This window comes from Polyodon spathula, chromosome 13, assembly GCF_017654505.1.
Source record: "Polyodon spathula isolate WHYD16114869_AA chromosome 13, ASM1765450v1, whole genome shotgun sequence".
Classification (NCBI taxonomy): domain Eukaryota; kingdom Metazoa; phylum Chordata; class Actinopteri; order Acipenseriformes; family Polyodontidae; genus Polyodon; species Polyodon spathula.
This window is the reverse complement of record NC_054546.1, coordinates 39,849,471-39,993,649: the sequence shown is the minus strand read 5'-3', so window position 1 is coordinate 39,993,649 and position 144,179 is coordinate 39,849,471. Positions and strand designations below refer to the sequence as shown.

General features: G+C 37.0%; 8 protein-coding genes and 1 pseudogene across 9 annotated transcripts; 2 read left to right on the top strand and 7 right to left on the bottom strand.

Annotated features, from left to right (window-relative positions):
- Positions 1 to 5,028: 5,028 nt before the first annotated feature.
- LOC121325731 (unconventional prefoldin RPB5 interactor 1-like) lies at positions 5,029 to 29,262 on the bottom strand. Its single transcript, XM_041268640.1, has 11 exons — positions 28,863 to 29,262; positions 22,308 to 22,342; positions 20,375 to 20,453; positions 19,499 to 19,634; positions 11,728 to 11,819; positions 10,075 to 10,135; positions 8,808 to 8,985; positions 8,111 to 8,360; positions 7,775 to 7,917; positions 6,155 to 6,386; positions 5,029 to 5,969 (listed from the first exon to the last, which is right to left on the bottom strand). Exons 1-11 carry the CDS (start codon positions 28,932 to 28,934, stop codon positions 5,781 to 5,783), a joined length of 1,467 nt encoding a protein of 488 aa, XP_041124574.1. The 5' UTR covers positions 28,935 to 29,262; the 3' UTR covers positions 5,029 to 5,780.
- A 9,014-nt stretch (positions 29,263 to 38,276) lies between these two features.
- ccne1 (cyclin E1) lies at positions 38,277 to 45,136 on the bottom strand. Its single transcript, XM_041267578.1, has 12 exons — positions 44,749 to 45,136; positions 44,182 to 44,234; positions 43,942 to 44,029; positions 43,772 to 43,834; positions 43,206 to 43,372; positions 42,896 to 43,031; positions 42,445 to 42,591; positions 41,843 to 41,938; positions 41,603 to 41,746; positions 41,198 to 41,309; positions 40,883 to 41,040; positions 38,277 to 40,441 (listed from the first exon to the last, which is right to left on the bottom strand). Exons 2-12 carry the CDS (start codon positions 44,193 to 44,195, stop codon positions 40,325 to 40,327), a joined length of 1,242 nt encoding a protein of 413 aa, XP_041123512.1. The 5' UTR covers positions 44,196 to 44,234; positions 44,749 to 45,136; the 3' UTR covers positions 38,277 to 40,324.
- A 523-nt stretch (positions 45,137 to 45,659) lies between these two features.
- On the top strand, positions 45,660 to 48,259 carry zgc:162297 (uncharacterized protein LOC555865 homolog). The gene is made up of 3 exons (XM_041267755.1): positions 45,660 to 45,918; positions 46,225 to 46,352; positions 47,898 to 48,259. Exons 1-3 carry the CDS (start codon positions 45,836 to 45,838, stop codon positions 48,059 to 48,061), a joined length of 375 nt encoding a protein of 124 aa, XP_041123689.1. The 5' UTR covers positions 45,660 to 45,835; the 3' UTR covers positions 48,062 to 48,259.
- Positions 48,260 to 49,157: 898 nt separating this feature from the next.
- Positions 49,158 to 53,980, bottom strand: LOC121325242 (tumor protein p53-inducible nuclear protein 2-like). The gene is made up of 4 exons (XM_041267637.1): positions 53,898 to 53,980; positions 52,173 to 52,338; positions 50,956 to 51,088; positions 49,158 to 50,226 (listed from the first exon to the last, which is right to left on the bottom strand). The coding sequence occupies exons 2-4, from the start codon at positions 52,291 to 52,293 to the stop codon at positions 50,010 to 50,012; spliced, it is 471 nt and encodes a 156-aa protein (XP_041123571.1). The 5' UTR covers positions 52,294 to 52,338; positions 53,898 to 53,980; the 3' UTR covers positions 49,158 to 50,009.
- A 105-nt stretch (positions 53,981 to 54,085) lies between these two features.
- Positions 54,086 to 59,014, top strand: LOC121325243 (protein C19orf12 homolog). Of its 2 annotated transcripts, none has more exons than XM_041267638.1 (3): positions 54,086 to 54,319; positions 56,687 to 56,865; positions 56,958 to 59,014. In XM_041267638.1, the coding sequence occupies exons 2-3, from the start codon at positions 56,706 to 56,708 to the stop codon at positions 57,221 to 57,223; spliced, it is 426 nt and encodes a 141-aa protein (XP_041123572.1). In that variant the 5' UTR covers positions 54,086 to 54,319; positions 56,687 to 56,705; the 3' UTR covers positions 57,224 to 59,014. The 2 variants fall into 2 exon arrangements, with proteins under 2 accessions (XP_041123572.1, XP_041123573.1); XM_041267639.1 differs by lacking the exon at positions 54,086 to 54,319 and adding an exon at positions 55,779 to 56,254.
- Positions 59,015 to 63,784: 4,770 nt separating this feature from the next.
- On the bottom strand, positions 63,785 to 65,599 carry LOC121325241 (pleckstrin homology domain-containing family F member 1-like). The gene is made up of 2 exons (XM_041267636.1): positions 65,486 to 65,599; positions 63,785 to 65,210 (listed from the first exon to the last, which is right to left on the bottom strand). Exon 2 carries the CDS (start codon positions 65,188 to 65,190, stop codon positions 64,423 to 64,425), a length of 768 nt encoding a protein of 255 aa, XP_041123570.1. The 5' UTR covers positions 65,191 to 65,210; positions 65,486 to 65,599; the 3' UTR covers positions 63,785 to 64,422.
- A 4,234-nt stretch (positions 65,600 to 69,833) lies between these two features.
- On the bottom strand, positions 69,834 to 71,629 carry LOC121325240 (pleckstrin homology domain-containing family F member 1-like). Its single transcript, XM_041267634.1, has 2 exons — positions 71,506 to 71,629; positions 69,834 to 71,231 (listed from the first exon to the last, which is right to left on the bottom strand). Exon 2 carries the CDS (start codon positions 71,209 to 71,211, stop codon positions 70,444 to 70,446), a length of 768 nt encoding a protein of 255 aa, XP_041123568.1. The 5' UTR covers positions 71,212 to 71,231; positions 71,506 to 71,629; the 3' UTR covers positions 69,834 to 70,443.
- A 5,461-nt stretch (positions 71,630 to 77,090) lies between these two features.
- LOC121325325 lies at positions 77,091 to 87,187 on the bottom strand (annotated as a pseudogene).
- A 12,492-nt stretch (positions 87,188 to 99,679) lies between these two features.
- vstm2b (V-set and transmembrane domain containing 2B) lies at positions 99,680 to 117,308 on the bottom strand. Its single transcript, XM_041267633.1, has 5 exons — positions 116,438 to 117,308; positions 115,299 to 115,486; positions 114,412 to 114,441; positions 113,458 to 113,851; positions 99,680 to 100,275 (listed from the first exon to the last, which is right to left on the bottom strand). The coding sequence occupies exons 1-5, from the start codon at positions 116,508 to 116,510 to the stop codon at positions 100,184 to 100,186; spliced, it is 777 nt and encodes a 258-aa protein (XP_041123567.1). The 5' UTR covers positions 116,511 to 117,308; the 3' UTR covers positions 99,680 to 100,183.
- Positions 117,309 to 144,179: the final 26,871 nt, after the last annotated feature.

Below are 144,179 nucleotides of genomic sequence, written 5' to 3'. Positions count from 1 at the left end.
TTACTTCCCATGGAACAAAACCATGATCATTCAATTGAATAAATCTCAGCCAAATGAAATAGGATAATTACCAAAACATGTATGATCTTCATTACATTAGAAATGCATACAATAAACATCCACATTTGCCCCATTTATGACAGACAAAGTACTTTTGAGTAACCAAAAGATATTTATACCTCTCAACTTTAGAAACGATTTACTGGATTGAATTTGGAAGGCACAGTGGGAATTGGCAGAGTAAACATCGTGAGGTTACTGCGGGTTTAAATGTGGCTCATTGTAACACAAAATTGCCTTAAATCAACTAAATACAGCTGATTTTAATTCTGCTTTTTTTCTAAAGTGGAAATCATTTTTGATGCGAAGCGAGTCTATAACAGGGGTCTTAACCACTGTGCCAGCTTTCCCAATTACTGGCAAACTACTGAGCCTTAAACCAGTTATCACATGTAAACACTTCCTTTTTTAATTTTTTTTTTTACAAGAGCCACAAGTTTCATCTTAACGACATTCTCCCACAATTACCATTGCTGTCCTGAGCTTTCCCACCAGTAAAACCAGTACTTTAAATCATGGAACCATGCTTGAGTTCAGATCTAAGATGAAAAACTGGGGTGCGATTTTCAATCCAGGGTTAACTTTTGAATCGCATGTGCTGAGTACTGTCAAGGTTTCTTTTTTTCACCTTAGAAATATTGCCAGACTGCGTCTCATGCTTTCTCTACCTGCAGCTGAAAAATTGGTTCATGCTTTTGTTTTCTCCAGGATCGATTACTGTAACGCCCTGCTCTTTGGGGTGTCTAATAGCATCCTCACTAAAATTCAATTCGTTCAAAATTCAACAGTCAGAATTATGTCTCGGTCCCGCTCAAGAGATTACATCACTCCTGTCTTAAGGTCTGACATAAGGCTCTTCATGGGCTAAAACTGACTTCTGTCAGATTTTTTATCTTTTTACACTCCCACTCGCAACCTCCGTTCTGCTGATCTCAGACTGCTGTGTGTCCCGCCTGCTGGCCTGCGCTCTATGGGCGACAGGGCCTTCTGTTGCTATGCCCCCAAATTATGGAACTCTATTCCACTAGAGATCAGGGCCTCAGCTTCTTTGAGTGTTTCTAAAGTTAATTTAAAGACTTACTTTTTTAGAAAGATGTTTTTATGATTTTTATGATTGTTTTATCTCCTTGTGTTTCTTTTATGCATAATCTGTTTATTTATTGCAGTACTATTAATTGTGAAGCGCTCTGAGATGATGCTTTTAAGGGCGCTATACAAAATAAAGTTTATTATTATTATTATCTCGGACCGAGGGCCGAGCAGGTGTCCACATGTACTTCTGGTTAAGACCAATTATTGTAACTATTATTATTATTATATTATTATTATTATTATATTATGATAATAAAATGGCCAGGATTACTGTTTAGATCAAATGTGCAATGGCATTGTTGGACCGGCAAATCACCGATTAAGAGTAGCACGATTTCAATGAGCTGCTAATCCCTGCAAAGTCAATGGCGCAGTTGTGAATGATTCAACGATAATTGCTTAATGGGACTATCTATTTGCTGATTTTTTTTCCTTCTAAAAAGCGATTGATAAATAATTATTTTTGTATTAAACCTAAAAATAACATCATAATCTCACATTAAATCTCACAATGTCTGACTTTTAAAACCTCAAAAAGTGTACTTCAAAAACATACAGATCTTATTAAATGTTGACAGTAAGATTCACTCTCAATTTATAATTTTTTAAACCTAAAGCTAAATTTTGCAGCACAAACATTTAAAATGGTCATTTTCATCTTATTGCTGTCAACTGACATTTACAATTTTTTTTAATTTTTTTTGTTTTATATAAGCTACAGTATATCAATCAATCAATATTTTTTTACATAGCACCTTCCACAGTGGACCACCATCACAAAGCTTTTTACAAGATAGTAAGGATCAATGTATAATATTAAATACAGTGAAATACTGGGCATAGTGCATTAAATACAAACAGTAGGAAAAAATGCAAATACATTAAATACAAGGCTAGGATGTGAATTCTAAACATTGTGGATGCGTGTGTCATACAGAATCATATGGAGTGAAAAACCTGAAATAGCAATTTAGACAGACAACAGCTAATAACAGATATCAGGCTTAAAGAGCATTGAAAACAAGAGAACAAGTGGGTCTTGAGAGTTGATTTGAAGCGAGTGACTTCATGTGCTAAAGCTGGAAGTGTTCCAGAAAGTCAGGGCCATGAAGCTAAAAGAGCGCTCTCCAGGTTGCGTGCAGGACATAGTGGGTCAGCAGGTTGGAGAGATACTCTGAACCTGTGTGATGAAGGGCCTTGTAGGCAAGAAAGAATTTTGAAAGTAATCCTAAACTTTTCAGTTAACCAGTGCAGCTGGACAAGACGGGTAATGTGATCATGTTTTTTACATCTGGTAAGGATCCTAGCAATGGCATTTTGAACCAGCTGCAATCTATTTATGGCGCATGACGGAAGACCACCATAGAGAGAGTTCCAGTAGTCGAGATTTGATAGCAAGATGCTCAAACTAAGGAAAGGTTGGCAAAGAGAAATTTGTGGCAGCAAGCAGAGTTAGCGATAACAGCAGAGCCCCCACCTCTGCAAGTGAGGCGTGGCTTGTCAAACAGCAAGTAGCCATTTGTAGCGAGTACTTGTCATTTACAGAGTGCCAGGTTTCTGCTAGGCTGAGATCATCTAGATTAGCATTAGTTATAATTTCGCTGAGAAGCAGAGATTTGTTAATCAGAGTACGGCAGCTGAGAAAGGAGAATTCACAATTTGTAGCAGGCAGTACAGGGGTAGATGGAGTTATTAGTGGTATCTGAAGCAGGTACTTATCAGTGTTCATTTTAGGTGGGGGGGAAAGAGTGAGCATGCTTTGTCCAGGGGATCCAGACGTTTGGTGTCTGGGTTGGAATGAGGCCTCTAGCAGCCACCTGGACAGGTTTGGGAAAGGTTAGAACGGCTGGCATTCTAAAGACAGTTAGCCAATTTATATTATCCTCTAGGCCTACAGCTGTTTACTTAACACAATATTTTTTATCAACCTCACAACTCAACACAGCTCAGCAGTTAACAAAACTTAATTACAATTATTAAATGCAGAGACAGTTATCCCAACAACAACGCCTAACTATCAAATGAACTACAATCCACTTACCTGGTAATAAGTGGATTCGCCCAGCAGTGCTAAGTTCAGACGATGAGCATAGACACAGCACGTGTGTCCTCAGTTAGAAAGTCAAACTAAATATTTGCAGTTAAGATGCCAATTTAAGTGCAGCAGGCTCAAAACTCAAACACACGCCCACTAGTTAGAAAACAAAGGCACGCTAATCGCTGTTCAGTTTACACAATATTCTAATCAACCTCACAATTCAACACAGCCCAGCGGTTAACACAACTTAATTATAATTATTAAATGCAGAGATAGTTACCCCAGCAACAACCATTTGAACTATCAAATTAACTACAATCCACTTACCTGGTAATATGTTGATTCGCCCAGCAGCGTGGAATTCAGACAATGAGCAGACACAGCAAGTGTGGCCTCAGTTAGAAAGTCAAACTATTAAATGCAACCTTTCATCTAGTGTACATCTCTTCATACACAACATGAACACAGATTAGTAAACAAGTTACACTTTATATAGAAAAGCTGCTTCAAGGAGTGCAAGCAGCATATAACATCACCATGGAGATCATGTTTGGTGCCTGTCAAGCCCGACAACCCTATCACATATTCACTTTACATCAGCAGTTGTGCTCTCTCTGTTTTGTTGTTGTTTTTGTTTTAACTGACCTTTATGGAGGCTTAGGTTTACCAGAATGCTTCCAAACTTTGTTCTCTCTAATGGCCCCTGCTCAAACCTGCTACTGTACTGAAGAGATGATTGATCTCTGGGAAAATGCTAAATCTTCAAGACACATGGTCAGGTGCATACGATGAACCATAACATTAGTTCCAAAAACATGACAAGTCAAGCCAGTATTATAATAATAATAATAATAATAATAATATAATAATAATAATAATAAAATAACTCGTCAAAAAAAAAACTTTGGCAGGCTTGGTGTTTTTCACCTGACCAGGTGTTTGGTTTCAGACTGCTCTGCAGATAAACAAAGTTAAGAATCACAGCATCTCTAAGTACTTCTTACATTTCCATCCTAACGCTACCAAGCAACCAGGTGTGTTTGTTAAAGGTATTATAGATATTCAAAAGTATACTGTGCCATGTAATAACAGTTTTGAAAAAAAAGAGAGAGAGCAATGAATCTTGGCAGGAAGAGGTACCGAATAATAATGGATAACAAGATTTTAGGAATACTTCAATGATGCCAGTAAAACTGCTTTAAGGAGTAAGCAGCTTCTACTTCCTGTTTTTAGTCAGTTCTTACTGCAATTACCAAAATCCTGTTTTTTTCTGTGTTAAGGTGCTTTCAGCAGAGTACTATACCTGCTCTTCAGTACTAGTGGCCTGCATTAGATGGCATTGTTGCTTACTAATATAAAGACGCTTTGGACAATCTTGCCTACATTTAATTGTACAATAATAATAATAATAATTATATTTATATATATCTGAAGTGAGACGCTCCCAAGATTATTTCAAAAGCATCTTAAAACACAATTACTTATTAAAAAAATTAAATCAGAAAATTTAAATAATTTGATCAATTGCAATAAGAACTCAATGAAATGCTATGGGGTTGTAAAATGATTAAAAAAAAAAAAAAAAAAAACATAATTTGATTTTTACTCTAACACGGACACAGTCTCGAAGGAGGACTCTTAAAGACAACAGCAGAATGCAATTCTTATTTTCACAGGATACACACTATTAATGGTTAGCATCTTGAAATTAGATTTCTCCAACATAAGTTCAAAATGCCTTCCCTTAAACCAACTATTTCAATAAAAAAAAAAACAATTGACAATTTAAAAAAAAAAGGGGGGGGGGGGGGGGGGGACCACAAAACCTAGCAAAAAGCTTTCAGTAACTAGTTTTATTTGACAATTAAATTGAACAGTATTTTTGACAATTTCCATACAGTTAACTCAAATCAACCAACGTGGGTGTAGCAGTTACACAGCAGAGAAAATTGAAGTACAAAGCCATGCTAGATAAATGCAGAAATTCTGAAAATGTATCCAGAGTCAAGTTAAGATTTTCTCAAGTCTATGTGAAACAGAACAATTGATTACTTCAGGATAACAATAATAATATACTGGTAATGAGATTCGACTGTCCACACTAGATGTGATACATTGAGAAAGTGAACTATGCAGACAGAAAAATGACACACCAGCAACATGTAGCTCCTAAAAAAGTGCTGATATTATAGCCGGCACTGTCACCAACAAAATAATTTCCTTAGTACACAAAATGACAGTACAGAGTATTGGACTAATTCACAGATCATAAAACTAGAGATGAATGGCCATTCAAAAGTTTAAAAAAAAGCTCTAAGCTACTTTTTTTTTCTTTTCCCTGTCTTTTTAAAGCCTGAATTTAAGGTGCTGCCTCACTAGAACCAAAACGCTAGAGTATAAACCCAGTATTCAAAAGTATAATGCAGCCTACTGGAAAAAAAATGGAAAAAATGTACTTTTACAGGTTAAAGACAACTTGCTAAAAAATGAGAAATTGAGACCAGATCAATGCAGACTGAAGTCAGCAGTCCAGCTTCTGATGTTCCAGTGAAAAAAAAAAAAACCCTAAAAAAGGGCTTGAGCCCAGGAGTTAAATCTGCTGCTGCATCCTGGCAGCTTTGAATTTGGACATCCTCTTAGAGGGTTCCTTCTGCACCTGGAGAACAACTTCCTCTGCCTTCCTCTCAGGAATTGTGGGAAGGGCTGGAGAAACTATGGTCAGGTGTGGAATCAATGATGGCAGGGTAGGGTCCTTTTCCACCACTGTGCCCGAAAATGCCTGCAGGGAAACAGCATAAAAAGACATCTTTAGACTAATAACGTGTGTGAAGAAATATGGACTTGCACAGTACATGTGCACTTTTCATTTGTTTATTTATTACATTTGGATAAAATCCAAATTGGAAAAAAAAATTTAAGGAGACAAGGACTGGCAATATTAGAACCAAGTTGTGTATGTCTTACTTCAAAGAGCCCTGGGAGTGGCAGGGGTTTACTGGGGGAGTTCTCCTCCTCTTGCAGGACCCCTTCACTGGTGTCGCTGTGAGTGGACTCATCATGGCTCAGGTTGCGACAGAAACCCCGTCGGTCATCGCTGCTCTCGCTGGTGTCACTGCACATACTGTCCTCCCGGCTACGAGACTTCAGGATGGATTTGCGAGGAACTAACTCGCCGTTCACAACATCGACAAACAGCCTGAAACAAAAACAATAATTTAAAGCAACTTCATAGAGGAGTCTCACTAGCCCATCAGACAGAAGATATATTTATATAAATTGTTAATATATTTTCAGAAAGTGTGCTCTAAAAAAAAAATACAACCACTCACACTGAACAGCAGTTTGAACCATTCCATGTTTTACTATAGACTTGACTGAACCAAGCTTGTTTGTAACCTTCATGGTTTGTCTAATTAAATCCAGGTGTGACAAATTAAGCTTACTGTAAAACCTGCTCAACTACTCAGTGGGAGTCTGTTTTTCCACTCTGCACTAGAATAGAATCACAGTGCATGCGAGAGATTTTAAAAGTGTCTTGGGGAAAAACAGGAGCAATGATAGCGTAAGGTGGGCTTCTCCCCAGAAAACCCTGTTATTAAGGAAGAGCCTTGCTTTGCTCCAGTGAACTCCTTTGAGAGGTAGGGATGCACAGCTGCAAGGTCCCCTATGACCGACGCCTGCCAATACCAGATCTGCAGCCAGCTGGGAAGCTGGTGATGAGGCAAACACATTGATTTCCCTTTCCCTTTTTGCAAAGGCAGTCGGCTCTATTATCTAGTCACAAAACAGATCTCAAGGCTGAGCCCTACACCTGTTCAGAGTATTACTCTAATGTAACGAAATACGACTAACATTTTCAAATCTCAGATCTATAACCCTGTATTTGTATTGAGTAAAAATGATCTATTATAAAAGAAGAATCAAGCTTTCTAATCAAACTTTTAAAAGGTTTCTAATGTAACATCAGCTTAATTTCTGTTTTGTGACTTAAGCATGCTAAAGAAAACAAGAATTCAGGCAAAAACAGCTGCAACTTGGAAGGCAGAGAGCTGGTAAATCAAAGATGGCAGTGAGGAGGTTATCAGATTATGGAAGAAAGAAGATATGCTTTCAGCAATGCACTGTTCTGTTTAATGTACAGTTATGACTTAATTGGCAATAAAATTAACATTAAAATGGTGATTTCTGTTTAAAGTGTCAGACATGCTCTTTGCTGCTTGTTGTTGGAGAGTTAATTGCATTCTTTATGACAGACTTTGCAGATTCAGGGCACTTGTAGTTCATTAGGTTTTTTTTTTTTTTTTTTTTTTTTTTTACATGTTGCTGTTGGAGAGATCTGTATGTTTTCACTGTTTACTCCTAAGGTGTTCCACAAGGATTGAAGACAACAGTACACATTTTCTTCAACTAGCTCTGGTAAGAAATTTCTCAAAATGTCTATCCTACCTATCAAAGAGATTACATTGATCTCTTTCTGTCCCAGACTGTGACCCTGTAAGTGAATCGGGATTGTGAAACCAGACATGGATCTCGAGTTAGACTATACTAACTTCATGACCACTTGGTTGGTAATATTACTGTTACCTGTAAAGGTCTGCAGGCATTTTAATTTTTGTGAGTCCTGGAACCGAGTGTCCGTTCCCATTGCTATTTTTTCTCTTTCGCTTGGCTTCCTCCTTCCTTTCGCTGAATTTCAGAGTGGTGTTCCGTCCTGTGTTTATCCTAACCTGGGATTGACAAAAAACCACAGTTGTGATGGGTTTTGCAGGTTAGGTTATTGGTACTACCTAAAAGCAGTATCAATAACCTGGATAAACTAAGCCAGCATGCAGTCCATGCACATCTAGCTTTGTTTCTTTTAATTAAGTTTTGCTTCTAAATACCTACAGTAAATTTGCAAACCACACTGTCAAAACCCACCCTTTTTGGCTCCACTGTGTGGGTGAAGTAAATTGTTGGTACACAGCTCCTCTCATCATCTTCATCGTCACTGTGATGTCGGCTGTTGCCGTTCACCTGGCATGTGATCAGTCTGGAGTCTTCCTGAGTGACTGGAGGCCAGCCCTCCTCTCCAAGCAAGCAAGGCAAGTTCCCGCTCGGATGCTCGTTCTCTTCCTCAGATGAAGAGGAGGTTGTGTCGTCCCCATTTGTATCTGCATTGTAAGACATTCTGACAGGGGGATTAAGATAATGTCACTTACTGACAATTGCAAATTAAAATAAACAAATGCATAAACAAATAATTACACAAAAAAATAGATTAGAAGGAACATCCACTAGCATGCTGTATGAAATGTACTGTGGACTCACATGCTGGTTTCAGGTCTGTGCTGCGCACAGCAAGTAAAATGCCACAGTCCAGCATATAGACAAATGACAGATTCCAGTAAATTTGTCAGCTAAGTTAGAATCTTTTAGATATTTTGAAACATATTAAACTAGAAGGCTGAAAGATATCACTAATAAGTAGGGAAATTGATTTTGAAATATTATTATAGAATGAACACAAGTAGAACAACTGTGTGTGTATGCAAATTATTCAATACACGTATAGGTCCTTTAGCTCACCACATGGCCATAGTGATTTCATCAGTAAAAACAGATATTTTTGCATTACCGATCTTTCTGATCCAGCAGCTCTTCTTGCGTCTCCAACTCGTCCAATCTGGCCCACAGCTCTTCTTCAGTCAGAATACCGCTTGTGGCTTTGGGATCACCTTCTCCACCCTCAAAGTTTGTATCGAAAACATCTTGGTTTTTCGGTCTGGAACATGGCTTGTGGGCAGTTCTTTTTCCTGAAGAGCATGCAGAGACGAGTCTTAGTGTACTGGTTATGCTGATTAAGTCACAACTGCTCCCACATATATTAACTGCTGATTGATTACTTCAACTAAGCATATCTCTGGTCAAAATATACATTTTACTTGTTCAGATTCCATATCTGCAGTTCATTGGCCCCATATTCTTATTGACCAATTTTCAATAAGTGAGAAGCCTTGTAGCTCACAAGAGACACTTACCCACTGAGAATTATACATTCAATTTACCCACAAGTAACAATTACCTGTTTTTAAAATTATGCTTTTCTGCGAATAAGACAGCTTACGTTGCAGAATGTGTCAATATGACCTAAAGATGGAAACATACACACAATATTATACTAGATACAAAACTAAATATCCGTGTCCAACTCATAGTAAACTGTCATTATTGGGACTAAAAAATGCCATTTTATGAGTTTTGTACAATTACAACTAAGAGACTAGAAAGCTGCAGGGAAAGATGGCTCCACACGGCTTTGGGTCACTAAGCAAATCTGAACTGTTTAGATTTCTGACAGTAGACTCTTTTTGCCTTCTCGGTTACTGAGTTGGAAAGGGTTAAAACGAAAGCCAGATGGGAGAGAGCAGGACGAAGATGAGCCTGGCCTCCTGGGAGCAAATCTCCATACTGTTCTACACTGGGCAGCTACTGGAAAAGGTCAGCTCAAAGTTTGGATAATCTGTTTGGTTTAAGACATTCACCGCCCGCTTCATTACAGGCAGGCTTTCAAAACTAATGAGAGAATCAAGAAATATTTGCTGGTGCTCTGAAAATTCCCAAGTTACTGAACATATTCCAAATACAACGTGTGAAATACTTTAAAAATTACTTAATAACTTATTAGCACATGTGTGATGATTTTTAAAATTGACACACACAATTGAAATTACACAGGGCACAAGGTAATAAATTCTAGTCAGAGTACTTTGCTTTATTTTGTTATACACTTGTGAATAAAAACAACGGTAGCCACAAATTGAAAATGTTACTGTTAATTGCATTCCTAGCTACTTAGCAATATGAAAAGTAATGAAGAGATGCTAGCAAGCATGTAACAATACCTTTGGTAAGGATTTCTTCATTCTCAACCTCTTCTATAATGTCCACAAAGTCTCCCTTTTCCTGATTAAGAAGAATAGGTTTTAGAAACCACTGGGAGAAATGTACATGCACTGCAGAAAGTGTGTTTGTTCAAACCTCCTGTGTCAAAAATAAGCAGCAAATTGTGCCTGCTCCATAAATAAAAGGAAAAACACTCAAACTGCATAATTGTGTAATACAAATGCTATTATTTCTTGCAATCAAAAATAAATCTTAATGAAGTAAAATGGCCATTAGAAGCATATCACTCTTAACAGTCTCTTGGCACATACATTTTATACTGTGCAAATTAGAGGTGCACTGATAAATCAGTAGCCTATCGGCATGGCACCAACATAAGGGAATAAAAATACAATCGGCTATTGGCAGCTATCGTTATTTTAGCCAATAATGTACACCGGTAGGTAGGTATTCATGCATGAATCCTCCAGCACAGAATTTAATGTTTGGTCAGGCGCGCTTACATTTGGCACAAGAACACAGAGACACTCATTTTCCCAGTCCTGTGTAACGTGCGACCAAAATGCAGTAAATAAGTCTCAAAATAGCGGATTTATTTATTTATTTAAATATCTTAAAACAAGAGGATAGCGAGTTGTGTGCAGAAACGACTTGATGCTACATTAATTCCAATGATGAACTGCAAGTAGAATATTATTCTGATGCTTAAAAAAACAATTCATAGTTTAGAGTACATGTAACCTATACAGTTACCAGACTAACATTCACCCAAAGTAATGCTTTGTAGTTGGTTTCAGGCTGACAAAACTTTAATAAATACAGGGTGTTTATTATTCAAAGATAGTATTAACCATGCAAATTATTGTTCAAATGCAGCAGCGATGCGCGGTTAGTAACAACAGTGCCTCTGTGATGTCTCTGCTCCGACCTCTCTCTCTCGCTCTCTCTCTCTTTGGCAGCTTGGCATCACCTCAGCTCCTCCTCTGTAGCTCATTTCATCAAATAATCCAACGTAAACAGTTTAGCTGAAAAGCACTTTTTTAAAACCAAGACTACAGCATAAACGACAACAATCTTGCTGTGTTTGTTTATCTTAATCTGCATTGGTTGCGGGTGCATTAGGCGGCATTTCAAAGCTGGAATTGATTTCTGTGCCATCTTGTTTAGTAACAAATTCAAATTTCACTGAATTTTGTAACTGAATATTTTCATGGCATGACTTTTTGTTTTTGATTAAGTGAAGAATTTACGTTGGGCTGCATTTTTACTTACGTTACTCTTTGTATTCATTTTCTGAAGTAAATGCAATAAGTAAACAACACATGTTTGTTTGTCATAAATACAACAAGTTAATTGTGTAACATTTGCAATTATAAAACGGTTTAAATATAGACCCTTGTCTTGTTCTAGTAGTTTACTTGCACTGTCTACTTATTATTGTTATCGGCCAATATGTGTAAATAACCATTGGCTAAGAAAATCTTATTGTCGCCCCCCTACTGCAAATACATTCATACTAATATCCTGTCTTTTAAAACAGGAAAAGCAGAGAGTTTAGGTAATTTAAGTGTCGTTTTCCAAGAGTTATTCAAATATAACAAGTCAGAGAAAGAAAAAAGTTGATTGCTCTATTGGAGCCACTGTAAACTTACAGAAGATCGTTTTTCGAGGTCTTCTGTGAATCCGACTCTGGCTTCAAAATTCTTCACTACTTTGTGCAAGTCATCCAGCGCATTTTTTACATCTGAAACGGACAAGGCAAGAAAAAGATGAATTGTACATTACTGAGCAGAAAAAAAAAAAGTAGGAACTAGAGAAATTATCAACATGTAATCCTTATGCCAGGAACAGGCTGAAAAAAAAAATGATTAGTGGATATCTAGTCTTTACAATTAGTTTTAGCATATTTCACTCGCATACAATGACTTCTAATGGGGTCAAGGAAAAGATGATTAAAATGCCTATATTTATGTGCTACCTAAAACTGTATCAAGTGATTTGTCTATGTCTTACATTATTTTAGCAACATCTGGCGCAGGGAGATTTAGGTTAGACAAGTAATTACTGTCATGTATTTGTCCCAGAGACAGGTGTACTTACATTTAAAAAAATCTACTTCCTGGCTTCTGCTGCTTTTGAAGAGAAGATTTCATTTGAACTACTGCATCACCCTTTAAACTGAAGGAATATAGATGTATGTACGTACAGTATGTAAATATATCAGAGGTCGGCACGGGTATATGTTGGGTTTTAAATTACTCAACCCGGGTCTCTTTTTACTACTCGGGGATCGATTATTAAATGCGAGAATTTAAAGAATGTAGAAAATATGATAACGCAGTTGTTAAAACACGCTATGCATTAAGCCTTTTCTTAACTGACTGAGTATCAAGGTTTCACAGAAAACATTAACACACAGCAGCAAGTACACCTCAATAATAACTGCACCGACTATTCTTCTCAAGAACTAAATAAGAAAGAAAACATTGTGTTGGATTTATGTCAGTGATAACTGAACTGTTAATAATAACCATGTGGCTTCCAATGTGGAAGGCTTTATCTACAATTATTGCACAGATACGTGAAACTGATGTGAAAGACAAATAATTTACTAACATCTATAATTACCCATACTTTAAATTAAACTTATAAAGCAATGAATAAATAAATTACAAACATACCAACTTTAATGTAGCCTAAAGTACAAAAACAAACTACCTTGCCATGTTTTTAAACAGCGGAATATGGCCACTAGATGTCACCAAGCATCCCGCAGCATGAAGCGCAATTATTAACATTAAGAACTGCATTCAAAAACAGATGTGTTTTTAATATTGTTTCAATCTTTCCGGTACTTAAAAAGGCTACATAAGTTTACACGTGTGCGTACTACATAGTACTTAAATATGCACTAAAAAAAAGTTAATATTTGTTATTTACTTATTTAATTGTTACCCAAAAGAACCCCAGATATTTCACAATAGGTACCCGGTTCTGGATTTTCTACCGATCTTTAAAATAAATAAATAAAATAAACTACACACACACACATATATATTTATTACACATACATACACACACACTGCATATAAAACTGACCAGATTTACTGTAAACACAACACCAATCTTATTCCTATCTCAAGCTTGAAGAAAAATAAATGGATTAAAGATTCAAGAGCTCTTAAGAACCACGTATTGGGTTTGCTATTAAAAAATGAAATGTCTTTCTGTAATTAAAAGTCCTCTGGATATTGACAATGATGCAGTAACACTCACTGAATCATCTTTGACCACGAAATCTGATATTAATGACCCAGGTCTAATTTGCCAATGCAAATTACAGTAGGTCATAATCCCTAGTAGCCTGCTGCTTCCAATACATGTGCCATTGTGTGCTTGTGTTTTCTGTAGAATAAGAGGCTTTTCAACACTTGAAGCACCTGGTATATTTTAATCCAGAAGACAGACTTGAATAGAAGCACGATGAGTGCATTTAAATTAATCTTTAACTTGCCTTTAAACACCCGCTTAGCATTCATCTTGAAACACTATAATTTACAGCTCAGGTAAGGAAGTCCAACGTTGGTGCTAATCAATGTTTGTAAAACCACTGGTCGTGTTACATTGTGACATGTTTGTGTTTCAGCCTGTGACAAGACAGCATTGCGGGCGCAGATGGTATCAGTAGGGACAGAGAGAGACTCAGGAGGCAAGAAAACTGCAGTTTAAGTGCTGCTGCACATTTTTAATAAACACAAAATAAAAAGGTTGTACAAACAAACACACTTATCACTGAGATAAATAACAAGGTTGAATAAAACAAGTCACGAACAAGGTCCAAAACAAAAGGTTTGAACAAAATACAAAAACAAACAAACAAAAAAAAAAAACTCAGACTGGGCATTTGCCTTCACTACTAACAAAATATGACTACAACGTTTCCAAAATAATAACAGCAAAACAGCACAAACACTCACTAAAAACTCCTGCTCCAAACAAAGGATTTTTCTCTCCTTAAATACCATGTGCCTGCAGCCTAATTATCATCAATTATTCAATTTATCTCCAGCCTCACATGTATTTTGGCCACCACCAAAACAATATTATTTACAGGCAGGGCCCTGCCCTGTCACATATCACCCCCTTATGCGCATCCTCGGGTGGCGATGGTGAGCAGGCGACCCCAGGCAAAGCAGGACAGGCGGCAACCCCCGGGCGACGGTTAACTGGCATCCCCAGGCAACTGCAATAGCGGACACTCGGGAGGCAATAGCAACAGTGGACCTTCATGAGGCGACGGCGGGAGGGGAGACCCCGGCCAAGCAGGCTGCAGAAGGAGCTCCACTTCTCCCCCTGGTCAGTAATCCTCCTCTAGTGGTGGAGGCGAGAGCGGCAAGCAGTCTCCCCCTGGCGGTGGAGGCGAGAGCGGCAGGCAGTCTCCCCCTGGCGGTGGAGGCGAGAGCGGCAGGCAGTCTCCCCCTGGCGGTGGAGGCGAGAGCGGCAGGCAGTCTCCCCCTGGCGGTGGAGGCGAGAGCGGCAGGCAGTCTCCCCCTGGCGGTGGAGGCGAGAGCAGCTAGTCTCCAATCCCTGGGGACTGGTGCAGCTCCCCCTCAGTTGCTGGGGACTGATGCAGCTCACCACCTTTCGCTGGAGACAGAGTGGCTTCTCCCTCTTGCGCTGGACGCTCAGCCTCCTCCCTACTGGGCACTAGAGACGGCCGGGTCCGGTCCCCAACCAGGGCCTGGTTCCACGCCTCCACATAAGGGGTTTCCATAGGGACAGTCCTCCCAGTCATGCCCAAACTCTCCACCGGCACCGCACAGGGGGGCCCCTTCAGCCCTTCAACGTTCCTGCTCCGCTGCCAAGTCCGGGGGTCCCAGAAGGGTCTGAACCATTCAGAATCTCTTGCGCTGCTGCTGCTGTTGTACTGCTGTTTCCTGCAGCTTTTCTTTCTCTTTTTTTTTTTCAATCTACAGTCCCGCTCCAAGTCTCTAGGGGGGTGCTATCCCACAGGTAACACCATAGTGACAGCATAGCATTGTGGGCCCAGATGGTATCGGCAGGGACAGAGACTCAAAGGCAAGAAAACTGCAGTTTAAGTGCCGCTGCACGTTTTTAATTAACACAAAATAAAATGGTTGTACAAACAAACACACTGCTCACTAAGCTAAATAAAAAGTCACAAACACAGTAAACAGGATCAAGACAACTGGTTCAAAGGCTAAAACAAAAGGTTTAAACAAAAAACAAAAAACGCAGGCTGGGCATTTGCCTTCACTACTAACAAAATATGACGACAAACTTTCCAAAATAATAACAGCAACACAGCACACTCACCAAAAACTCCTTTTCCAAACAAAGGATTTTTTTCTCCTTGACCTTCTGCAGTCCTATGTCAGACCATGTACGATATTACAATTTTCCCTTTGCAGTCCGATATCAGAAAGGCGTAAAGCACAGGTCTCTAGTCGTTTTTTCTCCGGAAAAAGCAGAGAAAACCTTTCAATGGCCGAATGAAGCCAAAAAAGAAAGGGGCATATCTGACAGACCCATGCACCATAGAGATGGCTGCTTCTGCATCCAGCACTCAAAGAATATCATACACATTTGCAGAGCTTTCTGAGATGTTATAGTAATAAAACAATGACTTGGATTGCATTATTGAGGAGTTAGGTGATAAAACGAGTGATCAGGAGAGGATCTATCAGTATGCACGTCTATAAAGAGGTATGTGAAATACAGCAAACAAGGTGTCGGGCCTGGTTGGAGATACAGTACGGACTGTCCTTTTGCTATTCAATGCCTTTTAAACCTGTTTTACTCTGAAAAAGAATGTTTTAAACAGCATGTGTAAAATAAATAGCGCGTGTGAAAATAAATTGGACGTGATGCGCCTGACAAGCGCTGAATAAATGGACTGCAAAGGGTTAAATACCAGGAGCCTGGAGCCTAATTATCATCAGTTATTCAATTTAGCTCCAGCTACATACATGTATTTTGGTAGGGATAGGAAATTAACCCCATCCCTGTCAACCACTTCCAAAATACCACAAAACAATGTTATTTACAGGCAGGCCATATAAAGATGTTTATAATTTAAAAACTAAGGAAATAAACAAGAACCTGCATTTATAGCGCCTTGGCACATTCAAAAGCTAAGCAAGATTGTTCCTGTAGGCAATAGTCTATTCAAAGATCCTCAAGTACTTAAAACATACGCAAGACTATTTAAAGTCACAAGAGTCCACGATCTCTACTGACCCCTAGTGACTAAAGCAATTAGAGCAGTACTTTTGGACATTTTCAATCTTCAAAAACTGCTGGCTGCATACAGGCAACACTTGTATTTAGACCCCTTAACCCATAACTGCTTTTTTCAGGTGCAACATGGCCAGAGCCCTATTTTTATATGCGTCTCATCAACAACGTGCATTAGAATGCCAGAATAGAAGAAGTGTTGTTGCATCCTCTATGTTCTTGTTTTTTAAGATTTTAGCCAAAGGTGTTTTGAGTATATATAATTCACAGATGTTATTTAAGATTGGTATGGTGTACGATATACAGCATTCATTTAATGCAATAAGCCAGCCATAAATAAAAGTGGAAGAATTAGAAAAAAATTAATTTATGACGCCTTTCTACATGCAGTACACGCCTTGTCCCTGATGTTTGCTTTATTACTGATATTACATGATACTTATGTTTTAGGTGGTTAATAATCGCTGCTGCCGTCACTCTTATAGACAGGCTGTGGGGATGTCAGTTAATCTCTTATTCCACATGGCTGGGGAAGATCTTCAAAAACAAATCAGACCATGGGGGGAAAAAAGAAAAAAAAAACGACAATGCTAGAAGTCTAATATGATTTATTGTAGGTACATATCATGGCAAGTGTAGCAACTGTTTCTGCTTCTTGTGGTTCCCTTCACTAAATGAGAGGTACATCCTTTAAAATGGAAATGTACTTCATGTTAATTTGGTACTGTGTCCTAACAGACCATCTCCAAGAGCTATTCTTACAAATACAGTAAAAGGAAAAACAGAAACAAGGTTATACATTTTTTAACCTGTTTCAAATAGGGGTCACATCTAGCTTGATCTGTGAATTTAGTGCTATTGAAAGTTACTAGATGGATTCCTCCATTTAGTCACACCAAATGTTTTCAGTTGTGATCAGCTACCTTGTATCATAGTAAACAACTCACTGTTGTAAATTATGTACACCAACACAAAATACTGACATCAGCCTACAAACCTCAATACACAAGGATGCTAGATCAGTGGGTTCCAAACATCCGAAAGTGACATTACTATTACAGTACTTGCCTAAAATTTAACATACACGATTAATTATTTTTAATATGTTTTTGCATATAGGCTCAAATTGGTATATACTGATGCCCTTTCTATATATAGACTGCGTATGCATGAAATAAATAAGCCAAGCTATTTAAAAATTAAAGACTTATCTATTTACTGTCAAGATCTGTACTCTGAGACTGTCGCAGATTAAAGCTGAAACAAAAGCAACACAACAGGAGCACTGGCTTTTATTAACATTTTGTGACACAGCACATCACCACTTTGAGCTGTAGTAAATAGAGCTATAGGGAAAATCACTGTTGACAAAGTACATTCACGCTTAGTTTCAATGCAATTTTGCTCAAGCTCAACAATCTATTATTTTACTTTACACCCTTCAGTGAAAACGGACACAGCTATATCAAAAGATACCGTCAGTCACAATACATGGTTTAGCTTTTTAACTAGTTCATCTTCAGATAAATATTAAAAAAAAAAACTACACATACATGGATTGTTAATTAAAACCTCCCTCAATGGAATGCAGAGATGCTGCACAGTGAAGAGGGAGCCTAACTGGCAAGACAAAAGCAACCAGCATCTAAGAGGTTAAGCCTGAATGCATTAACAAAAGAAAATTATAGCGTAAACAGTTCATAAAATCTCACAGCCCTGATGTCGCTCTAGATCATTAAATTTCTGCAACAATTAGACCCTTTCTCACGGCAGCAAATTGGACCCGTTGCCATGGCAAATCTGAGCCCTTAAGTCATACATCTTTGATTGTGGAAAGGTCAGACGCAGACAGCCTAATAACTCAAGGAGCTGTTTGACAGATTTCATCCAAGCATGATCACATAACAGCAGAAAACTATGTTTGCAGTTGTTAAAAAGCAAGAGGGTCAGGGAAAAGGTTAAGGTTATGGAATGTTTTTGCTTCAGTAAACTGAGTCAGATAATGTGTCTAACCAAGTTTACATTTGAAAAGAATAATATTTTAGGTACAAGGTCAGATCAATAGCATTATTTTCTGAAGCAGGCAAAGCAGTAGTAAGCAGTAAATTTCTTAAAACAGAATCTATATACCTTTGACAATGTAAATGAAAGATGATACATTCCTTGACTTAGCAGGTGAAAAATGTAAGCTCTTGAGCACTAAAAATAATTGAATGCTGTGAAACAATATACCATACCAATATCTCATATTTAATTAACAATCATATAATATATACATCAGAACGAAAGTCAAGTAAAATAAGTTGGAATTTACAGTTTAAAAAACGGTAAACCATTTACTGTTTTAAAAGAATCTGGACCTCACCACACAGCCATCTGTTGGCTTTGCTTTGTTTAAATGGTTTAATTGTTTTTTTAACTCTACTCTCATATCTGTAATATAAAAAGCATTGCATAATTTAAACAATTTCAAGTTTGCCTTAAAGCAAACTTTCCTAACAATAACAGGATGAAGTGCCTCTGATCTTTTTGGTGTTTTCAATTTGCCTGGTTGATGATATCACTGGCAGTCTGCTAAATGTCCCACAGGTACTTCACACACCGCTGGGAGAGGGGGCATCGAGGGTTGCTGCTGACAGCTTCACAGGCACTTCCTCCTTCTTTACTGTGTTTGGAAGACACTTGCAAACCACACCAACCCCAGGGTGCGTCACTGCATCTGTGAACGGCTGAGATCTGGCAAGCAGCTGAGTCGCTAGCCTTCGTTTCATCGATTTCATACACATCTACAGTCCCATCAATTTTTTAAAATTGAAAACAGAGTATGAGTAATAAAAATAATGTATTGCCCTCCTAATGCACTTCAGCAAAAACTTCCAGAGTACCCTCTGGTGTGCCAGTTTTACTTTCTCCATCCCATTCAGGCTGGCCTTTCTATGCGAATGAATACCAACTGATATTTATTTTTATATATATATATATATAATATATATATATATGTACTATATATATTATATATATATATATAGGAGACAAGACTGATTCGATTCCTTAATTTCACACCAGGTACCCAGACATCAGGTGATCCCTAAAGCTTAGAAGTACAGAAGCACAGAAGTGCGGACAAGCTTAATTGGAGGTTTATAAAGAGTAAACAGGACTTACGTTTCTTCCTGTGCTCCACCAGGTTACTGGCCTGCTTTGCTGAACATTTTGCAAACCAGTTGTCACCCAACAAAACCGTGACCTCATTTGTATGGACAAGCTTTCCTGGCATGAAGGCAAGAGGGCCAAATGGTACCTGTCACAAAAAATTAGATGTCACAAAACCCCTGATTAATATTAAATACAGATACAAAAAGCCTTGCGATCTCCTTCAAATAGAACTGTTAGGACTATAACAAACATCGCTGGAAGCCATTATGCCCAACAATCCTTACTGTGATCTTGAAATAGCCAGAAAAGGGGGTAATTCATCCACAATAAAATGTGGATTTGACCAACAAATATTGCATGTTTAAACCAGTACGTTGACACATCTACACTTGTATGTCCACCATAAAAATACACACCCAAGTACTTTCCACACTAGGAGGGAGGTGTAGGACTGTGATCACAAGATTCTGCCATCAGGTAGTCTCCTTAACAACCTCAAAAGAAGCTACATGCTCAGAATGGCGACATCTTTAGGCCCCATGGATGAATTTAATTAAGGAATGGACTTTAATTCCATAGAAGCACATTTTAATGTAAAACCAAGTCACCTGAGCGTAACTGACACTGGTGAAAGTTACAATATTTTAAGAACAGAATTAAAAGTCACTGCCAGTAGCATTGAGAGTCTGAAGCGATACATTACAACTTGAAATGAGTGTGCACTAGGTATTCAACCCATAAACCACCAAGGCTTAAGATGTAATTATTCATTTATTTGGGTTTACTGATAATACTAAAAATAACAGGAACGCGTTTCTCACCAGCTGGACTAGACTTGATATTTCTATACCACACAAAAAAACGATGCTTGAAGTTGGCACTTACCATAATATCATACAATAGTTTGTCCGGCAATGTACTGAGCCGTTGTTGAAGAGCTTCATAGTCGCTTTGGACTTTCTTCCTGTTAAAATATTCAGCATTGACAATTTATAACTGCACAACATAACAAAATAAATACAAATTATATTAATACAAATACAAAATATTAATAAAAGGTTTCTGCATATTTTAAGATCCAAGAATTTTAACTCATTCAGCAGCTTTGGATGTACAACTCAACGTGTAATCAACACATCTTGATTGCGCATTATTTAAGTAGTGTGGATGGGTACATTTGTTAGGCTCTTGTTTTGTAAAATTAAAGACTGGAGTAACACCTCGAAAATCTGGCCCAGCTTTACCCAATGTTGTTTCAATAATAAACCTTCAAATGATATTATAAAACATAGCATATACTGTATTGCCAAATGTAATGTGTCTTTCTATTTAGAATCCACTGAACAAGTTCCCTATTAGTTCCAATCATAAAAAGATACCACTAAAAGGAATTTTCACTACGGCCAGGGTAATTCAACTGCCAATGAATGAACATGCTGTTAAAATACTTATTTTAAATTTTAAATCAAAACTATTTTATGCATCAAGACTGCAGAAATCCATGGCAAGTCATGTCCAACTTAGAATACAGGGAAGGTAGATTTAGATTAGTGGCAGAACTAGGCTTTGGCATTGTGGCTGCAAATCTTACAGATTGCGCGTTACATAAGGCTTAGGCTCAAAAATTGCCTGTCTACTGTATTTAATGCCTATTTAAATTAATCTGAACAAAAAAGTTTTCAGAAATGGTCATGAAACAAGAAAGAAAAAACACAACACTTCTGTTCAAACCTGTCATTGTCTGTTTGTGTGAAACTGTTGATCTGCTTAGAAATTATGGAGCACAATGCAGTAATATATTGCAGCTCTACAGAGTATAAAAAGCAATTAACTGGAAAAGAATGTGTTCAAAACAGACTTAATTATTTAATGGCAATGCATTGATAAAATATTTTGAATTGTGTAGATTGAATAATTGCTTAATAAAGAGGGCAAACTGTTTTATTTTGTACTGGGAAGATGAAATGTTAGCACAGACGCTGGGAATATGTATGCAGACTCATGCACAATAGCAATTATTTATCCTCTGAAAATCAGAAACATTAACTATTCAGGCATTACTTCACTGCAATGACCATATAGTGTATTTTATGTTGATATTATGATTGAGTTTGTAAAATTATAGGCCATTCCTGCTATCATATATGTATTTTATTTAGAATAGCGAGTAAAAAAAACTGGACATTCTTGCAAATATGATATTTGAAATAAAGTTAATGGTTGTGCCAGGCAACATGATGTGTAGTTTCATATCATTTAAGAGAATGACTGTGGGTCCTACTAGATTATCGATACAACTTACTGCATGTATGCTTCTCTGCTTTTTTTATAAAATATATATTTGGTATAAAGTGAGGTCTGCCTCAGTAATTCTTACACAAAAAAAACATGTTAAATGCCCAACTAGAATTTTTGGTCATTAACCAGGTACTGATGTCAGTAATAAAAACAGTATTCCCAGTACAGTATAAGAATTGTACATGCTGTAATTATACAAGTTGCTATTGCAGTAGGTGAAAACAAACACATTCAAGTTAAATCTAAACAGATAAAGTTAGTATATTTTCATTTCCCTTTGTTTTATTCCAGTTTAAAAGCCGTTTAGAGGTTTATAATGTAAAATCATTCCTTTTAGAGAAATGTGAGCAAACTTTGCATTTTCTTTAAACAAGTAGCTCTGTGAACTTTGCATATACTGTACAGGCACTCTAACTGCAATGCTCTTATTTAATAATTCAACCCCCTTTGTTTGTTGTTTAAATAAACTACTTTATTGTACATCATTACAGTTATTCAGTGGAGACAAGCTGGGACTTACCAGTGCTGGATTTGGTCTTGGCAGCCAGTGACTACCTGTCATTAAAAAAGACAACTGCTTGTGAAATATACAGAAAAGCACATTACAGATTTTTTATTTTATTTTTTATGTTAACACAGATTCCGCATTCATCATCCTTTGAAATTATGTATAATCATGACAGATGCTATTCTTTATCATACAGTCTTCAAATATAAAAAACAGAAAGTGGAATTGATATTGGAATATGTATTGCATTTCTATCCAATAAACGTAGCTTGATTCCACAGGAACCAATCATATCACTGGCTTTAATCCAGTGCAACCTTATTATAACAAACACTGCAGTATGGGGTCCTCATCAATAAACTCAATACTGTAGATACCTTCACAGTGCAATGTGCCAATGGGGCCCGGCTTTTATCCACATGACTTAGTTCACTTTTAAATGGCAGTACAAATAGGAATTTTAAAAGCAGATATTTCACTTTAACTAATAGCACACTGGCCACTAGGTAAGAGAATACTAGTTACACCATTTTACATCTGTAGCATGTCACCATCTATTAAATGAATCTTTATTTAGTGCACCTGTCACTTGCAGTACAACAGCACCATCTACAGTTTGTCAGTGTCACATATAAAGCATCAGTTAATTCCAGGCATGCTGCAAACGCTATTAAAATGTGTGACTTCGGTATATTACCATTCAACCCATCGCTCCTTTAAGTTTGTTTGTGATAAAAGGAACATTGTAACAACAATGTTACAATGTTCCTTTTATCACACTTATTGGAGACACACTTATTGGAAATTAAACTAGCAAAGAGGGAAATAGGGATATTTTTTATTCGAGAAACAACTGGAGCTGTGAGTAGTTTTAGGGAAGATTACCTGAAAAGAGTTCCTCGTCTGCAAAAAAGTTATACAACCGCCACTTCACAATTAGCATTAAACATTTTACAGAACAAAAGAGTAAATTGGGGGGGCAAAGCAGTAATTTGAAATGAAAAAGCATTGCTTCAGCCCATTTTTAACAAATTGCATTTTTTCCTATACATTTTGTCTGATTAACAGCTCAGCGTTGAATTTATCTTTAAAAACATAGCGCAGCACCTGAGTTAAGCCACTAGGTTTCGCCATGTACTGTACAATAAAAAAATAAAACACCACCTTAGAGCAGGGGGGTCTCCAACCCTGGTCCTGGAGAGCCCCAATCCTGCATGTTTTATGGGTGTCTGTCATCAATGGCTAAAGATCTGGAACACATGTTTCTTGAATAACTAAGCCAATAACTAACTGGTTCAATTAATTAACTGAGAGCTCAGTTGAAATGAAAACCAGAAGACCTTGTAGCTCTCCAGGACCAGAGTTGGAGATGCCCTGCCTTCGAGGAACTGAAGAAACACAGTCACATTTATTTTCACGAGGGGGTGAAGGTCTTGTTTTTATAACCGTTTTGGTCCAATGTTTTTCTTAAATAAATACACCTCTATGAAGTGTGTACCTGTGTGCAGCCTGGTTCAGAATCACGTTCTGGCTTAACCCTTGCATGACCTTCCTATAAAGCCGAGGTCAAAATCATTATAAATGTTGATTTTATGATATGCAACACCATACAAAGGGAAATATCAGTTTCAGTTATCCACTCTCAACACTGAGAAGTATACCAAACCAGAAAAAACAAGACCTGGGAGGGAAGTCTCCTCACGACCCATGCTCTCTGCCAGCAGCTTGTCCAATACAGTTCTAGTACAGTACAGAAGTTTTCATCTTTGAATTGCAATCCTTCTCCTGCATACATAGAAAGTTGTTTTTCTTCTTTGCGACAAAAATAATGTGCAGAATCATGACATCCCTTGTTCTATGTAAATTAGCCTTTTGAAGATAATGTAACAGTGTCAAACTGTTAATATATGTAACAGCATACATTATTTTACAAGAACAAAAAGTTGCAGTGTATGCAAGGCATCTCTACAAAGCTGAAGGAATGTAATGAAATTTTTCCAGCTTAAATGGTAAAAAACAAAGAACAAGATGCAAATTCCTTGACTGGAATGCAGCGTTACATTAACACACTCCCTTTTAAGGGAGCTGCCACGTTTTATTTTAAATCTGGTATCGGGTACAGTATAGTCGTACCCAGTTTTACAATGGGATATACAGTAGAGCGGTATAGGGGATGGCAACATGTCATTCCACATTAATCTCTGCAATACCACTTTTTTTTTTTTTTTAAGCACATTTCCAACCAACAAAGTGACCAGTCAAGCCATTTGCATTATACAGACAGTGTGCCAGAAACACTTGCTAATCAATCCCAGAACTGCAATCTATTTAGAAATCTTTAGGCTTCAGAAACGTGGTCAGAATAAGGATGAGGTGCATTCATAGGGCAAGGGAGACGAGAGTATTGGCAATAGCGGTCTTTATGCATCTCATATGTCAATAAAGGTTATGTGCAAGCTCTTATCTAATGGACCACACTATTCATTTTAAAAGGACAGAATTGATTTTTTTTTTATTTATTTTTTTAGCTGTGGGAAGAAAGAAACAAGTTATGTTCTATAAGTAAGTCTTAAATTGTGAGCCATACTGATTTAGCAATTCATTTTTTCATAACTGTAGGTTTAAGGTAAAATAAAATTTTATCCAGTTAAACTTCAGGAAAAGATGTTAGCAGAACCATCAGGCCATGTGACCATGGCAATGGCTTTTAACCATTTTGGCAGAATGGGAGAGTCAAAGCTCATGTCTCGGTTCTATTTTAAGATCATGAAGGTGACACGATATACTTCCTCTTTTTAAAAAAATAATTTTCAACTAACTGACTGAAATAAAAGAATCTAGGCCTAACTCCCAATTGCTATATGTCCTACAGCCAGAGAATGTAAATTATATTTCAGTCTTTCTAATAATACTCTAAAACAGGGCTGGATGATTACTTAACACACTGATAGTTGTCATTGTTGTTAAGCATACATTAAATCAGGGATTCATAAATTCAGAAACACACAGCAGACTCAGAGGGGATATGAAATTAGTATTGCGCTCCCTTGGATGCAGCTCCAGATCGGGTTCTTCTACCAATGATGAGGCAGCTTTGATTCCAAATAGAAAGTTCCCTGTGCTAGCTGTGTGCCTGTGAATAAATCACTTTAATTAAATGAAATAAAGTAGAAAGGAAGGGGTTATGTGAAAAACAAGATGAAAATGGCATTTGCATAAAGTTAGCCCTTAGAAAACAAGCCTAAAGCAGGATTTTCCTGTTAAATCAATGGAGTATTTGCATACTATACACCACAGTCAAATAAGAGACCCCATGAGTTAATTTGCATATTGCTTGCAAGTTATTTTAAAATGGGAGAGGGGGTTCAATAAACTCTCCAACAAGAACTTTTAAATTCTAATTATGTGTTGTTAGAGCTAAACAGAACTAATGCAATGATATTCTTTTGAAAAACAATTTCTACTATAAAGTTTAGGATTGGGTTAAAAAGGGTGTGTAGGCTGGTTTTAATACCAACTTTGCTAAAACGATAAGTATAGTATGTACAGAAGCGCCGAGTCATAATACCCTATGGATTACAATTTTTTATGTTGATAACCCCTGGTTTTCTCAAATTTGGTTTATAGAGGCTAGGTAATGCAAAACTATATTTTACTAGATAAAACAATAGCAAAACTGAAATGGGGTATTGTACATTCATTCTCCAGAACATGCCGGTTTTACATTGTATATACAGGGGTGCTCTCATAGCTCTTAGAACACTTAATTAGAAACCAACTCTTCTGTTGCAGGATTGTACTTTCAAATGATTAAATATTTGAACCTTACAACCACAAAACTAGACAGACACATCCAAAGTTGGCACATTGTTGTTTAATTTTCAAATTCACCATGTTACCACAAGAGGGCAGCATAGACCAAAGCTTGGCTTGGATGGAAAAAAAAGATTTGAGAGGGAGTCAATAAAAATACTGAAGGTAATTAATAGACTGACAACTCACTACTTTAATAGCTACTGTGCAACTTTTCGGTTATCGCCTTCTTCACATAGCATGGTAGAAACAACTAGGTAGACTGATTCGTCCGAAATTTTGTATGTAATTATTAAAAAGTATTAAAAAGTAGCGAGTCCTTTCGTCAAGTATTTTTAGTTATCAGTTTATCAATTATTTGTGTGTGTATCTAAATATCTATACACACACAGAGTAAGTATGCACATACATAACTTGAGCTACTGAATGCTTTAATCCACAGTTGCAAACTGTTAATTCAGTCTGAATCTGTAATATTTTTGCTATTATACAGAATACTTTTTTTTTTTTTTTTAAAGTCAATGTACAATTCAATTCCTAATAAAATCTCATACAACCCTTTTTCCAGCATTGATTGCATTATATGCATAAAAGTATTATGAACAGAATACATTTGAATAACAGTTGATACAATGTTTACAAAAGCTAACAACTATTACCAATATCACAGTCGTAGCCCTTGCCATGGATAACATACTAAACCAGGTCATAAAATTATTTTTCCGTAATGAGACGATCATTTGTCTTACATTTTCTTACCCCTTTACAAATTAAACACCTGCCCTGCTTACAGTACACACAATTAATAAATAAAAACCTTTTTTTGTTTGTTTTGTTTGAAAAACACAAAGTTAGGAGGAGTTGGTCACCAGTCCTGTATATTGATGATCACACAGCTGTTTTAATAGGATACAACAGAACACTCAAAAAGTGCCTCTTCCTTTAAGGGTTCATCCTGTTGCACAGGAAAAAAATTAATTAGCCATAGATCCTTTTGGACTGCTGCCCCCTTCTGGTAAAACTGCTTCAGTCAGTCACTAGTTTTTAAATAATGAGGTTAAAAAAAATAATCAGTGAAACAAACATGAATATATTGGACTTCATTAATTTTACAAGGAATATGTACTTTAATTAAAGATATATATCAGCTTTATTGCAGAATTTAAATTCTAAGGTCAACTTTGATATGATGCCACATGACTACAGGCAGAAATAGTTCTGCTTACTAAACCCACTTCAACATGTGCCCATTTGTCAGGTTTTTCTTTTTACTGATATGATTTACTCAAGAGTTAACAATCATTAAGCTGGGGGCTGACAGGGAGAGCACTCATTCAAGGGAATGTTGTGTTGTGGTAATTCCCATGTGTCGGTGGGTTTGGAAGCATTTGACAGGGGCAGACATCTATTTACCCCCCACAAGAATGACTGTCCACTCCAAGATGACCACATCAGCGTAAAGTAGATTCACTTTGTCAGTAGGGATTAGGTGCCCAGTTTGTCTCAAACAAACTGGGCACACAGAGGTCCTTTTCTCTTACGGGAACTTGCTGTACAATATGACCCAATTGCTGCAGTCTTAAAATAAGGTGTCAAAATACTACAACTAAAAGAATGGTTTTGTATGATTTTGTTAGAAAATCTACCACTGTTTAGTGTTTAAGACCTCTTTTTATATATTTAACTATTAACGTGCACATCCCTTGTAAAAGTAAGGAAGACCAGTATACCCATGTTTGTTTCACAGAAAAGTATATTTAACCTCTCATTATTTAATAACTGGTCGATGAACCAGAAGGGGGCAGCAGTCAAAAAATGGGCATTTATAGGCTTCTTTATAATTGCTCCTGTGCAAGAGGTTGAACATTAATTTAGGAAAAGGTCCCTTGTGAGTGTGTTTATGTTCTATACTATTAAATCCACTATTTTATTAATATGTTGGACTTTAAAACACATGACTGGTGACCAACTGCTGCTAATTTATTCTCTGTTTCCCTTTCAACTGGCAGTCACGACTATTTTATCAATGCATACAACTATCAAAAGCCTTGTTAAATGACACTTCTATTGCTGATGCCAGAATATATTCTAATTTCTAAGAAAGTAAATGCAGCGTACTTCTTCAGAACGGTAATGTTCTGTCTAAATACACCTTTAACCCCAATCATTGTACCGAGTTACATATCGCTGGCGTAGTGTGTGTGTATGTGTGTATATATATATATATATATATATGGCTATGTTTGGTTGTCGCTGAAACTGGACACTCACCACTGCTCTCAACACTGTCTTGGATTTAGACTAGTTGTACAAACACCTCATGTGCAGCAACCACACGGGCGCTGCTTTTGCTCTTGTGCAACATTTTTGATTAGTTCACCACTACGACTACCTTATTGATTTTTGATAAAACTGTAAACTGACTGGTGCTTATTTATACATGTTTGAAAAAGTGACGTTAGGGGGCATAAGTAAAGGGTTATCTAACGTAAACATGATGCAACATGTGATTGACAACGAATTTTCTAGAAAAACACATTACCAACTTTCACTTGCAATTATCTTCCAAAACCCACAACTGTACTGAACAACGTTATGTCATTATTATTATTTTGCACGAAAAAAAAAACCAAACAAACAAACCACAACCAAACTTAAACGCCACACTGCGAACCCTAACCTAACGACCGCGTGGAAACGCAGATCAGTTATTTGCCCATAGGGATTTCCGTTTGTTTTGTTTTGTTATTTTACCTTAACTTGTTCTTCCCGGAATCTAGAAACTTCTTGCGGGTGGAGTTTTTTACTTTCGTTTCTTTCTGCCATCTTCCGATGGGATTATACACGAATGCGCGTTAGTTATCTGTTGTTTGTTTTTCAAAAAAGGGTATCTCAAGGGTTGTGAGTCCTAAAGAAATGTTTATGAATGCAATTGCAGGATTTTTTTATCCCCTCTGATCTCCTTGTATTCATCAATGGAGCAGCGGTTGTTATCCAGAACTTCGGGAGTGAAACCATTTCACACTCGCATTATTGTATTTCGCTGTTTCCTTAAAAAGACCCACTGATGTGTCGTTTCCCGGAGTCTCAGCACCTTCTCTCAACCTGCGCCATGTTCCTCTCACACAGTAGCTGCTACGCCTCCTACTGAACTCTGGGTAAAACAAGACTCCCGATCAAAACAAAGCGACTACAGCTTGTGAGGGTAGGGTTAATAATGAAGTGGTATTAACATCTGTCGCTGTTCAGATTAAAAAATAAACACATAAAATGACATATTATAGACATCATGCTTCCATAATTTTACGCTGTATAAGGATCCATTCATAGCATCTTGGGCTGTCATTAGTGGTACACCATGCGACAGGCATGACATCTTTCAAAACATTTCGAATTTGTCACTTTAAAGACCAGTACTAATCATCATAAGCGATTTCTCTGCAGATAGAAAGTATGTAATTTGACAGATAGTAACAACGGTGATAGTGAATTATGCTACATATGATTGCTTATCTGCATGCCTAAAAGGGAAATTGGGTATGTTAAAGTCTAAACTTAAAACACATTTTTATATTGTAGTGGTTTATTGTAGTGGTTTTAATGCAACATAATTGCTATCTTTTTAATTATTATTATTATTATTATTATTATATTATTATTATTATTATTATTATTATTATATTTTGTATTTTAAATAAATAATAAATAAATAAATAAATATGTCAATCAGCTCAGGGTGTACTATGACAATGTGAAGGCCGAATACGGACCATATGACACGAGTAATTATTGGATATGCTATTAAAAAGGGTAAAGCTCATAAAAAGCCATTAAAGTCACACACAGGCACACAAACTAAGGAAGGAACAAACCAACAATGTAGCAAAGCAAAGACATTATAGGCAAAGCAATTCTTTCTTATCATACTACACTGGTTCCAAAAGCCTGGGAAAGTGTATTGTTCTAAAAGGCTTTTGCTTTACCATAATTAACCATGGTTTTACAGTACACATAACTGTTTCTATTCAATGTCAGTCAGTTTCATAACACTGGGTACAGTAGCTCATATCTAATGCTCCTATTAGCAATGAAGTGGTGTCAGTTCTCTGGGCAACTTTAGCTAACAAGTCACCTTTTCTTTAATAATCTGAATGCTGCTTTTGTTTTAAACTTGATTTCTCCATTGCCCAATTATCATTCTTTTTTTGCTTAGAGATCCGGTATTTTTGGCCTTGTTATTTTTTTTTCATACAGTGGTCCAAACATGTCGCCCACTAAATCAAGGCAAGCCCCCCTTACACAACCCTCCAATCCCTAACAAACACACACACACAAACCAGATTGGACAGTAAGAGAGGATGGCTGTCCTTTTAATGGACTATATAAGGGACAGCTCAGAGGAAAGGGGAGGTGTCAGGTTTTACCACTGGAGTCAACTTTCACAGCTGCATTCACACCCCTTCCCCCTGGTTCAACATCGCAGAAGCCAAACAGTAATATTCTGCTAGTTAGGGCCAGTGAAAGAGCGCAGTTCCTTTCAATGTATCTTCATATATAGACTGCTGGAATACAAGTTGCTGCTTCTGTTATTAACAATTCCTGTTAAACAAAGACTAGTGTAAAAAAGAAGGACGAACATTGCAGTGATTGTAAAGCTGTACTGTGCACATTTACATTTGACAGTATCTGATTTTAAATGGTCAGTTTGTGCTAAATGATGTGCTTTTTGTGTGTCTACTGTTCAGTGAAGACTAAAATCATTGCACTTGTCCCCTCCAATGGATCTGAACCCAGGCATTTTGAGCTAATAGGGTAGTACATTAACAGTGCGACCAGTCTTTGTTCATCCATTTTTAATAGGAATTCCTGCTGTAACAGATATCAGTGGGAACCTGTGGCAGAGCAAAGCTCTGCCGTTTAGAAATTGGCAGGGATGGGGTTAATTTCCCCTACCTGCCTGGGTTTATTATGTTCAGGTGGCTGGGGTTGATTAGTTGATTAAATGATTAACTTAATTAACAATGGCCTCTACTTCTCATTTTGGAGGAGGGAGCTGAGGAAGCAGGTTGGTGGTTTTTGGTTTGTTTGTACTTTTGAAATTTTGAATCCAGCGAAGGCATCGCCCAGCCTGGAAACCTTATTTTTGTAAGTTTGCTTTTTCTATTGCTTTATTTGTGTTTGAATCCTTTTATTTTGTGTTAATTTATAATAAGAGTTATTTTTTTGAACTGCAGTCTGTATCTGGGCCTCTATCCACTCACCAGCCTGCTTCCTCCACTCCCTCCTCCCAAATGAGAAGTAGAGGCCTCCTTTTATGTCAGGTGGCTGGGTGCTGATTGATTATTAATCATTTAATCAACTAATCAACCCCAGCCACCTGAACATAATAAACCCAGGTAGGTAGGGGAAATTAACCCCATCCCTGCCAATTTCTAAATGGCAGAGCTTTGCTCTGCCACAGGACCCGATATGCCTAAACTTGAACAAGCAAATCCCCCAGAAACTGAAAACAACATATCAGATTATCCACCCAGCTGTCGTCTATGAATCTACATACAGCATAACTGATACTTCAACTAAAGTCTTTATTTGAATACTTGTGATTACCTTAATAAATTATCTGTAAAGCTGCTCCAACGGTGCCCCCCTCCCTCATGCTTTTTAATGTGTAGTTCGACAAACATAGTTTTACACCTGAAAGGAAAACCATGCAAATGAAATCAGGCCGTTGATTAAATTAGCAAACTCTCTGTGTTGTGTTGTAGTTCAAATTCTATCACCCACTCACTTGGACAAGCCAACGAGGCAATGATGTGTAAGAACTTCAGATAATGTGAGGACTTGCAATGTAATGTGAGGACTTGCAAAGTCGATAGTTTGCTCTTCTCCTGCTAATCTGCTTTCCTTCTCAAATTAAATTAGTCAATGTGTTATATGAGGGGAGAGCATTACAAGGTTGCACAAATCAACACAATGCATTGAAACCAACCAATTGGTTATTGTTAGAAAGATCATAGGTCTAGTCAACTGAGCTGAACAGTGGAGGATCAAAATAATGGCATTGTTTAGTTATTTAACTGAGCTTTTAGCCTTGTTTTAACTAGAGTGGAGATCAGAAACTAAGATATTCAGTCCTGGGGCTCTCACGAGCTGTTGAAAATTGTACTAATTTGAGTAGGGATTTAGTGGGGACAGATTGGAAACCATCCTCTTCTCAGTTTCATTATGTGAACTAAGAGGTTGATTTGATTAGCCTATACTCCACTGGGGTAAGGCACAGCTTGATTTTATTAGAGCATTTTACAGCGTTGGGGAATTGCCCTGGATTGCATAAACCCCATGCCAATGGGATTACCTCTAAAAATAGATGCTTGATGCAATCCAGAGGGATTCACCAGTGCTGAGAAAAGACTCTTCTAAGATCTAGAAAATCTTATCCTGGTGGGGGTGCATTGATCAAATCAACCCCTAAAATGCAGGTTTAAACCCAGACTGGTTTGGTCAAAGAAAGTGACACCTTCAATTTCAAGACAAACCAGGAGAGACATGATTTTTTGTTTGAGACCCTGACAGAAAATATTTTGTAACTACTGTATCTGTGCTCTATCCTAAAAGCGCTTTGATCAATAATGTTTTATATGATTCAAATTTTATAATCTTATACCTGTTTTAGATTGTTGATGGTTTCTTTAACTACTGTCTGGTAATGCAGCATACATTCAAAATTTGGGGTAATGCATGAAGACTTAATTTTTTTTTTTTTTTTTTTTTTAAATAAGTCTTTTCATCACAAGGTATGTAAATAAACTACTGTGCCCCAGTACTACCATTAATTAAATGCAAACAGCTGTAATAGTTTTTGTTGTTATGTACATTTTAAAAGCTGCTATAAGAACAGCTGTGCCATAATTAAAATGTAATGCTATAGGGTAATATAAATAATCACAATACAGATTGCCTGTTGTATTAAGAAGCACATATTACTTTAAAGTGCTTTTGACCTTAAACTACAGGACCACAGTAATGCAAACCAGTCGCACCTTTAAACTATAAGGGTTTTAAAATATTTACTTTAACTTTAAAATGTTAACCATTGCGGTAATTAATGCAAGGTGCAACTGAATAAGGGTCTTGAGCAGATTTTATAACCAGAAAATTTCCACAACTGAGCACCTGCGGGAATCACTTGCAAAAGAGCTAGCTAGTGTCAATTTAAACACACAAACTGTGGCCCAGACCGGCTAGTACATGCTGTGGGATTGCCCTTAGCCTACATTTTCTGTTATTGTTGAAATAGAGGTAGACAAAGAAAATGGGTCTTTTGAGTTATTGTATGTATTAAAACATATTAAGAATTGACTTCTGTTACAACCAACTGGGTTACAGACCTAGCAATTATATACTGTTTATTTTTTTTAATTTTTTTTTTTTAATACAGATCCTAAAACAAAAATTGTAAAATACATGCTATATCTGAAGCATGATGCAGTGACTGTGCAATCAGCCATTTATGATTCGTGCAGCAACATCCTTTGATGTTTCTGACAGACTACCATTTTAATACCAATCGGGTTGTAGTGTTTGCTTCTTTTTTTTTTGTCCACAGCCTGGATTTTATTTCATATAAATGTCTATAACTTAAACACAAATGGAGATAACCTGATGTATCCGAAGAACAAACAACTGAACATTTAATTTGGAACAAATCCCTAGTCTGTAAAAAGTTGTTTATTTATTCATTTTAATTTATGAGTGCTATATATAAATATGTATCTTGTTAAACTCGAATTACTGTGTATTGTGAAAGAACGTTCTGGATGCTGTGTTTACCAAAGACTCTGATTTCAGACCACCCGAAATATATACTACCGCCCAAGTGTAGGTTTGTTTTGTTTCTTTCCAGAACAGCAGAAACAAAGCTGCGCACTGATCCGGAGACCGTGACGTTTACTGAAAAGGGGTATTGCTGCTCGTCGATGTGCAGCAAATATGGACACGTTTATGGAAACGCTGACAAGGCTTTGTTAAAGTTAATACATTAAGTATAAAAAGTAAACCTTCAGCGTACACTGTATTTACTTTACGTACTTTATCCACGGACAATTCAAAACGTTTGGTAAGTAAGGCGATGCAAACAACGTGTTGCAGTTAATTTTGATTATGCAAAGCTCAAGTTGGCGCTACATGCAGATTCGACTTTTTAAAGTTTGTGATAGTAATAATTTCACTAAACCTAATTCGCATGCAGTGTAAGAAAGAATACAGTAATCGTTGTGCACATGCAACATAAAACAAAACTTGGTTTACTTGGTAAGCGAACTGCAGGAAAATCTCCAAGCGTAAAATATACTGTTTAAGTGCTGTTAATTTACCATGCCTTACCTTTTTTAAAAAAATGTTTTAACCTTTTTTTATGTTGATTTTGTGTTAAGTTATAATTAACCAAACAGTATTGGGCTATGCTGTAACATTACTGTGTAGACCAGGATACAGGAACTTGCTAGTCATTGCCATGCGGCATTGACACAGTGGGGCGAGGCTACTAGATAGTACCGCCTTTGCACCGCCCTCTATGGGAGGTGTTATCGAAGAAGGGCGTGTTCTGACTGGTCACATGTGTAAACAGAGTCATGCCTCTTGTGGCCACGTGTTCGAGGTGAACACAGGGGCATTTAACAACAAGAGCCAATCAGTAGTCAGAAAGCGGAGAAGGTAAACATTGTAAACCTCCTCTAGTGGGGAAGAAGCTGTACTGAGAGCAGATTCTATTCCTCATGTCAAGAATGTTTTGATTTGGCATGTGACCTTGAGTGAAAAATTAATGTTAATTTACAAATGCAGTACAATAATAGCTAATACTTAAGAAACTTTATACATTTGCGTTTCTTTAATTTTATGTGAAAGGCATATTTTTTGTACAGTCCCATGCGCCTGTATCACTTAATACTCAATAAAGAACATAACGCACAACACTGCAAGTACAAATCATCACTTTCATTAAGGAGGTTTTACGCCACTTAATGGTGACCAGATATAGTAATACCGTTTGCATTTTTATATTTGAAATGAAAGTCACATTTTTAAATGTGGTACATTTTGTAATCTGTGCTTCAAAGCAGACAAAATTATTTGCATTTGATTTGAGAGTAAATCCAGAGGTTTAAGACCAGTAAACTATCCCACAGCGCCACCTAGAATTATTGTTAGAAATGGCTTATTGTTAGAAATGGAGGTTAGAGTACTGGTAACATATTTTTTTTTACAAGTGAAATTTAAGGCTTTCTTTTGCATTCATCTCTTTCAAATCAAAGGTGCATTTGGATAAACACACGGGAGACATCCAGCACAAAACTTCAAGGAGAACTTTCTTTTTGAAGAGCTGTTTTGCAAGAAAATGGAGAGCTGGAATACTGGTTTGGTGTGGATATGGCTACTGAACATGTGATTCTATAGCAGGAATGCCCTTTTCTTGTGTAACAGATACAGTGGACGCGTATGAATGATAAAATGGATGTCAGCAACATGTATGCTTAATTCAGCTTTTTAAAAAGTCCTTCAGCTTGTATCTCTATACTCACACAGTACAAAGGATTTACAACTATTTACATGATTTGGATCTGTAAAAAACACGGGTATGTTATGAAACACATTTTACTTTATTGTTATTATTATTACTATTATTATTATTATTATTATTATTATTATTATTATAAATAACTGTATTTAAGTCACATACTCTTTTAACATTGTAGAATGCAGTCTTCCTAATAATAATAATAATAATAATGCAAAAAAAATGAAGTATTTTGTATTTTAAATGTATTCCCCATATAAACTAGACAAGTGCCTTGTCATTTTGTTTTGTTTTCATAACTAAAAGGTGCTGACTTGCAAAATATTGTACACATTGAATTAAGTGCCTGCCAGCATCCAATCAATTTATAAATCTTTTATTTTACTAGGTAAGACCAACTGAGAACAGATTCTCATTAATACTGGGGGAATACCTTGGTAGCATTTTACCAAAATAAAGCTCATTTTACAATAAACTGGATGGTCTAAACCAGTGGTGCACAACTCAGGCCATGGGGGGTCAGTGTCCCTCCTGGTTTTTGTTCTAACCATACCCTAAATTAGTTAATTAGACCAATTAAGCTTCTAATAAGGTCCAATAAAGTACTTTAGGGTGCAGTTGGAATAAATCCTGCAGGGACACCGACACTCCAGAACTGAATTGTGCATCAGTGGTCTAAACCAAATCCACAGGGCTCGCTGGTTGTACAGAACAACTTGAATTGCACTAGCCACCAAGATTGGATGAATTTAAATACTAATTATTTTTGCTGAAACCAAGATGGGCAGGCATGCAGTAATCTTGAGGCTATGCATTGTTAACACGGTTATGTCGTCCTCATACAGATCTCCTACCAAAGCTATAAACACGTTAAAAGGTCTCCACAGCATCTCGTAACATATCCATGCAGAGTCAAACCAGACAAGGGATATCCAAGATTCAGTATAACTTGCAGTGGCTAATGAGAACTGTCATACCTTGAGCCGGGTTAGAATTTTGATAGGAGATCTTGAGCACCAGTTGTTGCTTGATGTGCTGTTCTTCCTTCTTGGCCAGCCTCCACCCCTCCCCCACGGTCACACTTCTATATATATATTTGAAGCATAAACATAATTTCCTAAAACATAGCAGTTGATTAGATCTCTGTTATCAAAGTACTGCCCAGGTCCAACTCCACCTTGCATCTGAGGTGGTTTGATCTCTGCCAACACTGCAAACCTGTATACAGGTCTAAGAAGGATATCGTCACTCCAAACTGCAGAACACTCTTGTGGTATAGAGAAGATAACACCTCTAAAAACAGTTGTTACGTAAACAAATTACGTATACCAACAATATACAATTGTATTTATTTTTCAGTACAAGCCAATTAAACTATTTAGTGAACCTAGTGTAATCTTTCTGTACTGTGCTGAGCTGGAAGTGACTAGAAGGTGATACAGTACAGTACAGTACTTCATCTGGCACATTTCATCTTATGCTTGGTTGTTCAGCCAATTACCAACAGAGCCCTGTCAAGTTCTTTTAGGCCCCGTGCTGTATCCTAATCTTAACCCAGATGCAGTTTTTTCAGTTGGAATCAAGTATGTTATCCAAATAGTATTTGTTTTTTGTTGTTTGATTGATGGGGAAAATGAGCATGCAAATTTGAAGTGTAGAAAAAAAAGTAATTCAAAAGGGTTATGGCCCCAACATTCATTGTGTTTGCTCGTCCATAACTTCAGTCAGTCGTAAGATACAAAGGATTACTGAAAATAAATATATAGACACAAAAGATATGAACAGATTTCTAAACGTTTATCAAGTTATTTTTTTTTAGTAGTACTGAATGCCACTGTTTGTTCCAGTGTTCCCAAACAATATTATAATGATAATATTACAAAACTGGCAAGAGGCACATCTTATTACAGACTCAATGTAAGGATTTTTGAAGTTACGGTTGAGAATCTATAATCGGGTGTTATGAAGTTATGAAGGAAAACTGGAAAGAAACCGCTTTTATATTCAAATGATTTTTATAATTGAGTTTGACAAATGAGTTTCATAATAATTCAGTCCATCTCCCTGTTGAAGAGAATGGAGCAATATGAGTCATGAAATGGTTGGATTGTCTGGTAGATACATGACATAGCTGGAAGTCTCTTTGGTGTTCTGCTATTTCACTGATTTGCAATACCAGTTGTTGGGTCTGCACTTGATCAGGTGTTGTTACTGGTGGCTCGTTGTGCTGTACCCCAATGGGCACCTGCTAGTCCCAGCAGCGCAGTCTGCACAGTGAACAAAAGAGTCATTGAGCGCACAACAGCTGCCATGCTGTCGCTATAGGACTGGGGCCTCACAACTACTGGGGGAGGCTGGGCCTGAGCCTTAATGAGTTAAGGTTGTGCTCCTCGATTTAAACACTCAACCATGCAAAAGAGGCACAGTTTCTCTAATATATTGAAAGTGCACATTTAAAAAAAAACACATTATATATTTTTTCTTCTGCTTTATATATATATATATATATAAAGCAGAAGAAAAAATATATAATGTGTTTTTTTTTAAATGTGCACTTTCAATATATATATATATAAACATAAACTATTGACATTGGTTAAATTATCTTCACCATAACATTATAGTCTTGGACCACCATGGACAGGCACTGCTTCTGCCAATGATACTTTAAAAGATACACACTACAGGTCAAGTCAATGCAAATGTGTCTGTGAGCACCCACAGCTTGTGGAATATCTCATCAAATTGGTTAGTGTCCTCCCGATAAAGCCTTTGATAGATCAGAATTGTGATGAATATCACGCTGATATAGGCTGTAAAGGGACTAGTTGGTAAAATACAAATCTCTAAAATATCTAACTCTTCGCCTGCTAAAGAAATCTGTGCCCACATGTCAGCAGTCCTAAAGCATGCAAGCCTTTTTTAGGCACGCAAGTGGTGACATCTAGTGGATCATTGCAATGTTAAAATTCGTTGCAACTGATCCAGAGCAGTGGTAATGAGACATTCTTATAATTCAGAACACACCATTTTAAATTGAGATTTTGTCAGGACTCTTATGCTCTGCTGATGTATAATAATCAGTGTGCACACAAGAGGAATGGTGCATACATAACCATGTAAAAACTAGTGATCAGCACCCAATATCAATATTTTTTATGTCGCCAATTTCTATATTGCGGTATCGTGGGATTTAAATGTTTTTTGCTTCATCAGTAATTTTTTTGACCAAACATAAGAGCTTTTGGTAAAATAAGCATGCTGTATGTAACTAAACATCCGTTTTCATCAATATCAATTTGCTATGCTGTAATGGATACATTTTTCAGCATAGCTAAACTAGAAATACCCACCACTTTCCAGACATATGGAAAAGCTCACAGAGATATGCTTTTTATTGTTAATACTGCTAAAATACTACCATAGTACAATCAAGTGTAATTTATATTGACACAATAAATCCTATACATTTCAATCCAGGTCAGCCTCATAGGCAAAGAAACACCAGCAAAGTATTATTTAAGCACAGTATTTCATTGATAGGCACTTAGGAACCAAACACTGTTTGCATTCTGCATTAAGTTTAGCACTATTAGCTGTCTGTAGGTTGTTGCTAACAACTCTACGCTAGGCCTTGGTCTATGCTGGCCTGATATGTGTTAACAAGGATCACCAAGTTACTGCTTTTCATATGTAAATGTTTGTTATGTTAAAATATACATATACATGGCTGCTTCTGCGTTTTGAAAAAATGTTATATCAAAACACATTTTCATACCATTGCTTTGGTTTCATACTCTGAAAGGGCAAGCACTGGCAGCAAAGTGAAACTAAATGGAAATTGTGTTAATGCAGCTGCCATGGAATTAAATCTGGTAACAAAGTTGTTCATAATACAATTTCCACACAATTAGACAGTTTAGTTCAAGAGTCGAAACCATTAGTAAAGTAGAAAACTATATTAACCTTAATGCACTGATAGCACACTGAAAAGCAGTCATACAAACTTAAATCAGTTCACACATAGTACAACTTAAAAAACTGTCTGAGACAGTATCTTTATTTAAAAATAACATACAGCAAGGTAGCAGCACTTATATCATAAAAATGTATTATAATTTGGTAAACCAATACTCTGGTGGGGAAAAAAAAGAAAATCTATAAACCCTTGTCCATATTTTATATTGCTTATCATGCTGACTTTCTGGTCTCTTCAGCATGCACATTTGTCAAAATGTGTCCAACAGCCCTTGAAGCCCAAAAAGACCAAATGTCCATGTAATCCTTGCCAAGATTTGATCCCTACTGGCAGCCCATCTGTCAAGTTCCACCATCTATAGCAGCATCCAGAGCAAAGAACTGCGCTCTAAATATGTGACTGGTGGTGCACTTGGTCCCATTGGCACTAAAATGTCAAGTAATTTAAGATTCAGTTTTGACAGAAAATGGCCCCATAACTCCACTCAATTACCATTATATTAAAAAAAAAAAAAAAATTAAATGATGAAATAATTTATCCCACATTAAAAGGCAAAATACTTAAATTCTGTTTTTTTTTTTTTTTTTTTTTTTTTTAAATATATAAAAGACTGTGGTTTCTGGTGTGTATTCTTTCAGGTCACATGTCTGGATTCCAGTTCACTCAGGACTTCAGCATCTCAGTTTTCTCGCTACTCTGAGGAGGGGTGAGAACGCCAGAGGGCACTGGAGAGTTTCGGCCCTTTTCCGAACAGACTGCCCGATGAGCAGAAGCTCTGTCCTAAAAAAACAGAAAAAAAGGTACATTATGAGATAGATTGGACAGAATGAATTGTGCCGTTAAACAGTAAACGTTCAATTTCATGGTCACTAAAGCTAGTTTAAATCTCAGGTTTGGACACATTAATTTGTAAATCGTACACAGTCCAAATGCAGATTGCTACTGCAAAACTTCAGCGGGCCTACATTCACAGTTCAGCTCAAATAAGAAAAAAAAAAAAAATATATATATATATATATTATATATATATTTCTCATTCAGTCATTACCTGCAACAGATTGCCCCAGACTCCAGAGTAACCTAAGTCTCATTACAGCAACAAAATGCAGCTCCACAGTAATCCAATACATCTGTGTGAACCATATTCTCTGGTAAAGTTGCGTTTTAGGTCTTGGTCATAAATTCCACAGAGCGTATGTTGGAGATGAATTAACAGCTTACCAGCCACTCCAGGAGAACAGAATGAGTCTGTATATTGTGCGTGTCCTCTGGAGAGATGCCTTTGAACTTCTTTAATCCAGAGCTGCCCACTTCCCTTATTGACATGGCAAAGGGAACCATCCACCTCACACACTCTTCAATGTCTCTCCATTCAAAACCTAGGGATGAAGAAAAATAAAATGGTGATTACACTCATCTGGCTTAAATATTACAAAGAAATGCCTTAATTCAAAATACATTAAAAAAGTGCACAGTAATATTGGTTTATATAGGGTTAGTGTGGGAAGAAACTGTTCAGTATTCAAGACTGCATACCTGAAACTTTCTGCACAAGTTCAATTGACGAAAAGTGAAACAAAGCTGACGCAGCTAGCACTCCATATGCATATTCCAAACACCCGACATCCAGCACACACAGGTCTATAAGCTGTGGAAAATGAAAGTTAAGACCATTTACCTAAATACAGTCACAATAACTTTCAGCTCTTTTACAATTGTGATCTACAACAGTACATACCCATGTTAGGTTAATTAAGCTACAAAACTCCTGTGCATACGAGTAGCTGCTGGACCTTATCGTGCACAGCAACAGGCATTTACAAAACAGCCACATGGCCAATAATTGAGAGAGTTGTGGTATAGTGCAGTGTTAGAAACAGTTTGCAGGCATTCTCCTGCAAAAAATAAATAAAAATACAAAAGTGCACATGGTCAGCTTACCTCTGCTATTTGCACAAATGTTGCCTGTGGATAGTGTGGAATCAACAGTTTGCTTGTTTCTGTGTTTTCCTTCAGGTATGCAACTTGCATGTAAATGTTGAGCCAGGATAAAGTCGTCAAGGGACTCAAACTCCACTTCAACTCCTAGATGGGGGGGGGGTGGGGGAATAGTAAGCGCCATTATAAATAAATTAAAATAGCAAAGTGTATTTTACTTTTGTTTGTAGCAAGCAAACTAACCTTCATTACTATAAGCTCCATATCAAGGATTTCATCTTCTGTACAAGCACCATCAGTAACATAGGTAAACTGGTGCAGTTTGGGAGGATATATTTCCTGTCAATGAGAAAAGACACACACACACCTTAAAGTAAAAAGCAGGAACTTTCCAACACCTCCCTCTCTCCTGCAACAGGAGGACATAGCAAGATCTGTCGTTCACACCACCATTTAAGGTAATCCAGGTTACATAAAAATAAATTCAGGCTCTTCTGATTCAGACTAGTTTAATCAACCTTTCCAGGTACAACAGCATGAGACTCCTCCACTAGGCTAGATCAAGGCCTGCAGAGCATATTAGAAGCCACAGCACAGGTTTAAATAGTCTATATCACAGACTAGGTGAATTATGTGCTGTCCCCTTTGTGCGTTAGGACAATCAATGAATTGGCATGTACCACCTATTGTATAATTTGTGAAATGTATTTGCAGTTTAGGATTAAAGATTACTCTGCATCAAAGGCTTTTACTTAAGCAACCTTTAAATCTGCCATTGTATTGAAAACGGTAAATAGAATTCACTTTCTGAATTAAAACTTGTACACAGCCCTGTTTAAATTTACCTCCAACTTCGCAGCAACAAACAGCGAGGCAATGCCGATTAGCTGTAACCGGGTTTTCACAACGTCAGTCTGTGTTGCCATAAACCGGTCAAAGAAATCTTGGGCCAAGTAAAATGTTTCCCTGTGAAGTTTGTAGACCTCACATACCTGCAGATACAAAGAAAACATTAACTATGTAATAGCGCAGTTTGTTAATACTTTAAGTTAGTCAACAGGTGCTTCACTGACTACATGTTAAACTTCTTGAAGTAGAATGTCCACAAAGAGCTGGACTTTCGGTACTGAAGACTAATCTTTCAGACCAGAACTCATGCAGAAGTAAACTAATACATCAATAACTTGTTTTAAGGAATACCAGTTTAAATCATAAGGTGATGTTAGGGTTCCCAAAATCATAAAAATGTTACATATGCACACCTTCATGGTGTTGGAATATATATTAGTTACTTGCCTCCATTAGCCAGTCAAGTAGTATGGCTCTCATTTTTGGTTGGAGATGTGGATGCCTTTCCATAAAGTGTTTGTCACGCAGGTATGTCTTGTCTTTCTTAAGCAAGTTATTCCACACATCATCTTTGTTGGCCCAGCTGCCATACAAATAAATTAAAATAAAAATAAAAAACACATCCATACCATAGAACAGTCAATCTAACCTAAAACTTCCCAATATGGAAATTACTTGGCAAGCCGTTTTTCAAGACTGTGGTACTTAGTCGAACTCAAATTAACACCAACGCAGAATGCAACCCTAGTATACCTACCCCAGAACTGGTAGTGGAGAAGCCCTTACAGGAGTGACGAAGATGTTTTTAAACCTATACTGCATGCAGCTTCCTGTACGCATTACAACTGGTTCATCTACTTCTTTGTCGGGTGTGGGAATAAGCCTGCATGGACTTGTGCATCCTGTGGCAGAATTCCAACAGGTCTGGGGAAAACAAAAGGAATACAATTCGCCATCTATTCTTAACCAAACTTTCAAAGATCATTTGACATTCATGTACTGCATAATTCCCATTGGAGTTCCCTCAGTAAACAACTAATTACTTTGCTTAATGTACAGGTGTGTCTCTGAAGGCTGTCCAAGGAGGACTACTTCCTCTAGTCCGGTGTAAACACCCCCACACCTGTACACAAGCACACAGTCAGATAAGGTGGTATGGGGCCTTTTTGGATGTGTGTTGGGGGTTTGGCAGTCACTTCATAAACTAATCTGTGACAGTATCCAACTATGCCCCCCACCGCACCTCCCTGTACATACATAAAAACAAATGCTATCACCATGATGCTAGTGAATTGAAGGAGATCAATTCTGAATAAGTCATACCTGAATTTCATATTGTTTTTTCTTTGTCATCTCAGCTACTTCTTCATCTGGGTCCTGCAAGTACTAGTGAAAAATGAAATATATATTTTTACCAAAGCTATTTATAACATTGTTTTTGAACGGAAAAGACACCACACTGCGCACTGCTTTCTGGGTGCAATTAAACTTACAATAGCAACATCTGCTTTTCTTTTTCTAGAACGTGCACTCTCTTTGGTCACTTCATTCTTTGTAGTCGTCTTAATCTCAATCTGCACGCTGAAAATATAAATAGAATAGCACTTAAAACATTTTCAAAATTCAAACGACTTTTCATTTTAAGACAGGGCCTTTGCTCACACAATCCACCCAGTAAGGTAAGAGCACACACGTCGTTAAGTATATCGAAGAATAAAAATATGAAAACGTACCACTTTCTTGACATTATATCCTTAAAAGAACACTTTACACGGAGAAATATATCCTGAAATGACAAAAAAAATACATTGTTTCGCGTACAAATTACTGTTAAACATTTGATAACACACTTCCCCAACCCCCCACTTCTTACAAAGCTCAGAATGCCCAGACGCCAAGCTACTTCAGCGCGGGGAATTGCAGTGGGGCACCACGTTTGAATTAAACAAACAATTTAAAAGAGAAACCAAATAATATCAAAGTTACATCTTTCAAAAGCTGAGAAATCCTTATTTAACACCTCAAATGTCGGATGGTTTACGACAACGTTAAAATAAAATAAAAAATACTTTAGACTTCCCGGTCTCTTGGCTCGCTAGTCAGAAAATGGCCGAGCAGCTGTGGGGGGAGCACTATTTATTAGCGCGCTTGCTTTCCTTGATTTATAAAACAAAATATTTTTTTTGAATAGGATGACCTGATTATAGCAAGCCTTTAGTACTGGACATCAATTTACAGATTGTTGTTGAAGAAAAATAACTTAAAACACAAGGCAAGTCAGCCCCATGATCCAGCCTTACCTTAGATGTGTCTCCTTTTAATATTTCTTTTTAAAAAAGTTTTTAACGAAAGCTCCAACAGTTCAGTACACTTGGATATATTGTTCCCCGATTTAACAACTAGACGATTTACAAATTATGTAAACTATTGATTCATCAGTCTTGTTCTGCTACCAGCTGATACGTGTTCCTGCTTCAATTGCTTAGACTGAGCTGGCGCGTTGAGCTTTGCGCCTGTTCTTAAACTAGCTGCTGTGTCTGTGTGAGAAAGGGAGGAAAGTGAAAGCGGGTCATTTAAAAACCTGGCGCGCAAGATTGATTTTAAAACGTCAGTGCAGAACAAAAAAAAACATGAATGTAACCTTACAGATTTTCAAAAATATATATTTTTTAATTATGCTATTATCTTTATGTACAACGTGTCTGTAACAAAAAAAATATTAAGTTTAATCGGCGTTACTCTGTATTTAGCCGGCAATGGGCGGGTTGAGGGCGGGTCCGGAAAAGGGGAGTGGTTGGAGCACGGAACTGGAAAATAAAGCATGGCTCCACAGTGTAGGATGTAAACAAAACAAGCAACCTTCAAAAATACAAGGATAACTACATTATTTATGCGAATTGGTAAGCCGGTAGAGCTAGAAATTTGTTCTCCACGCGACTGTTTGAGTTGTCATCAATAGAAAAGTTAATTTCGTGTCATTTATTTTTTTTTTGGGGGGGGGGGGGGGGGGGGGGGGGTGGGGGGGTGGGGGGGGGGGGGGGGGGGGGGTTGAGGCTGGACAGAACTGGCGCGTCGTGCTATTTACCACTGGAGAACACCGCTGTCATACATGTCAGCAGTCCCTACATGGTCGGGCCACTCCCGATTTCCTAGTAAATATCCCGCGTCCCGATACATAGGAAGAAAGTCCCGATGTTTATTCAAAAAGAAGTAGTTAGTGAAAAACACACGCTGTGCTCTTTGTGCGGCTGACACATCTGCTGATTACTAACAAAGGGTAGAACGCTTCATAATGTATATTTTTTCTGCCATGATGTTTGTGTGGTGTTGAGTTGGTTGGATACGTCTATTATATGATAATGAGTGTTTGTTTGATACGTAAACTTAATGACATTGGTTTGTGCTGCAGTTAGAGAGACATATCCAATCATTCCTCCTATAGGAGTCCAGATTCTATCTGCAGCTAATCGGTAGCCTTGCTTCAAGTAACGTCATGTCCTCCTCTTTTTGTGTGTGCAGTCACTGGTCAGAAGAACTCTTTCAGGACTGTAGCAAACAAAGTTATGCCCCCCCCCCCCAGCTGGACTTGGTACTTGGGTGGGAGTTCCTGGATGGAAACCAAGTGATGGGCCAGAACTCAATCAGTATCTCAGAATTGTATTGAGGTACACTATGCCATTGGAAGTGCTGCCCTTTGGATTGAAGCTACCTACATCTTAGACAGATCCCACAGCACTCTTAAAAAAAAAAAAAGCGTTATTCTCCTTTATTTTTAGGTTCCATGCTGTGACTGCGGATGTCAGAGTAGCCGAGACAGCTAAAGCTGCTGAGTTCTTTCTCTCTGACGAGATCATCGTCACTAGAACAGCCACTGGAATGCAGACAGATCCAGAAGAGTTCAGAGGTGAGAATGGACACGTCCACCTGCACTCTGTAGCACCGATCATGAACTCATATGCATATACAGGTTTATTTAGATCTCTTGTTGTTCCTGAAACAAGTAACACAAAAAACACCCTGGATGACCTTTGCAGTTCTAGTCAAAAAGTTGAATTATAATTATTCTAAGGTACCATATGAAACAACATTTGTCATTTAGACAAATATGGTGTCTAGAAAGCCTGATCCTCTGTCCCCACTGGCAGTATATATCTTGAAAGGAAACTCATAGTTCATAGGGATGTGGAGACATTTTGACCCAAAGAGTTCTAGGACTCAATGTACTTAGGCCTCTGGACAGATTCCAAGCAGAAGGAACACCCTTCACTTCTTATTCTTAAGAAACCCAAACTTGCTGCCACAAGTAATGACTCATTCCTTGTCTGCTTTATTATTGTGATCAGGTTTGTCGTCCTTCTGGGTATAAATAGCTTTAATGCTACTGGTGCCTGTGAAATCTGTCTGACATATATAAAGAGCAGGATCGCCTGGGAGAGAATGCATTCCAGTCTCCCAGCTGATATCTCTAATGAAGGCATGCATTCTGCATGACAGAGATTTGCTCTACTAATATAGCTACCACCTTTGGTCTATTTTTAAATAATGATCCAGATGGTTGATTTGCTCTGAAGATGGTAAACACAAAATGGATGGACCCAGCTAGCGACATTATCCTGGCTCTTGTCTGGCAGTTTGCCTACCTACAGCAGACCACCACTGTGCTTTGCTCTGCCAGCATAATACAGAAATTAATTTCAAATGCATCCCATTTTAAGTGGCTAGTGGCTGCTTATTATTGCTCTTGTTATTTCGGGAGGCATAGGTCGGCCAGGGTGTCCTCGGCTCACCGCGTACCAGCGACCCCTGTAGTCTGGTCAGGTGCCTGCAGGTTTTCCTGTAAACCTGCCCAGAGCTGCGTTGTCCTCCGCTCTCGAATCAGTGCAGGGGTGGAGGCGGTAAGCTGAGCCTAAAAATAATTGGATATGCCAAATTGAGTGAAAATAATAAAATAATTGCAGATTATTCTTTTATTAATAAGGTTATTTGGTCAGGAATCAGACTTCTTTACTGTAATATGGTACTAAATTATTATTATTTTTTTTCTTTTCTAGCTAATTGAAACTGAAAGAATATTCGTATATAGTTTGAATTTGTAACTACGGTTCAAACATAAAATACTTTGTCCCAGCACTACTTAGGGCACAGTGAATAATACCGTCTAGCAAATGATGATCTCTATTCCAGGCTTGTGATCTGATCTGTCAGAGTTGAACTCTGCCCTCCAAAGGTGAAAGGCAAAATAATTACCACATGGTACCACTTTAACGGGCTGAGCCAGCCTTGTGTATTGTGGCCTACCTCATACCAGTGGGTGTCCATATAGTTAGAACTGTGTGTACCATGACCATTGGAAACATTACTGCAGTAACTTGACTTATTTTCACAAAACAATAAGCCATATTAAAAACTTAGTACATTACATTTTTTGTTGACCAAATTTGTTTTTTAGAGGTTGTCCAGGCGGTAAGAAATCTTACTCTGATTGGCTCTGGTGTGATTTGTGAGAATGTGGAGCACTACCTAGGTGCAAGTGGAAAGACCATTGGCTCATACTTCAAGAAAGGAGGGTTTTGGTCAAGAGGCCAAGAGTTTAATGGAAAAAAAAATACATAAGCTTAGAACATGACTTGTTTGATGGATGAAATCATACTAAAAGTCCATTGGATTATTGGATTTTAAATAGCTGTGTGGACTACATAGTGCCTTTCACAACAGAGCAAGTCAGCCTGGCGGTTACTGTCATGGAGTGAGTTCCAGAGTCTGGGTGCATAATTTGAAAAAGCTCTTAGGAGGCGCAAGCAGAGTTTTGGAGTAGGTGAAGTCGTGACAAGGAAGGCATATAGAGAATTACAGTAATCAATCCTGGAAGAGATAAAAGAGTGTCTCGGGATCTCTGCATCCTTTTGAAACAGCCTTGGCCGGATTCTAGCAGAGGAGTGCCAGCAGCGATCTTGAAAGCCTATGGAGCACAGCCAGAGATCAAGCAACTGGATAAGATCTTAGACGTTGGTGGCCCTGTGACTGGCAAGCACTCACAGAGCAGTTTAGTAGGCCAGGGATGGAGCACACAGGTGGTTGACTTCATGGCAAGAATTAGTTTGTCATCTGAGAGGGGAGAAACAGGCTGAAAATAATCAAGTTTAACAATGTCAGGTCTTGCGGTGCTGGTGGCAGCTGGGACATTTGCTGAGAACAGGGCTCTGGTAGAAATCACTTCATCACTGAATTGATAAACTTCCCATCTCTGGACTGAGGAGGGCAAGACAGAACTGGGTTACTACATGATACAGTAAGACTGCTGAATTGATGGCCGCTGAACATGCTTCTTTAATGGGATTTTTTTTAAAAGGATTACTTACTTGAGTTTTTTCCTTGGAGTTTAAACTTGTTCATAACATCACCAGCAGATACTAGCCAGGCGCTTTATAATCTGAATTGTACTGTAAATTAAAAGAAGAATCTAAACAAATAAGTAATAAACATACTTTTTATTTAGTGAAGTTAGTCGATTGCAAGAATATAAATATATATATATATATCTATTCTAATATATATATATATATATATATATATATATATATATATATATATATATATATATATAATAACAATATATTTATATTAATATGTATATATAAACAATTTTTGTAAAAAATATTTTTTGTAATATTTACAGTCTGCTATGGTGCTTCTTCATTAAAGCTAAACCTGTAAATATCGCCATACAAATCGAAAGTACAGTACCTCATACAACACAATTCATTACTCTGCTGCAATTGCATGAAGAAAGGCACACTGTTCCTTTGTAGCAACTCATGTTAAAATGTATACAAATGAACATACCCTTTCAAGTTTGCTTGTAATACGCATAAACAAAAAGAAAGAAGTTATACTGCATGCAACACTGGAAAAACAAAGGTACATTAAAAAACAAGGTTGCACAATACTAAAAGCATGCAAATACCATAACTGGCTACTGTAAAATGTAAGCATGATTATTTGATTACACTATAAGTTGCTTTTACTGCAATTGAGTTCACTTTAAAAATTTATATTAATATTAAATTCATACAAATAGCTGCCACCATTGCTGTAACATTAGCTGAACAGTAAACACACATGTTTAACATGCACTACTAATAAAGTCTAGATGGAGTGTTCTAAATAACCAATACATATGGAGAAAAAAATAGAAAAAAAGGGGAAAAAGCATTAACTGATGTTACATTTTGATCATACAGTCATACATACATCTCACACTGGGATTTGCATCCACATTTGCATACCAAATCCTGATGACAGTCTGCAGCTATTACCACTAGAAGTAGCCACTACATTGTGAAACACTGCAAGTAACAGAGCAACACTTTCAAAACAATAAAGCAGTTGTCATTATGAGTTATACAAGGTATAATCGCTTATTCTCAAAAAAAGCGCCATTGTGACTTATTTGATAACATTTGCATGGTTTTCTTTTGTTAAATAAGATCTGGGACACTGTGAGAATGGGGTTTTTAAACTAAATATTCTGCAATTCGCATTTGGATTCGTGCGCTTTTTTTTAGTAATTATAGACACGATGGCAGGGCTGCTTGAAATTGCCACAGTGCTTTCCTTTTGGAGAATATCGTTTCTTGGATCGGTTCTGTCTGTGGAGGCGATTCCTGCTTAGCTTTCTGCGGTCGACGAGGAGTTCAGCCCTCTGCATGTAGTGCAAATGACTGATGCACTCAAGAACAGTCACCCTTCGCAGGGTATAGCGTGCCATCTGAGCAGGCCTGCAGAGGCAAGAAAAAATGGGATATTTAACTTAAATCAAGTAGCATTTTCTACACAGCCTAAAGGCTGTTAACACCAGACATGGTGCAATTTTTCATTGGGCGACAACATACTTTAGCAGCGACCATACACACACCAGAAGTGAAACAGAGGCGATGCGACAGATTTGAAAAACTGCCGGACCTATAAAACTATAAAAAAATTTGCTATTGACAAAACTACGATCAAGAATGGGACATATTTGTCAACATGATGTAGTTATCTCAGACGGTACTGCAACATATGGCACTAAATCATATATTCCAGACTTAACCAGCTCCTTCAAAATGGACCCCCATATATTACCTTTCAAATCTGCATCTTTACAATCCTATTCATATGTCGCTCCATTGTCGCCCCGCAACACCTGTGGCGTGAAAGATACTTATCAAAAGTATCTTTTTTATTCATTTTGTCGCATCACTGCACATTTTCGCTTTGTCGCATCGCGTCTGGTGTAAAGTGGCCTTAATATGAGAAAATGGAACCTTCAGTTTTCTTTTCAGTTTTTGTAAAGACCTTGATAAATCTGGCCCAATGACCAAGCTATATTGGGATGCACTACCCTCGAACAGGGAGGGTTGCATACATTCCTAGATTCAACTTGGTGACCACATTCTTTGATACTGAAATTGAACTATGAAATACCAGATGCAAAAAAAGTACAAAAGACTAAGTTAATGACTCACCTGGGAGCGTCTGCATCCTCCTCCTCCTCCTGGTCGCTGCTCTGCCCCCTCATGTTGTACACAGACATGCTGGGGTGCTCAATCAGCAGGTTCTCTAGGGAGCCCATCTCCCACTGCACCACGGGACAGCTCTCTGCACATGACAGGCAAAGCAGTGCAGCTCAGCAAACTGCACGACTGCACAATCACACATGAAAAATGCACCCCCCAGTCACAGTATTTTAAAAGGAGCGAGTCGACATTTACCGACCTTCCAAGATGATCTTTAGCCAAACTTTATATATTAAATGGAGATATCTTTAATTTAGAGTTCCAGGACAGTATTGTTACTTTGACACATTATTGAAGTGTAATATCACTGTTTAGTTCAAAATAAAAACACTTGCACCCAGAAATATGCCAAGATGCATCAAAAACAAGAACAGTTTTTACATGAGTGGCAAAATACCAAGGTCTTCATAAAAGAGTATATTTTTGGTTAAACGTTTTGTAAAATCTTACACTGTTCAGTATTTTACATGTTTGCTTACACATTAATAATGCCTGTATGTGATCATTGTCTTACAGGGGGCATTTTTTCTTTAGTTGAGTACATGACTAGCCTTATCTTTGTGTGTGACACAAGTCCTATCACTAAAGGGAAAGTACACAGAGGAGGTGTTACACTGTCCCTCTCCAAGATGCTCATTAGCCTTGCTCTTTAAACAGGGAGTTTCAATACAAGTCAGGGTTCATAGCATAGGATTTGCCAGATCTTCATCCAGTGGCTACTACGATAAGTCAATGCTCTTCACTAAACAAGTAGAACATTCCCAGAAACTTTTTTTCCCTTGTTTTCCTTAAATCCCTATGGATGGTTTAAGTTGATTTATTAAATTCAACTTACTGTAGAAGGCACAAATGAGCAGTTCCGTTATATCTGATGGTAAAACCTACTAAGGCTGAGAAATGTATGGCTTTTTGATTTTCCTAGCAATGCGTTACATGCCTCAACAAAATCATACTTCTCTTCAGTAGTTTTAAAATTATTTCACATTGGGCTTTACATGTTACATTGTGAAATAGGTTTTCCTTCAAGGCACTAAAGTGCAATTCAGTACAATAATACTAAAACTAAACCCAAACTGGACAAACTTTTGTGTACTAACAATCTTCAGCGTATTCTAACACAAATCTGTTCTCGCCCCATTTTCTTCAGCAGTTATGGGGATACTCACCCTGCACATTCACGATGACCCACTCCCCCTCTTCGGTTTCGAAGAGCTCTTCGTGGTCATCATATTCATTTGCTTCCTCCATTTTGTCTCCAAGCAGGAGGCTTGTAATTTTTCCAATCATTTTAGAAAAAGCTTTCTTCTCAGGTGGTTTTCAATCCACAGTACCCTTTAAGGAAATTAAAATACAAACACTAAACACGCTCTCTCTTGCCTGCATGCAGACTAAAAAAATACACTGTGTTCCCACATTGAAGACCTGTTGCAAACTGTCAAGAGGTGGACGTGTCCTTGTAAATACATTCAACATTCCTGAGTTAAATCCTGAAAAAGAAAACGCATCTCCAGATTGATATTGGCTGTAATATTATCAAGTTGTCTGGAATGCGTTTTCCACCACAGCAGGATGAATGCTTCATTTTTTAAAGCATGACATAAATTATAGTGGATTTGATTTTTTGGCGCCCCCATGTGGCCATTGTGTTTCATTGGCCTAAAGACTGACTGACTGGTCTTGTTTTGGGTGCTTTTAAAACAAGCAAATCTATGTTCTTGCAGTAGTTGTATGTCTAGTTTTTTTTCCCCCCCAGCAAACAAGCCTACCTGCTATAGCATGCGGGTAACCTGACCCTCCAAAGAAGCCTTGCTCGTTTAGTTTAGCCTTGAACCGTGTTACCAGACTGTAAAGATACCTGCATCATGTTCGCAGACTTTTGGCATTATTTGCAAGAGACACTATAATTTGCAGATCTTGCATGCCGCTATTTCTAATGCAGACAATATATCTATAAACTCTAAAACCAGGACAGTGGGCTGACATTCTGTACTGTAAATTAAATTATCTATTTTAAAAACGAAATACTCAACAATCTGGTTTAACTATGATACTAAAATCGAGTTATTTGGTGCCTATTTGCCACAATTAACAGAATACAAACCACCCTCCAGTTAGTTTACATTAAACAAAACCCTCAATTTCCGTTACTGTCGTAGTTTCTTTATATATAATCTTTAGATTCCATCACTTGCAAAGTGACAAAACATCGCTATCAAAGTTAAACATGTTTTTCCTTGTTCGATTGTCCCTGTACTCTGCTGTACAGGAGCGTGACAGTTTCGACATCATAATTACGTGTGTGGTGATTACAGTAGAACATTCTGTACCGACTTAAGTCACATGATACGATTCAATAGAATACCAGTTGAAATAAAGTAATACACACTGTGTCTGGAAGTTATTTTCAATACAGCTATACTATATGTTCGAATGTTAGCTTGTCTGTTACATAAACGACAGCAACAGAACAGTATCTAATTTCACAACTGAGACTGGAAAAACATCTCAGCTGTTTGAGAACTACGGCACTTCGCGACCTTGCACTGCCCTTTATGTATATCTCTTTATAAATATATATTTTATATTAAGATCCTGTGTGCACACACACACACACCACACACCACATCTAACTACACACACACACACACACACACACATATATATATATATATATATATATATATATATATATATATATATATAAAGAGATATACATAAACAACCAAAATGCTATTTATTTTACTGGTTTAGCAACGAATATGTATTTCTTTGAAGAGTTTATCCACAGAATTGCCATCACATGTTTTCGATGGAAGATGAAACAAACACAAATACATGCAAAACTGTCGCTGCACATTCCGAGTGTTAATGGGTAGTGAAAAAAGGTTTACCTCTAAAGATGGAAGTAGATTTTTTTTCCACAAGAGACAGGAATAATTGTACTCTGATCAAGAAGAATTCAGCATTGACTCGTTTATGTCTTGAACAATGTTTTCATACCTTTGCATTCGTAATCAAGATTTTTAAAATACGTCACTGTAACTCCTCCCAACGGGGCGGGCATTATTCATTTAACAGTGCTGGGGTGGGTGACACACGATCGGAACACAGCCTCATTTAGCAGTGGGGAGTGAGAACAGGGTATCCTTGTTTGTTTTTCCTTCTTCGTTGTACACATATTTATTTTTCAGTTATTGTTATTTTATATTGTTAGTTATTTTTCAGTTATTCCCCAAAGCACAGTTCCAAAAGATCAAGAGCAAAGATAATTAGTGACCCTTTGTGCCGCCTGCCTGTTATACGTGTGAATAAGGTAACGGATATTGACAAAACTGCAGTAATATCCCAATGTTTAAAACCATTTGAAAGCAGCAAACGTGAGTGCAAAATGATTATAGTAGCTCGATTTATACGAAATCTGTGATCTTATATAAAGCAATGCGCATTGGCATTTCCAGATGCATATACATTAAAAACACTAGTCACTTTATACTTTTTATTCTAACCTACTTTTCAAGTATTAGTTGATAGTGATATATATCTTGGAAGTTGATGTTTATCACGTCTGTACATTATTTTGACGTTAAGGAACAGTTCACAAACTCACAACATAATCTGAACTACAAAACTCAACAGATACACGTTTTCGTTTTTTGTCAGGTGTTTGGGTTGGTCGGTCGACACATGCTAAACAGAATATTTTTTACAGCCATCGAATACTACCTGGAATGTTCTAATTTGGTAACAAGAGTTCTGTTTTGCTTAAATGAAACGTGTATGTATTAAAACTGACCACACAGTTAATGTAAACACAGTACAAACCCCAAACATTGTCATTTTCGATTACTTTCAGTTTTACAGGAAATTGACGGGTAAGTAAAACAAAATCTCGTGAATTAACGCGATGATGACTGAAAGGTTAAAAAAGCATTGCGAAACAAAAAAAAATGAAAGTGTAACTTTATGCGCGGATTTTAACTAAAACAAGAAGAGCACCTTACTAGAAGCAAGACAAGGCACGGCATGTTGTTGTTTGTCGTTTGTGAGCTATGTGTGTAAAAGGTAAAATAAGGGAAACAGCGCGGAACTAGCTGGTGTGCGTGAGTCATCATGAACTGTCAAAAGTCAGACAATAAACCACATCTGTTTTAAAAATAAATAAATAGCCGGTGGTTTTACATAATACTGCATCTATTCAACAAACTGGTGATAGGCAAATAATTATGCCAAGTAACAAAACGCAAAATGTTGCTGAATGTGTTATTATTCGTTGGAGAGCAACGCTAGCCAGATTGGTGGCAAGTCAGAGAAGCGGATATCTTATGATAAGTGTTAGGTTCTATTATATAATAAATAATAATAAAAACACATCCGAAGTATATAACTTCACCGCACCATAAAAAAAGAAAATGTAGAACGAAATGCAATTTATTTTATTTTTTTTTATACACAGACTACTGATTAACTACAGACAGTGCTATTTAAACGCCGGTATTGAAACGCTATAAATATATTAGATAGTATATATATATATATATCTTATATACTTTAATTATATATATACCTATATATATATATATCATATATTGTAGTATGCAATGAACCAGTTTGACGCACGAACTTTTTAGGAGGCTAGCCTTTATTTTATTAAATAAATAAAAATTTTATTATCCCCCCCCCCCCCCCCCCCCCCCCCGAAACATTTTTGGATATCAATCGTGTTTCGCACCTAGCGCACTGACACATCTAAGAATCGTAGCAGTATGGTAGTGGAGAATAATATGTTTCCTGAAAAAAAAAAAAAAAAAAAAAAAAAATGCTGGGCATTATGCCTGGCTTTCTTTAATTTGAGTTTTATTCATACTTAAACACAGCGCTGAAGCCAGAAAAAGTGTATTTACCAGAATTACTGGTAAATTCGATTAGAAAAGTCATTATAATTTGATAATCAACAAAGCAAACATGTCAAACATGACCCACAATAGGGTATATGGTGTTTAATCCTGGCTTCTTTGACCTTTAACCTGTACCAATGTACCATTTGGAGACTTGATTTCATTGGTCACACCATGCACTTAAAAAAAAAAAATAAAAAAAAAATTGCCATAGCAACCAAGTCATAATTGATTATAATGAATAAAGAACTAACATCAAAAATATTTTCTTGTTTAATTTCAGAGAGGTATATTATTTTGTTTGGAGCTGCTCCTGGCACAAAAATATCAGCATCAGTAAAGCTTTTGTAAAGGTAAATACAGTGTATGTTTCAACAGCTGGGACCAAGCAGCAAAGAAAATGTGGTTTAGAAATTTAAATTTCAGCTTTATGTGTACAGCACAGCCTTTTTCAAAGATTCTTGTCATTGGGTTGATTTCAAGTTGTTGTCTTGGATCTTGTAGATGCAGTGTTGTTATATGTAAGTTTGCAGTGTGGTTATTGCTTCTTGTTTCTTGGTAGTAAGTATTGCACAGGTACTTCTTATCTGGATTTTGCCCTGGTGTAATTTTCAGCGTGGCCTGTGTTTGGTTGGAAGACTGAATAGCAGCATCTTGTCAGCGTATTTGTTTTAGCAATCAGGTTCACGTTGCTGTTTGAAAATAAGAGTCCCTAAACTAAATAATGTGATTCACGAATGAGGAATTCCTTGCTTTTTTGGTCACTAATTTGTGTTTTTAAGCAGGGAGTGTCAGCTAGCCAGGATGCCTGTGCGAGTGGATGATGTCATGCGCTTATGCTGCGACCTTTCTCAGCACCAACAAATGAAGGCCGCAGTGAAGCATTCTGGGAGGGGGGCTGTTGTGGTGGGAGCAACAGCTTTCATGGGGGGCCTTGTGGGAGGCCCACCAGGGATTGCTGTCGGTAAGTGGATTGACTGAAAGAAAACCAAGCTTTCAGCTACACCTGGCCTTTCGTCTGGTGTGTGACAATGATAGCTCACCTTTGTGCTGCAGCTGGAGCTGTGGGTGGCTTGCTGGGTTGCTGGATGACCAGTGGGAAGTTTAGGCCTGTTCCCCAGATTATTTTGGAGATGCTGCCCCAGCAGCAGCAGCAATTGTATGACAGCGTCATGACCGTCATTGGGAATTTGGACTGGACTGACGCTGCTCAGCTCACAGCGCTGGTCATGGGGAATGCAGTACTGCAGCAGAAAGTGGCAGCTGCTCTTGTGACTTACATCACACAGGAGCTCAGAGCTGAGGTCCAGTATGGGGACTAAATACAACAGCAAAGCCACATAACCGTTTTTTTTTTTTTTCTTTTTAACTTTAACCCTGTTTTTTATGGTCCGAGTCCAAAGCACTTAATTCACCAGACCTCATATAAAATGTTTTTAGTTGACATATCCAGCAGGCTGGACAAAAACACGGATCAATGATATGCTGACATGAAGAACTGAGGCTAATCCTCATATAAAAACTTTACACTTTTACTGTTCAAAAGTAAGCTACCACAATGTGCACTTGGATGGATGCAATTCAACATAGGGTTAGTTTGTAAAAAAAAAAAAAAATTAAAGATCAGTACTTATTTTGGAAGATCAATATTATAGCAGATATTAAACATTGCAGGACTACAAAGCTTTTGCTCCAGTGCAAAGTGTATTCCACTTTTTTGAAAGGGGGGTTAAAAGTGCTTCCGAAATTGAACATAATGACTTGGGTATATGTAGAAGCTCTTAAATTAACATTCAGAGGGTTTTTTTATGTCTAGTTCTCAAACAATAGCATATTTTAATTTCACTTAAACTAAAAGATACTGATGTCAAAAATTTTAATGTAAGATCTGTTTATCCTGATAAATATAAGCTGCTAATAACCTAGATATTTGTTATTCAAACAATGATCTATTGAGTGGCAAAAATAAACTGAGTGTTGAATGTTTACCTAAGCATCAGTTGGGGGTAAGCTCAGAATCTTGTATATTCTTTAAAAATGAAGAAGCTTTTTTGACCACTACCTTATTAAATGGGTTTTATCTGTGTTTGATTACTGCTAACCTGGTGTGCGTGTATGATCATTGTTTTCCTGATCTTAATGGTGGTTGAATAGTGGCCTTAAAAAGAAATAACTTTAGGTAAGCTGTGTATCTGTGCCTTTGGCTCAGTATCATTATGACTGGAAATGCCAGTAATATTCTTGACAGTGTAAAGTATTTTAATTCAGATGTTAATATGATCATATCTCACCAGCTTAAATGAGTTCCAGCATGTAGTAATTTGATTGTAATGGATACTGATGTCATGAGATTAGTGGTGCACATTATCATAACTGTGCTCCTGTTCAATTTAGTAGGTTTTATTTTATTTCTTGTCCTCATGTTTTTTTTATTCTCATAAATAATCATCCACATTTCTTTAACATTACTATCGGAAGTGTAATTATGGTTAGACATTGTCAATAGCAGGGTTGCTGCTGCCGCAGAAAGTCATTCACGACCAAACCATGTGCAACGTCGTGAACAGAATTTATTTTTAATCCTTTAAATCAATTTACATGATGTTCAATACATGTACTTAATTGCATGACAGCAATATAGCTTTTAATCAAGGAACTACTTTGGGTGTAGAGTATATACTGGACACAAAGACAAAGAGATATTGAGGTTTTGATAAGGTGGTTTTTAAAGCTGTGACATTAGCTGACAAAATAAATGTTTTGAAATTAATCCAACATGTGTGGTATGTTTTACTTGGAGATTGAGTTTGGAGTACACCGTACTCTGGTCTGTACAGCGAAGTTCCCAATCAATATACACATTTTTGTAAGACTACCCCGACAGAACCTTCATCCTGATGTTAAGGCTTGCAAATAGTGTTTCAGCCCTGGCAGCCATGAGGATGATAACAATTAGCTTGATCTTGCAACCAGTCAGGAGTGTGTTGTTGTTTTTTTTTTTTTTTTTTTTTTTAAGCCAACCCCAGATATTAGCTGATTTAACCCTCCCCTCAGTCGAGCATTTAAATGCTTACAATTAATGTTTAAAATTTGTTTTAATTTAGTGTGCCCAATCCCCCCCCCCCCCTTTTTATCGTCAGTTTGGGATATTATTATTTTTTCCATCACTGAAGCAATTCCCAACACAGCTCAGGAGAACGGAAGGTTCAGTGGATGTCCTCTGATCCCACGACCAGCCAGTTTCCTCGTTTACACCCAGGAACTCGAGAGTGGGTGATAGTGAGCTACTGTCTGCTGAAGGACAAAGGCCCTTGAAGAGTTTTGTTTAAAGACATGCTATATTCAGACACAACCACAAGATGGCACACTTCTATTATAATTTATAATTGATTCATAGCATTCTGAGTACTTGAAGAATGTTTAACCCCTTATTTATATTGTGACCATATGGGAACAGCTCTTTATCAACCACTAGTCCTGCACCCAGTGCTGGGTTTCAAAACTATCATCAATAAAGCACCAGTAGAACCTCAAAGTTAAGAAGTCCAGTTCATAATTCATAGGACTGGTCACACTTATCACAGTCTGTAGGTTTGCTATTATGAGATGTCATGCAGCTGTAGGGGGTGAACTGTGTACAGATTGTTCAAACTCCAGGATCCTGATCATTTAAATATGTTCTGCAGACATGACTGTGTTTAGGACGAATGTAAAAAAACATCCTGTACTTGATTTTTTATTTATTTATAGCCCATAAAACATTAATAATTGGCATATACTATACTATTATACACTACCATATAATAATGTAGAGCAGGAAGTATATATCTTTTTTAAATCTAACAATTAAACTACAGTATATGTGCAAATACATAGTTTATCCTTCCATAGATACGTTTGACTCCAAACTCATCGTACTGACTGGCACAGATTGCACAGTAGGGTCTGGAGAGAGACCTCAATGCAGGGGAATGACCTTCCGTCTGGAAGGACCTGAGTAAGCAACTGATAGTGTCACAATGACTTTTGCCATTGCTAATGAATTCTAAGAAGTCTGAGCAAAGGAAACAGCCCTAACCTCACTCGTCTGAGACAGGAAGATGCTACAGCAGCGGTCTGTCAATCTGTTGGTCATGCAGACAGTTACTGCTTGATCATGCACTTACAGGAAATCATAAGCTGAGAAGAAACTGGTCTGGTCTGAAGGGCTCAGGGGGCTTAAACAGACAAACATTAAACTGCAGCCTCCTTCCCTGAAATAACAGGCTTTAGCTTTGGTGGGAGACAGGGAGGAATCTCTTATTGAGAAGACAGAACATAAACAAATCAGCATATTGTTGTATGAGTTTTCATTCCTGCTAGACACTGATGATATTTCTTGCTATTTTCCCAAAAATGGGGGGGGGGTGGGGGGGGGCAGAGGTTAACAGAAGTAACAGAAGACATGAAACAGAGACTAACAGAAGTAGATTGGAATAAAATAGAGAAAACATCCAAAGAAAAAAGGATGGTTGTTCTTCAAAAATGTATTACTAGAGGCGCAAAACAATTACATCCATAAAGTAGACAAATCTAAATGTAAAACTAAATTGCCAAAATGGTTTAATAGATCAATTAAAAAAAATATTCAGCGAAAAAAGGCACTTTGCAGAGCATTAAAAAGGGACCAAAAATAAAGTACACAGAAAGAGTACACAGAACTGCAAACGCAAGTCAAAAAGGAAGTTAGAAAGGCCAAGAGAGAAATATAAATGAACATTGCTAAGGGGGCTAAAACCAATTCCAAAATGTTTTTCCAATATTACAACAGCAAGAGAACATTCAAAGAGGAGGTTAAATGTCTAAGAGATACAAATGGCAAAATTGTAGATGAAGAAAAGAAAATAGCAAATATATTAAATGATTACTTTTCACAAGTTTTTACAAAGGAAGATAAGGGCAACATGCCCCACATGTCATCCAGTTCCTATCCAGTTTTAAATAACTTTAGCATAACCAAGGCAGAAGTGTTAAAGGGACTAGGAGCTCTTAAAATAAACAAATCCCCTGGGCCGGATGAGATCCTTCCAATAGTACTCAAAGAAATGAAACAAGTTATTTACAAACCGCTAACCAAGATCATGTAGCAGTCTCTTGACACAGGGGTAGTACCAACAGACTGGAAAATTGCAAACATAATACTGATCCACAAAAAGGGAAACAAAACTGAACCAGGTAACTACAGACCAGTAAGCCTGACTTCTATTATATGCAAACTTTTGGAAACTATAATAAGATCCAAAATGGAACATTACCTATATGGTAACAGGGTCCTGGGAGACAGTCAACATGGTTTTAGGAAAGGGAGATCGTGTCTAACTAACTTGCTTGATTTTTTTGAGGATGCAACATCAGTAATGGATAATTGCAAAGCATATGACATGGTTTATTTAGATTTCCAGAAAGCTTTTGACAAAGTCCCGCACAAAAGATTAATTCTCAAACTGAACGCAGTAGGGATTCAAGGAAACACATGTACATGGATTAGGGAGTGGTTAACATGTAGAAAACAGAAAGTACTGATTAGAGGAAAAACCTCAGAATGGAGTGGTAACCAGTGGTGTACCACAGGGATCAGTATTAGGTCCTCTGCTATTCCTAATCTACATTAATGATTTAGATTCTGGTATAGTAAGCAAACTTGTTAAATTTGCAGACGACACAAAAATAGGAGGAGTGGCAAACACTGTTGCAGCAGCAAAGGTCATTCAAAATGATCTAGATAAGATTCAGAACTGGGCAGACACATGGCAAATGACATTTAATAAAGAAAAGTGTAAGGTACTGCATGCAGGAAATAAAAATGTACATTATAAATATCATATGGGAGATACTGAAATTGGAGAAGGAATCTATGAAAAAGACCTAGGAGTTTTTGTTGACTCAGAAATATCTTCATCTAGACAATGTGGGGAAGCTATAGAAAAGGCTAACAAGATGCTCGGATACATTGTGAAAAGTGTTGAATTTAAATCAAGGGAAGTAATGTTAAAACTGTACAATGCATTAGTAAGACCTCATCTTGAATATTGTTTTCAGTTCTAGTCACCTCGCTATAAAAAAGATATTGCTGCTCTAGAAAGAGTGCAAAGAAGAGCGACCAGAATTATTCTGGGCTTAAAAGGCAAGTCATATGCAGACAGGCTAAAAAATTGAATCTGTTCAGTCTTGAACAAAGAAGACTACGTGGCGACCTAATTCAAGCATTCAAAATTTTAAAAGGTATTGACAATGTCGACCCAAAGGACTTTTTTGACCTGAAAAAAGAAACAAGGACCAGGGGTCACAAATGGAGATTAGACAAAGGGGCATTCAGAACAGAAAATAGGAGGCACTTGTTTACACAGAGAATTGTGAGGGTCTGGAATCAACTCCCCAGTAATGTTGTTGAAGCTGACACCCTGGGATCCTTCAAGAAGCTGCTTGATGAGATTCTGGGATCAATAAGCTACTAACAACCAAACGAGCAAGATGGGCTGAATGGCCTCCTCTCGTTTGTAAACTTTCTTATGTTCTTATGTTCTTATATATAGAGAAATGCTGATCTAATTATCACAGAACTTGAAAGGTAATGACTTAATCGCAGGGTGTATGGAGTCTTTTTATCTATATGGCCAACTGGCTTTCTGTAGGCTGAGCTTTGCATATATTTGGAGACCCAAATGCGACAATAAAAAAATGTATGTATTATTTTGCATTTCATTTTTATTTAGAGAAGCAATTATTCATTTATGATGAAACTCTGTCTGGACATTCTTTAGCACAAGCTGTTGAGAAGCTGTTGAGTAGCACAAGCTTTTTCATGATACTGATGGCTCTCACAGGCCTGTTCACTGTTAACAAGATCATTTGGCTAACAGACAAGTGATTAGCTTGGCAACCAAGGTGATGGTTTATCTGAAGCGGTCAGTACCTCATGATTTCTCAAGCTTTTAGTCATACATTAACAGTCTAGTGGAAGATGTATCACATTCGCAGGTTGTTCCCACACGTCTTAACAGGACCGAATGAGGAAGGGTCGCTAAATTCACTAGAAATTATAAAGCCACATCCTGTGGTAAAGACTTCAGTAATGTGTTGCAAATGATGTGTTTTGCCATTGCAATTTCAGCTCTTATGTGACAGGAAATGAACAACCTTGGAGACTGGACACTTGTGAGAAACCAGTTGAGCAATTCAGTAATGTAATTCCCATTAGTGAATGGAAACCAAGGGATTCAACTCAAGGTAACAGGAAAATTCACACATATTGCCTAGCCCAATTATCCAAAGTAACACATCCTTGTTTAGTGACTGAGACAGCACACCATAGTAATTAGCATTTTACAGTAATTTAATACTGATTGTAGTGTTTAATATAAGATCCTAGGTGACCTATTCAAACAGAATAGGAGTTATTTAAAGTTATTGGTATTATTACTATTGTTTTATTAATATGTATATATTGTTTACAATACTAAACCATTTGGCTGTTATTGACTTCTTTAAATGACCCATGGGTTGAAGCTTTGGGTGCTGTGCCCGGTATCCCTGTTGTATTTTATAAGGTACAAAGTGTGCTGCACCTTGAAAAATGCTACCTTAAGGCCACATTTTGTAAGCAATGATGTATGAATGCAAGAGTGAAAATATTTTGGATTTCATGGTTCAATGTTGTGTGATGGTATAACTAAATTATCTTCAAACCAATCAAGAGAAAATCAGGGGTGTTCAGGTCAGATTGGGATGTGTCTGCAGCCCCTTTGAGTGGCTGTAGTCAAAACCCCTGATTCCTTATCACTCATAAGCACTGGAATCCCAAGAACATCAGAAGTAAACTCAAATTGAAAACGGAAATGCCAAACTGATTTAGAATACTGTGTTTTTATTTGTGACCCTTAGAAGTGTCATCAATGCATGGTTAGTTACATCAAATTGAAATATGGCTCAGCTGTAATTTAACAATAAACTGGAGACATAAACACATTCCCTTAATACACACCAATACCATATATAAAGGAAACACAATTTCACAGCAATGTTTGAGCAGCCTGTAACACTGACTTCTGCTTTGTAGAAGTATTAAGTTTAACATTTTTGGCAAACCAGGCATTTAATAGAATATCAGCCCCTTCCACATGACAAATAGCATTCTTTTAAATCATTAAATAAATATATTCACAGTCAAAGAATTGGCAGAATTCTCAAATATGGCAACATTTTGTGCATTAAATTGCACATAGAGTAACCTTTTTAACATAATAAGTACATCTTGAATCTTTACAATTAATATAAATATTAAATCAAACAGGCATGATATTTCACGTTCCTGTTAGTTGCAGTGTACGTAATGTCGGTGTCATTTATAGTGTTATAGTATTAGAGGTAATTGTCTGTATAACTTTAAGTTCTGCACAAGAGTCCAATCTCTTCAAGTCTGGAAATTATGAGGCCACTGTTATTCAAGAAAAGCAAAGCAAGTCTTTTATGGATGGTCTATATTCTATGGTTTCACCCACTGGATTGGCATCATGTCATATCCCTCTTCACTGTCCTCATCGCTTGACGCTTCATACATAGGCATTTCCAAGTCAAACCCATCTGAACTCCTCTTCCCAGCCTGCTCAGCCTTCTCACGTAGCAGTGTGTTGAAACACAGAGTGCACACTCTGACAGGTTTTGCAGAGATGGCTGGGATGACAATCCTACACTTAGAGCACGAGTTGCACACCACAAAGCCACACTGCCGGCAGTGGTGCCTCCGTTGCGCCACGGTGAACTTGTCCGCACAGCGCATGCAGATATCTGAGGCTCGGTCAGGAATCCAGGCAGCTGCAAAACTAGTGGTGGGCTCCTTCCTCGAACTGATCAACTGCTGCTCCCTGCACTCCAGAATGTGGGAGATCCACGCCTGCTTTTCCTTCTCGGAAGCAGCGGACATGTAGAAAGATTTCTTGGGTGTTCTGATGAGCCACTGGTTTTTCATTTCCAGGCTGTCAGCCAGGTCTTCAACGATGGTATCTTCCAGCGGGATGATGTGCTGGTTTTTGTACCAGAACCTGTGGACCACGATGCTGCCGTACACTATAATGTCATTGAAGAGGAAGAACATCTTGGGCTGCAGGCTATGGCGACACAGCTTCAGGAGCCTCCCCTCTCCCACCAGCACACGCCCAGGCTTTGCAAGACTTTTACCCGACGGCGCAAAGGCTCTCTCCACGGCAGCAATGCGCATAGCATTATCCTCTGTGAATGCTAAGCGGGGTGTCATGGTTACAGCTTCTTCAGTGTCTAAAATGTAAAAAGAGATTGAGGTTAATTATTACTGTACATAGGTTTTCCAGTAAAAGCAACCAAAGTCAAAATTTGGAAAGTATAGAAATATAACAATACGAAGTCTAAATCACACAAACTAGTCAAAATTGCCCCGAATGCAAACTTGGTATTTACTTATATTCAAATTGCTATGCCTGCTATAAACCACCGAAAGAGATCACTGTTATAGTTGTGGTAGATATATGCACAAATGTACAGAACAACAACAACAAAAAAGAACATGTCCCTACCTTCTTTGCAAAATATCTGAATTGTTCTTTGTTCTTATTTAGTCTCAAGTTATTATTTTGGTGCTAGTTCTGCACTGTGTTCATTTCAAGTTGCAATGCTGCTAGGACTTCACACAGCAAGGGTTTATGTAGTCGTCTATTTCCTGGTTTGGGGATTTCCAGTAAACGTCAATCTTCTGGCAACTGTAACCACAGAACAATGCAACCCTTCCTAGCAGAGAGAATCTCCTTGAACTGGCAGTTTATCAAGAGAATATTTTGAAGATTGCAGCTTCAATAGCCAGAAGCAAATTATGCAACATGTTTTTTGACACCATGAATCACAGCAATACAACAGGCAAGGATAGCCGTACTGTAGAAACCTGACTACTGTAATCAAGAAATAGGCTTGTTTCAATACAAGTAACTAATATCAAAACACATCTGTAACAGAATTAAAACAATTATTGTAACTTTATGCAGTGTCATTAAATAATTGCACTGCTATAAACATGCTGGCATCATAATTCAAATATTATTATCATAGGACTTCAAATGTTATCATTATTAATTTATGTATTTATGTGTTTATTTATTTGGCAGGTGCCTTTATCCAAGGAATATAAGTACCTACTGTGTTATATCCACAGTATCAAACATGTTTTTGTATTTATTTAGGCTATTTATCACATATGCTTGGTATGAGATTATCATGGCTGGTCCTCTAGATAGAAAATGAGATGAGATAATCATTATTCATAATGAAACGAGAAAGAGGACTGGACTGGACTGGACCAAAATCTTTATTTGACTATAGGGCTTAATAACCTTTTCAAATATTTTGAGCCATACTCTTAAGCTTATTCAATACCGAACTTTAATAAATCTTAGCTCTTATGGCAAATGCATATATATATATAGTAAAATAATTCATAGTCTATTGAATATAGAAAGTGTTTCCCACTCAATTCATAATCAATATGTGAAGACATGGCCAACAGCTATGGAGGGAAATGTTTAACAACACTTTGTGAATAGGGTATGTGTGCTCAACTGGTCAAGGGTTTACATAAGTGACAAACTACAAAAGAAATTCCCCAAACTGTAACGTAGACAGTCCTGCTGCTATAAGGAAGCCAGCAAGATTTAAAAGAGATTAAAGACAAAGGTTATTACTGTTTGGTAGTTGACCGCATCGTTCAAGGTCAACTACCAAAGTAAATTAATCAATGTTTACTCTAATTAGAAACTGGTAAACATTGCCTTTATGTCCATTTTAAATCTGCAATTCTTTAAATTACATTACACCTTTATTTACCTTGTCAATTTCATTTATTTTTAAAGCTAGACTTTCTATCTGAATGTTTTGCCGTTATCCAGTGTATAATGGTTGGCTTTAACGGATCTTCCTGACAGGTGGATGAAAAGGTTTTCTCATGCTTATATATACCCCACATGTACCATACTTGAGAATGGTATAAAAAAAAATAATAATAAAAAAGTGCTTAAAAAATCTATAAGAATTTATACCCAAACAGTTTGTCATGATATATATATATATATATATAATTATAATATAGTAAGGTATCTATAATATATATATATATATATATATATATATATATATATATCTGAGACCTCGTCTAGTGATCTAGGACGATGAAATAGAGCCACATTAACAAGTTTAACTTAATAAATGAGTTAGTTATTTGGACAGAGAGTTAGTTCTGTATAAAAGAACATTTTAATTATTTTAAAACATTAATTTGTGAGCAGTTTCTATTTACAAGAAATGATTGTCAGGGAAATTATTATGATGTGATGAAATATGAACAATACCCTATTGCCATTTTTCCCATGGTCACATTTATTTGGGGCGCATGTGTTTCACATACAATTAACAGAAAGAATGACAAAACAGGAAAACTTTTTTTATTACAACATTGTGCAGCAGTTTATTAACATCAGCAGAGTTAATGAGATTTTGGTTTTTAATAAATATGTATAGGACTCTGCACCTTATCCGGTTTTATTGGTGTTATATACCATACACAATGCAGTTTACATCCTTTTAATTTAACAAACACAAACAAAAAAACGTTTCACTAACCTGGGAAAGTACGATGAGACCAGCCTTAGCTGTCATTAGCTGTTGTTTGAAACAGGTTCAACATGTGTTTCCCGTGTGGTGACTGCTTCCAGAAACAACTGGTTTATTCTTTGAAGGATATTTAATTTTATACTGGCAGCACTATGAGGAAAAGATAAGACATAACAAAAAAGTACCTTGTACGGACAGGAAAATTGATTATGTAATCCAGTTCATTTTTTGTTTTTGTTTGATTTCCTTGTTTATTTTTTGCGTTTATTTGGGGTGGGGAGTGACTCAGGCAGGGGTGAAATTCAAGGTAGGCTATTATTGCAATGGGAGTATTCTTAACATAGAGGTAGGTAGATTATGTTTACAATTAGACATGCTTAAAATTCAAAGGTAGAGCACAGCACACAGTCACGCTAAAGAATCAAGAAGTGCAGTTAACATATATTGACTGGTGAAACACAACTCAAACCTGCTGCAGTATGCCCACTGGTTTGGTCATTTCAAATCTTTTCACAAAACAAACATTATACTTTAAAGCTGCAGTGTGAAGTGCCAAAGCACATCATGAAAAACCATGTGAGTGAAAAACACTAGAATAAAAGTTGCTACATTTAAAAAATATATAAACATGTGAAATTCAGTCCACTAAAATAAAGGGCTTTACTTAATCTCTGACAGTTAGATGTTTCAGTGTTCAGTGTGAAAAACAACACAAAATAATACATTAACATCCAAAATAGCACTATAGCATTAAAATGTTCTATAGAAAAAAAATGCCTGAGTTACAAGCTCTTGCAGTGTCTAAAAAAATTCAAAAATGAAATCCAAAATAGGGATTGTAGTGTAATAGGAAAGCATAATCAATCAGACTGAGGAGTCTGTATCATCGGATTTGAAATCAACAAACTTCCCATCTTTTTCTTCTGAACTTTCATTTTTGATGATGCAGAAGTGGTTTGCCATTGCCTACTGGATTTGTTTAGAATTTTCCCTCATAGCCTTTTCCTAGCCAAGGGCTACCCCCGAGGCAGCAGGTAATTTCCTGTGAGGGTTTGCTCCCTTAGCTTTTGCTCACCCAAGAACTACCCACAAGGCAGCAGGTGATTTCCTGCTAGGGTTTACTCCCTTAGCTTCTGTGCACCCAAGAGCTACCCACAAAGCACTAGGTGATTTCCTGTTAGGGTTTTTCTACCTTAGCTTCTGCTCACCCAAGAGCTACCCACAAGGCAAGTGGGGCGCTGGTGTTTTTTTTTATGGCAACCTCTATCTGCCATGTTATAGAGTTGTCAAGGGGAATCTGAGACTTTTTCTAAGTGCAATAGTGCCATCTGTTGTTCCATCACTCCCCGATAATTCTACCACTTATGGTCCGCGGCTGCTTATTCGTCAGCTGCCCTGGACAATTAATTTATAATGAAACTCTGTCTGGACATTGTTTAGCACAAGCTGTTGAGAATATCTGAATCTGGAAGTGTATGAAGGCCACAGTCTGTGCATGAAAAGTAACATTTCCTTGTGAATAGTGTGTGGATAGAGTTCATTGTGATCAGCCTTTGAATGATACTGATGGTTCTCACAGGCCTGTTCACAGTTAACAAGATCATTTGGCTAACAGACAAGTGGTTAGCCTGGCAACTAAGGTGATGGTTTATCTGAAGCGGTCAGTGCCTCATGATTTCTCATGCTTTTAGTCATAATTTTGTGTGTTTAATGACTGAGGCAGTAAACCCTTAGTAATTAGCATTTTATAGTGATTTAATACTGATTGTATTATTTAATATAAGACCCTAGGTGCCCTATTCAAACAGCTTAGGAGTTATTTAAAGTTATTTGTATTATTATTATTATGTTTTATTAATATGTATATATTGTTCACAATAATAAACCATTAGACTGTTATTGACTTCTTTAAATGACCCATGGGTTGAAGCTTTGGGTGCTGTGCCCGGTATCCCTGCTGTATTTTATAAGGTACAAAGTGTGCTGCATCTTGAAAAATGCTACCTTAAGGCCACATTTTGTAAGCAATGATGAATGAATGCAAGAGCGAAAATATTTTGGATTTCATGATTCAATGTTGTGTGATGATATAACTAAATTAACTTCAAACAAATCAAGAGACAGTCAGGGGTGTTCAGGTCGGATTGGGGTGTGTCTGCAGCCCCTCTGCCTGGCTGTAGTCAAAACCCCTGACTCCTTACCACTCATAAGCACTGGAATCCCAAGAACATCAGAAGTAAACTCAAATTGAAAACGGAAATGCCAAACTGATTTAGAATACTGTGTTTTTATTTGTGACCCTTAGAAGTGTCATCAATGCATGGTTAGTTACATCAAATTGAAATATGGCTCAGCTGTAATTTAACAATAAACTGGAGACATAAACACATTCCCTTAATACACACCAATACCATATATAAAGGAAACACAATTTCACAGCAATGTCTGAGCAGCCTGTAACACTGACTTCTGCTTTGTAGAAGTATTAAGTTTAACATTTTTTTGGCAAACCAGGCATTTAATAGAATATTAACCCCTTCCACATGATAAATAGTGTTCTTTTAATTCATTAAATATATTCACAGTCAAAGCATTGGCAGAATTTTTAAATTGCACATCGAGTAACCTTTTTAACGTAAGTACATTTTGAATCTTTACAATTAATATAAATATTAAATCAAACAAACATGACATTTCACATCCCTGTAGTTGCAGTGTACATAATGTTGGTGTCATTTATAGTGTGTTATGGTATTAGAGGTAATTGTCTGTATAACTTTAGGTTCTGCACAAGAGTCCAATCTCTTCAAGTCTGGAAATTATGAGGCCACTGTTATTCAAGAAAAGCAAAGCAAGTCTTTTATGGATGGTCTATATTCTATGGTTTCACCCACTGGATTGGCATCATGCCATATTCCTCTTCACTGTCCTCATCGCTTGACGCTTCACACACAGGAATTTCCAAGTCAAACCCATCTGAACTCCTCTTCCAAGCCTGCTCAGCCTTCTCACGTAGCAGTGTGTTGAAACACAGAGTGCACACTCTGACAGGTTTTGCAGAGATGGCTGGGATGACAATCCTACACTTAGAGCACGAGTTGCACACCACAAAGCCACACTGCCGGCAGTGGTGCCTCCGTTGCGCCACTGTGAACTTGTCCATGCAGCGCATGCAGATATCTGAGGCTCGGTCAGGAATCCAGGTAGCTGCGAAACTAGTGGTGGGCTCCTTCCTCGAACTGATCAGCTGCTGCTCCCTGCACTCCAGAATGCGACAGATCCACACCTGCTTTTCCTTCTCGGAAGCAGCGGACATGTAGAAAGATTTCTTGGGTGTTCTGATGAGCCACTGGTTTTTCATTTCCAGGCTGTCAGCCAGGTCTTCAACGATGGTATCTTCCAGCGGGATGATGTGCTGGTTTTTGTACCAGAACCTGTGGACCACGATGCTGCCGTACACTATAATGTCATTGAAGAGGAAGAACATCTTGGGCTGCAGGCTACGGCGACACAGCTTCAGGAGCCTCCCCTCTCCCACCAGCACACGCCCAGGCTTTGCAAGACTTTTACCCGACGGCGCAAAGGCTCTCTCCACGGCAGCAATGCGCATAGCATTATCCTCTGTGAATGCTAAGCGGGGTGTCATGGTTACAGCTTCTTCAGTGTCTAAAATGTAAAAAGAGATTGAGGTTAATTATTACTGTACATAGGTTTTCCAGTAAAAGCAACCAAAGTCAAAATTTGGAAAGCATAGAAATATAACAATACAAAGTCTAAATCACACAAACTAGTCAAAATTGCCCCGAATGCAAACTTGGTATTTACTTATATTCAAATTGCTATGCCTGCTATAAACCACGAAAGAGATCACTGTTATAGTTGTGGTAGATATATGCACAAATGTACAGAACAACAACAACAAAAAAGAACATGTCCCTACCTTCTTTGCAAAATATCTGAATTGTTCTTTGTTCTTATTTAGTCTCAAGTTATTATTTTGGTGCTAGTTCTGCACTGTGTTCATTTCAAGTTGCAATGCTGCTAGGACTTCACACAGCAAGGGTTTATGTAGTCGTCTATTTCCTGGTTTGGGGATTTCCAGTAAATGTCAATCTTCTGGCAACTGTAACCACAGAACAATGCAACCCTTCCTAGCAGAGAGAATCTCCTTGAACTGGCAGTTTATCAAGAGAATATTTTGAAGATTGCAGCTTCAATAGCCAGAAGCAAATTATGCAACATGTTTTTTGACACCACGAATCACAGCAATACAACAGGCAAGGATAGCTGTACTGTAGAAACCTGACTACTGTAATCAAGAAATAGGCTTGCTTCAATACAAGTAACTAATATCAAAACACATAACAGCTGTAACAATATTAAAATATTTATTGTAACTTCATGCAGTGTTTTTTGACTATAGGGATTAAAAACCTTTTCAATTTCAGCCATTCTCTGAAGCTTATCGAATACTGAGCTTCAATACATCCTCGAAGTTATGTAGGATCCCTAGGCATACCGTATATATATATATATATATATAATATATTATATATATATATATTATATATATATATATATAGAGAGAGAGAGAGAGAGAGAGAGAGAGAGAGAGAGAGAGAGAGAGAGAGAGAGAGAGAGAGAGAGAGAGAGAGAGAGAGTAAAATAATTCATAGTCTATTGAATATAGAAAGTGTTTCCCACTCAATTCATAATCAATATGTGAAGACATGGCCAACAGCTATGGAGGGAAATGTTTAACAACACTTTGTGAATAGGGTATGTGTGCTCAACTGGTCAAGGGTTTACATAAGTGACAAACTACGGAAGAAATTCCCCAAACTGTAACGTAGACTGCCCTGCTGCTATAAGGAAGCCAGCAAGATTTAAAAGAGATTAAAGTGCTCAACTGGTCACTTCATAAGGTTTGGTTCAGAACATTAGGAGTTCTGTTGTGAGGTTCTAGGATTCATTGTGGAGCTGAACCACTGCTGCAAGGGGGAGTTTTCAATACCTTTTATTTTCAGCTACGATTTAAAGTAAACTCACCAGGGCAAGGGTTTACAGACAAACTACAGAAATTCCCTGAACTGTAACGTAGACTGCCCTGCTGCTACAAGGAAGTCTGCATGATTTAAAAGAAATTAAAGACAAAGGTTATTACTGTTTGGTAGTTGACCGCATCATTCAAGCTCAGCTACCAAGGTATGTGTAATCTAATCAATGTTTATTCTAATTAGAAACTGGTAAACATTGACTTCATGGCCATTTTAAATCTGCAATTCTTTAAATTACATTACACCTTTATTTACCTTGTCAATGTCATTTACTTTTAAAGCTAGACTTTCTATTTGAATGTTTCAGTCATCCACTGTATAATGGTTGGCTTTAATGGAGCTTCCTGACAGGTGGATGAAACCGTTCAGACCCTACAATATGTTTTCAAGGTTCTTGTTCAGGAGAAAACAAGTTGCCTGCTTGAATTCATTGTCTTCAACATTTTGTCTTTTACAGCCTAGTCATACGTGAAGCCAGACATAAGTGCATATACTCAGACCACTAGAGCCGCTGCTCTCTAACCCACACTGAACGTAAACAAAACTTAATTCTCATACCTGACTTTTTTTAACCCACAGATGATCAGGGTGAATGCACAAGCACATCTGCAGAGTGGACCACACATAAAAGGTTTTCTCATACTTGTATACCCCACTTCTACCATACTTGACAGTGTTTTTTTATGTTTTCATTTTTTTTAATCAATGTGCTTAAAAAAACTACACTTTTACTTTTACCATGGTTCATCTTTATTTAGGCCAAAACAGATATATAGATATATATATATATATATATATATTATATATATATATATATATATATATATATTATTTATAAATATCCTGAGACGTGGAATACTCTGCACCTTATCTGGTTTAATTGGTGTTATATACTATGCACAATGAAGTTTACATCCTTTTACTTTACAAAACGTTTGACTAACCTGGGAAAGTACCATTAGACCAGCCCTAGCTGTTGTTTGAAACAGGTTCAACATGAACTGTCCATGTCTTGAGTGTTTTCAGAAACAACTGATTTGTTATCTTATTTGAAGGATATTTTATTTTATACTGGCATAATCTTGCATAATCTACTTCCTTGTTTACTTTTGTGAATTTTTTAAAAATCTGGTTTGACATCATCTGTTCACCGATTTTGGTAATCATAAATCCTGCATACTATTCAACAGCACTGCAGGCTTTCTAAAAGCGGTCTGATAGTGAGGGTGTACCTGGGGGAAAGGGAGAGGAGTAATTTGGCATGTCACAAAGTAAAATCATGTCACAAAGTAAAAGTATGCAGAGTATAACAGCAACTAAAAATTGAGTGCTATACAAGCATCTCTCCCTCACTATTCTGGTTTTCAAACCTTTAACCCTTCAAGGGACATGTGTGTCCCACAAATAAAAATGACGCTAACTTTCTTATTTTTGCAGTGAGGTGTATGAAACAGTTTAAATTCAATGAAATGTTGGACCTGGTCTTCCAAATTGTCAGTTTCCTTGTGATATTTGAGTCACTCTTAAATGTAGTTTAAGAAGAAACCGTTTGAACAGCAAGTGCTCAATTCCTTGTATACCTTAGGGGGGTTAAAGGCAGTTAACCATCTGAAATATAGTCACTGAATGTAGGATTCTTAGGGGTTTAATTGATTATCATGCCTGCTGACATATGCACAGATTAGCACTATTGCTACAAACTTGTTACCGGTTTCACCAGTTGAGCGTTGTATTGCGCAAGATTATCGTCATGAGCGTAAGCAGCAACAAGAAAGCCCCAGAGATTCCAAAAACACTTTAGGAATTATTTATAAAAAAGAGGGAAGGGGATTTTGCAATCTGTATTTGGAGAATTACACTTTAAAAAATTCAAGGCATTTCACAAAAGCTGTCAAAGGACTTGAACAAAGCTTTTATATGATGTATTTAATGTTTTTTTTTTTTTTTTTTTTTTTTTTTAATTTAAAAACTACAATCACTGACCATCAGATCAATGGTGAGAATTCCAGTCCACTTTGCATGGATTGACACTGTTGTCTAAGACTAGAATTGGCTAGATGGGACACCTCTGAAGATTTGTTGTTGTTGTTGTTATAAATCATTTATTGGTGCATCTTAAGTTAACTAACATGACCCGTAGTTTTGTCCTAACATACAGAGGGAGATTTATGCAGGTTGTCTAGCAAATTGGCCATACATGACAAAAGAGAGCAGCAAAATGTTCTACCGTCTTTCCAAATATGTCTCAATAGAAACTTCTAAAAATGCATAGGTCTAGAGTAGACAATGTAATGGAATATCTATCTATCTGATAACCAGTCTTATCTATTTTTTAAAATAAATAAAAATCCAAAATACATATAGCTTATGTGTGAGTTTTCACATCAATCTGCATAATATTAAAATCTTATCTTGCTTTAATTTTTCTCCGAAGGCATAACTTCAGATAGATTAAGTGGCAAAATAACACCAAAACTTTGGATGTTAACTTTGTTGTTCTGGCTGCATTTGTAAACCAATTAGCATGATTCTGGCTTGACTGTGCTATTCTGCACTGCTGACAAATATTGTCAACTCTGCAGGCACTATCCGTATGGGCTGTGCAACCTTGCTCATAAAACATCACATCTCAATTTATTCAGTGTAGATAAACAGCAAGCCGCTTAGTACTGTTCTATACACTGAACTCAAAATGTCCTGCTTTATGTGGGTCTTGCATTAATTTCCCTTTTTAAAGAAAGGTTATATTTAATCTTGTTGCAATGTAAATCAGTAAACATTGTTTATTAACGCCAAAGCTTTTTTTTTTTCTCCGTAGTTTAATATAGTTGTACTTATTGAAGGCACTGTGCACTTATATGAGTGCAGAACATCTTTTGAGAGAAAAGTGTATTCAAATGCCATCTAGTGGATTTACACAGCATTGCATGTCGACAGCAAGAAAAAACAAAAACTAAGTTTGCACTCGATTAGTGACAGCAATGAAAGAACGTCTAATAGTGGTCTCTTAATACAGGTGGTCTCTTAAAAGAGGGCCCATAACTTAGGAATTTCCTCCGACATGCCTTCCTGTATTTATGTATGTCTCACATACACTGTAAAAGCCAGAAGATGTAATATGAACAAAAGGAAGTATTCAATTTAATAACATTTATTTAGATAATGCATTTACAAAACAAATTATTTTGTTAAAGTAATGAATGCTTGCCTGTCTCAGGTCACACAAAATTTTTAAATCCTTTGCAAATTTCAATGCCAGCGTCTGCCTTTCAGGTATGTTTTGATTCATTGCATCCTGAAACCGACGCCAGCATTAGCTGAAGATCTTTTTCGATTACAGCGCAAACTGTTTTCACACTCTTACAAGTATGGCTTGAATTTTGCGGTGTTTATTTTCTTTTTAACAGTTTGCCATTAAGTCTTAAGAACATTCTGTTAAATTAGCGAGAAAGAACACCACTACACGAAACGGACACACTGGAAGCGAGAACGAAACGCAAGAAGGAAATTCAAGTTAAAGTAGCATCAGGGGGGAGAGATTAATGTCATTGTATGCTTTTGTGTTCGAACAATGAAGGTGAAACAGAATCAGCAAGTCAATCACGACATCAAGGTAAAAAGAAGCGACTTTGTTTAGTTTAATTAAGATACTGAATCGGCTCAAAACACAGTCACGTGACCAAAAGTAAAAACCTAAAACTTCAAACCCTATTTCTTTCCATTTCAAAATGCTGTATATGCGTCATTTTAGTGCCGAATTTTTAAGCAATTTTTCTGGTTTTCTGATTAAAGTTTAATAACTTTAATTCTGATATCTAGGGAGGACCTTGCGTACCTCCACGTTTTCTCTTTACATTTAGGACATAGCATTCAAAACCATATTTTTCTTATAACAATAGCCGTGTAAGGGTGCTTAGTACAGGTTTGAGTCTGTTGCTGGGTAAGAGAATTGTGGTCGCTGGTCACGTTAGACAGGTGGTCACTTAATACAGTTAAATAAAAACACACATATCATTGGGAGGAATTTTAAATGACACTTAGTCCAGGTGGTCGCTAAATAAAGGTGGTCCCATGAGCTGCTTGACTGTAGTTGTGCTTTTGTTGTGGTCCACCTAGGATAGAGATATTTTACAATTCACACCATTTAATTCCAGTTTTCCTCATGCCTTATGGTTACAGGGTTAACTTAAATGGTGCATACACTGCAACGCTTGGTTGCCACTTACAAAAAAGAGTGCTAATTACTGGATGTAATCTGATTAGCATTTAATGGTGGAAATTAAAAGTACAAAGTGAAATGAACAGTTTGGAATAAAATATTTCTCCAGAGACATGCCAATCAATATATTTTTCCAGGTAGCCAATTTCCTTTTATACCCCATCTGGCAGAAGCAAATCTATTTCCATTAGTCTCTGCGGGGGAACTGGTAACATATACTGAGTCTGCTTCAGCTTCGCTGGCACCTGATTAAAGGTTTAGGGTTCCTTTCACTTTAAATTTCTTAGCTGAACGCTCGCTTGATCTTAGCTGGAACTTGCTGCCGTGGATATGGGAAACAAATCCATCAATTTCCACACTGAACACGCTGTTGCACTTTGGAATGACTTGAGAAAGAGAAAATTCAATAGTTTTTGTGGTAATCGGATGATGATCACTACAAAATAAGCATCCTTTTTTTTGACAATATGCACCTTTTAATTTGTCATCTTTAGTAATAACCTTGAACCTGTGCTTCAGTTCTTGCAGAATGATGCCTACAGTGCCCACATAGGAAGGCATTTTGACTTTACCACTGTGAAAATAAGAGAAATATTAAATAGGCACAAGGGGTCTACACAGTTCAGTTTTTACAGCTTGGGTAAATAAAAATGTTCTGCATTATTCCTGTAAAATACAAAGTGTAGTAACACTAACTGACACTATAAATACATTTTACCTGTTACAACAGCACCGTGGAAATCTGCCTTTATTAACTTTGTTTGGATCATCGTGGGCTGACTAAAGAAAAGAACATAATGACACAGCCATAAATACTTAATAAATTCAAATACAAAAGGACACATATTATAGACCAAACAACTATGAAGTTTCTTGAAATTCCAACAATTCCAAACATTTCACTAGAATACTTACTGCCTGTATTAGAGGATAAACAACATACCAATGTTAGTTAATCGACAGTTATAAGAAACAACCATTCTGATTTTTAGTTTCACATATGCACACATGGCTTACACTGTGGTCCTAGTCCATTATCACGTATGTACTGCTTTCATAACTCATGCAATGGCAAGAACAGCTCGTATCTGTAAAAAAAATAACAAAACAAATACTATATCTGAAAACACTTGCTGGACTAGGATCATTAAGTTGTGTGAGTCAGTGTCAGACAGGAATGTTTTAATTCAGTTTCTGGTGGTTCCAGTCTAGCCCTTTCTAAGCCATATGGACCATCAATACTTGTCTGGAACCTAGTAGCTAACTGATCCCAAAATGTTGTCAAGGTGATCATTTATGTTGGATAATAAATGATCCCATTTATCAGCTAACTATTACAGAAAGAAAAATGCATGTATTCATTTTGGGTCATATCTTACTAGGTTCTGGTGATCAAACGTTCACACAATATAAAGCACTGACTTCTGTTGTTCTGGTTTAAGCTCAAATATTTTAATTTCCCTTCTCTCTTTGGCACTCAGGCGCTTGGTTTTCCTACTCTGGTTTTTTTAATTTTTCTTCTCGAATGCACGCTTCAGAACCACAGCCTTCTGTTGCAAATGCTTCTGGGTGTCACTGGCTTCTAGCCCTGGCATCCTATGCTTCAGAAAGGAATTCACAAAGGCCTCTACCTGCTTGGGCCCATGAAGCTACAGAGATAGACAACATTAAAATACAAAAAAACTAAACAAACAACAACAAAAAAAAAAACTTCATGGTTCTCATAAAGCATGAGTTGAAAATCCAGACCCAGGTACCCGAATCTTTTTCAGGTAATTACAATAAAAAAGTATCATACATATTAATGTTTTAAGTGCATACCACATATTTTTAAATGCATATATGACATGAAGTTCTGTATGGGCGGGTTGATTCCATCGTTGTATAACCTCCCGCCCCCCGCAAAAGAACATTGAAAAATGTCTTAACATCAGTGTAAATAGAGAATAATGAACACATTTGAGGATGGTTAATAATAGTTTTGAAAAGTCATGTTACATATATTGGTAAGACAAGCATTATTATTATTATTATTATTATTATTATTATTAGATTTTACATAACCCAAGAATAAAGATGATCTCCATTACACACAAACATAAACGTACAACAGAGGGCAGCAAAACACAGACAGTGCCAATCTGGCAAAGGCATTATACCTGAATATCCAGTCTGTTGACTTGATTAAGCGGTATATTTAAGCACACATCACCGATGAATAATTAGACAGAGCCCTCAACAGTCACAACGATTGAATACAAAACGATTCACACAGGTTTCTAGTGTCAGTTGTTCATTACCATAGCGAGGTACTGACGGGTTATATAAAAATACATTCAAATGGATACGTTAATTTGCCATATTGCCTTAGTAAATGCATGTTGTTTACTAGTGTGATTAAAACTTTCCGGTAATATTCTGTAAAATTAATAGGAACGCTGTAACAGTTTATATTAAATTAATCATGCGGCAAATACTACTATAATCATTAAAAAAATATAACCAGCATATACACAGATCATTTTGTGTATTGTACACAAACAACAACGCAAATTTACGCTGCACTGTGTTTCGATTTTCTTTCTTTCTGGTTTAAAATAAATAAATAAAAGGCCAACTCTGGAATAGAACGTGTTTGTGTTTACTTCCCCGGCGCGTAATAACGCACAGACGTGAGCAGTACAGCACAGATATGTTTGATAAGAGATTAAGACTGAAAGAGCAATCACTGGCAATCACTAACTGTTGGAAACAATTAGCAGTCACTTGTTCATACGTTATTTTCACAAAACATGAGCACCGAATTCAGTGTGTTATTTACAAATTTGATAAAATACAATATAGTCAACAGTATTGATCACTGGTATGATAGCAAATACTGTTTTTTTTGTTTTTTTTTAAATGTTATTATTTTGTTATAACTCAATGTATTCATCCGTGAAACAAATCTAATATCTAACGAAGAAGTAACATTAATTAGAGGAAAGAGTGTAGCATTTTTGTATGATTGTTTTAATCTCTCGCAATTTAATTGATCCCCATGGCGACCCAAATGCAACGGGAAAATGTGTGAAATTTACATCGAAATTTTCGTCCGAGCATCAGCCTGTCTGTCTGCCATACTCTACGACGTGATCACGATAACTGCACTACAATATCTGAACCTTTATGGTACTAATACGCAATTATGAGCACTCTCTGTATGTGGGTGCACTGATTAATACATATTATTTTTACAGCAGCTTACTTGATTGAAACATGCCATTTAATGGCCGTGTTCTATGCATTACAAATCTATAGCATGCATGCTAGACTGAGATTGAGAGGTGTGTACTCTCTCTAAACGTTGAAACTCCCTTAGCCAAGGTTACTTGAAGAAAACATGTGTTCGAGGGGAGAATATAGTGGATCTCCTCCAAGCAGCTGATTAGTTTATAATACTGACATCCGCAGAAGACGCATACCTACCTCTCGATTTAAATTTTGAATACTGAGTAGCAGCATAACTTCATGGGAACATATTTAACAAAGCTACAGCTGTATCCTATTGGATCCTGCAAGAACGAGCAGTGTTATGTGTGCCGAGGGTGACGTTATTAACACCGTGTCATAACAGGTGGAATAGATCAGAGTGATGCTGGAAGCAGGATTGAGGTTTATGTGAAGACTGTGTGACTGTAAATAAAAGATAGGGATGATAAACAAATACAGTATGTAAAGGTCACAGAGACCTTGAAAACATAATATTGATAAGGACAGGACTGGGCTTAAAAGCTTAAAAAAGAAAGGGTTTTTCAAGGTGAACTGCTGTTTGTATGACTGGTCCAAACAATGTAAAGGTTAGTTTTGTTTGGATATGCTCAGATAGATTATTAGAAGGTGGTCTGAGCTGATTTCATTTTTTTTGTCTTTGCTAAATCCTTGCACTCTATATTCTGTCCAAACACACTGTTTCACAGCATTACCAAATAAAGCTATATATCTATCAACTGTTTCAAAGTCATGGATAAAAGTAGGTTTGATCATAATCAAACACAGTGAAACACTTAAAATTGCGTATTAAATCAAAAGCATGTGTTTTTAAACATGCTCGCAACTTGCACATTGAATACAATAATATGTATTATTTTGATGATGGTCATTTTTTTGTATTGACCGACTTTGCTGCAGTGATTGGTGATGCTTTGATCCCTTAACAGAAAAAAAAAAACAATGTCTCCACTGGAAAATGCCGCCACTTGTTATTTTTCATAGCTTCAGGAAAACTATTCCACAATCACCTGCAGGTTGAGCTGAATTTTCTTCTCTTGTCATCATGAAGAACAACCTTGTGCCAGCTCCTGAAAACATGGCCCTTTATCATCAACGTGTCTTATAACAAATAACAAACTATTTGAACTCAGGTAGCCTGGCGAACTCATCTTTTAAAATTTAATGTAATAATAAAAAGTACATATTGTACCAGGAACAACTGCTGTGCTTGAGAGTCAAAGGGCAAGACAACACTCAGCTAAGAATTGTGGACTGGATGTGGTAATGATTTAGACAGTTTAGCTGTCAGGGGTCACACAAAACCAGGTGATGGAGCATCAACCCCCCCCCCCCCCCCCCCCCCCTCGGAAGGGAGATGTCACTGCAAAGAAGGCAAAGAGGAGAAGGAGAGAAAGAACTTCAGGACATTGTGGGAAAGACAAACCAATACTGATAGGGAAGGGAGACTGTAGCCTCACCCCCAGAATCATGGCATGCCTTCAATACAAACAGGACAGTATCTTGCAACTGGAGTCCCTAATGGCTCAACTAGTAAATGCATTGTTGGAGTGCATGGAGAGCCATACGATCAAGAGCTCGCTAGTTTGAAACCTAGTCTTTTGCTGACCTTGACAGAGGGCTCACAAGGAGCGATGCATTAGCCATTGAACTCTCGTGGGATGGGACTGTGGGAACAGACGTCCGTTTATCTTTTGCTCTCCTAAATAGTAATGGTTGCAGCGACACTGAAAATTCAGTACTGTATTTAAAATTGTGTTGAACACTTAGTATGTTAACAGTTGTTGTTATGATCTAATTGTCCTGTAAAGACATTTCTCCTTTAGCCCCTCAGATGTCAACTTTCTCTTTGTCTCAGTCAGGCTATAAAAAACAATTTCTAAAACAGCATTAATCAATATCAACGTCAGTGTCAGTTTAAATAAGAGTTTTTATAATGAACCTCCCATGACAAAAAAACGAGTAGGTAGCTGCAAAGAGTTACGGCAAACTGTATCAGCTCTTCATTTTAATTCAGTATGACAGCTTTGTTTATATAATTTCACAAATCAAAGCAACCGTCAGTCACAAGTGGGCTGCCATTTTACGTTTTGTATGGTGTGAATGATGTGTATAAGAATCTCTTACTAGCATAAAACAATTAATCCCTACATACATTTATTATAGTAGGCCTGTGACAGTGATATGCAAAACAGTGTATGTGTGACATTGTTATTCTGATCACTTTTCATTTATTTGTAAGATTGCATTGGCTTGTATTTTATTTCACGGGGGAGAGAAAAAAAACAAAAAACGTATTTATCTGGCTTTCGAATGTTAAGCTCACAGAGTCCTGCTGGAGATATGAGAATCATATCAAAGTGTGTTGCAGCAGTCTTGCAGATGTAAAGATGAATATCTTCAGCCTCCAGCAATACCATCCTATTGTCAAGTACAGTTCATTCTTTATCTGTGTCCAGAGCTGCATCTCACTAGCCTAAGTAGATAACAAAACATTATTTTATGCTGGCCACATTTTACATTATATTCCCTTATGGTGATCATAGAAAGTCTTTACATTTTAGGCTCTTTTACACAATACTGTATAGGCATATAGACGTGTAAGCTTGTACTTAGTACTGTATATGGTGTTTTTTGTTACTATTTTGGTTTCATAGCCATTTACAGATATATAGTGGTATACAACAGTATGGCAGATCAGCCTTGAAGTTGGAACTGTAATAGATCTTCAGTTTCTTCAGTTTCAAACAGTTTTCTAAAATACTATGTTGTCTTGCATACACGTGCACCCCCATACATACTGTAAGTGCATGGGTCTATTGTAGACAGTGTAGTTCTTAAGAGCTACCACCAGAGGCCGCTGTTACATAAAAAAAGTAGGCTATTATTTCAAACTAATAAAACCAGCTACAGTACTCTTTATCATGGCAGAATTCTGTAGGTCAAATTTTAGGTCTGTATTTTAAGCAAGTAAGATAGATGTTATTATGTACTAATTTTTTTTACCTTTATTTAGGTTTAAGTAAGGAAACCTTTTGGAAAAACAGTTTACTTCTTATGGACAAGACCAGATCACTATCACAACTAAGTGTCGGGTTGGATCTGTGCATAGGTGGTTTAAGGCCTCTTAATATGAGTCATTTTCCAACCATGGCCTATAGTTTTTCTCTCTGTTAATACGCATGTATTCCTTGGTAGACATATTCAGTCTGTGACCAGAATTATACCCCCTTCAGGGTCTTGACATTTACGCCATAAACAATCGGTTCCTGGTTTTTCCCTAAACTTTGGAACTGGAGAAAAAAACAAAACAAAACTACATGTCAACCATAAAACTATTTCTCGCTGCCCTGTATCTGTTTTTGTCAACCTTCTCCTTTCTTATCACTTGCATTGGCACGCAAACACATGAACACGTTGGCAGAATGTAATGTGTGTGTGCATGTGGGTAGATATTGACCCAGCTGTGCCACAGCTATGTCAACAGGGATATGACAATTCATAGCCAAGTTCAGTAGAGGGGTAGACATACTTTTTGAGTAACACTTTACATGAAGTGCCTCTGATTACTGTGTATTTCCATAGTAGTTACTTAGTAGATACACATGTATGGACACATAATTACAATTTTATTATGCATAGTTACAATGTTTACATCTTTTTACACAATTGTATCAGAAAAAGGGTTAGGCCTAGAGTTAGTGGTGCAAAAAGATTTTTGCAAGATGTTTGACATAAAAAAGAAAGAAACAATAAGGCTTCTGGAGGAAACGGTCCAACAACATCTTCACCAGCAGTAACTACAGTTTGGCAGTTTTAATTCATTTTGGAGGTAGACAGTTGGAAAAAAAAAATTTGAAGGCAATCAATTTTAGACATCTTCTCATCTGTTGGTTGAAACCTCTGGCTGTCTCGAAGGTTTTAAGAGGGAGTACGTTAGAAAGCTTGAGAATAAAAAAAGCATGTGGCCTGACCTTTTACAAGAGCTGACTTGTCAATGAGCCGATGCTTACCAAACGTCATTTCTCTCTTGAAGGTGAAGCTTCATTAATAGAAGATATGCGTCTCAATTATTAATAAGCTAGCTGCTTCTGACGCTTTTGTCCTTGGATAAACCCACACAGCTCCAGCTTAGAAATCAACTTTTCAGACTGCAGGTATTCTCTGTGTTTGCCACATAGCAGCTTTACAGAAGATCTACCCTCCCCCTTATATTCTTTATTGGAATACTCAATGAGGGGCAGGGATAACACTAATATGAACTCTGTCAACAGAAGACATAGAATGCGTTGACTACTTTTCTGGGATATTTCATGAAACAATTACTCTGATGCAACCTTGGTTGGAAATAACTCTGTCTGTGATGAATAATTAATCTAGAGTAATGCAAGACCTACACAGACTGCATAAAACAGGGAGAATCCCTCTATAATCGCAGGTGGCTGGCAAGTTTCAAACTAGGAAGCAGCTGGGGAGAATATAATTTTCTACTCCTGTTTATCTGCCTGCAGAGGTGCATAATCAAATAGCAATTGAAACCATATTAAAAAAAAACAAACCAAAACAAAAGAAAAAAAAAACAGATAACACAGGGCTCCAATCTTTTTGCGAAATTTTGCGAATTGATTCCAAGGATGAAGAGTCGATTCTTTACAGGGGGGGTGGGGGTGGGGGGGTTGGCATGTTTTGCATAGAGCCGACCTGCAGTCACAAACAGTATTACTAAAATTCTCAAATTAAGAATCGATTCTGGAATCGACTCCAGAAACTTTGGAATCCAACACCCTTACCTCTAGGCCGTAATAGCAGTGAGTGTACACCTGTTGTCCAATCAAAGGAGTCGAAGGTTGGGCCCAATCACAACTAGATATGTGTTTAAATGTATTTTTTTTTGACATGTGCTCAGGCAGGCAGGTCAGAGCTTACATTGGCTGGGGGGGGGGTACAGTGTCGCAAGTGGTTGGCATTTTTTCTCTCCTGTGTCGTTGAATAATTAATTTCGAAGTGGGTTCAAACCCCTAAAACCACCACCCCAGCTATGCCATTGCTCAGTGACTAAAGATAAGAACAGTATAAAAAATAAAGCCTAATATGTTGGGTGCATCAGTGTGGACTTTCTTTAATATTATTTGAAGAGACAATAACTTGCATGGACAGTGAATTGAATGAATAACAGTACAAACGTGACTTCAGAACTGTTTGTAAGAAGTGCTACAAAAAAAAGAAGCATAGAATCTTTGAAACAGAATATATATATATATATATATATATATATATATATATATATATATATATATATATATATATTGCAAGTGTGAAAAAGCTAAGTGCATGATGTTCTATCTAACCAAACAATTTGAGATAAGGTTTATAAGTGGCTGGTTTATAATTTTCTGAGACATTTCTGCAAATATCTATAGCTGGCTGATCATCGAAACCACACAGCAGATTACACAACATGAAATATTTGTTGTAGTTTTGTTGGGAATGCCCATAATTCCTGTATCCTGTTTTTAAACAGATGGTGCATCATTTAATCTACAGTATCTGCTGGTTCTCGAAAGTAGAACAGACAAAAACACTTGTCCTTGAACAATATGACGATTCTTCTTACAAATAGGCTACCACTAATGGGTGACCTAGTTTTACTAAACCCAAGGCAAAGGGTGTTTTTGCCTGCAAGTGCCTCTCACTCATAAAAAAAAAACAAAAACAACAACAACAAAAAAACATTTAGTCTGCTAAATTCATTTTGTAAATCCATTTCATAAAATGATGAAAATGGGGGTCAAGAAAAAGTAACCTCTTTTGTCCTCCAGGGGCCAGTAGCTTGCCTACATCTTCTGTAGTTTGTTTTTATCAGTCTAAGAACAGTGATCTCTTTTAATATTTGGAAGTATTGCAAGTTATCTAACAAGTAATATACAACATACGCACACACCTGAGTCCTTAAATTAACCTCAGCAGTTGTGCGCTGATGGCTTTGTAAGTATAATTGTTTTATTTTAATTAAAGAAAATGGCATTTGGTATTTTGATAAATCTGACCTTAAATATTGGGGAAATATGGCACACGGAAACCAGCCACAATAATTCTAAATACCTCCGAAGGGAGAATTTGCAAATCCTCTCTTTGAATTTGAAGGGATATGAAGTACAGCAGATTAAGACTCTACGCACAGCTGAATATATGAGAGGTAACAACTTTCCAGATCTGAAGGCCAATGTGTCGGCCAAGGTGATTTCCATAAACTTATATTGTCTCATTGGCTATGTTTCTTAATTTTCAATCTAGGCAAACTTGTACAAGAGAGTACACTAAGGATTCTGTAGAATTAGAATTAATTGTGCCTTAAAGCACTATAAGGATCTTTTCATTTTACCCTGTCAATTGAGATTCCCGTTATACTGTAGAGAATAAAATGTGACACACATGGTGACACAGTTTTCTCAGATTTTAAATCCATTTTTGGCAGCATACAACTAAAGAGTAGTTTTGGGTCAACTATTTCACTCATTTTCACCAGTAAGTCAGGCAATTTAAGCAAAAACCTCGAGATATTGTTTTGTTTTTGCAATGAGAAAATATAATAGAAGATAACACCTTAACTGGTAATTCAGGATTTTGCAATAGACCATAATACATGACACGGGTTCTGGTGTGAATATACTATCACGGCAACGACTGTAGAGGGATCAAAAAGCAAGAGTGAAATAAGTAATCTGACTCAAAGATGTTGAAAGGAGTAGTACAAAATATCTGCTCTCGACATTACTTTTCTGAAAAAACTAGGCTGGGCAACTAAATTGGGTATTAATTCACAACAAACCCGAAATGGATCTTGCATTTTCAGATGACAGATTAAGACAGATTAAATGGGCAAACCATGCTCTTGTATCACCCTTGATGGTTCATCTAATTATTACAAAGGGGGAACAAAACAATCATCTCCACTTGATTTTATTTTCCAACTTCTTTTCCGCTAGCCTCCATTTTTTTTTCAGTCGGGTTTGTCATCAGTTTTTGCACTCTGTCTGCCTTATTACCTTATTTTCCTTTCTCTCCTTGCTGTCCATGCTGACACAGCACAGTACCCTTTGTTTTTCCTGTTACTCTTCACAACGTCCAATAAAAATAGATTAATGTAGATATTACAAAGCCTGGAGCGAAAGTTGAGGGCTGTATAATGAAGAAGTCCTGGAAGAAGGGCTTTTCATGTTTTGAAAATGCAGTGATTTTAAAATTGCTGTTTATAAATATAAAAAATGGAGAAAGCATACAATTTCTGAACTTAGCTGAAGACTTTCAAATTACTTTTTTTTAAACTTAGATGTGACAATGCAACAAATGAAGCAGTGCAACACATATGAGTGCATAATGAATAATTTGAACTGTTTTTAATTGAGTCTGCATACTTACTAGCACTGTGACATCTGTTGCATTACACACACATTATTGTATTTCACACACACAAACAAAAAGTTATTATATTTGCTTGGTGTTTACCAAATATGACTGAAGGCAGCAGAGGATGGCAACGGCTCTGTGGTCTATTATTAACGTAATAATAGTTAAGAGAAAAGCCCATAGCCCTATTTTGATAGCATGGCGGCAAGCGCAAGGGCAACGTTCAAAGTCATTGCAGTAGCGCTACAGGGAGTGGTCTGTCCCAAGAGAGATTTTGCACAGATTCAGTGCCCAGGGCAAGCGTAATCCGATGCAGTATCTTTGCGCTATGTCAGTTGCTGCCGAGTGGGAGGTGAAATCTGATGCCCAACTGTGTCAGTAGGCCTACTACATGACTGATCCAAACATCTGAAATGCATTTTTAACATTCCAAATGTATGGTCAATGACCGATCAAACAGAGGTGATGGCTTGATTATAGTACTTGGGTTGCAAAACGGTGTCACAAGCCTTGAATACATTGCCCTGCATGCTTCACTAATGCTGCAGTAACTTCATGTACTTCAGCGCTTACAGCTGACTAACAAAAAAGTTAGTACAGCCATGACCTTTAATGCAACAGGCAATGCGTTATATCTTCCCGTATCTCTTTCCTGATCTGCCTGCAGTAACTGGCAGATATCAACTTAAATTTGCTTGTTAATCAGAGGCGATGTCTGCATTCGCTGTCTGATAGGCAAAAAAGAAGGTTCAGAAAACTCTATTTGGATATGTCCTCTTCCATCGATGCAGGAAGGCATATTTCATTATCTCTAAAAACAAACAAACACAACATTAATAAATATTTGATTCATTAAATATAACTCTAGATATGTAGATACAGTTACGTTTTGTCTTTACGTTCCTCTTCTCTTGTTTCTCCATGTTTCACTTCCTTCTACACCCAGTGGCGATGATTGCGCTCTGAATAAGCCTGCCTGATATGTCTCTTTTAAAATACAAACGCAGCACCCAGCGCTGTTGTTACAGGATAATTCTCACCCTGGCAAATCTGGCTGAGGCTAATCTTCACAGCATCAGTTCAATTTTCACACCCAGGTCTGTGAAATTTTTTTGAGATATCTGCCTTGTGGCTTTTCAAGTTACTGCACCTTACATACATGTGTCCAACAAAAACATGATTTAGACAATAGTTGAAGCATTAAAAACTGTTTTGAACAAAAGGGGAAATGGGGAACTATATACATTACAGCCACTACTACATCAATACCCCAATCAATTAGGGAAGGGAATTTGCCCCCCTTGCCCCCCCCCCAACACCCCCCCCCCCCCCCCCCCCCCCCCCCCCCCCCCCCCCCCCCCCCCCCCCCCCCCCCAGTTTAAAGTCCTCTGAGGGCTGTTGAATAGATTTACAAAGAAGACAGCATTAATAAGCCCAATGTTGGAGAATGACAGCCGTGCTCAAGAGATGTAATTGAAACTTTATGAAGACCAGATAGAGAAACAAACAGGGAATCTGTGACTATGAGATAAATGTCACATAAACATGTTCTGGTCCTTGAAACATGAATTTACAAATTATTCTGGATTTTAGATCTATCATCAATGGCTGCACACAGCATATGGCTGTGGTTGTTTATGCACACTACATTGCGAACAAGGGATTGCATTTCTCAAGCACCTCACTTGTTTTCCAGAGGCAGGATTACAAGTATATTACTCTTCCATGGTATCCCATTTACTTAATTAGATCAATTTAATAAACAATGATGCTCAGAAATAAATACAACAAAATCCTTGGGAGAGCTGCCTCACAATACAAACTCTACTGACAATGTATTCAAGGTCCAAGATGGAGCTCTGCCTACTGTTTATTTGATGAAAGAATTAAAAACATACATAAAAAAGCTACAGCAGTTGATTTTGTAGAAGTCAGAGCCAGCTGCATCTTGGAATTACGTTTTCTTTTGATTTCCTGGTAATACACAGCCGTGCTGTAATATAAAGCTAATATAAGGACTCTTGAGCTGATCTAGGCTATGTAACATATGATGTATATGGCAGGCAATAAAAACTGAAGAGCAGCTCCTTTACTCAGGTAAACAAAGACTACATCAATAGGTAAAAAAAAGTTAAACCATATTTGAGTACAATATGAGCTACTCAGATTGATTGCAACCATAATAATTAAAAAAAAAAAAAAAAAAAAAAAAGGCTGATGAAAATGTTATTTACATACAAAAACATGTGCCGGTGTATTAGTAATCATTTATATCAATAATATATCAATAATCATTTATATCAATAATCATTTTACTGTGTATATGGAGATGGATTGTACCTATAACCCTGGCCTGACATGCAGAGAAAGTCAGAACTCACTGTTTTGAACTCACAAAATGAAGGCTACAGGGTCTGGGGGTAATCTATACAAGCTTCATTAGAACTTATTCCATTTTTCTTAAAGATCATAAAAATGAAGATAAAAGCTATCCTGCTAACATATCTCATAAAACGATTTGGTAGGAGACATGTTGTTCCCATAGACTAGAAAATATTCAATAAAATGAGAGGAAATGGAAAATAATGAGCATCCATCAGAACTGAGCTGAGATCCTGCTGAAATGAGACCAGAACAATTCTGCTTTCAATATTTATTGCATGACTGACTGTCCCTGCGATGAGAGACAGTTAACTAAGTATAGTCAAACCATTTTAGTATGCATACCAACTTGTGAAGTAATAAATATGCATTGCATGGTTCAAAGCTTTCCACTAAGAATTTCCTCAAAGTGACTGGGCCAATTTACTTCAGCTATTTCTGGGCAAAGGTTTTTTTTTTTCTTTTTTAGGGGGGTGGGGGTTTGAAGTATCACCAGTCTTTTCATCGTAGGATTTTTTGTTCAATTTTGGGATGTTTCTGTTACTACTGAACTATAGGAAGCTGTCTCTTTATAACACAATTACAAATAAAAAAATAAACTGTAAAATCTAAATTTTACAAACTTAAATTCCACACTACTAACCCTCCGGCTGTAATTAAAAACGAATTACACAATGTAAAAATTGCTTTGCCTGACCCCTTTGATTCTGTAATGGATTTCAACTTCAGAAATTTGCATCCACTTATTTGTAGCCAGCATTCAATTGGAAAGCTATAACATCTGATATACTAAATTCCAATCAGGATTTCAATATTCAAGTTAATTATGACCCTTGCTTGTAGGGTGTGTGGCAATACATAGTTAGAAATATTAGTGCCACGGTGCAAAGCATTCTCCACATGGCCTTTCATTCTGTGATATTCCTTTTATAATACATTCATTCAGAACATATTTTCACATATCAAATCCATTTCTCAGGATTTCATTAAATAATTGAAATCCCTGCTGAGCAGTGGTGACGCCTTTACATTGCATAATCACCTTCACCTCCAGCACCTCGTTCACATGTGGCCAGGGAAGGCAAGTGGTACTGAGGAGAACGGCTTCTTTAGAGTGTAACGTGAAGCTAGACAAACTCTACATACACTTGCAGAAAGACATGGACGGACAAATTCCTACAATCATCGCCATAAGTCAAGAAGACATTGGACTAAGGGTTCCTGTCTTCTTCCTAGCATTCACCGCGTTTTTGAGGCGTTTTTGGAGTCCTAAAAGGTGAGACCCAGTGGCAAAAGCAAGCAAGTTTAAATGTTGTGATACATGCTTATGTCAAGTCATACTAACTGAAATAACAATCTGATAAATAAGGCCAAACCAAATTTGCAAGTTATCCAGAGCAAGATCCTTCCAATATAATTCACATTAAACTGAGGTTATGTGTTGAGGTTCCTAATGCGTTTCGTGAATGTTGGAAAAGCTGCAAGACCAGTACATATTTCTTTTAAATTTATTTTATTCAAGTTTTTCTATATTGTCCTTTCAAAATTTAAATATGAGGGAGCTCATGAGAGGTGCATCCAGTAAAGGCGCTCCGTGTGGTGTCCAAGATGCACCCTATAGCCTGGAGATCACAGGTTAGAATCCATGTCATTGCCAACCGTGACCGAGGGTTCTTAGGGGGAAGCACACAATTGGCCAACCAGGTAGGGAGGGCTTAGGTCAGCAGGGCAATCCACAGTTCACTGCGCACCAGCGCCTCCTGTGGCTGATAGGGTGCCTGCGGGTCTGTAGTGGAGCCATTCAGATCTGTGTTGTCCTCCAGCACTATAGGTCTGGTGGCTTCGCTGTCGATCCACAGTTTGAAAAATGCTGGATTGGCAGGGACACGTTTCGGAGGATGCATGTTTCAGCCTCCATTCCCCGAGTCGCCGAGGGGTTGTAATAATAATTGGGCATTCTAAATTGGGGAGAAAACCAGGGTAAAAACCATTGGCGACGACTAAATTAAAAAAAAAAATTTTTTTAATTAAATATGAGATAAATATGTCTCATAATGTCATCTACTGCATGTTTTTTTTCCTCTGTTCCAGTTCTACTAAGTATTAGACAATAAAGCTTAGAATCTAAGGCTAATACTGCTGACAATGTCCTTGAGGTTTATATAGTTTATATAGTCCTTAGTAGCTAAGGGACTGAAACGCTCACTATTGTCCCCATGGTGATTTTTCTTAGCAACTAGCATTTATCTACTATATCTAGACAGGCATTGCCACCGATTACATAGTAAATTGATATCTAGCCTGAGAATGTAACCAGGAGCTCTCAATCCCAAGCCACCTATGCTAAGTATTAAGCAATTGTGGTGATGACCATAGTGCACTAAAGCTGTTGTGCTTCTAGATAGATTTTTACCAATTAAAAATGATTTTTAAGACCTTTAGATCTTTCCTATATGTTCCCAGTCCAATATCCAGTTGTGTGTTTTTGTACACTGAACAAAAATATAAACACAACATGCAACAATTTCAAAGATTTTACTGAGTTACAGTTCATATAAGGAAATCGGTCAATTGAAATAAATTAGCCCCTAATGAGTGGGAATACAAATATGCATCTGTTGGTCACAGATACCTTAAAAAACAAAAGGCAGGGGCATAGATCAGAAAACCAGTCAGTATCTGTTGTGACCACCATTTGCCTCATGCAGCGCGACACATCTAGAGTTGATCAGGCTGTTGATTGTGGCCTGTGGAATGTTGTCCCACTGTTCTTCAATGGCTGCACGAAGTTGCTGGATATTGGAACTGGAACACTCTGTCGTACACGTCGATCCAGAGCATCACAAACATACTCAATGGGTGACATGTCTAGTGAGTATGCAGGCCATGGAAGAACTGGGACATTTTCAGCTTCCAGGAATTGTGTACAAATCCTTGCGACATGGGGCCGTGCATCATCATGCTGAATAATGAGGTGATGCGGCGTATGAATGGCATCACAATGGGCCTCAGGATCTCTTCATGGTATCTCTGTGCATTCAAATTGCCATTGATAAAATGCAATTGTGTTCGTTGTCCGTAGCTTATGCCTGCCCATACCATAACCCCACCGTCACCATGGGGTACTCTGTTCACAACGTAAACATAAGCAAACCGTTCGCCCACACGATGCCATACACACTGTCTGCCATCTGCCCGGTACAGTTGAAACCGGGATTCATTTGTGAAGAGCACACTTCTCCAGCGTGCCAGTGGCCATCGAAGGTGAGTATTTGCCCACTGAAGTCGGTTATGACACCGAACTGCAGTCAGGTCAAGACCCTGGTAAAGACGACGAGCATGCAGATGAGCTTCCCTGAGACGGTTTCTGGCAGTTTGTGCAGAAATTCTTCGTTTTTGCAAACCCACAGTTTCATCAGCTGTCCGGGTGGTTGGTCTCAGACGATCCCGCAGGTGAAGAAGCCGGATGTGGAGGTCCTGGGCTGGCGTGGTTACACGTGGTCTGTGGTTGTGAGGCCGGTTGGACGTACTGCCAAATTCTCTAAAATGACGTTGGAGGCGGCTTATGGTAAAGAAATGAACATCTGACAAAATTGCACATTTTAGAGTGGCCTTTTATTGTCCCCAGCACAAGGTGCACCTGTGTAATAATCATGCTGTTTAATCAGCTTCTTGATATGCCACACTTGTCAGGTGGATGGATTATCTTGGCAAAGGAGAAATGCTCACTAACGGGATGTAAACAAATTTGTGCACAAAATTTGAGAGAAATACGCTTTTTGTGCATATGGAAAATTTCTGGGATCTTTTATTTCAGCTCATGAAACATGGGACCAACACTTTACATGTTGTGTTTATATTTTTGTTTAGTGTATTTTGTATAGTAGATTGCTTGTTTTGACTACTCCTTTTCCTAAAAGTTCTTTTTTTCCCACCCTCAATTAGTCTACAGTATTTCATTATGCATTTTAATGGCAATTAGCTCAACAAAGTAAGTCGATATTAGTGAAAAATCTTCTCCCTCCCACCTCCCTGCAAGATTGGAAAAAAGGAAGTTGGTATACGAAGTCTGACCTTCATATAACAGCTTCACAATCTCCTTTAAAAAAACAAAACAAAACAAAAAAACTCCAAAGAAGTACAATTTGTACACTGTGTTCTATTTGCAAGGTTTTCTGACATTTTGAAAATCCCTTTGGCCAGTTTACTTTAGAAAGTTGGTTCTCTGCCAAGCTGGGAGCCACATCATCTCTCCTGGATGTAAATATTTTCTGACTCATTCATACAACATGTTATATTTATGGCTTTGACGCCTGTTGATTTGCTGTCTGCAAAGGTTTGGGCCATAATTCAATTGCGTGTGAGAGGCCGAGGTGTAAAACTGTGAGTTATGAACAAGACTCAATCCACAAAAACCTCTGAGCCTCAAACTGAAGGGTGATTGATACGAATTAATAAAAATGTTAAGTGTAGGAGAACTTTTAAATGGAATCTTAACTGCAGTATCTCTTACTGTTGAGCATTTCTTGCACACTAATTAAAAATATTTAGGTATACTGAATTGTTAGGATATTGGGTGTCATTTAAGCAGGTGAGAGTAGGCGTTTTAAAAACTGTATCCCTAGCATATGTATCTAAATAATTATAAAACACTAAACTCTAAATTAAAGTCAACAATGTATTATTATAAAACTTAAAACAAACTGTACATAAGGACCATCAGACTGTAGTGACCTTTCTGACAAATCCTACAAATAATATCGTAATGGATGTTTTCCAGCAGATAACAAGCAGCATTATGTGCAAGTTGATTGACAGATGAACTTTGCAAAGGTTCACCTGTCGAGAAAGACCACCTATGGCAACTTGGGCAGCCAGCATGCAAACCTGGAATGCATTCAGTAGCAGAGCACTCTCTCGTGGCACCCGTAACATATATTATTGAACGGTCTGTTAGGAGCAAGCAGTTTCACAATAGCAGGCAATACATCACTGTGTATTAAAACAGTTGCCTTAAGCGAGTTTTGCAATTTAAATGTAATTACTACTGCTGTATTTTTGTAATGTAAAGTTATTGACACATTTTTTGGTTTAGGATCGTGAGGCATGAGTCATATTTGTCAAGTTATAAATAGTCCATGTTTTCTTTTGTCACTTTAAAAAATTCCACAAGCATTTTTAAAAAGCCAAAATGACAACAAAAATATTACTTATCACACATGTTGGTCATACAAATCTGTGTTTGAAAATTAATTTGCAGCCACCGCACTGATAATTCAGGTCATTTTGGACCTGCAACGAGGCAGCTCTGAGCTCGACTCTCACTGTTACGCAGTGCTCTCGGTGTGCAGGCCGTTCAATAGAAAAAACCACGTAATGCTCTGGGGCGCTCTGCTTATTGAACACAGCCCTGCGTTGCTCTGTGTGGCTCTCCCTGCACACCACTTAATCGTGCCTTTACCAGGGGAGACAATCCTTACTTTGAAGATATTTTGTATTCATGGGCATATTTTGTAATGCAAAATAAAATAGTATCTTCAAGCTTCAGGTTGAAAGTTAAGGCTTTAATAGAAAAATTCTGCTTTGCTGTGCCGTATTTTATGTATTTGCTATAGTAAGGCATATTAATAAGTATATGCTGGATACCGTGATAGAGTTGTATTAATACTCCATGCACATTTTCAATGAAAATTGCCATAGAATGGCATCAGAGTAGTGATACTGTCATGCTATAATGAACCCTGGCTTATATAAACCGATCGTTTGATTATTGACTTATTCACATTCCCTCCTTGCAAAATTAATTTCTCTGATTACCTACCAAGGCTCTTCCACAGATAACATAGCTACAGATAATTTGAAAAGCAGTTTCAAAATGAGGCAACTAAATCACAAAAGGTTAGCCTGTGCAACCAATTTCCTTAATCAAAATGCCAATTCAACTCAATGTAAGTAAAATAAACATTTGCTGAAAAAGGGGAAATCAATAATGTGCTCAATTTTAGCTTTATTGAAGAGAGTTATGAAGCACAAATGTAATCAACAATACATAACCAGACTTGTCTGTATATTTGTAAGACAAAACTTGTTGCATGATTGAACATTATTTCCCAAGTGATCTTAAATGCAACAGCATTACAACGACAATGCAACGATTCTGTACTACACAGCAATGGCAGAACAAGAGCATCTACAATGAGATTGTTAGAATGTGTGGATCTGTCAGGAGTGACGGTCTAGGCACAGTAGTGGAGGAAATACTCGTGTCCAAGACAAATGATTTTAGATGGAAGGTGCTTACTTTTATTTACTGTGCTGTTAATATCTATATCTATCTATCTATCTATCTATCTATCTATCTATCTATCTATCTATCTATATATATATATATATATATATATATATATATATATATATATATATATATATATATATATATATTTAGGGCAGCTGGCCAGAACTGATTATATAATATATATATATATATATATATATATATATATATATATATATATATATATAGATATACATACAAAATCAAACAAACAAACAAACAACAGTTCCACATGAATTTAACTTTAAAAAAAAAAGATAATGAACAAATTAAACAGGTATTCTGCTATCCCCTGTCACTTTATAGATGTGCCACTGATCTCAACTAAAGAGACACAGGACGTAAACATTAGGATTAGGAAGTTAAAGGCAAATTGTACATTCTCAATCATTAAGTAAATCATAGAAAACAGGACAAAAATGAATGATGAATGTGACGTAATTAGTTGTGAATTTATGTATATATTGTATCGAAATTTCAGTTGTGGTCAAAAGCAACAGTATAGAAACTGTCACAAATTGAGTACAGGCTACGTTTATGTATGATTGTCCAATCCAGCTTCTTCTCACATTTTTATAAATAAAAAATACTGCAATATCTGTATTGTATGTATTGAGCTGCCAGATAAGCAAAACACCTGCAGCATTTCACGATGCTCCTTTTTCTGGACTTCAGAATCTCACAGGTCACTTTAAAGTGACATAAAAGCCATGTCAGCTCCATATAACTCTTCGGGATTTATATTCCATTAAGTAGATCCTAAACATCTTTTTTTTTTTTTTCCTGACGTCCTATATCCCATATCCAATGCTTCTTGCTCGCATAAATCACAGAGCAGTTTTGTATGTAGACAACGTCGCTGCATAATATCTGTCTTGGCTGAGCTCAGTGATATCATTTGTGGATGGTCTACGCATCAGATTATCTTCATCCTTGCCTGGATCATCTTTAGCCAAGTGTACACACTGATGCTTCAGCATAGGATCCAGTGCTTGGGGCTCGGGTCCTCAGGGAATATCTAGTAGGCTTTTTCCAGTCTTTCTGATAAGGTAGTTTGTCTCTCTTGGAATTTTGTTGCCACTCATAAGCACTAGAAAGTTTTTTTTTTGTGGTAGAGGCTAGATTACAGCCTAAGCACAACCCCAGGTGTTTTAGTCTGTTTTCTTGAGGCTGCTTTGTAATTGTTCAAATGTGTAATTTACAAAGCTTCTTCACCTCTTCTACAGGGAAGAGACACCATTGCTGAACTAGTTTCAATGATCGGACGATAAATATCCACTGGAAAACTGCAATGACCTCTCAGTGACCTGCTGCTACTAGTTACTAAGGTTCTATTTTTTTTTTTTTTGCAGTGAGTGAGGGGCACACAAAGATATATAACCCCTGCTAACAGCAGAGATTTCAAGGTCAGAACATCTAAATGAGTGAGATTTTAAAGAAAATAGGAGTGAGATTTTGCAATACTCAAATAGCATTCTCATTTTGTTTCTGTTTGGACTGAGACTGTTAAAGTTCCTAAAATGAGCGAGACATGACATGCATGCTATTGGAACTCATTTTACAAATGAACCATTATTGCATTATTGCAGCGTTAGATTATTAGAATATAAATTAGAACATGGATGTGAAATGATCTTAATTAGATGAGCAAATGTTGATTCTTGGACTCTGGTGACACTAATTGTGAGGTAAAGTACTTATCTAAAACTATGAGTGACATGATTTGAAGTATAGGTTTTACATTTTAACATCAAATTCAGCTGAATATTACCGCAAACCATAAACAAGTTATATCTGATTTTGCTGTATCTTCCCCTGGTTAAACCAACTTGACCTGAAAATTAAACAAGATGTATCTTCAGTGAGGTGCAAATGTGAAAGCTGCTTTTAGCTGGTAGTCAAATATCTCTTGCCTCTGTAGGCAAACAAAATAAACAATTATTTGTCATGTAACAAAGTTTGCATACAATCACCCGCAATAGTCATTTTCTAGAACATACACAAGGCAGCTCATCCAAGTAATCAGATAAATAGGCATTAGAAAATGTGTTTAGTTGGTTAGCTGGGCATGCTTACAGTTCTTGTGAATGCGTTACATTTTTGTTCTATGCCAATTTAACTAAATTAAAAAAAAGTTTATTGGGTAAAATGCATTACCGTTCAAGGAAAAGTGCAGACTCCATCCGACAACTTAACAGTCACATACCTTTTTTTATTATGCTAAGAGTCTGGAGCATTGCATTCTGCTTGAAATGTAATGTGAATATATCGAACCCCATTCTCTTACATTAATGCATTTGCTGTTCAAATACAAACCTAATAAACATTCTTTTCATATTGAAGCAGGTTCAGATGTTTGACTGAAGACCCTAGAGCATTCTTTGTTCTGCTGCTATGTGCATTTTAAAATACTAATTAAATCAGAGTCGATTTCCAAGCATCCTTGTAACCGTTTCATATGAACATTACTGAGGGTATCGGGGAAAGAATGCCCTTTACAGAGCTTTAATGCTAAACAATACATCAAAATGAGCGTAACAGCCAAACTGCAAATGACTGCGAAAAACTCAGTTACATCGTCATGACTTAAAAAAGGTCTTTGCTGCAGATTGTTTTTATTTTCATTCCCTTTTTTTCTAGAAAGTTTCACTAATTTTATTTTCTTCTCCCTGTCCCTTCACCAGACTAAGAAGTCTGTTTAAAGGGTTAATAACTGTTTTGTTCCCTGCCATTGGCATAGCAACTTTCCTGCAAGCCCGTTCTCATCTTTCTACTGGTTGTTTAATTTCCTAAACATTCCCCTTGAATCAGGTGAAACCCATTTCTCCTGCCTCCACACTGTAGGTTCAGTGTGAGGAATCTAACCAGACTCCACCTAAATTCCTATGTGCTGCAAAGAGGGATTAATTTTCAGGTGGCGTCCAAATACATGTTTCACAGGGAGCTGACAATCTCTTCACAGGACTTGCATACACAACTGTTTATACAAACTAAGGCTTACTACAACTGATAACTTCTTGTATCGCATTTAACTAAAGACAGATAATTTAAGATGTGTATAATACCATGAAGAAACCTTAGTTTAGGTATTTGTTCCATCCACGATTTAAAGCATTTGAACAAAATATAGGCTGTATATGTCCTCAAACTCACTCTCATGGTAAAGGATTCAGGATATATCATTCTTGCACTGCAAGTATCACACTTAAAGGCATCAAGTTTATTTCAAAATCTTTTATTTCAACTGGTGTTGGCAATATACCAAAAATGTTTAGAAATTAATGTCATATCTTGGTTACCCTCTTTAATAAAAATAAACATTATTGAAGGTGGTTAGTAAGTATGGTAAGGTGTGCCTTATTTAAACAAAATATATTAGAAATCATTTACATATATAACTTAAAATGTTTGAAAAAAAGAAAAACAAAACCAAACAAACTAAATAAAATAAAACACACTGAGCTACATAAATATTGTCCTCCGTAACAGAGATTTCAGCCCTGACTTTTGACATGTAAAAGAATGGCTAACTGTTCAACAGTTCGTGCAAAAACGTAAAGCAGAAGGACCCCATTTTGCAAAGGAAAACCATGTTACTTACAATAATATAAACCATAGATGCCATGCACACAGCAGGGCTTGACACTCTAGTATTTGGAAACTTGATGCATCATTTTGTGGATGTCGGTTGTGTGCAACACTAGATTCCACACAATGTGAAGCTTGATTTCACGTAAATTCTTTTAAATTAATTAATTAACTTTTTTTTCATGCTTCTTAGTCTGTTTACATCCATCTTTAAGACAGTCATTCTTCTGTGAATCCCGGTTTGTTTTTTCTTTCTTATTAACCCAGGGTATGCCACACAGGTATATTTACCTTTTCGTTTTGGTACAAGTGAAAACATTGATCGAAGATTGTGGTATTGTAGGTTGCTTGTCGAAGTCTATCAGTGGTTCACCAGTAAGGGAATAAGCCTATGCAAGATCAGCAGAGAAATATACAGAAGGGGGGATGTAGTGGTGGAAGTAGTTCCGGAACCTGTACGCAAAAGAAAAAGAAAATCTCAGTTAATCCTTTTCTACATCACTACATTACTAAAGTCATTAAAAAAATAGGACCTCCAAAAAGGTGTAACTGATATTTTAAAAGCTCACAAATTGTCTCAGCCAGTCAGGTTACAGCGGTCATTATCCCACAGTTACTGCAGATGCCCTCTAAAGCTAAATGCATTCATGTGAATCTACATCCATCATTTTAACAATTAACAATGACATTTAATGGAGTGATCAGTAGTGCTTTGGTTACACTTCAGTTTGGAGTTCTGTTATAACTGGTTATTTACAATACACAAATCTTGTAATAATATAAATGGTTAAATATTTACAGAAAAATAAGAGTTAAAAAACATATTTATGATAATATTATAATGCAGAACATGTTTATAGATGGTATATTCTCACTTATAACAGATACCCAAACTAAAGTGACGATTCTGAAGGCAGAGTGAATTATGCTCTGTCACTCAAAAAACTCCCTAGAGCCTCGTACCATGTTCCGGGATCATCACTAATACCAGTCAAGCCCCAACACGCAATGCAAGCAAAGACACAATTCTAATTAACAGAACTGCATTCAGTACATAGCAGGCAGGATTTGAAATGTAATTGCACACCGTATGAAAATAAAATTGATTTATATATTAATTCCAACACCTCATGTGTCCCTGACATTGTTAGGATTTTAATTTATAAATGCTGGGACCTCTAATATGTGATGATGCAATTTAATTATATTCTGGGTCACAGTACCACCCCTCCACCACTGTGTATGGTTAATAGTGGACACATACACTGAAGTACATTCTAGTAATTTATAAAATCATATTAAACCCACCATTCAGAGACACTGCCACTAATTGTAACATTACAACACAGTAAAACAAAACAAAGCACAGTTTCAACAAGCAAGTCAATAGGAGATCAATATAGCCAAGACTGAGTGCTGTCAGTGAATCCTGGAAGGGATTAACAAAACACCGACTGAGAAGATGCATTTTTAATGTTGGAATAGATCATTAATAAAGTTGTACTGCTGTGCTTAGCAAAACAGCCTCTTCTGCAGTGCAACACAGGTGCTTGAAGGGGAGTAACTATTGGTAGTGAGCTTCCAAAGAGAGACTCAACAAACAGTGCAGTGAAAGTATTTCAATGTTTAGGGTGTTAAAAGAAAAAACTTCAGACTGGAAGGCCTGCTTTTCAAAGCTTGGTAATTTACATTGAAAATGAGTAACCTGTTAAGTTTCATTAAGTTTCCAAAATAATACAACTGAGTAAATGTCATCAAAATGATCCATACATCAGGAAAAAAACAGTGACTGAAAAAACCAGGCCCCAATTGCCTAGATACATCTTATAAATAAAGAACAGGGAACATTGAGCGTTTAGGCTAAAATAAACAAAAAGAAGCAGCCATCAACTGTTCAGACTCAACCCAAGGTAAAGACAGGGCAAGCATTAAGAATAAATCTAGCTTCAGTGCTGTTAATGGAAAACTATTTTTCCAGTGTTGTTGAAAGCAGTCATGTATATAAAATTGTCTTGCATCCATTAAAGACCAGTAAATGTGGGCAATCCACTGTAGATAACCTTGTGAAAAAACTAAACGGCCAAAAACACAGCTATATACAGTATAAGGGTTGGACAACAAATCTGAAACAACCGCGATGTGGAGCACAATGTACTGGGGAAATGGTCTCACATAACCTATATATATATATATATATATATATATATATATATATATATATATATATGTAAAAGCTGCCTCTTCCTGGAGCAAGTCTGAGCAGAACAGGCCTGTCAGATTTTAATAGTAGACTGACAGTAGGTGCTCAGTTGGTTGATACTTTAGATACTCACACTAGTAAAGAAAGCCTGAGATTGTGTGAATTTGCATGCACTATATATCTAAATATGTAAGTTTTTTTTTTTTTAAAGAATACATTATTTTAATCAAGGTGAAGTAACTTGAATGCTAAATGCTGTCGTGTTCATTCTAGCTGTGACCTGAGATTACAACTTGACATAACCTGAGGTGACATTGTAAATCTGTTCGTGTGACCTGGGATTTGCAATGTGTAACTCTTATAACCTGGTCCACAGAGCAATTGAATGGGATATTGTACTTTCACCTCTTCTGTGTTAACACCGTGGGCAGTGTTAACATACTTAGGAGGGAAAGAATGTATGTTAAACACAGTAAGAGTCATCACATTCTTAAAAAATACATATTGAAAATAATTTAGAAAGAAATGTGCTTTGTATTGAGAATTCATCACTGTACTGACCATGTGAAAGACCTGACAAGACGCACAGACAGTAGTCATATTATTTCTATTGCTTTTAAAGTGTATCATGCAAGTCAAACACACCAGAACATTTCTGTATAGATTTCATCAACAGAAATAAAATAGTTTTTATGCGGTTAATAAACGACAAAGCTATGATGGATTTTGTGTGGTGTATGGCCACACCCACTCAGAAATCGTGCTGGCTGGAACAAAACTGGAAGTTATGTACGACAAGATAAACACACATGGCAACTGCCACTGAAAACATCGAAGATGAAGTCGAAGACCCAATCAATTTTAGGGAAAAGGGGCCACAACCCTACATTTTTGAACTGCCGGTGAGGCAGAGGGATCCCACTGATCAACAGAGGCAGCAACTAAATGAGGATTGACACTGCATGGTGAGTGTAATTTCCAAAATTATAATGTGTTTGATTACCAATAATATATAATATATATTAGTTTAGTGATTGTCTGTTATGGCCTATTTTTGTCATATTTTGTCTGTGATCACAGGCCACAGACTGTCACAGAACAGCAGATGATAAATTACAAACATTACAATAATGTACAGTAGACATAAGGATTGATAAGATGGCATTATATAAAGCAGATAAGTCAACTTTAGCAATGAAAATGGAAAAGTTAACATTAGTTGACTCAACGTCAGTGGTACAAACTTTCTGATGCAGTAAAGTTCAGATAGCTGTTTGTAATCCAGAAATACAGGTTTACATTCCAATATGGTAATGCCATAACAACGAATGACATGTTTTGTATCCTGATGATGCACAAACAATAATTAAAGTCTCTATATAATTTTAAAAGTGAGTGCTGACATTATGACTGTAAGTTTCTGTCAAAAATAGTAACTTAAAATAGTAACTTTACTCATTACGTAAGCAAGGAAATTAAGAAACAGACAACCACAGTCCACGAAACAAGTGGGCTTTCAAAAGCAGTTGTTTTGTCCCTGCCTGTGTTGTTTTAGGTGACACAAATTTTTGAGCAGCACAATAATTGCTGGATGAATCAGCTTTTCTAATAACCGTGATCTTAAAAATTGCATTATAACTTCTTTGTAATCCCTTTGGTACTTGACCCTTTTTCAATCCACTGTTTTCCACATGATCACTGTAGCTAGTTTTATGCATTTTCATTACTGTATACTGTACTCAATTTTGCCTTACATTTGGGCGAATACAATATTTCATTATTTTTCAGTATGGTGTCTGACTTCAGCTTGACTCTTTGCTTGCTTCTAAATCCCATGCTATATTCAAGTAAGTTGTCTGGTGAACGGATTTTGCATTGAAGTCCTCTCTTTTGACTTGTACAAACCGCACCCAGGAGTGAAATACGGCTCTAAAGGCATGCACCCGATGCTCTGACAGGCTGGAGTTCGTGCACCCCCCGCACACGCATTGTATTCACTATATTATTATTAATTTTTTTTTTCTCACAAACCTGTAGGTAAGACGTACAGGCTGAGAACTGTTTCCCTTTTGAAACATGATTCGTGACATGGTAGAAAAAGGTCGTGTTTTTGGTAGGCGTGTCTGTGATCCACATTAACCACATTTTAGTGGCCTATAAAATGTTGCTTATTTTTGTTTTTTGTTTTTTAAATAATAATGCTAATATTTTTAATAAACACTGCTGCATCCATTTCAGTGATGAATACCCCCTGCAAGATACACTTTAACCCTTAATCAACTCTTCGGGATAATTTAATTATGCCTTCCACAGGATCTAAATGCTACTCTCCTTGTTCCCATCAAGACAGAGTTTATAAAGGTAGGTGCCTGCAGTCATTTCTTGCATTGTGTCCTTGTTACGTTCAGGGTGTGGGTCAAATATCCAGAAAGAACTGTAATGCTAACACCCACCCATTAGTCTAGAAACAACAGTGTCAAAGCGAACCTTCCACGTTTCACATCAACTGAACAAACAGCCCCAGAGTGCCACTCTGTACGACAAAGTGAATCCATGTGCGCCATTCCAAAGAAAAGACAGCTGCTGGCAACTCAGCAGCTTTAAAGCACATGAATGTCTTTACCATTTATATTAACAGTACTGTATATGCTAAATGGGCCCCCCTCACAAAGCTTTAATGGCGTGCTAACCAGTGCTTTCAAATCCATTTCTTATCTTATAGAGCTTTAATAATATTATTTATTGTCCTGTTTCTTCACGTTTTATTTTACACTAATTGAGATGCAAATATTTTACATTTTACAGAATGGATTACTGCATCTTTTTGCTGTATGTCTCATGGTGTGATTGCAACTAGACTATTGGAGTGGGTTTAAACTACAATAAATGAGGTGATTAACAGACTGAAAAAAGATAGTATTTATATAAAGTGCAGGTAACAGGACCCAATAGACTACGGACAAACCGATCTACTACTTAAATGCATACATACAGTAAATAACATGATGTGTTTGTAGCACATCTGCAGCTGTGTTTTGCAGCATAATATTTCATGCTTCTTTATTAATAATTTAAGATAAAAATAAAATGACAATGTCAAATATGATAAAGCCAGTGCAAATTTCAGACAACCTTCAGTTCAGTACAGTAATATCATGAACAAGATCCCCTGCTAAGTATATAAATAGCACTTACAGGTATTAGAAAAAAAAAAAAAAAAAAAGTACTGCCATGACCTATATCCACAGGATGACTTTTTACACTTTTAGCTTTCAAGTCTCTTTCAAAGCTGTTGGTGTGCTAAGATGGGCCAGTCGCAGCGCAAACATACCATACTTTGCATTTTCGTTGCAACACTTAGCAAAGTAAACATGTTGTCGAATGTACTAAGTGCAAATATGTTAATGCAGAGAGCAGCAATATAGTAATTTAACTTAGCGAGATCTCTAACTTTATACATTATGAGAGTCGTGCAACATTGTTCAAATAAGTTTCAGGAGTTGAGTTGTGGTTTGCTGCAGCAGAGGGTGCCTGAAGGATAACGTCTATACATGCAAGGCTGTAAGATATAATGTAAATGTAATGGTCATCTGTACAATGCATTCTGTTCTGTCTTCATTTTACCTATTTTTTATATATATATATATATATATATATATATATATATATATATATATATATAATATATATATAAAATGAAAGGCAGTTTAATCCCATCAGATTCTATAATTTTCATAATCATACAGCAGCCCCTCACTAAACCGAAGATGTCTGCCTGACATAAGGAAGTATCGGGTTTAAAACCAATACAATAAAATTGAACACACATACATTTATAGTGCTCAATGCATTTTAAATGTCATTCATTGTGCTGAAAAAACACTAATGTGTTTTGGGTAGGCTACATATTACATTATGACAAATATAAATCTGTACAGTAAGCCTATACAGTATCCAGCACAGTAGTAAAATCAAATGAACACCTAGCACATTTTCATTTTACTTTAGCCTAATTACATATCCAGCTAAGCTTGAACCGCAAGTAAAACTGCTGCAGTAGCATTCCCTAAAGTCGCAAATAGCATTGTGCTTGTTTAGTACATTTCACACAAGACTTCCGACTCATTTGCAACTATTGCGACTGGCGCAACACTTTAGTACATCTACTCCTTAGTGTAAGGATTATTGCCCACATTGTCAAACAGGTAACACAGCAATAAGGATCCATGATGTGGTACGGAACAGAAAAGCCAGAGCACTTGTTGTTATGTTTTTGTTCTTCGTACAGTGATTTACAGGACAGATCTCAAACCCCAGTGCAAAAGAGTTTTGAAACAGACTTTAAAGTTTTAAGTGTAAAAATAAAAATTACAGGTACACTATACTTTTCGGAACTCCACTACTTAATTGAGCTGATTGTCCGTCAGAAAGTCACTATTGACCTTTACGGAGAAAGGTGTCTCGCGCACTCTTCTGTTTTACTCAATCTGTCTCAGTATGCTTGATCCAGAAACATCCTTAAACACAACAGCAAGCATTTTACATCCATCAAGCAATCGTGTCTGGATAACCTGCCTTCTAAACGACATTAATTAAATCAAGCGCACTCGGCAACACAAAGCTTAGGGGGCACCCTCCTTCAGGAGAGCAGCTGTAAAGACAGCTACAAACAATGCTAATGGAAGACTTGCACAGAGTCAGCGGAAATAAAAATAAAGAAATAAATAAAAAAAAAAAAAACACCTGTCTTGCCTGTATTGAGCACATTGGCCATGGCACCCAAGGTCGGGATAGGTCCAAGGCCGTGGATTGTATTGCAGATACCTGACATTACAGATTGAATTCCTGCAGCTCCAAACTACAGCATGTCACTGCTGTCTAGCTTCTTGCCAGCCTGGCTCTCTTCCCGAAACAGAACAATTGCTTAGCTGCCAAGATGGCAGCCAGCACAATTTCTTCCCAGCTGGAGATGAAAAAACAACTTTGGGTTTTAGAAAAAATGACTCTTCTGTTAAAATAATAAACGGATTGCCAATAGAAATGCATTTAAATGCTGATTGTGAAATAAGCAGAGATTTGATGGTGTTCTCCATGTTTGTCTGTAACACTTGGACTAAAGATTGACACACCACGCCGGAATTATCAATATTAATACTATTATATATATTACAATAATAACATTAATATTAATAATACAATATTATAGACCATTTCTACAGATAGATAATCATGGCTGCACTTATTCATTTTTCTTTATTTATTATTATCTGATCTTATCATCGTAACAATACAGTTTTCTGATTAAACTTCTGTGACAACAGAATAATATTTTTGCAGATTATTTATACATGTCTAAGACGAATTTTCTTTGTCTTCAATTTCCAACTTAAAGAACTGATTTTTGTGGTCTTCAGAGCTACTGCATATATTTTTATGCACATGTTGGTTTGCATAAAGGGCATCTTCAAAACACAGCTTGTTTTCCCCATTGGACCAAAGTGCAATGCTACAGAGCTGAAGAGAAGCATCAAATTACTATTTTATTGAAAACTACCCATTGACACCAATGACCCTTTTTTTTTAATAAAAACAATATATCAATATTTACTTACATATGTTTTATTGCTTGCATTGTTTATGTAATGTTCCAGATATATAAGATTAATAGACTTTAAAAGCAGGACACAGAACTGGACATTCAGTATTTAGATATAATATTCTTTCCCACCAATGTTAGGAAATCATTTTTTTTTCTATATTATATTATATTACGTTTTCCTGTCTGTAGCCAGCAAATATTGTTCTGGCTTCTGTATTTCATACATTTATGTCAAGAACGACTGTATTTTATTACATTTTCAGAAAGAATGTCTATGTGTGTCTCTCTAAATGACATATTTCCCATCTTTCCCAGTACAAGAAAATCATTTGATTTGGTACTGCATATCAAAACGAATCTGTGTCAGGATGCAGCGTACTTATTGAAATAGTTTGACATTCAATGGAAACCAAAAGTCTATATGAAACTGTACATTTTTGATCAATTTGAGTTCATTTATATTACCCTGAGATGGCATCTACTGCAAGAACAGAGGTCCTATGTGACATTGTGAGAGATGCCGTTGCCTAAGAAGGCTGTGAATTTGTTTTTAATTTTATGGCAGTAAAACCAGACAACTATGCAAAATATCCAAATGCTTTTTTTTATGCTTGAGAATAGAAGGGTATATCTCTTTAATTACAGAGTCCATGCTGCTGCACTATTATTCTAGCAGTTATACAGAAATAATTAACGAAATCAGAAAATGTAATAAGCAATTTTAAACACCTGACAGTGAGACTTGCCTTTGGCATTTCCTATTTAATATTAATGGTTTCCGCCACTCAGTGAAATGACATTGTGGAATGGGACAGATCTGGGTATTTTAGGGACTATTGAGATTTTCTCAAGTATTGTTAAACTAGCAGTTTTGTTTTTTGTTCCCTTCTCTGTGACTTTTACCATTCTCAGCAGGATTGAAAATACCAGAAATGGGGTCTGAGAAACCAAAAGAAAAAATACAACACAAGGCTATTCCAGACCCATACAATCACATATACCCAACTCTAGCCAATCATACTTGAGCTGTAAACTGCAAATACTTACAATGACCAATATGTCACAATGTACAAGCCAACAGCATCAACCCTGATGTGCATTGGTTAACATCTCCCAGAAATAATCATCGGATTTGAAAATATACAGGTCTAATTTGCTTTTTGATCATTTTGGTTATATAATTTGAACAGGTGTCTTTGCTGTGTAATATATTGTTCTGAATAGAGATTTCTTGTTGAATCAGTATAATACAACGCACGTACACAATACAGTTGTGAAGAGGCCTCCATTTACACATTTGTGAGATAAGATTATGGCTATTTCGGAAGTTACCTTATACATGTACTGTGAGGTACAGTACTTGATAGACTGTTGTATAGTCTAATATTTTGTGACTAAATCTGTAGTTAATTATGATGTAACTACTTAACCATGCACAGATACAGTGCAATGACTTTTAAATTAAATGTTCAATAAATCATTAACTCAACAACACACACACACACACACACACACACACACACACACACATAATATATATATATATATATATATATATATATATATATATATATATATAATGTCATGGTGGTAAAATTCTATATTGGAATTGTAAACAAAACATTGTTGTTGTTAGTACTAATGATCATGTATTGGAAATACCTTTCACGATTCAAAACAGTGGAAGGAATCTTGCAGTTGCATCATCTTGCACAGACAAATTAATTCAACCTTCTGTGCAAATGCCACAAAAACTACTGAAACAGTAAAGCAGCATTCCATGCAAGCCCTCACCACATCAGCTTAAACTCGAATGGAAGACTATATAAGAATTCAGGGAGGCTAGTAGCTACTTGGAATACACATAGCATAGATGTAGTCTATATGTTTGTGTTTGATGGTTACGAAGGAGGTGAACAAAACAGTGTCCTCAAAAACTAATTTCCAGTATCTTCAATTCAACCTTTTTTTTAATTTACAGAGCTTTTATGGCAGGGTATGAGAAAAATATGAGAGTAAAACAATTTAAATTAGGATCAGTAAAAACCCAGCCAGCACTAAAATGAAGTAAATGATTATACTATGGTCATTGAGACACTATAGTATACCCAAGCTGCTTCTAACCTTAGCCTTAGCATAGACTGTATAATTAATAAGGTTGATTTAATTCATGCCATTGTGTTCCAAGACTTGTTGAAACAGTAGAACATACAGTACAGTGTACATAAGTAATGCCCCTATACACTAGAATGGTACATTAAACATCGTTCACTGCCTGTGAAAACGTAATTACACTGCTGCTTGTTTCATTGATCAGTGCAGAGCAAACGCGCATGCTCACCCAACACTAATTTTCCAACAACAAGATCTATGCCTGCTGTGTGTATTTAGCCGCAGTTTGTAATGGTTTTTGTTTGTGACAGTCACAAGCAGATGGCTGCATATTAATAAGGGGTTAAATTACAACATTTAGCCTGCTTCATTGTGTTCTAACAATGCCAGGTCATTTTCAGTTTTGAGTCATTTTACAGAACCCACTTAAGTGGTAACAACTAATAGGCCACGGATCAATAAATACGTAAAATCTCAACCAAACACATTTAGATAACATATTGTTTGCAAGGATACACCTGCAACGGCTTTGTCTTGGTTTTACATCTTCTAGAATACAGGTATGATCCCCAAGCCATTTAAAAACAAGGTGCCGAGCAAATTGACGTTTTTGGGTTTTGCAACACAGGCTTTGGCTGGATTGAGATATCCAGCGAGGAGAAGCTGTTGTCTCTGCTGAGATACATTATGATTGGCTGTAGGTCTAAAACACACATCTGGAACAATAATACATTCTTACTGGTTGAAACTGTGTTGAGCATAGTAACTAGTAGATAACGGCTGGATTTCCAATAAAGTCTACAAAATATGAACGCATCCCCCCATCTCTGCCCTCACTACACTACTTGACTTCAAGGTTTCTAGGTTTGAATTGTTGTCTCCTTCTGTTACTGGCCATCGCAAGATTTAGATCAGTTTCAATCAAAAAGTGTCCTGTTCCTGTTCTTAAAATGGATGTTAACATAGTGCCCAAGATATCCTTAAAATGACTGCATTACCACTATGCAGTAAAAACAAACACATACAGAACCTGTCTGGCTCATTATAACCCATCTATTATATTCAGCCACAACTGAATAAGAAAAAAGAAATAAAAAAGCATAATAAATATTCATAAATGCATCACTGCAATAGGCATAATCTAACTGAACCCATTTCAATTCTTGCTCAGTTACTGTTATCTTCTACGGCTCTTCGGACTTTTAGACACACTAGTTGATCGGCGCCCTCGGGGCCTCACAGCCCCAGCGCCTCTGTGCCCTGAGTGCTTTTGGTGGCTTGCATTCTCTGCGCTCAGCGCCTCATGCTCGCAGCTGCTCTAGGTCTCCTGCGCGGAGCGCTAAGTGGGTGAAACAGTCAAAGCAGGCACAGGACTTCTCCGACTTGAAGAACCAAATGGCTCAAGTCCTGAAGTATTTGGCCAGGCAGCAGGCCCAACCCCCTGCTTCAGCCCTGGCTCCACTGCTAGCACCTGCCCTGGAAGTGACCCCACCCTTACTGGTGGTCATCCGGGACGTTCCGGGACAGACTCCTGGGATGGCAGCTCCTTGCCTCTGGATAAGGAGGAAGGGGATGTCCAGGAACTAACCTTCGGGATGGGTCTCCGCTCCGAGGCAACCTCAGACGCTGGGCTTTCCCTTCTTTCAAGCTCGATCCTGGCACTTATGGAGTGAGCCTCCAAGTTCTTCCAGATACCTTGGATGGCAGCACCTGAGTCTGTCTTGAGGATGCAGGCTTCACTGCTCCACCTTCAGCCCTTCCTGGCATTCCCTGATTTCCTGGAAGAGTTACCATCCTCTTGCAACCACCCGGCCTCGGCGCCGAGTGTGGTGAAACAGGCAACCTCTCCAGCTTTTTTAGAAGGCGCGGGGCCGCTGGTCTTGGCAGAATTCCCACCAGTAGACTCGACCATCTCGGCCCTGTTGCGAGCCCCTCCAGTATGGCCAGGCGACTGGTTTACCACTGTGGACTTAAAGGAATCGTATTTTCACGTTCCTAGTGGTCCCGAGCACAGGCAGTATCTCTGCTTTGCCTTTCAGGGAAGCATCTTCAAGTTTTCCACTGCCATAATGCCATTCTGCCTCTCCTTAACCCCCCGCACTTTTTCAAAGTGCATGGATGCCATCCTGGAACACTGCAGAACACTAGAGCCTCCTCAAAAAGGTCGTTGTACGCCTACAAGTGGAGGTATTTTCAAGATTGGTGTCTGACCCAGGTTCATGACCCTATCTCTTGCCCTGCAAGAACAACTGCTGGAAGCAGGTAAATCCCCCTCTATGCTGAAAGTGCACCTGGAAGCCATATCTGCATGCTGTGTCCCTATTGACTCGGTGTCCCCAGGCGCCCATTTCCTGGCGACTTTGTCTTCTGAAAGGCGCACAGCGGTAACGAATATCTAGAAGCGACGTCCTCCCCGAGTGGAGTCTAGATGTGGTATTAGAGGCTCTCACTAAGACCCTGTTTGAGCCTATACAGTCCATAGAGTTTAAATACCTCTATGAAGGCAGTCTTTTAGTTAGCCATCAGCTTCACAAAGTGGGTCAGTGAGCTACAGGCTCTATCTGTGCACAGCTCCAGCATGCGTGTCTGGGACGACAAACATGTACAAACCCCGGGTTCCTCCCTAAGGTGGTTACAGAATTCCACTTAAATCAGTCAGTGGAGCTTTCCATTCCCCTCCTTTTTCTTCAGAGGAGGATCAAAGACTGAACTGCCCGGTTGAGATATTATGTTGACAGGACGAGAGCTCTGCGTCATTCTGACCAGCTCTTCATCTGTCATGGTGTAAGAACCCTGGGTCAGCCCCTCTCAAAGCAGCGGCTGTCTGACTGGATTGTGGAAGCAGTTTCAACAGCATATACTAATGATATACTAAATAATACCCCCACCTGGAGGGTGGCCGCGCACTCTACCAGATGAGTGGCTACATCATACTTTCACCAGATTCTGTTGACTTAATGCAGCAGATCCCTCTACACCTTCATAAGGAATAAGGGTCCTTGAGGTTGCACAGTCGCACCGCTAACCATAGTTTTGTGAGCTGTCTCCGCTCACGTTCTCTCGGTGGTCGTCTTTGAATTGAAAGGGAAAGCTAGGTTACCCTGGTTCCCTGAAGGAGAAAACAACCACAAACTTGCAAGGTTGCATCGGTCGCCTTCGAGGGTTCGATGCAAAAGAGGAAGTGAACTCCATGGAGTACTATTTGTTCCCTCGGGAGGCGGGACCGAGGACATCACTCCCCGGAGGGGCCTATCGGCAGCTCAGTGCTCAGTGAGTACTTGACCTGTGGCAGGCATATGCCAAAAGTATTGTTGGTGGTCCTCTTCTATTTCAGGGAACCAGGGTTACATCCATAACCTAACGTTATCAATCTGAGTCAGATTGCAAGCTACTGTGTTCGGCTTCTGTTGTTGATGTAGTTTAATTGCAATTATTTTATGTAATATGTGTCTTGTTATTATACAGCAATCACAGATTTAACTAGTTTAATGTTTCAAAGATACACATTGTATCAAGCATGTTATATTTAAACATAGCAAAAGGAATCTTGCCCAATGTAGTCATTTCAAGACTATATTTTCTTCGCAGGCTATTCTCCCAAAAACAAGAGAAAAACAAAAATTCAAACGTTATTTTCACTTCAAAAGAATCCCAAAATGTCTAAAATAAATATGTGACATTCTCAATTTTGACCACAGGGTGTCGCTGTGGCTCTATCACTTACCGGCTCCGTGCTGCTGTCGGAGGATGGCTGCATTGCCAGGCTGGGATGAAGCTGGGGACGAGGCGGTATCAGCAACTGCAGTTGTACAGACAGAGACCGGGACAGCTCCTGCAGCAAGTGGAACACGGCGTTTGTCCTGGCCTGGCTCGGAGGTGGCTCTCCCAGCAGGATTGTTCCTGAGGGGCCCGCTGCTCTGGATGTGGGACACGGCCTCTGCAGCCTGCATATCAGGGGGGAAGCGGGATGTGACCCGCAACGCGGCCTGGGCTTTGTGTTCCCGAGTCTCGTCGCCGTTGTAGTCAGACACCCTGCACTCATAGACCCCCTCATCCAGCTTTCTGACATTGGAGAGTCGGAGGCGGTGTGAGATATCATTGCCTTGTACTCTTACAGTCTAAAAGAAAAGTGTGGTATCCACATTAAATTCACATGGTAAAAATTGCACGTAGGCCCATAAAATATATAAATCATGGGCGTCATTTTTATTATCTCGAAAAAGGGTTGTTTTCTTGCTCTAAAAATATATAGCCGCCTTCTATTGGAAAATGCCCTGGGATTGTATTTTCCTACGATAGTTTTGTTTGCAACGGTATCTCAGATGAAAAACTACAAACAGCGGCTCCCCGCAACCCCCCACCCTTGACCGCAATAATCTCGTTTTCTGAAATTAAAACATGCAAGAAAATAGTACATAATATCAAAAAAGTACAAAATAATAAAGGTGTTTTCTAATGCCCATTTTAGACTTGTATAATGTGGAATATACATCCACCCACTGGCGAAACAACGACTGCGTTTAATAATGGTAACAATTATAACAAGTATTAATCAAATACTTTAAAAAAATATTGTTACAATAATAAACAATATGTAGTGTATCTATTACTGAAAATGTGCAATAATAATAATAATAATAATAATAATAATAATAATAATAATAATAATAATACTTACACTTATTTTGGTGCCGTCTCTTGGAGTGACCTGAAATCACAAAGCGTGAAAAAGAGCTGTTAACTAAAGATTTGATTCCATTCGAGTCACAATAATGGCTTCCCCCGAAGGAAACAGAATGTGAACATTTATAATCCCATTAAATCTTTTGTGTGCAATTCTAATTATATTATCTCTCGTTGTCAAAGACTCTAGCCAGCACTGTCTGGATAAAAATAACGTTACCGGTTTCCTTAATAATTAGCTGGAGGGCTATTTGTTGCGCTAATAAAATAATAGAAAAAAAATAAATTACACGGTTTAGCTACACTCTTATACAGGGGTTTAAAGAACCTGCAGCTGGTTTTTCTTTTAAACATTTCACAAATCTGCAATTCCTATAGCATTACTGTACACAACTTTAGTTTTATGCAGTTTTGTGTGTCCCATTTGCACAGTGCATGCCATTTAAAATGGACATGGGTGACGTTTTATGATTTTACTCTTTCAAAATCACAAGTGACAGCTGTAAAAAGCTGTAAAACAATCCAAGGCTTTTATTGGTAGAAAAAAACAAACAAACAAAAAAAAAAAACCTATATCCTGGAAGGTCAATTTTGTGTTGGTCACATCAATTCAAACGACGGTGTTGCCTGTGGACTCCCTTTACTGAAGTGGGCTGTTACAGAGCAACATTTGTTTAACAAAAAGGGCACTTATTTAAATGGGTCACATGTTATGCTATAAATATCAGGCTTGCCTCAGTGGACACCGGTTTCTGGATATTTCAATGGTTAGTCAGAGATGTTATAGAGTTTGTTTATCATATACAGAAACCTATCAAATATTTACCATCTTCCAACCTTTTCTAGCCTTTTAATTATCGGTTCCCGTCGACATCTGATTACCTTGGCTCTGCTTGCGGGGGCGCTAATTGCCAGTTCGTGTGCCAGTTCCCTCGCTGCGGGTTCCTTAAGATACCACCACTGGATTTCCAAGGAGAAGGATGTGGATCCGCTGGCCCGGAAAGCACAAGGCATCTCAATATCATCTCCCTCTCGGACAGTCACATCTTTGGGGACTTCAGTAAATGTCGCTGACAAAAAGGAGAAAGAATAGCAAAGCGATGGTTAACAGGAGGCAAAATCAGTCTCTTTCAAAGTAATCTGACCACACTTCATTCAAGAGCTTAGAGCTGTTTCTATTAAATAACACTCACATTTCAGCAAATTAAACAATAATGTTATCTCTGCAGGTCCCGATTCTGCACACTAGCGAGTATTCCCCGCTTGTCTTGTGATCACGGTAGAAACATCTTCATTAAAAGTAATTTGTTGAAACTTTAAAGGGGATTGAAAAAAGAACGTACTGGCCCCTCACTCCAGGTGCGTCGATGGAAAGATGCTTGATTCATTTGTAGTACTACATATTGTGCTTGCTGATGCACAATTGACCTTGCCACTGAGCGAAATTACGCGATTAACTTTCTAATCCTAAAGTATAAGACATTCCATTGCTCACGGGTTTCAGCAATGGAAAACATCACAATGTCACACTATTTCAGATACTATGACTTTTTATTATATTTCACATACTATTACAGGTACAACGTATATGCACGCTTTACATTGTATACGCTAACAAGAAGGCTTGACTGTTGCAATAATCTTTTATCTGTCTGTGCAAGGTGACTTGACTGGAACTTGGTTTAAAATGTAATGTGTTTATTGATGTTTACATACATTACAATTTGAATGATGAATCAGACAAAGGGTTTATTAAACTAAAATAATGTACACCTCATAACTGCAGTGTCTGGTTACAACCCCCCCCCCCCCCCCCCCCCCCCCCCCCCCCCCCCCCCCCCCCCCCCCCCCCCCCCCCCCTCTTCCCCCCCCCCCCCCCCCCCCACCCCCCCCCCCCAAAAAAAAAAAAAAAAAAAAAACAAAACAGCTATATTGTTACGCATTCATAAGCTATTTGTCTGTATCAAGCAAAAAAGAACAAGGAATTAAACACATATGATCATAAATCAAGTTGTACTTACCATGTACATATAATAACAGCGGCGCATTCAGCATCAGGTAATACAGGACGCCGTAGAGTCCACGATTTTCCATTTCATTAATACAAGATTTAGAATAAAACACAAGCAAAGATTTTCATTTGACCGCTGATGCTTATAAAATCTGGATCCCCATTGCAACCAGACCAAAAAGAGTCTTAGTTGTTTCTTTGCTTGTTTTCCCCCCAAAAATGTTGCCTTCTGAAATCCAAATGTGTACTCCCGCAGATAACGTTTGAGAAAGAGCAATGAAAGATCCCGAAGTGCCTGTATTATTAACCCCGTTAGTGTAAATGTCCACTGTGTTCTCTTCTCTTTTTATTTTTTGGAGTATTCCTTCTAGTCCTCGTTTTTTTTTTATTTCCAGATTTGCTTGCACTCAAATCGAAACTTACTCACTGCGATAATCAAACGGTATGTCTTGCTTTCCAAACGAAGGGAAGCTTTCCTCGGCTCCTCTCCCACATCCCATCACCAAGGCATCCAACAGTCTCTGATCCAAAGAACACCAAATGAGAGTGAAAGGTTCCTTGGATTCGCTCTAAACTGGAGATCAATCGATAGTCCCAGATTTTGCTACAGGATCCCTTTGCTTTGTATTTAAGTGCGTAACAGTCAGGAGGCGCTTTGGCATCTCCAAACCGGCAGGCTCAGTGTATATGTGCGCAACTAATACCAGCCAGAGGAGAGCTGGAACCTAGCCAACCTTTTCCACTACCAAATCAACACACAGCTCAACCTATAAGGAACATTTTCACAAACTGACGTCCACACGCAATGCATCAGTAATACCAGCACTAAAAATATAGAAACCAGACGATTCGTGTTGTTTTCTCAGGATCAACAAGAAAGAAAGCGGCAACAGCCTTGTCCGGCAGACATTTAATTAGAAACTGAGAGATCAGCGATTAAGCGCCCCCGTAATATTTGTTTCTATGTATTTAAAAAGCAGTGCTTATCAGGAGCGATTATTTTTAGGATCTGTCATGCTTATGTGTATTTTTGTTGCACATAAATCACTTACAGTGGGGTGTAGAGTGCTTTGTATTTTACGTTTTGTATTAAGTGTTTTTACGTGATATTGATATGTAATTTGACATTTAAGCAAAATATTCTCATAATATAATAATAATAATAATAATAATAATAATAATAATAATAATAATAATAATAATAATAATAATAATAATAATAATAAAAAAACTGATCACTACCCCCTCAAATACAAGGATAGGCCCTACTACTGATACTTTTAATACATATTTTGTTCTTCAACATGCCATTTCTTGGCTGCAAATCAATCTTTATTTTTAATTTTTTTTTAAGACAGTATTTTTCCTACATTTTTATTCTGCGTCTTAGCTTAGTCTATTTTCATATTTGAAAGTTATTTTCTAAGTAGCCAAGCATTACATAATAACGGCTTACAGAAGGCAATTTCATAAATGCATACCCCCGTACATGTATTTTTGAAAAACAGCCTTATGTAATTCAAACTGGAAGCCGATTTAAACACACGCAGGCAAAAGATGTGAATTGGTTTCAGAAAGAAAGCGTTGCCTCTATGTGCTACGGGCACACGATTAGTATGCACATTGGAGAGTGCACCATATACTGTTGCCACTCTGCACAATCGGAACATCTGCTAGGTACTGGAAATGAAGTAGCAGCCACCAATCACTTACAGCTTAGGCTTTACCCGAGCACAGCAAGCTCAGGCCCACGTCTACGCCAACACACACAAATGTTATAGTTAAGTAATTCATTTAATTTTCCAGCCACAACGACACAGCGGACAAATGAGTGAATCACATGCAAATAATAAATTAGCATTATAATACAAACGTATAAATTAAGCGTCTTTGAGGTGTATGAAAACTTCCCATCCGTGACTGGGTAAATATAAATATTGAAACTGATAGGATCTCAGAGCTGCTTAATTCATTTTGAGAAAATGTTATTAGTGCTTTGCTGCTGAAAAAAGGGGGATTTAAACTGAAAGCAACGGAAACTGTTTAAAGGGAGATCAGTGAAGAATACAGATCAATAGTAAAACGGGTGGGGTTTTCTGTTAACCCTCGATGAACTGTGTCTGTGTCAGGGAGATAATGAAACAATCTGATGGGGTCAAGAGTTTAATTAAAAAAAAAAAAAAAAAAAAAAAAGTGATCACGGACTTCCATCGTCCTACCGGCGAGCTTTTGTGAAGGGAAGGGATTTTGTGAAGACTGATCATTGACGCAAATATCACAAGACGTTAAAGGCGAGCAACATTCAGATCAGCAGCTATTCACATCATTGAAATAGAACCTGTTAGTCCCATTAGACTTTTGGCTATACTCAATATTGTCCTCCAATATTGATGCTGCGTGGTATGGTCATTCACGACAAAGGGGATATTCACTCTATTGTTCCAGTTAGGTATTAGGGCTATGGGGTCACCCTGAGTAACTGCAACTAATACAGTATTTGAACAGTTTGGTCCTTAGCTCATCACAGTGCAGCTGTAAACCACATTATCAAAACTACCCTTTCTAGAACATTAACATGTGCTGACAGCTTTATCATTGATTTATTGACACACGTCAGCCTGCTGTGCAGTAGATAATGCATGGCACTTGTGACTAGTGTTTCTTATGGTTTCCAAACATCTATTAAATAGTCCTATGGCTAACAATCATACATCAGTGGATCACATATTTGTTTTAGAAAATATGTTGCTGCTCACTACGATGGCCATAAAGGCTCAATCCTGAGGAGGAAGAAACAATTATAACAGTATAAAACTATAAAACACAGCATCTTATAGCAAAAAGTATAAAGGCAAAACATTTCAGGAGTGCACAGACAAAATGACACGAAGAGCTGTGAGTTTCTGCTTGGGAGAAAAGTAGGACAGAATTGCAGGATTTAGTTTTTTATGTCAAGCTTTATACAAATCCATATGAGCAGGAGCACTACATTTACACCATCTTCCAGAAATTATGCAGGGTTTGTGAAATGATCAGAACCTTTGAAGCAGACTGCCCCTCCACACAGCCGTGTTGCTGTCTGGGTTTGGCATGTATTTGTTTAATAGATGTTTTAAATATGAAGTCAAGTGGCTGTATTTCAGGTTGAGGGGGCTTGTCGTCATTGATCTAAAGTATATACTTTAGTTTATTGATGATTGCCGGTTGGGTTTAGGACTTGTGTTAAAATAACTTCCACAATCATTCTTACACAAATCATTGGCTAGCGTATCCCTGGATTCAGCTGACCATTGTGAAGTAAATGCAGTTTTACACGTTTCATTCTCAGTAAGAAGTTTTATCCATGTATTGCCGTGTTGAATGTCTTGCTCAGAGCACCTGTGTTAGATTTTCCATCGCTGACCTTTCCAAATTCAATTTATTTACTTCATATTGAAGAATACAAGTCTCAGGCAGTGTCTTTTCAGATTTTATTGGAGTGTTTGAATCGGGGTTTGAAAAAAAAAAAAAAATCTATTTATTTGCCTGTGTATGTGTCTTCATATATTGTGACATGTGTACATCAAACATTCTGCAAAACAGTTTTGATCTTGAGAGCACTTTTATAGTGTCAATTTATAACAAGCATATCGTTACATAACAGGACCATAATGGCTTACATTGTCAGCTTTTATTATTCACTTAACTCATGCTTTATAAAATGTGTATCTTAACACTTTAAATCCCCAAATCCTGTTTTGAAATAGTCCCCCTGATAACACCCTCTTAAAGCATTTTAATACAGGTATCAGGTGATGGTAAAATGAAAAAATAACTAACATTACAGTGTGTTCTGGAAAATAAAATGTCCCAATTGTCAGCATGGTAGAGTATGTGTTCAGCAGAGATATTACAGGCCTGGCATGGGTCTTGTAGACTGGAACAAAGTGTTTCAAAGACTTCCTTAACACACACGATTCATACACACCTCAGACCCTAAACCCTGAATAGTTTCGAGCAGAGTTCTGCATATAAGTGAAAGATGGAGCTTCTGTGTCTTCCTAGAGAAAGTTGAAGTGAGAAAATGATGAAAACATACACAGTCGGGTGAATCCAGCCCACCAAAGATTAGAACTTGAAAACTATTCGCCAACACTAACCCCCTTATCTTGCAGTGCGATCTCGTTTACTGTGATGTTCCATTAACCAGGGTTCTATGCCCGCTAGTGCATCACTGCAAGCATCTCTTCAAAGCAATTTTCTGCAGCAAGCATTTCAATGTAGACTAGAAATGGCACCTCATTAGATTACTCAGTTTCAGGAGTATGTGTGCATTGATTACCTTGTTGGGTCTTCTTCCTTTGGAGTGTCCTGATTCACAGTCTCATTTTGTGATTTGCCAGGCAGGGTTTTAAAAGCCACAATAAGGCCACCAATCAATGTTCAATTGAAAGTAAAAGGCCTGAATAGCCAATGAGGTAATCTAAAGCTCAGCAGTGGTAAGCCTTGTAGGATACAGAATGAAGAGTAGGGACCGTCCTCAGCTACAGAGGCATTGCCTTTCAGGAAGACGGATAGCCAGGGCAGTAGTAAGACAGACATTACCTCTGCTAATTACAGAGCTGAGGACTGAAAGAACTACAACAACCAAAAAGTATCTTATTGAAATCACACAGGTGAAAAAACAAACTACTGCACTGTTTAATTTAATTGCTGTAACAAAATGTCGTAATTTTTCTATATGCAAGGGCACTTTCAAGACAGAAAGTAATGGTCACAGTTTAACTGAGAATCTCTTAACAAGCAGGCAGAGCAGCTCATTATTATAGTAAAGCATCTTGAGCCACTGATGTGTGTCTTTAAAAAACTGATGCATCAGCTCTGGAAAATACAAAAACAAAAACAAAAAACAAATCACAACAAAGCAAGTGCAATGGGACTTCTATTTGTCTGCCTTGAAAATTGGGCCCCTGTTGGTTTAATTAAACCTTTCTCATAACTATCTGGGCCTTGTGATTATACTCAGCCCTTAAGAAAATGCTGTGGAGTTTGTAGCTGTATACCTCTGCCTGTCCATTGTGTTCCATATGCTTTGCACATGGAGCAAATGCCTAGGATGAGGTAAGTGAAATGTTATCTAGCTGCTCCTCCAGCACAAATCTTATTCTGAAGAGCAGCCATTGCTAGTCACTGGGAAAAACTGTTTCAGTAAGAATCAGAGATGACACTGCAGCCAAGTAGAAAAAAACATACATGTAATATCTCATGTCTCATATTTTCCTGTGTACAACATAATGAAAGCTGACCTTTCAGAGAAGTTCTGCCTTCAATCGTACGAGGCCGTGACGAGGTACACCCCACCCCTGTATTATTTTTTGTATGTTTGTATATTTGGATTTATGATGGCGAAAAACCATGTTTTATTATTTGTTTTTTATTAAAAACCTGTGAGAATGTGGCTGGAGCCTCAACGAGATAATTGTTTTACTGATAATCAATTAAGGCTCTAGCTGCAGCTTAAAAGAACCCGCTCCAGGATGATCGGGGCATTTTTGAGCCAGAGACGGGATTACTGTGTAGAGTGCAAGAATACACGAGAAGCAACTGCTACCGCTGTACCACACGGTATTTGTTTGTTGATTTATTTTGGCCACCAAGCCCTTTTGTTTTGTGTATTGTAAAGTGTTTTGTTTATTATTTCACTTATTAAAAGCCGAGTGCAAATGCGTCTCATTCCCCATACCTTGCCTTTGTTTACTTTCTGGCCTGCCTGACATCATACCACTTGCCACCTTGCCACAGAAACCTGAAGGAAAGTTTATTAAAATCACCCCGGAAACCTTGTTTTTCAGATCAAGGTATGCAATCATACTTGATCATAGAAATTGATCACTTCAAATTTTTGTGAACAATGTACAGAGATTTTCAAAAGCAATAAGAGAATATTCTTCAGTGGGCAGACACAAGGAGCAGGGTCGGTGATATGATCGAGACCTTGTCATTTCCAGAAACTGATAATATATATTTTTTACCGGGTCATTCCAAGTGCCAGGACAGCAGTACTTCATCATATATCAAAACATGTATTCCTTTCAGCTAACTGTACTTTCATTGTACAGTGACATTTTAATAAAGCAATGTGGAAGATGGATATTATAATGGCAAGATCTCTGTGTCCCTTTCACTCATGTTCATTTTTTATTGTATTGATTTGTTGTTTTGACTCGGAAGTGGTGGGTATGTCAGCTTTTGCCGATGAATGTGTTTTATATGGTAGCATGGCTTGCAGGTGTACACTGCCCTAGAGGGCAATCTGTTGTTTCTAGAGGATCCTTCTTTTGCCCCTTTCCATTTTACATGGCTAGCTAACCATGCTCTCAATCATATGTCTATTGATGTTAAGAGTAGTGTACAGTGTGAGCGTTTTATCAAGTAATAGCCATAAACAAAATTGCAACCATTCAATGGTGGTAATACTTTATTAGTTAGTCTGTGATGGCTTTTCATAATGAAATACATTTTCAAAAATTATAAAATGCAGCTGTTAAAAATGAAAAAGGTCAGAGGGGAAACAAGCAGAGGGAGCGCAGTTATTCCACAAAAAAAGGCTGCTTGGATAACGGGCAGTCCCTGAAAAGAAGCAAATGGGTTGTTTAAGACCATCCTCATGAGTGAATTGTTTAAGAATATTACATCTATCCCTGTCTGAGATTGCTTATTGTATATTGTGGTAAAACATTTTATAATTTGCAATTGCATATATAAAGAAGCTCTAACTTTGAGAAAGACTTGTCTCCCCGGGTCAAAAAAAAAAAAAAAGAAAAAAAAAGAAAAAAAAAAAGAATGTTTTTTTATGAATTACCGAATCTCAGAACAAGGTCTCTTTCTTTTACTATGAGCTTTTATAGTTGTTTTGTTTAATGATGGATGTGAACTGCATTTTATATTCCTGGCTCTGGCCATAGATGAAGACAGCAGCGATATTCCTTCAGCACTTTTCCCTCTCAAGGATACATATTTCCATAAGGTTCTTTAAGTAAAATCATAAAGTTAAAAGTAGAGCATTAACTCCCAGCCTTAATGAGGGTTGGCATTGGTTCATTGCCACTGCCAGTCTTTTCCTTCACATGTGTCGAGAGGCTAATTTCCACTTTAAAGACAAAGTCAAAGGTTTCTTTCTTTAATTCTAAATGCATACATTGCATGTTGTAAATATAAAGTACTGGGCAAAAGATAACAGCGTCAGTCCTCACCTTGTCATGCGTTGTTGAACTGATACTATGACAAGAACAATGATTTTTAACTTAATGTGTGTTATTCATTTGAAATAGCCCTGCAGCTGCACACCTCTACACTATATTGCAGTTCACGAATTGACATGCTTTGTGAATTCACAAAAGCCAACAGGAAATCAAATGCTGAATGCCAATCAAACCATAAGCCTCAATTAAGGTTTGCACAATGATTGGGGACATTTGGAATTGAAGGTTTGCATAAACTCATAAGAGCTAATTACAAAGTGAAGAGCACAATGCTGTACCTGGAATACTCTATCTAATGCACCATATTCCAATCCATTTATGTTTTACAGTGATTGAAAAAATACAGTAATTTTAATCTTCTTACAATAGCTACCAAACAGAATAAATGTTGTTGGTAGGATTTTCTAGGGAGGTCAAGAACCTCAAAACTTCATTTATATATACTGCATTAACAATTAACACAATAGCTAATGTAACATTATAAAGTATTACTGAGAAAATGCTTTGGTAGCACTATATATTACTGCATATATTTAGTAATTACAATGTTATTATGCTATATCTATATGTGAGTACACAATTGTATCAGACAATGGTTAGAGTTAGGGTTAGGGTTTAATCATGCAAAAATGTATTACACATTAAGCACATTGTAACTATGCAGAATAACATTGTAACTGTGCAAGTACACATGTATTTACTACTTTGCAAATATACAGTAATTAGAGACACACAATGTAAAGTGGTAATAATGTTGTTTTGTGGGGTCACTGAACTTACTGTGTGGTTCAACATTTTACAGTCATTGAACCCTCAAATCTCATACCAAAAAGCATCGCAGAATCTGTTACAGGGGAGAAATACATAAAACACACCAGCAATAAAAAAGGCTATTTATTTGTTTCCACTTTGAGAAATGATCACCGACTTGCCTTTAATAACAAAACAGAAAGGGAGATTTATTTATTTTTTCTTTCGAGTGAGCAGCATGCAAAAATAATTCCATCATGGTTGAGCAGCTGGCCGGCTTGAGTGAAGTGGGGAGAGAGCCAGAAAGCTGTGATGACAAGGATTAACCCAGTCACAATGTTATTCAGCAGGTGGACTCTGTTTAAAACAAAAGGACAGACAACACAGGCTTTGTCTTTATTGCTGTATGAAATCCATTCCATATAAGTACTTGCTGTACAGCTATGGCCAAAAGTTTTGCTTCACCCTACAGAATTAACTACCGTAATTTTAGTCGAATGAAACCTGCTGAACAGTGTTATGTGAACATATTGAATTACATACCGCTTTGTAGTTTTCCATATACCAAACAAAAAATGGACAAAAATAAGTGTGACATTTCTAAATCTAACTTGAAACACTGTACTGCTATAGAATTCTGTAGACTTTTGCAATATGATTTTATAGTTTATTTGATTACTTGATGTTAAATAAAATATCAAAACATTATTTATAGATCTGCACAATTGTAATTGTTAGATATGTCAATCTGAGAACTTGATATTTCTTTAAATATATAATATATATATATATATATATATATATATATATATATATATATATATATATATATATATATATATATATATATATATATAATAATCATATCATTATAGTCCCTAAATTTTAAGATCCTAGGTACATTTGAAAACCGGAATGGACCTTACCTGTAGTTAGATGAGTGGCGAGTGCTTCAGTGCTATATTTCCGACAATTGTCAATGGCCATGTTGTACAGAGACAACAATATATTCTGGTTGTTATTGTTTAGATATCAAATGTATTTGTTCCAAATGAGAAAATCTTCCATCTTTTTTTTTCGTAAATTTAAAAAAAGATATATATAATATATATATATATATATATATATATATATATATATATATATATATATATTATTAAATTATTTAAAGAAATATCAAGTTCTCAGATTGACATATCTAACAATTACAATTGTACAAATCTATAAATAATGTTATCTCTCCAGAAACATGTTCCATACATTCCACCTTAAATATAATGATATAGTCTGTTCTATTGATTGTAAATTGCATGAAAATCAGTTTCTGAAGTCTTCATCAAACTATGCATGACATAACTGGTAAATCCTTTTCATTATTTCTTAATACTTTTTAGATTTCGATTGGTTTTGAGAATTGTAAGAATTCTTGAAACTGAATTTGAGATACACTGTTTATATGGTAACGTCATGCACATTTACATACTTCTGACTCTGGTATCTACCAATACCTCAAATCTTCTGACGTCCGTAATGTGAATTTGAAATTAATGATCCATTTAGAGATATTGGGATGGCTGTTTAGATCAACAGAACATCATCTCTATCTTTTTGTGAACTAAAATCCATTTACTTCATAAATCCTGGTCATACACTCCTCCAAACACACACTCCTCCAAACACACACACACACACACACACACACACACACACACACACACACACACACACACACACACACTAGTTTCCAGCAAGTATCTATATAGCTTTAGTACATTAATAACCTTTATCATAGTTTCATCCCATGGAAGCTGCATGGGTTTATAGCACATGGTAATAAAAGGAGAGGGATAGAATTGTAATATTTATAGAATATATGTAAATTGTTTAGCAAGCTAAAATAATGAGAAACTTTAAATAACATTGTATTAATAACAACTCCAAATAATAAGTATAATGTATAATGTTTAAAAGTAAACCAATAAGAGTTGCTAAATGTGTTCTCTATATATAAACTATATACACTTTACCTTTAATATCTGCAAGGCAGAAAAAAAACCCCAACAACCTCCTTTATGTGGCTTCGCATTAGCTAAAATGTGTTAGATCTTCGAAGCAGGGCTTCATCCATCACTGAATAGCTGATTTGTACCTTTCTGTTCTGAACATAATATTATCATGATACGACTTCCAATGCCGCCTTTCCGCACTACACCACTCATTTACATTTATATTGATAGCAGGCACAGTATTTATTAACTCACTTTAAACTCGGGTGGAGTTCAATTGTAAAATAAAGCATTTGAAAAAAAAAAAAGATTGAGAATTGTATATACAGTACCTGCTAAAACTGTCGTCACAATGAAGCCTCCAGAACAGAGGATACTGACAATAATAAAACAGCTGTTTCATTAAGATGATCTGAATACAACTGCGTGTATAGGACATTACACATTGATGCCTGATTGTAAAGAAAAAGCAATAAACATCCAACATGTTTTCTTATTCAACAATTTCTGAGGTGTCTTGAAAGATAACTCTTCCTAATGGTACTTTTCATGTGTCTCAAACTGCACTGTAATTGCACAGATACTTACATAGCAAGTGCATTGTAAATACACAACCCACATGTAATTGCAGTGAAATTGCAAATACTCTAGCAACTGCAAATGTTTTTAATTTTTAAATTTTAGCATTTTTAATTTATCCTGGAGGAAAGCCCACTGCAATGGAAACTAATGTTAAAGAAGCCCACTTTTTAATACCTTGTCTCCATACAGCTGACCCTTTTTCATTTGTTTGTTTGTTTTTCGTACAGTGCATCTGAATCGTTCTTGGTTATTCAGCCTGGTCATTCAGTACAGTACATACCAATAAGACGAAGAGAAAATAATAGAACTGGGTATCCAGGCCCTGTTGTAGCAGGTGTTTCATCTGGGAGGCATTGACAGAGGGAGTCTTTGTTCTAGCGTAAGTGTTTATATTCCTTATTACCTGTCATTTGAAAACAACATGTTATTACATTGTCACAGCTGGCGTGCTGGAATACAGTAAGAGTAGCCTGGAGTTAACAGGCATCAATTATCTGTGAGAGAATGAACTTGCTTATAATTAACACCTGCTCGTAGACTGTGTGTAACATCTCAGCCATGTAGGAAAGCACTGAATGATATTTTTGTCAGCAAAGGACAATACAACAAAGAAAAAATACTGGAAAATATATGATTATATATATATATATATATATATATATATCTATATATAATATATACGCTATATATAAAAACTATATGTACTTAGCTAGATGAACATGCATCGAATGTAACAAAAAGAAAGGTTAAATTTTTTTTTAACAAATTAAAACATAATTATTGAATTTTGTTTTATTCATAACTTTTTATTTATCTCTTTTACCGATTTACGAGAGAGAAAAATTTGAAAATAACTTTGCAACCTTTATTGAAACCGTTAGGACTGATCTAGACAAAACATAAATTTAAAAAAGCCTAGTTTTTGTATTTAGTTTTTCTGGGTTTTTTTTTTCTTTCCCTTCTGATTTGCAACAGAGTTCTGCAATACAAATCCTAAAATTCAATTCAAATAGACAGTGTAAGAACCAAGTGAGATATTCATTAAACTTTCAACGCTACAACATACAGTCAACAGCAATGTTTGTAACTGGTAAGGGCTGATGTGAGGGAGTTTGAATAATATGGAGTAAAAAAAAAAAAAAAAAAACTAACAGGATTTTAAAAAATAAAACTAATAAATATACGTATAAGTATATTAGTAATAAGTATTGAAAACGGGCTATTTTTTATACACAATTTCTCTTCAAGGTAACATGCAAACAGAAAAAAAACAACCCAAAACAAAACAGTCCCTATCCCAGTGTACAGCACTGGATGGGAGTTAGCCTGATCTGTTCACAGCTGTAAAAGCTTTTTCAGAAAGGTCAGATCGCCCATTCGTGACTTTCTGTTGAAACCTCATGAGAATTTCTAAAAGGGCACAGTTGTCTGATTAGCCTTGAAGCTTGCAGTCTGAGACTTGTTTCCCACTGGTAACAGGAACCAAGATTACAAATGAAGAAATTTAAACCAACAGCAGTTTTGTGAAGTTTATTATCTGTCCATGTATTTGTTGTCTGGTGCATTATTCATTTTGGTGTTTATGAAAAACGAGGTATTGAGGACCGGAAGGACCATTGTTATTCAGTAAGGAATGCAACTTTTCAGAGTAAAATAACTTTTTTAGTTAGTTAGTCTGAGTGATCTGGAGTCTTGAGTTCTCCATGCGGCTTTTACTAAATGGATGCTCTCATTCTTCTTCTTCTCAGTGTGTATGAGTGTCAGTCAAGGCGGGACTTCTTGTTAACTCCCTCAATGCTTAGTCTAATTGATTTCTGTACACAAGAATTGTAACTGGGTTACACATACGCTGTATATTATAATGTACCCTGCAGCTCTACAGTCATCTAACACTTAGTAGCCTATACAGGGGGATGAAATGGTTAAACATTCAGTCAACTGGTATAATCTTATCCTCAGTCTTTCTATGTCAAGTAATTCTTAGCTGTGTCAAACCCTCACCATGTCTAAATCAGTCAGTTAAGACAGAGAGTGGAGGATAAAAACGAATACTGGACGTGGAATGACAATGCACCAGAGTGTTTATGGGTGATTATACCTTAACCAGCTTGTTCTTATGGTAAATATGGTCCTTTTCTGTTCCTGAAAGTATTCTTGTTTAATAATTGCTAGATAGCTGGGGATTGAACACTTTTACATGCTTAGTTGATGGGGTATACATAAAAAAAGTAAGTTACTATGTTGCTGTAATTTCACGTACACATTTCTCTGAATTTAGCATTGTTTGTATGTTATACTATGTTGAATAGATTTGTAAAGAAACAACAAACAGATTTTTCGCAATGGTGGTGTCATGGGGTGCATCAGTGAAACTCTGCCCCTACATACTTATTTGAAGGAGAAAGAAATATGTGGTCATGTATTGCCCTCTATATTAACATCAATAAACAAAATTTTAAAAATACTGCAGGGTCCATGTTAGAGTGGGTCTGAGAGTTTGAAGATGGAAGTATTAAGATCTACCATGGTTAAGATCAGTAAAATAGACTGCCGCCTTTTGCAGCCCACGCTGAGTTATTTAAAAACACAGCTATCCAAGGAAAAGTGAAACTCCACAGAACTGATCAGTCTATTTAACTAGGTAGTAAAACAAGATTACAATCACGAGAAAGCACATTGAACTAGCATTGTAAAGGTAATCTATTTAGCTGCCCCTTCAAATAATTTAAAACTAAACCAATAAAGGTTCTTCATTGTGCCACACTATGGCACATACAAGTAGAACAGAAGAAGGGTTTAACACAGCTTATGTAGAGGCTTAATTTGGAATCACATTAAGACTTCAATTAATCAGATTAATCAGATAATTATAATTCAGCATTAAAATCTTACAAGCAGCCAGATATGCACAGAAGCCCAGAACTTTCACGAGAGATTCTTCTCTTTTTTTTTTTTCTTCTGTTAATAGAAACCACCATGCAGCATATGGTATAGGCTGCAGAATGGCCCCTGGTGGGTCATAACAACAAGATTGCATGAAGCTTGTTTCCATGGCTTCCTGGTCTGATGTCACTCAGAGAATTGTTTTTATATAATCCTGGGTTCACTGTGGCATAAAGGATATACTTTCTTTTTCTTGTATACAGTTTGCATTTAGATGTGGAATTCTTTGCCCTATTAGATCACACATGGCTGAATAAAGTGTTAGCTAATGAAAGTACAGGCCTACAAAACACACAAACTGGGTACACATTGAGTTGCTTGATCTGATTGAAATCAGTATGTGTCAAAGGGCAGTCTAGTGTGAAAAATAGATTCAAGGGTATACATTTATTTATTTGTTCATAAAAAAAAAAAAGTACAGTATGTTAGTGGCCAGAAAGGTCTTATTATAAGAAGCTAAAAGGAAAGAAATAACTTATTTTTTAGAAACAACCTCCTTTTTTTTTTACTGTTTTTGGTAATTCCCTCTATGTCCAGTATTACTGCTGAAGCAGTCCAAAATATAACTATGTGATCAAGATAGTACCAATCTCTCAGACCTCACTTAATGGAGTATCAACACATTAATAAATGAAGGCCAAGCAATAAGCAGACTAATGTAACCACTATCAATTATATTTCAAGCTGTTCTGTGATGAGGGAGGGTCATGAGGTTTGACAAATAGCTTTGAATGGACTAAACAGAAACCCATCTCTAAATTTTTATTCATCAACCCATTGTGTGAGACAATGCTAAGCCATTGTAAGACAAATTAACATCCACAGATATCTCAAATCAAATTCTGAGGAAAACACTTTCTTGACATTGTTTTTACAGCACCCTCCAGGATATTGAGATGGTTGTGTCCTCCTGTTAAATACCTTTCAGGGCGTGTTTATATCCTTGTAGATCTGTTTTGCCACAAGTAGTTAAGGCACAGGTCTAAAAGCCAGGAAACTCTGGGTTTAAATTGCAGCTCATGTATGGACTCACACATGTCACCTGACCTATTTGACCGAGCAGTTCACTGTAACCAGGTTAGAAGCAGTAACAATGACTTGCATCCTCATAGAAACTGAAAGGTTATTTTTCAGTTGAGATACATGAGGAAATATATTCTGAAATATAAAACACATAAAAGAGACAAAACCATTACCAGGGTAAAAATGCCAGAGAGTAAAAAGGTATTTATTCAGTTCTTGCAATATTTAATGTACCACTACAGCTGAAGGATTGTTCACTATGAATAGCTGCAGATTACTGACAATGAGGAGAGTAACAGCTTAATGATTATGCCAGTAGAAACAGGGTATGATTCTTAGCATTCAACACCATTAAAATGAGACAATTAACTAAATTATAACTTTATATAAAAATTAAGCAAAGGAAGCCAAAGATTACAATAATAATAATAGAGAGGGTTATTAGAAAGTGCATTGACATGATAAACTTACTTTCTAATCGCCCTGTATATATAACACATTCCATAACGTCAATGAATATAGTAGATTGTACAATGATTGCAAGAATGACCTATTGTAAAGCAGCAAAAGGAAAAAGCAGTTGTCACTCTTGCCTTCATGTACAGTAGAATCTAGAAAGAAGCAGAATGATCTAATGTTCAAGGCTTGACTGGATTAGCACTTGTTTAGTATATTGTTTTTGGTGCAAAAGATACAAGGTTATATTTCATTACATGACTAGCCTTGGCTCTTGGACAGTGTGTTGCACATACATGTATACAGTGGTAAGTATAGTGCATAGTTGTGTTGTATGGCTGTTCAGTTTTGTGTCAACAGCAGGAGGTTTTCATTAGCTGAGAGAGTAAAGCGATGCTTACAATGTATCTAGTTCTTCCTGCTTAAATCACCTGTGACAGCCCTCTTAACAATGTAATATCCAAATGTTCCTGTGGAAGTCGTTTGGATTTCAGTATAATATCCCTACTGCTAAGGTTCATAATGTTAAACTGTGAACGAGTCTCCATCTGTTTCCTATAAAGCTGTGTAAACGACTTGCAGAGCTTCATTTCGTATCAGTTTAAATCCTTAATGTACCTCCATATTAACTCTATATGTCTAATGTTATACAGCATCTTAGAAACATATCCGATTTTTTTTTTAAATTATGATTTAAAGGTAGCTACAGACATTTCTGCATAGATACACCTCAACATGAATTTTATGAGAGACTATTACAGAACCTTAGACTTGATTAGTAAAGTGGGTAATAAAAACCTTTCTGCTAAACCTCCTAGCTAAAAATAATAAGTGCAGCTAAGGTCAGCTGCTTTGTTTATTAAAGCATCTTTATTTTTTAAGTTATGAGCTTTTAGCTGAAAATGAAAAACCTGGCACTTGAATAAATGTTAACCAGCTGAATCCTTCTCATGTATTAGGGTGTTAAAACAAGTGACAATAACAGAGCTCATGGGAACAAATCACTTTCATTTCCTTTCAGCCTAACCTTGCAATTCTTAATTACTTAATTAATGTAATTGTAATTAAACACCAATCCTAACCAGTAACATGTAATGGTCTTTCCCACAAATATTTAACTTGTGAGTCATTTAAAGATCTTCAATATATAGTGGTATTCAGGAAACATTTTTAGACATTTTGTTAAAGAAGCCAATATCAGTTTACAGAACAATTTCACAAATATCGATTTTATTAATTAATCAAAATACTACTTATAAGAAACTAAGAAGACAAACATTTGTCTAGTTCCTTCTTCAGTTTATAACACTGGGGGGAAAAAAGTGTATTTGCAAAAATAAAGTTCATACACAGGTATAACTGGTTCCTTCTGTCAATTGAAGCTCTACAAGGCTTCTACACAGCTTGTTATAAGAAATAACAGGTGGAACCGATCAAGGATATTAATCTAAAATCATTCTAGTACACAGATGGAGGCACTAGCCTGAATGTTTGTCTGTTTCACTTATTTTTTTAGTTTCTAAATTTTAGCTTAGAATTTTGATTAGGTGTTAAGTTATGGATGGATGTTTGCCAACACAATGTAGTGCGGAGTAGGTTGCAAAGCATTGTTACGTTATTAGGTTGTCTTTTGCTTCAGGAATTGCTTTGATTGTCTGCTGAGAAACAGTCTGGTCCCTATTGTACCACCCCTCAATAGCCAATCTTTCTGGCATTATTTGAGGGAAATAGAGAGGTGGGCTCCCTGACATCCATCAGATTCCCCTGACTTTCTAATTTAACACTGCCCTAAAGAATTTTCCACATTTACACCCTGGATGCAGACTAGAAGTAGTAAAGTACAGAAAAATGTTAAGCTTAAGGGTAATCTGAGGGGATGCTGACAAGTAAACAGATTTATTAAAGTTTTTATCTTTCAAACCTAATTGGCTTGTGTCGTGTTATCCAACAAAAAAAAAAAAAACCTTAATGGATCTGTATCTGAAAACCCTTACAAAACATTAAGTGGACATGAGTGATTATAGATTGAAGGGTCTGGTTAAATTTGATGCAAATCAGTATTGCCAGGCTTCTAATTTTGTAAATGAAAAGGAACACTGTTCTTTGTGTGGACTAAGATGATATGGTCTGTACATCCTTATCAGACACAGTCCTGGTCAGGTCAAATATTGGGCTGGATCTGATTGCTATTGACTGCCCCCTGTGAACAGTTTTTTTCTGATATTATGTGTTTTTTTTTTTTTTGCATATCAAGATTCAAGATTCAAGATTTAGTGTGTTCAGCTAAATACAAGTCAGCTTGGGGCTGTAATAGTCAATGCAGGTGGAACAGTAAACTACACTAGCAGAAAAATAGCTGAAAATATCTGGATAATTCAAGGTTAGGTGTATTTTCTATTGGGCCAGGTCTTTATAAAGTTTGGTAGTCAATTAATATTGCCTTAGAAAAAACACTTATATACCTCATGAAGTAAAATGATCTTCTGTGTACTTAAAGTAATAACTAAACAACCTTTGTTTCACTTACATTAATTCTGCTCCCCTCATTTGAGCTGGATTGGAAGAGTGGTTCCTCATCAGTGGACGCATCACTCTCCTCATCCGCTCCATTCCTATTCATGTTTCTTCGAAATAAAGAGCTCATCTTCAAATAATTCAATCAAAAATCAATTTAAAGACAACTTAAATGAAACTAAACCATTATGAAGTTATTTTTTTAATGCCTACCTTTGGTGACAGTAGTTCCTCCCCACATACCTATGGGCACCTCTACTAGCATCTCTACCAGGGGCTCCAGTGTTATCTTTATTTTGAGCTCATGAGGCTGACACTATTCACAAGAATATTGAATTGGGCATTAGAAGGTCAGAGTTGCTGACTGACCAAAGCTTTTTAAATGCTTCCAGCTGTGTAGGACATTTCTGTTATAACAACCTTTACTGTGAAATTTCTCATAGTGATACCATGTTTGTTTGACCTAGATAAACTGAAAAGGGGAATACATAGAGTTAAGATTTGGTTTTGTCGGTTTTAAAAAAAAAATGCTCCCGTTCTGATTAATGAAGGCTGGCAGAAGATATACCAACGTTAAACAATATTGATATTTTTCATGAAATGATGATTACTTCATTGTGATTCAATATGAGTGTTCCAGTATCATGATCATTTAATGTTAGCTATTATTGCAAAATGCAAGGAAGACTGTAACAAAAATGTAGTGCAGCCTCACTGACATCCCCAATTAGTGTATCTAACTGGCATCCACAGATTCAGTAAAGTAGAGTATAGCGTAGTTAAAAATCAATATGGGAGAAGCACAGCTTGGGTTGTGCTGAACACATTTTGAAATACTTTTAGATCAATAAATATAAGCTTTTGGTTGAGTTACTTAGATGAAAGACTGGATTAGCACAATTTTTCTTTTAGCTCATAACTTGTTTAGTATATTGTTTTTGGTGCAAAAGATACAAGGTTATATTTCATTACATGACTAGCCTTGGCTCTTGGACAGTGTGTTGCACATACATGTATACAGTGGTAAGTATAGTGCATAGTTGTGTTGTATGGCTGTTCAGTTTTGTATCAACAGCAGGAGGTTTTCATTAGCTGAGAGAGTGAAGCGATGCTTACAATGTGTCTAGTTCTTCCTGCTTAAATCACCTGTGACAGCCCTCTTAACAATGTAATATCCAAATGTTCCTGTGGAAATCGTTTGGATTTCAGTATAATATCCCTACTGCTAAGGTTCATAATGTTAAACACATAGAGTTATGATTTGGTTTTGTTGGTTTTAAAAAAAGAATGCTTCCGTTCTGATTATTAAAGGCTTACAGAAGACATACCAGCGTTAAAAACTATTGATTTTTTTTCATGAAATGATGATTACTTCATTGTGATTCAGTGTAACAAAAATGTAGAGCATAAATAATATTGTGGCCTCACTGACATCCCCAATTAATGTATCTAACTGGCATCCACAGATACAGTAAAGTAGAGTATAGCATAGTTAAAAATCAATTAATGTATCTAACTGGCATCCACAGATACAGTAAAGTAGAGTATAGCATAGTTAAAAATCAATTAGTGTATCTAACTGGCATCCACAGATACAGTAAAGTAGAGTATAGCATAGTTAAAAATCAATTAGTGTATCTAACTGGCATCCACAGATTCAGTAAAGTAGAGTATAGCGTAGTTAAAAATCAATATGGGAGAAGCACAGCTTGGGTTGTGTTGAAAACATTTTGAAATACTTTTAGATCAATAAATATTAGCATTTGGTTGAGTTACTTAGATAAAAGAATACATATCCAAAATGGCTGGAGTTTGGAAGACATGTACTGTAAGAAATAATCACTTGTGCATTAAAATAAAACTCTATCAACACCCATGTTCACGTATTGTGATTGTAAGAAGCACTGCCATTATGGATTCTGACCCGTCGTTGAGATTAGCTCTATAACCAAAAAAGTACGAGCCAAGGTCTTTTGCACAGTAGTTGAGATGCATGCTTATTTGACCCCACTTCTAATGAAGGACAGTGTATACAAATCACGTGCATGCTTTTTTAAATGCACATTTAAATGAGGTTCTTTTCCTGGTAAAACATGTTATACAAATCAATAAGAAATACCATAAGGGCACTAACTATATATAGGTGAAGGAGCTTCCGATGCCAGGATTCCTTCATGGTTGAGATTAGTCGGTTGACTGCTATTTTCAGCTGATAATAATGGGAGTGAATAGGCTTTTGCTTCCAAGTTAGTTTTCAATGCAATGCTTATGACCGTTACATAACTTTCCATCTCTGCTTGATCGTTGAAACAGTATACTGTCTATTGTGCTTCTCATCTAGGGAAAATGGTCCAGGACGTATCTTTAGGGGGAATTTTATCTCTTATCCAAATGTAGTACACACCAGTCTTGCTGTTGTTTAATATTTACCAGTTCTTTCCAACTAAAGTTTTTTTTTTCTCGGTATTGTATTTGCCTGCATAATTTCTCTATTAATTGTATTTTTTTTTATCTCTACCATTCTTTCTTTAGTTTAGTGATCTATGTATAAACGATGCCTTAGACACCACCTGTACTATTATGTGAGCAGCATTCAAATGCATGTCGCTTTTTTTTAGTTGACAGTGGGCTGTAATGGTTTGCATTGATCTGTAGGATAAAATAATGTGACCAGCATTCTTACCCTGGCGATTAAGCTCTCTGAAACCATATCTCTTTTCCTGATACAAATTATCTTTCTTTTTTTTTTCTTTTACTAATTCTGTTGCTTGTGTGGTCTTTAAGGCAAGATAGGGCTCAAATCTGGCATATACACCAGATGATGTAACAGCATTAACAGTATGTATATATTTATGTATGTATGTATGTATGTACTGTATGTGTAATATTCAAGCCTGCATATTGTACGTATGATTGTATTTATGTCCGGATACAGATGGTATAGAATGCAATGTGAGCAATAATGAAAAAATGACACTGCCTAAAAGATTATGTCTCAGATCCTGATCCAGTTCTATTCAGAGCCCATTTTACCTTATGGGTCCCCACACTGGGACATACAGCAACTTCTGGCAGTGGGAGGCTTAATTATATAAGTCACTTAAAAATCTGCCTGCACAGGTACAAACTTGCATTTCACTGAGATGAGGAAACAGATTTAGTGAACGACCAAGGAAATGAGAGCTGAAGCAGACAGATGTTTTGGTCCTGGTTTTTATCACTGTAATGCTTAAGACTGTTCACGCTTGTGTCTGTTAGGAAGAATTGGTCCTTCCTTTTGAGAATGAGGTGTATATATCACCCATAGCTATGATTAATACCACCCACCATGATGGGAAAATGTGGGGGATGAGGGGGAGTGAGAGTTAAGGTGAAAGAAAATGAAAAATGAGTTAAAGTGTAAAAACTACAGATAACATCATTCACTTTGAGTTACAGTTATTTCTTCTCTCAACAGAATAGGAATCAAAGTACTTTAAGAGGTATTCTACTATCATATTGTTTTTGATATTTAAGCTTTGCAGACAGCTAAATGGCTTGGAAATTAAAGTGCTGGGCACCACACAGGACAGCCTGTCCATTCTGATAAAGGCTTTTCATTGGAAGAATACTGTGTACCAGTATTTGAAGAAGCTGAATCTAATGAAAAATCTGTTAACAGAAAAAAAACCCAAAAAACAAAAAACAAACCTATCAACTCCACAGTTTGTTTTATAAGGAAAACCTGACTTTCCCATGTACTCCTATTAAGTTAATAAGCAGAGTCCAGCCAATAGCCAATTAGAGAGAAGAGTTCTTTCATTGAGATAAATCAGTGTTTAACATACTCTCCTGGCAACCCATGCACCACATATAGGATTCTTAGATCTCTTTGCAATTATTATTATAATTCAGACAGCTTAATTCCTTTTATCTGCTAGGGCAGTGGCCTATCTGTCGTTGTTTCCTTAGTTATGATGCCACAATCTTTTGCTAGTGTGGTTTGAAATAGTTTCACTCAAAGGGAAATGTGACCATGGATTGAAAACTATACTTTGCTTTGAAGTTCATGGAGCAGGTAGTACTGGGATGCTAGCTGATCAGACACATGCACAATGGGTAAAATAGCCTTATATAGTGTAAGATGGGTAGGCTAATGGAATAAGGGAAAATATAAGATTTATTTAGCTAGACCTGTTTAAAGGCATGTTTGTAGCAAGGTTAATTTTATACCATTTAGGCAAACAAAAGAGGATCGGGACAAGAACCACTGTAATAAGGACTAACTGCAAAACTGAGTTTATTTTCAAATATGGAACATTTTCAAGACACTTGTTAAAAACTAATCAATAATGCATTTATAAGTGTGTTACAAATGAGGCTATAAAGAGTATTAGACACTAACAACAGGCTATAGCACTGCAATATTTTGAGAACAAATACAAAAGAGATTGATAAGAAATAACGTATTTATAGGAAATCGTATTACTTTATAATGTGATATGAAGCTTTATACAAATGACAGATTATTCAAATGTTATAGTAATAAACTATTACTCTTTGTTAATATTCATTAAAACCTAAAATAACACGTGTTCAAAAGTAATAGGTACAGTGTAAAGCAGAATGGGTTGTCAGGCAATAGGCAAGCCTTACTACCCGAAGATTGAGTGATATTTTTTTAATCTTGTCTTCTGGGTATACAACTGTTCGTTCCAGAGTCATTGTTACAAGCAGAATTGTGACTGCTCAAGCCTTAACGGGCCCAGCATTGTCATTAAAAGTCCTGTTTGGTTTGATTTTGCTGAAAGAGAGTGCATGGGGAAAACAAAGATATCGATTTGCTATAACGACAAGTGCAGCACTGTGCCAAAAATACATTATTTTCTATGTGGAATCATTTGCAAATACAAGCTGCATAATTATCCATTTGTGCTCTGTGCAATGGGTCTGAAAGAAGTTTCAGCAGGACTACTCTGCAGTATTTGATATATTTGACAGAAATCAGGGTTTTGATTTCATTTATGTTTGAGGGATACTATGTTTCTTCGGTTATATCTTAATCCCATCTGTTTTTTGTACAACAGCTTATACTGGTTCCAGCTGAACAGCTCTTATGTGTGACACTTATCAGTGACATTGCCCCGGGTCAGACCAGTCCAGTTCCAGTTCCATGCAAGTGAGTCGCCTGGATTGTAATCTGTTGCTTTTTGTGTTTGGCACATTAAAACAGAAAGTAATCTAGGTGTTCATACTGCGACAATGAACTGGTGTGGGTTGGTAAAATTGGGTCTCTGTTTGTAAAAATGTGTGTGTGTCTCTGTTTTTTTAAATGACTCCCTTTCTTGCCTGATAACTAATAACTAGTTTCTTACCATCTACTGCAATGAGCCAGTTGATGTGAGGTTTCATGTTATGGGCACTTTATGTCACTTATCCTAGATGCTGACAAACTACAGTATTGTTCCACTGTTAGGATAGAGCTATTACATAACGAATAAATAACTGCTTTTTAACTGTCATCCCATAACTGGAATATATATTGGAAACATGCTCTAGATAGTTAAAAGGATATACACAATCCACAAGTTTATTTTCCAGACATTTGTTTTTGATGGATTTTTAACACAACCTGTTGTTTTAGCATGGCAGAAAGCCTAGTCTGTAAAACAGATCATAACACAAAACAGCTTATATTTGGTTTGGTAGTTTATTTTCATGTGATGATATTGTAGCTATCTGTGCAATTATGTTTTGTACTGTGTTCCTACTTTGTTTGTGTACTGTAATTCTCGTTGTGTTGTGTTCCAGTATTGTGTTCCCTGTCCGCTGTGTATTTTCTGTTGTTGCTTGTATAACCCTGTCTCTGTGTCCATGTGTAAATGTAACCTGCATGTGTGGTGCTGTCTGTATCTCCTCTGTAACTGACTGTTGTTTGTCTGTGCCCATTGGTCCTGGTGTGCGGATGAGGACCAATGGGATGTGTTTAAAGCTCCGGCACCCAATTAGCATAAAGGGGCAGGGTTATGTTATAAAAGGGCGCTGTACCGCCAATTATGTATTGTTGTTGCTGTCCTGATCTGGCTGTGTTCCAGAAAGCAGTGAAGCAGTCAGAGCAGTGGTCTCTGAGTGGGTGTTAGAGATTAGCATCCCGAAATAAAAGATTTTTAACTGATTTCAGCGTGTTGTCTCCCTTCTTCCCTGCCTGCCTGTGCTACAATATTCTAGTCGTGTTATAGAAGATGTCCTGGTTGAACACACGTCTACTTTATAAATAAAATTTTTTAATAGCTACCCCCAAAGGACCTGTACTCATACTGTTAAAGTTCACACAATCATAAAAGCAGGCAGAAAATACATTTTAATCAATTGAATAATATGAGCACATAACTTATGTTAGATTGTGCAGTAGACTGATCCGGGTGTTTGTATTCCTAAAAAAAAAAAAACACAGTATTGCAAACCTGCATATCTATAACTTAGTATAATATTTGTTTATTTGCAATGCAATTATCCTTTTTTTCATACAAGTGTAATCAGGGAAAAGCTGAAACAGCACACCCGACATGCTAAATCCTCCCATCCTCACATGAAGAGAGAAGCCTGGAAGGTTGTAAGGAAGTACAGGGCTGCATCAGTGCTAAAAGCAGTAACATGCACAGCATACTGCACATATATACTCTTCACCAGATATGTTGGAAGAAACATATTATTTCCAAGAAATGACAGCAGATAGTGTGCAAAAGAAGAGAAGACAGTTGATCCTTTTAGACCAATTCACTGCGGTACATGGAATGAAAGATGCTTGCCATGAATACCAATTGGCTAAAAAATGTAACTGTTAGAGAACGAGTGCATAATAATTAACACAGCATGTGACTGAATAATGCAATGAGTAGATGTAAAGATACAGTAATTGTGTATATTATTAACTCATAGTCTATATACCCTGAGGCTACTGCAGCTCTGCAGTAAAAGTAACAATCACGTGCATAGTGTTTTAAAACACTGATTAAACAGAGATATGGTTAAGCTCTCTGAAATTGCATAACGCAGTCTGTTAAAATAATCTAGTGGAACCCTCCTTCTATTATAGGCTTCAAATCCCCTTGCAGTAACCTGCTGTCAAAATATTTATCTAATGAAATGAAACAGTTGCAATGATAAAAAAAAGGCTTTAGAAAGCTTGTTTGAATGTATATTTGCAGCTTTACTTGATAGATGAAGCTATCTGTGTGTTTAATTTCCACCCTGAACGATTTTCTCTGTTTATGGCCTCATGTTGTTAAATAGGCATATCTACAGTTTCGTTTTAAATGCAGTTTGACAAAAAATGAATCCAAATGAATTGTGAAGCTCAGTTGGTTATGTGGTAATTGCTCAATGTAAATATTTGACATTCTTCAACAAATTTGTTTCAAAATTGCATTTTTGTTTATTTTCTGAACCACAATTAAAAAGTAAAACCCATACCTCTGCAGGTATATTGATCCACCAGTGCTCTGCCTTTAATAGTCCCTTGTTAAAAAACAAAACAACAACTAATTTCAATCAGAGTTCTTCAGTAAATTACAACCTATTTTCAAAGCTGCTTTTCTTATTAAATATGCTGTACCTTGTTGTTCCTCCCAGTTTCAGGTCCACCTTGTTTCCCATTCTCAATATGATACCCTTCAGAGCCTCTGTGGCACAACCCTTCTGATTACTGTATTATTAGACATGCCCCAGACTGCCTTCTGTCCAAGTTCTAGTAAACTTCAATACAGCATTCAAGTTCCTCTCCGTTCTCATTTATTGTGTCCTTATTGACCCCAAGTTACTTAAGGTACTGTATTTTATTGTCATATTATAAATGTTGCTTGTATTTGGATTCCTACTGTATAGATTCGCTACCTCTCTGATAACTGGTCTGCTGAATGCTACTGTTGTACAGCTATGGCACATCTAAATCTATACTGGCGGAGATCTCACACGCTCTTCTGTGTTACCTTGCATTTGTACAAAGTGATGAATATTTGTCCTAGAATAACCTCTCTGGTATACAGATGGTTAGATGTCTAACATGTGTTTTTGCTCTGCTGCATGCCTCCTTTAGCACAGCAGAGAGTGTATTGGACTATAGATTGGGGTTTAATCTTTAGTCACGTCATCTACATTGTTTTAAGGAAGTTCCTTTCCAGTACTTTGCGTATCAACACAAGGCCAACAACAGAATCATTCTACTTGAATGCACTTCCAAGAAAAATGCAATATTATTTTTCTGTTTTTTAAAACATTTAGTGCTGCATTTTCCTCCTGTTTTCAACTGCATAGCACTTTTGGAAGGTTTTCTAACATAAATGATGACATGGAAGTCCAATTTGATGTTGTTTTTCTTGATCTATATCTGGGTGTGTGGCCTGATTTGTCCGTGTGTTTAGTTAGCTGTCTGATTCTCCTTGTACGTCATGCATCATGTTTCTATCTGATGGCCTGTTTTTTGATCACCATGTTTACCACAGGGCCTGCCTGGGGAGTTTCAGCACCTCCATTTTATGGATGTTGGCTTAGTCAGCTCCATCTGGGTCCTGTTTATTTCACACAAGGCTGGTGTCTGACTTTTCCTATCCTTTGCTGCATCCTCTGATATTTATTCCTAAAATTCAGTGAATAAGTCCTGCCTAAGGCAGTTGGTCTTTCATGTCATCATCATAACTAATCATAGACAAGAGATGACAGAAATCCATCTGTACATAATCAAGTCTCAAAACTTTCAGTGTCAAGCCTTTCTGTCACACCAACAAGGAAATATTTGATTTAGGATGATGTGGGTCCCTCCTTGGGCTCCCGAGTAACTGGAGCACTGCCTAAAAATATGCTCTCACCTGCAGCTGCTTGAGTCATTGTAATACATGGCAACAGTCACATCCTTAAAATGACTATGACATTTCAACAAGAGGCGGCCATTGTATTTTGTGTGTTGCTACCTTGTGTGACTTGACAATGTAAAGAAAACAAACTTAGTGAACCCATGATACCCAAAGCAAACTGTTTTTAAGGTTATTTAATTCAACAGGAAATCAAAATTGCACCACACAGCTACCTCTTCTCGCTGCCTTCCATTTCGAGTTGCTCACACATATCAGCATGTAACTATCAGTTCAACTGTAACTGCCCATTACATAGTTTGTCTTGCTAGCGCAAAACACACAATCTGACATCTGTTGCGACTATTACTTTTTGGGTGAAAAAGTCCAATCTCATTTCCCAGGATGTGCTTTCAGTCAAACTCCCCCATGGGGGGCACTCATTCACACGAGGCTTCTGCTTATCCATCACACTACTGAGCCGCCTTGTGTGCTAGCACAAATCTCTTTAACATGTGATTTCTGGTATCCCTACTCTATGATATGGAAATATCATCCAGTCTATAATGGTACGAATATCCTTCTCAGTCCAGAGTCTTTTAACTAGAGGCACATATCGCATTGCACTGGAATTTTCTATATATTTATTTACAGCTTTCAGCAAGCTTATTCATGTACCTTACAGCGTGTGTACAGTGTGGTATTGAAAAGTATTGCCCCACTTGCATGTTTCTTCCTTAAAACCTTTTTTATATTATTATTATTATTATTATTATTATTATTATTATTATTATTATTATTATTATTTATCCAAAATGACTTCCAGAGACTATGGGGTGAACTATGCCTCATCACTTATAATAGGACTTAGATTTTTGTGTCTCATAAAGAAACACTTGAATTAATCAAATATGATTTCATGTACTGTAAAATTATGTTTACCTTAAATTCTTCCTTAGGACTATGCTTATGGGTGTAGGTTTCTGTGATAAAAGTACAATACGTAAAATAGCTGTGAAGAAAATAATATTTCCAGAATTCAATGAAATTATGCATTTGCCACGGCTCGAGCTACATGAACATGAAATTGAGTTTGATAAAATAAGCCACACAGTAGTAACCGTAATAAATGATTTGGTATCCCATTTGGTGTTACTGTAATTACACTGTAGAAATACATTCATTACACAGATGGTTAAGTGGTTACGGTATGCTTAAATACAAAATGACGGCAGTGCTCTTACATTTGCGGCTGTGTATTTACAATATAATTACTATGTAACCACACCACAGCATCAGCAATTAGGGGACCATGACAGTGTTACAGCTAATGCCAGAGCAAACAAAACTCCATCTCTTAAGTCTTGCAATCTTCCTTCTTTTCATATAGTATCACCAAAATGCTAAATCAA

What these genes read in the sequence shown, in the direction of transcription:
- LOC121325731 (XM_041268640.1), bottom strand. Translation starts at nt 28,934, where the DNA reads ATGGCAGAAAGAAACGAAAGTAAAAAACTCCACCCGCAAGAAGTTTCT. An exon ending in ACCTCGAAAAACGATCTTCT is followed by an intron (nt 10,136 to 11,727) that starts GTAAGTTTACAG and finishes CTTCTTAATCAG; the next exon opens with GAAAAGGGAGACTTTGTGGA. An exon ending in ACACAGTGGAGCCAAAAAGG is followed by an intron (nt 7,918 to 8,110) that starts GTGGGTTTTGAC and finishes TGTCAATCCCAG; the next exon opens with GTTAGGATAAACACAGGACG.
- ccne1 (XM_041267578.1), bottom strand. An exon ending in GAAAAGCAGATGTTGCTATT is followed by an intron (nt 43,835 to 43,941) that starts GTAAGTTTAATT and finishes ATTTTTCACTAG; the next exon opens with TACTTGCAGGACCCAGATGA. An exon ending in ACTTGTGCAGAAAGTTTCAG is followed by an intron (nt 41,041 to 41,197) that starts GTATGCAGTCTT and finishes CTTCATCCCTAG; the next exon opens with GTTTTGAATGGAGAGACATT.
- zgc:162297 (XM_041267755.1), top strand. Translation starts at nt 45,836, where the DNA reads ATGACATTGGTTTGTGCTGCAGTTAGAGAGACATATCCAATCATTCCT. An exon ending in ATTCTATCTGCAGCTAATCG is followed by an intron (nt 45,919 to 46,224) that starts GTAGCCTTGCTT and finishes CTTTATTTTTAG; the next exon opens with GTTCCATGCTGTGACTGCGG. An exon ending in AGATCCAGAAGAGTTCAGAG is followed by an intron (nt 46,353 to 47,897) that starts GTGAGAATGGAC and finishes TTTGTTTTTTAG; the next exon opens with AGGTTGTCCAGGCGGTAAGA.
- LOC121325242 (XM_041267637.1), bottom strand. Translation starts at nt 52,293, where the DNA reads ATGATTGGAAAAATTACAAGCCTCCTGCTTGGAGACAAAATGGAGGAA. An exon ending in GGTCATCGTGAATGTGCAGG is followed by an intron (nt 51,089 to 52,172) that starts GTGAGTATCCCC and finishes TGTCATGTGCAG; the next exon opens with AGAGCTGTCCCGTGGTGCAG. An exon ending in GAGGATGCAGACGCTCCCAG is followed by an intron (nt 50,227 to 50,955) that starts GTGAGTCATTAA and finishes TTGCCTCTGCAG; the next exon opens with GCCTGCTCAGATGGCACGCT.
- LOC121325243 (XM_041267638.1), top strand. Translation starts at nt 56,706, where the DNA reads ATGCCTGTGCGAGTGGATGATGTCATGCGCTTATGCTGCGACCTTTCT. An exon ending in CCCACCAGGGATTGCTGTCG is followed by an intron (nt 56,866 to 56,957) that starts GTAAGTGGATTG and finishes TTTGTGCTGCAG; the next exon opens with CTGGAGCTGTGGGTGGCTTG.
- LOC121325241 (XM_041267636.1), bottom strand. Translation starts at nt 65,190, where the DNA reads ATGACACCCCGCTTAGCATTCACAGAGGATAATGCTATGCGCATTGCT.
- LOC121325240 (XM_041267634.1), bottom strand. Translation starts at nt 71,211, where the DNA reads ATGACACCCCGCTTAGCATTCACAGAGGATAATGCTATGCGCATTGCT.
- vstm2b (XM_041267633.1), bottom strand. Translation starts at nt 116,510, where the DNA reads ATGGAAAATCGTGGACTCTACGGCGTCCTGTATTACCTGATGCTGAAT. An exon ending in GAGACGGCACCAAAATAAGT is followed by an intron (nt 113,852 to 114,411) that starts GTAAGTATTATT and finishes CTTTTCTTTTAG; the next exon opens with ACTGTAAGAGTACAAGGCAA. An exon ending in CCGACAGCAGCACGGAGCCG is followed by an intron (nt 100,276 to 113,457) that starts GTAAGTGATAGA and finishes TTTTGCGTACAG; the next exon opens with GTTCCGGAACTACTTCCACC.